Raw genomic sequence first — 111836 nt, 5'->3', positions numbered from 1 at the left:
GGTCGTTTCTTTTTGCCTCCAAACACATGATTTTTAAATACAGACGCCATCAGATGGAGAAAATCATTTTAAAGACGAAACACATCAGGCATCCAATATATTATCTATCTATCTATCTATCTATCTATCTATCTATCTATCTATCTATCTATCTATCTATCTATCTATCTATACCATCCATCCATCCGTACTTTCTATAGTGAATATTAGAGGTTTAAACTCTACAAATACGTTTTCCAGCCAGTTGCAATTGTCCATGACTAATTTGAGGGAGAAATTACGTTTAAACTTCTTCAGTGTTTGTAAGCAGCAGATGCTGCTTTTAACCGTAAACAGTTTGAGTACAGCGCTAACTGCCGTTGGGCTAATGTTAATTTAACGCGTTAGTTAGCCATGCTAGCAGTGTAGCACATGTCAAAGGCCTCTTTTCCACTGCAGGGCTGGACGGTTCTGAGCACGGAGGGTAGCCGTTCCAGTGACGGTTCGACACGGCAGTGTACGATAACCGAACCGGAGCAGGACCTCAGAACCGTTCAGAGGGATGGCGCAATAACGTGGGACGCCACAGCGCGGCGTTCGGAGCCATTTGGTTCAACCATGAGAAAAAGAGGCCAAAGCTGAATTTGAGGAGGAGAGGACCTCAGGGCTTTAACACGAGCAGCACATGAGGCAGCGTGAGGCAGTGATGGTAGGAGCTGCTTTACTCACGCCACTCACACAACAGTGCCGTTTACATGCAGTGCATTTAAAGCATGTCCGTGGGCCTAATTTCTGCGTGTGCGTGATCACTGTTGCAGATGTTTTTAAACTGTTTTTGTTGATTTAGTTCTAGGTTTCCACCCAGCATTAGCTGTTCATAATAATGTACTGAGAGGAAGTGAGTATTTGTACTTTCCGTTTGGTACAGTTTTGCTCAGTATCGCAAAAGTAAAGTCATAAGCAGTGAAAGTCGAGTTTTCAGATAATAATAAGTGATGCGTTTTTTTGGGAGTTAGTGAAATAATGCCATAGTTTTAGTGCTGATAGGCATCAAAAAGGAAAGGCTGGGTAACAGTTTGCTTAAATAGTGCCTTTACAAATCCTGGGGCAGATGAGTTGCTCTATGACAAATGCCAATGTACAGATTAGATGAAGGTTTACATTTACAGCATTTGGCTGACGCTCTTATCCAGAGCGACTTACAGTTTGATCATTTTTTTACAGGTAGGCGAAGGTGGTGTTAGGAGTCTTGCCCAAGGACTCTATTGGTATAGTGTAGGCTGCCTGACCAGGTGGGGGATTGAACCCCACTCTCCAGCGTAGAAGGCAGAGGTGTTACCCACTACACCACACCAACCGCATTTCCCCTCCCCATTTTGATTTGAGCTGCACATCAGAAGAGGATCGTTTGTTGACGGTGTTTATTAAAATGTCACCTGAGAAGCTGGCAGTGCATCTGTTTAAGTCCGACTGAACAACAAAATCATTTATCTGACGTGTTGTTTTACCAGTTGTAATATTTGCCTGTTCTTACAGTGCAAAACTGTTATTTGTCTTTTTATTGCAATGTTCTGTAGCCCAGCATTGTGTCCTTCTGCCTCATCAGCTTGATAACTTTTGTGATTTTGATCATTTTCATGTTTTTGTTCATCAGTTGTGTCTCACTACAATATCCAGCATGCATTATGCAGATACATCATACAATCATTGGGTATCTCTGCACTGTCAAACAGTCCTAACTGTTCGTCTGGCAACAGGGGGTGTTTCACAAAGTGGAATTTCACAGTTTAGCCAGATAACTTAAACCCAAAGTCAAGTCTAACAGGAAAGAGCTACCCTAGGGGGTAGTTCTCATATTTACCTGTTAACTGAGTAGTTACCTGGTTAACTGAGAAATCCTGCTTTGTGGAACGCCCCCCTGATTTATAGTGGATCTCTGCTCATAAATACAACCGAGCTGGCGTTAGTGTCACAAGATCATGGTTTAAAAATTGGTCAAGGAAACAGCGGTTATGTTGTTATTCAACACAAAATAGTAGTCAGGCGCATGTTTTTACCCTTTCACCCAGAGAAAAATAGCCTAATTAAGCAAAGTTGTATAGATTAAGATAGCCAGATAAATACATTGCTGTACTTTAGCTTTTAGCTTGTTGTCTTCCTCATCTGAGGAGTCGTTTTTGTCATACTCTCCACTGTAACGGTGATTTGAAGACACTTACTGCAATTCTACCGTTGTAATCAGAAATCTGGCTTCATTCTGCAATTGATATCTGTCAGGAAAATAAATAAATACATTTCAGTTTCTCCCCAAAAATCCAGCCTTAAGTTGTTTTTCAGAAGCTCCTCCCATCTTCAAGATACTTCTTAAGAAGAGGGCTTTCTTTAAACTGAAAAATCTCACTCTGGAGACTAATTCAGCCCCACTGTAAGACACGAGTAAACATGTTTACAGCAGATGTAGCAATGCCAAAATGAGGATCGCTTTAACAGTTCCTTGGAGGATCTGCTCAAGAAAGGAAGTGAGTGAAGGCACAGTTATAGATTTTCTTTTAGAAAATTTAAATTTTCCATGGATTGTTGCAGAAGGTTTTAACTTAAATGTGATGTTCATCAGGGCATGAAGCCAAGAAGGTATATAGAAGAGCACAGGACGCCACAGTGAATTGTTTGAGAGCACTGAATGTTGCTGTGACTGAATTTGTGAGGAATTCTGCCTTTGTTTTTCTCCAGAAAAGCATGAGAGCATTCCAAAAGCAAGCCTTTGTGCTTGCACATCTTGGGCATTGAAAATAGGCTGGATGACCAACTTTTGTTTGGGGAAAAAAAATCATTAAATCATTAAAAATCTGTTCATATTTTTAGCCATGTACTGAAAGGACTTGAGTTTTCCCTTGGTACAGATTGTATGGGTTTTTCAGAGTAACACAGAAGTAATAAGTGATTAAATAATTTTAGTTTTCAGGAGTTAATAAGTAATGAGACATCATAAAAAAACTATTAGGTATAACTTTAACTTAGGTATAGCATTTCTTTTTGTCTGCAAACTTTTGAACACTCTTCTGTCTCACTCTGTATAGAGCTTTATTTGATGATTTACCCCCAGCATACACTATTTAGGACAATTGTTTTTTCATTAGCAATTAAATCTAATTCTAACCCTGGCCTAAAAGTATTATTAGCATACATTAGCTTTCATCTATACAGTTAGCCAATAATGCCATGATTATTTGGGTGTTTACAAGTATGAGTATGTATGTGTGAGAGAGAGATACTGTGTCATTACAAACAGTTCACATTTCTTTGGTCAGCTTAATGTCATTAGTGGCAGGCGTGTGTTGTAGTGGAACACCAGAACAATATGGCTGATTGAGTTAGACCAGTGGGCCATTAAAACTAATGAGTTTTAGCTAAAGGGTATGTCAATGCATGAGGCTTCAGTGGAAGCAAGTGTGGTATATGACATTGAAGTTTTAACTGTCTAAAACATTTTACACAACAGTTTACAAGTGTGCAAACTTAAAATTGTTATAAAACCATTCATCAATACACAGGAAAGCTAGTGAAAGATGAAGAATGTTTTCATTTACAAATGTTTACAATGATGAAACAATTATGTTAAATTATGAGGCATCACTCACATGTCCAGTCCCCCAACCAGAGTATGAATAGTATCCCTTATGATAAAACAAAAATATATGGATGTCATTTAATGCCAGTGTAATGAAAATGCTGCAAAAAGCTGTAGATATGTAGGATTGTAAATGCTAAAAGAAAAAGGTTGATGCCATAAAAATTTTTATTCCAAGGAACTATAGTCATGTCCTGCATTTAACCTAGTAGCCTACTATGTTTAGTAGGTATACAACAGAAATTGTTCAGTGAGATATACAATGCTGGACCTAATAATCTGGCAGTACAGTGAAGTGTCTTGCGGGTGTGTATTGTAGCGCCCCATTATTGGCAGCTGTGCCTCTGAGAAGAGGGAGGCGTGGCTTTGCTAAGGGCCACGTGAGGAGGCTTATGGGAGGTGTTATGTGTTATCTGTGTTATTTTATGTCTTCAGTATGAGCTGTTTGTGTGTGAGAACCTACTGTAATTGGTGACCTTCATCCCCAATTTGGTTTCTGCCCGGTATCCCACAGCAGAATCATGGCCTTCCCTGAGTCTTAATCAGCGCCGACACCACAAGGTTTTTACTGTGCTAACATTGCAAAACAAAATACGTTACATAACAAAATATGAGTGCTTTAAGTGCCACAGACACGAGGGAGAAGTCTAAAGTGTGACTAGGCTAAACATAATTCAAACCTAATGAATCTTTTATTTGATGCATAGTGTGGTTTGATCATGGACACAACATTTTGTAACTCACTGAATAATGTAAGATATAGTATATGAAAACAGAATTATTGCTATATAAAATGAAGATTTTGGGTTATTGCAACTGGAAGTTGATGGTCTGGAGGTTTATCTGTAGTAAAGATGCTCAGTCATTTTATGTAAATCTAATCCACTCTTCTAAATCTGTAATGGCATGGATTTTATTTTCTCTCTTGTTGGTATTTTTGGCATAATATGAAGCAAGTAGGCCTTATCTTTTGCAGCCTTATCATAAGCACCCGTCATTAAGTTCTTACCCTTTAGTTGGATTATGATGGTGTGGATTATGATGAGTCTGTGCGGGTTTGTGATATCCTCTAAAGGGTATGCTGATAACCTGCCTTTTGATCTGCGATTCGGTGAGCTTGATCCAGACTGTTGTCTCAGGCCAACAGATGTCTGCCTCAAATGATTAATTCCTAGCCTCAGGCGAAGTTTAATGCAGATTCACCATGGAGCTACGAAATACCAGATTACCTCTTGGGAGAAATAACAGGGATGTGAGATGAGTGGAATATATATCATTGTAATTAACAGTTCTCTTTTGGTCGCTCACTCAGCACTGGTGATGATGTTGTTGCTGTTATTATTGTTATTATCATTATTATTATTATTATTATTAGTCAAGCTTTCTTGAACATTCAACACAATGCATTGTATTATATTCGAATTATGCATTGCTGTGTATTTGCAATATATTTACTGCTTATTTACCTTTTTTTCAGAATGATTGTTTTTTTAGGTAATTCTAGAACTTTCTATGAGCCGTGGATGTGGAAGTTCATTGTTTGATTTGTCATTATGTATTTCATGCATAGCAGTCTCATTAGTCTATTCCTAAGACTGCACGTTTCTATCGATCATCCCTGCATTCCCACCATTTTGCTTTTCTGAACATGTTGTTGGAGATCATTGCTTTGTGGATGTCTTCATCACTCTTTTACTCTCTTCATCACTCTTTCACCCTCTCAGTTTTCTGAGAATTGAGTCACTATGGACAGGTTCTGCTTCTTGGTACTTCACAAAAAGTTACCTTTTTTTCCTGTATTTTAAATTTTGAAATAAACAAACAAAAAAAAAACAGTAGTGTGGACTAGCGTGGCATTTTGCTTCGTTGACCAGTTTAGGAGCTTTGACCTTGCCTTAACTGATAGTATTTCATTATTAACCAACAATATCTACACATTCTCCTGAGGAATTAGAGCATGCTAAAGCCTCAGTGGGGAGAGATGAGACTTAAATTCCACCTTCCTATAACTTTCCGATCAAGGACCATGCCGCTGTCAACAAACCACTAGACCATTTGACTGTGCTAGCTCTGGCGTTAGTGGGGTGTTACTGCCTAACTCTTAAAGAGAGTAAAAGTTTATCCATTTGTAATAGAAGAGCTGCAGATGAGAGTGATCACTGTAGCATCCTACCTCATTTGTATAAGCCACTTCCCAGGCTGTTACTGGATCTGCAGTAAGATCTGTCATTTTTTTTTAATGATTAAACCCAGTTCTTACTTCTGTTTCTTACCTAACATCTAGATATTCTTAGAAAGTGGATGTTTGGAACTATTGGTTCTTTCATCAGAATAAGAGTAGTTCTACTTTGAATTGCTCCGCCTTGCTGTGATTTCCACTTATGAATCATCTTAAACATCTACTTATTGGTTTCTTATTCTTAAGTATGTAATTCTGGACAAACTCTACTAGTGGCTACTAATACTAAACAAGTTGATATTTTTACTCCTGCAATGCAGAGTGTACTATCCTAAAGCTCCATGACAAATCAACCATGTCTTAGCTGGTCACCCACTCTGCCAGCGGTTTAGTGACCTCCGGGCATGATTTCAGGGATCTCCTGCTGGAGACATCCGTGCAGCTGTCACTTGAGGTACGACTTGCACATTTGCAAGGTTTTACCATCTGGATGTCCCCACACCTTCACTTGTGTGATGTGAGCTGCGGGCGAGCACCAGTGCGGTGTGGCAGTGGGGAGTCCTTGTTCACGATCTTGCTTTCTGAATCTCTTCCGCTGCCATTGCCTAGCTTTTGTTTTCACTTGTCAGAGCTTGTTGAACAATCTCATTAGAGAACTCTGTCCTGTTCCTGAGAATGTCCTGTTTTGTGCAAATCCCTGGACATGCAAGTGTGCAAAGTACCAAGAACTATCCGTTATCTGTGTGTATTGGAAAAGTCATAACTGGTTTTATTTTATATACCAATGTAGTGTGCAAATATACCCAGAAGCAGCATTTGGGGGAAAAACAGTTGTTTTAGATAAGGGTGGCACTCTGTCTATCCGGCAAGGACAATTTCTTGATGAAAAATGAGGTTTCCTACAAAGTTAGATATTTCACAATGGACAGTGTTCTGCAGAGCATGTAAAGTCATATTGTATGGTTATACTTCCTAATTCTGCTCATACAGCCTCAGTATTGTCATCATACTCTGGTGTGTCTCTGTTACTGTTGTCTATCTTGTTTACGTATTTACTGAGTGTTCTTGGCTATTAGTGTAGCTTGTGTTTACATTTGGCTCTATCATATCTCTGTTCAACAGACTGGATATACAATGTTCACCCTGCGATGAGGGAGATTAAACAATGGAGGCAAATGAGAGAGAGAGAGAGAGAGAGAGAGAGAGAGAGAGAGAGAGAGAGAGAAAGAGCATGTAGGAGGGAGAAGGGAGGAGGGGGACTGGGATAGAGAGAGGGGAGGAGATATGGGAAGGCACTTGCCTCTTATATTTCTAGTGGCCCCACACACTCTTCGCTGGACCACTCTATTTTGTGGTCAGCGGACTATCAAACATCTTCATCTCAGCTTCTCTGCTACGCATCTCCTCTCCGGAAGCCTGCCAGATTCAATGCCGAGATTTTGGTTATAGGTTTCTGGAAATGGCTAGCATTACTTTCCAGATCGACAAACAGCAACCATGCATGGAGAATTAATTTTTTAATCCTTTACATTTCTAGAACAATTTATTTTAGAATTGTACTGAAGGTAAGACGTTTTATTTGTTTTGTTCTGCTTGATTTTCTTTATCAACATTTTTTAAAGACTCAACAGGTGTTTGTTTCAACATTACCATCATTTAGTATATAACTATATATGCTACTTTATGTCTAAATCAGTGAAGGAGCCATCAGAGCTGCACACGTCATAAAGCAGGCCTTTCTGTATTTTCTCATTTTTCCTACAAATTTTGTTCTGCTTTATTATTTATTTATTTATTTACTTACTTACTTATTTTGTAAATCGTGTTGAAAAGCTCACAATATATTCTACTAAAAACGTGCACTGATTTAATTAATGACTTATCAGTTGTAGACGTTATGAAAAATATTTTATTTTTATTTATTTTACATTCCATACATTATTACATTTATCTCATAATATTATACTAATACTTCAATAGGGTGATTCATATTTTAGTCTTTTCAAAAGGATTTTTTTTTCTTGTGCTTAATGTGCCATAATTTTGATATAAATGATTGTAAAGTTCGTAGTAATAATTAATAATAATAGTTAATAATATTAGTAATAATAGTAGTAATAATAATAATAATAATAATAGTTATGAATTTGTAAAGAAAGCCAGCGCTGCATGGGTTCTCAGTCCTGTTTGTAATTTGTTTTACAGCTGTGAACTAACGCAGGTGCGTAGACAGCAGCCCGTCATGTCGGGAGCGTTTCGAGGTTGTAAATGATCTAACATCAACATGGCCGCCTCGCTCCTCCTTTCCCTGCTCCCTCCCTTCCTCCTTGTCTCTTTCTCCTGTGCTTTCTATTCTTGCTACTGTCATACAGACTGCTGAACCCACTGCAGGAGGCACCATCTCCGCCCTGCCAGCTCCTGAGGCCCAGACTACCACCCCATGCTCAGAGGTAGACTGCCGGCCGCACACATGTCCTCCGTCATTGCCCCTGCCAAGCCCTCCAGCCCTATGGGCCCCAAAGAGGTGGAGCTGATTCTGGTGAAGGAGCAGAATGGGGTGCAGTTCACCGCCTCAGCACTGGTCACCCCCACTGGCCAGACCCACCCATCCGGCGAGCAGCGTGAAACTTGGGGTAAAAAGATTGACTTCTTGCTCTCGGTCATCGGCTTTGCTGTAGACCTGGCTAATGTGTGGAGGTTCCCCTACCTGTGCTACAAGAACGGTGGAGGTAAGATCCAGATATTGATTCCTTAACATCTCTTAATCCTCCAATGGATGTATTTATTTCTGCTATAACTTAATAATAACTCTGTCATTTCACATTTTTTCCCATGTAGTTATTGAATAATACGCCTTCAGATGTGAGCCCCTGTGAACATTGAGCTGTGATGATGTACCAAGTAAAACTGAACAGTGACATGTAATGAGATATTCAGAAAAAACAGTAGTAGGTACAGAATGGTAGATGAAAATGGCAAATGAAACATCATGGCTGTCTGTGATCTTATGACCTTATGTAATATCTTAGTAGGACAGACAGACTTTTATTCCAGAAATAATTAGCAAGAAACAACTCAAAACACCGTATTTATCCAGTGCCTCTAAGGAGACCAATTCTTTTTTATAAATAAAATTTTCTGATTATTTGTTGCATGGATGGACATAACTTTATCACCTCTGTCCCTCAAGCATACCATAGACATATACTCACTGGTTGTGTAACTATGCTCTAACTTTTCGGACCGCTGAGCTGCTCTTGAATATGTTTGTGGACCACTCTGAATCTAGCGGTGACACTGATGTGTGTAAAAACCCCAAAAGACGGGTGTGCCAGCACACACACACTATCATTTCACTACCAAGCCAGTGTCACTGTTGTGTTAAGAATTATTCACCACCCAAATAATATTTGGTTATCAGCCGTTCTGTGGTCGCAAACTGAAAATGGGGTAGAGAGAGGCAGACAAATTGTGCTTGACAACAGATGTACACTTATATAGTGGACCCATAAGGTAAGTGGACCTCATAAAAGGGTCAGTGTGTGGACATACAAGGTAGGGGGTTCTTATGAAGTGGATTTGGAATGTGTATAGTATATGATATTTACATCTTGTTTTGTTTGTTTGTTTCCTTTTCCAGGTGCCTTCCTGGTGCCCTATCTGCTCTTTATGATCATTGCAGGAATGCCGCTTTTCTATATGGAATTAGCATTGGGTCAGTACAACCGGGAAGGAGCTGCAGGTGTCTGGAAGATTTGTCCTATCTTTAAAGGTAATGCTGTGGTGATGTTCTCTTAATTTCAATGTGCAGGGATCAGTTGCTGAATAAAGAGTATGCACCATTTTGATCTCTTAAATCAGGCACTTTTCGACAAGGTATCATTCTATAGCCTGTTTGGTGGCTTGTGGTGGGTGGATGAGCACAGATGTGTGAGGGATAGAGTGTTTGTGTCCCTTGTCATGAAAGGACGTGGTCAGTCAGCCAAAAGACAGGTACTGTTTATCTCCGGCTGAAAACACTCACAGTCAAATGGGAGACAGTAAAATTGGCTTTTAGTATCAAATCTGCTCAGCACGTCTTCTCCCTTGTTTGGTAGCAAGCAAATTTTCTGCCACTCTTGCTATGGAACAGCTGTGAGATTAGCATGCATGATGGGGTGTTGGCTCACAGCGACCTTACCTGTCACTTTTTCCAGAACTTTTGGCAGCTGTTCTTGATCCTGCCTATTGGTGTTGATGGTTGTTGGACAGACAGTCCTATGTGTGTATGCATATGATGATCCACATACCTTTTACAGTAGTTTTACAGTAGACTTTATTCTTTAGGATTTTGTTTAGTCAAATTATATATAGATAATATTGTATATAGATGCAAGTCAAGCTTGGACAATAATGTGCAGGACAATGCAACAGTCAGAGACCACCATTCATTTATTTAATTTCCAGTTAGAATGGCCATTGAATAAAAGTTTTCATTTCAAAAGTCAAGAAAAAAGCAGAAGTACATATTTAATGGAAAAATACACAGAAGCCTCAATAACTAAATATCATAGATATTTTTTGAGTATGTAGTGTATCCACCCATTGCCTTTATTACAGCTTCTATTCTTTTCAGAAGACTTGCTTTTAGCCTTGCCTTTTCTGTCTAATAGTTCCTAATATTGACTATATCATGCATAGACTGCTTGTAATACTAACATCTAATAGGTCTCTATATGCATTTGGTTGGAAGCCAAAATATTGCCTTGGCACCCTTCTTCTGGACACGCTTGTCCATTTTATTCCCTTTTGCATTTATCCCAGACTGAATTCTATGTTATAGTTTTTTCAAAGTATGTTATTACTTAGTAATAATTTTTCAAAATAATAATTCAAAGTATGTATCTGTATAGGTAATTGGTAATGTTCTGTTTGCATGACCTGTAAGCTTTTCTGTTGTATACATTTTTAAACTAACATTTCCATAATTGAACATTTTGAACTAAAAAGTCCACGCAAAGGGCTGGTTAAATAAATAGGAAGCAATAAAATCATGTTGTGAATGAAAATAATTGGAAGATCAATGTTTTGCATAATATCATTGCTTGTGTACATTATCATTGTATGGACATTCCAAAATATCAGTCATTGGCCAAAGGCTAGTAATGGCCAGGTACAATTATCCATAAAAGTGTTTTAAAAAATCGTATAGCCACCTCATTGCCTTGATAGAGTTTTGTACACTCTTCTTTCAGGCTGCTTTACAAAGAGCCACCTAGGAAGCTTTCCCAACAGTCTTGAAGAAGTTCCACATAGGCTGAATGCTTGTTGGCTGTTGAAATCTACTTGTAGTGGAAAAAAAAATTCTACATTCAAAGTTTTTGTGTAGAAACATTTGTATATAGGCATTGATATCACTCTTTATATTGTAAGCTTTTGAAGAACTCACATCATGGAAAGCCACCTTTTTTTTTGCTTTTTTGAAACTAAGCTGCAAAACAGCCCATTTTGAAGTAACTGTTGTTGCGATGTCACAAATAGCAACACATTTGTATATACTAATGCTTAAGTTATTCAAAATGTTCCAGGCTGGACTTTTTTTTAAAAGAGGGACAGGTTATCCAATCAGTATAGAGGTCCTTTGCATATGTAAGTTTTAAAGGCACAGTAATAACATCCTGTTGAAAATGATTATATATACATATACAGGGGTTGGACAATGGAACTGAAACACCTGTCATTTTAGTGTGGGAGGTTTCGTGGCTAAATTGGACCAGCCTGGTGGCCAATCTTCATTAATTGCACATTGCACCAGTAAGAGCAGAGTGTGAAGGTTCAATTAGCAGGGTAAGAGCACAGTTTTGCTCAAAATATTGCATTGCACACAACATTGTGTGACATACCAGAGTTCAAAAGAGGACAAATTGTTGGTGCACATCTTGCTGGTGCATCTGTGACCAAGACAGCAAGTCTTTGTGATGTATCAAGAGCCACGGTATACAGGGTAATGTCAGCAAACCACCAAGAAGGACGAACCATATCCAACAGGATTAACTGTGGACGCAAGAGGAAGCTGTCTGAAAGGGATGTTCGGGTGCTAACCGGGATTGTATCCAAAAAACATAAAACCATGGCTGCCCAAATCACGGCAGAATTAAATGTGCACCTCAACTCTTCTGTTTCAACCAAAACTGTCCGTCGGGAGCTCCACAGGGTCAATATACACGGCCGGGCTGCTATAGCCAAACCTTTGGTCACTCGTGCCAATGCCAAACGTCGGTTTCAGTGGTGCATGGAGCGCAAATCTTGGGCTGTGGACAACGTGAAACATGTATTGTTCTCTGATGAGTCCACCTTTACTGTTTTCCCCACATCTGGGAGAGTTACGGTGTGGAGAAGCCCCAAAGAAGCGTACCAACCAGACTGTTGCATGCCCAGAGTGAAGCATGGGGGTGGATCAGTGATGGTTTGTGCTTCCATATAATGGCATTCCCTTGGCCCAATACTTGTGCTAGATGGGCGAGTCACTGCCAAGGACTACCGAACCATTCTGGAGGACCATGTGCATCCAATGCTTCAAACATTGTATCCTGAAGGCGGTGCCATGTATCAGGATGACAATGCACCAATACACACAGCAAGACTGGTGAAAGATTGGTTTGATGAACATGAAAGTGAAGTTGAACATCTCCCATGGCCTGCACAGTCACCAGATCTAAATATTAATGAGCCACTTTGGGGTGTTTTGGAGGAGCGAATCCACTGTGCAGGACTTGTATATGTCATTCCCAAGACGATTGATGCTGTATTGGCCACAAAAGGAGGCAATACACCATACTAATAAATTATTGTGGTATATATATATATTAGCGTTTTGGTAGATAAAACCACACAAATGTCATATATGGCTGAGAAAAATGGAAGACGTAGACCCTTTAAGGCATTTGATCAAAATGTTTTTAAGATTTAAGAAAAGCATGAATCCAGTCAGGTGTGTTTTAAATGTTTGACTTGTTTTTTAAATAGCCATTTTTATTTCAGTATTTCGATGAGTTCAGAATTTAATTGGAACATTATTTAGGATTATTTGTCTTCAGTTTATTGTTCCAACCCCTTTTAACTTAAATTGTAGACGCTGTTTGAACCATCATCTGTCCGTCACTATGTCACTAAAGATATCTGCTCTCTATAGACATAGCAGTCTGTCAGGCAGGAAGACAGAAAAGGAGAGAGAGAAAGAGAGATAGACATCTTAATCACAAGCTCCGCTTTCTGTGCGCCTGTCATTCTGCGGGAGATTACTGTAATTACTGCTGATCAACACGTTCACTTCCTCAGGATCGATGCTCTCCAGAGCACTGAAAATCACACATGTGCAGATAATAAGGGAATTCTGTCTCTTAGTTGACAGCACTAGAGACTCTCCTCGCAGCAAGAATGACTTATTAGTGCAGGGTGTGCTTGCAGACAGAGACCTATTGAACTTTCTTGGTTCAAACTTTGGAACTTTGGAATGCCACTCGGGCCACACTGCAATGACCACAGCGTGGTCTTGGCATTGTGGATGATTGGGACAACCTGGCTTAGAGGCTGCGGATGTTGTGCATGTCACAGCCTAGCTTGTTCTCTCTGGTACTGAGAAAAAAATGTGTGCCATTTCCCCACCATTTGAGCCCGAGGGGTGCCTTGATTTATCAGAGACTCTTTGGACTGCTAATAAAATGCAAGGAAAAAACATTACACAGTTTCACAAGAGGTCGACCAGAAACACTGAGGTTTAAAAATGTGCTTTTAAACAAATATGATATCAACGTTACTTCCTCATGCAGCATGTTTTTATATCATTTATTATTATTATACAATTATTATTAAAAATAAATATTACCTTATAAAATACAGTCACTGCCCACTTTATTAGATGTTCCTAACCTTGTAGCACCATCTGGCTAGTGTACAGTTAGCAACCTTTACTTGGTCATCTTCTAACCATTCATCGGTAGCCATTTTCTGACCCCAGTCTGGATATTTTTGGGCAAGGGACCACTCTGAATCTAGCAATTAACTATAACACTGTTGGTTCTTTGAATGTGGGATATTGTGACTCTATATTGAGCTGCTAGCGAGCAATAAGTGGCAAAAGTGTGTTTTTTCCCCAGGGATTTGTAGCAGTTTAATAACATGTATAAAAACTCCAGCTACGTTGGTGTGTCTGATACCTCAGAACATGGCCAGTGATTGGAGGTGGGGGGGTTTAATGTAATAAACGGTGAGTGTAAATAGTTTTTAATGCCTTCTTTTCAGGAGTAGGATTCACAGTGATCCTCATTTCTCTCTACGTGGGTTTCTACTATAACGTGATCATTGCCTGGGCTCTCTTCTACCTCTTCTCCTCTTTTTCGGGCGAGCTGCCCTGGGTCAACTGCAACAACACCTGGAACAGCGCCAACTGCTCTGACTTGAACGCCACTTTACTGAACGACTCTCACAAGGCCACCCCAGCCTTAGAGTACTTTGAGTGAGTCTAAAATAATCACTCACATCTTTAGAGGTAGCTGATGTTTGGGTATTATGCACTGTCTTTGAAATCAATGAAAGGTTTCCATGTAGTGCTAGTCAAAAGTCCCAGTCAAAACCTACTCATGACCGTTTTTTTCACTTCCACTATTTTGCACATTTTATAATAAAAGTGACGACTTATAAACTATGAAATAACATACACACTTGCTAAAATCAGAAATGACGGCCTTCTGCAACTGTTTAGATGCACTTACTTCACAAAAGATTGTTATATAATAAGATACTGTTATGTTGTAACGTGGAGCGATGAGGCACGTGCTGAGAAAAGCGAGTTTTATTTTGGGCAAATCCAGGGTCATGGTCGAAACGGTTCAGGTTCAAATAGCCAACACGGAGAGAATGAGGGTCAGATAGAACGAAATAAACACAGGATCCAAATACTACACTTCAAACAGAACAAGCAAAACATCCAACACAAATAGCACATGCAGCATGTCAAACAAGCATAAAAAACAATTAAACAAAGACCAACGAAAACAAGGGGCAAACACAGGGCTTAAAAACACGAGGGCTAACTAGGGATAACAAGACACAGGTTGAAACACAGGTAGCAACAATCAGGGGCGGAGTCAGACAACAAGGGGGCTAGACTGAGACTCAAAACAAAGAAAGCACACGCACTAGACCAAAGCACAGCATGCACACATGGGCAGGACTGGGAGGGGCCAATCTTGACATATGTACCCTAACATTTTCCAGCTAACTTAACATTCTAAATGAATATAGATAATTATGCATAATTTAATGATATAATCTCTATCATTTACTTTTAATTCATTTATATTCATTTTTTTATGTTTGTTTCTGGAAAAATATATAGGTGTCAGCTTCCCTAATTTTAATTTATGCTTGTCATATAATCAAATTTCAAGCAGTTAAGCATAAGCCTAAAGATTAAATTGTCTTTATGAAAATACCCATTCAGACTGATGCCTCCAAACGTTTTACATTAAGGCTGGTGATAATAGTGAAAGTCATAAGACATCATAAAGCAAAATGTGTGCTTTAAGAGTTTTTCTAACGATTGAACTGAACAGCAGTGCCATTATAAGTACGAATTTGTGACAGCAATGTATTATTTCCACCGCAGGCGTGGGGTGCTGCACCTGCAGGACAGCGGGGGGATTGATGACCTAGGCTTGCCCCGGTGGCAACTCACATCCTGCCTGGCTGTGGTCATTGTGGTGCTCTACTTTAGCCTCTGGAAGGGAGTCAAAACCTCTGGGAAGGTAGACTCTTCTGATTTGAAATTGACGTATAATATGTTGACATATTCCAAAATGTTAATAGAATATTTCAGTTGTAATTGTAAATTTTAATGTGTTTATATTTATGTGATATATTTTTAACATGTTATATTTGTTTGTATCATCGTAATTGTTTCTTTGATTAAGCAGATTCATTGCAGTGCTGGAAGTGGAGTTTGCTTTTCTGCTGCAGCTTTATGTCTAGTTTTGTCATTTACTGTTGAGACGTTTCTCCCTGTTGAGTGAATTTTGTCACAATATGACTTAAATTAACAAATCTACTGATGTATCAATTCTACACTCATTTTGCAGTTTGAGAGAAAGCAAAACTGAATTACATGAGTATGTCCACTTTTATATCACTTTTATAAAAGAAAAAACAAATAAACAAAATAAGACACTATATGCCTCATAAGAATGCAAACAATTTTATGAATCTTCATTTGACCAAAAAAAAAAAAAGGGGGGGGGGGGGGGGTTTGCTACTGGCCTTGATTCTCTAGATGTCTGAGCTCTTGAAGATGGTAGCCACAATGTGAAAGGGGAGGTTAGGAGACAGAGACCGGCAAACCGTCTACACAGTATGTTTCTTCTTTTGGATGGTTGGTAATGTGAGAGCTTGAAGATTACATGATTACATGCCATGTTGGTTAGGCATAGTCTAATATGGGCCAAATTAACCAGAGTAAATCAAAGTAAGGTCAGAGATCTAGGTCTTCTTAATTTTCTCAAGAAATTAACTCTTGCTTTCTTTACAGTAGCATGTGTGATGGTCCCATTTAAATCTGACAATCAAAATTAAAAAAAGTACCTTGATAATTTTACAAGATGGTAGCTGTTGTCCAGACAGGTCAAGGTGTGTGTCATTGTTTCAACATTGTTTGACTACTTGTCCAGAGCCGTGTGGGGAGAAGTTACACTGGGATCTCGACACACATGGATAAGGTTTAAATCATCCACATACATCCAATGATTTTCAAACTCGATGGCAACTTCTATTACAAGGACTAGGAAGATAAGAGGCTCCAGTAGTGTACCTTGTGCCACTCCCTCAGTAAGCTCATGCCAATCAACGTATCAGTCCTGATCCTGAAATTTTTGCCAACTGCCGGGCACAAAGCTACAGAGTCAAGGCATTAGCAACAGTCAAATACATACTTTATAAATTGCTTTTGAAAAGTCAGTAATGATGAAAGAACTGGTCGATGGAATATCAGAGGCTTTATTTAAGCTGTGAAGGATATGGCTTAGGCATGAGTAGCGAATCTTCCAGGTCGGTATAAACACTGTGCAGCGTCAAGAAAGCTTACACACAGTGTTTGTGTGTGTGCTTTTATATCTGTATGGTGTGTGTGTGTGTGTGTGTGTGTGCGTGTGTATGTGTGTGTGTGTAGGTGGTGTGGATCACGGCAACCATGCCCTATGTCGTTCTGACTGTACTGCTGCTCCGCGGTGTCACTCTGCCTGGAGCCATTGATGGCATTAAAGCGTACCTCAGTGTGGACTTCCTCCGTCTGTGTGATGCTCAGGTACGTACACACAAACACACACACACACACACACACACACACACACACACATACCACACACTCACGCACCTGCCCACCTGCATACACATACAGTGCATCCACTTATTGCTACACACACAAAGATGCAATGCATCTGAGATTCATTAAACTCAGTGTCTCCTCTAGTTCTACACCATCACACCAGCCAGAGGCCAGAGAACTCTCCATCATTTGGGCTAACATACAGCTGCCATCACTGCACATTTCAGAGCTCACATAAGCAAGCATGTGGCCCTCACTGTAGGAACCATTGTTTTCACAACAATACTATGATATGCTTCTAAGACTGGGGGAAGTTTGCTGGTCTCCTTATAGAAATACATTTTTATCTGATATTTGCACTAGTATTCAGAAGTTTGGGATCACTTGTCTTATTAATAATTGCTTTTAATTTATTATTTTATGATTTTTATATTATTTTATGATGATTAAATATACCATACCTTTTTGTCATATTATAGTGATATATATGAAATATAAGTGATATATAATATATTGTAATTATTTATTTATAGTAATAAATAAGTTATCTGCCTAATTTAAATTACAAGGCATTCTGGATTTTTTAGTATGACTTCATTGTTAATGTTTACAGCTTTTTTTCATCATTTCTTTCATCATTAATCATCTAGATATAAATTTTCCTCTTTTTCACAACTTCCTACAAATTAGTTAAAATCTGTGAGTTGCAGAGTAGCAGTATTTATCTGCAACATTTTTATTCACAGCAGAGATTTTTGAACCGTGAAATAGTCATCAATAATAAACGTGAAAAAAAAAGTGTCTATTTTGATATGCCCAGGCTGATAAACATATTGACGTTGTGGGGATATCTGGCTTCTTCCAACAAGAGAAAATGCTTTACTCCCCAGAATCAGCAGCTGTTTATTAGCAACAGCAAAGGAGGATAAAGCTAATGCAACCACATTTACATACACGCATACAGCGGAACAAGAAACACCCACAAAGACACAAAGCACATGTATACGCGCCGTTAAGCAGCTCGTAAGGACGACTCATTTTATTCATCTTTAAGCATCTTTCTCGTGTAAACGAAGTTGCCATTTGTCTTAAGTTTCCTAGAATCACTGTTGCTCCCCGTACAGACGCCACATTGCAGAAAGGCCTCAAAGCTGCAATTTCAGAATTAGATTAGGCACATGCAAGCAGCAGCAATTTGCAAAATTACCCTGTATTCACAAGTGCCTTTCATCTTTCTGTTGAATGAGTTTCCTGCAATTATCCCTAATGATAGGTGTTGTGTACCATCTTTTGTGTGGCCGGCCGGACCGTTTGTTTCGCAGGTTTGGATCGAGGCTGCCACGCAGATATGCTTCTCTTTAGGAGTGGGGTTTGGTGTGCTAATCGCCTTCTCCAGCTACAACAAATTTAGCAACAACTGTTACAGGTACGCATAAATGCTAAAACCCAGGAGTCTCCATCGCTCACACTCACACACATGTACGTAAACTCATACACACACATAGGTAGACTCCTATGCTGCCTGTCAAAAGTTTTTTTTTCTCAAAAGCTTTGAAAACAAAAAATAAAACAGTCAGTTCACTAATTTAACAAAACCTGCTCTTCATACCAAGGAAGATACTTTGATAAACATGAAGCTGAGAGCCACTGCACATCAAAGGGAAAATAATCAGACATAATGAGAGAATATGTATAAACTGTAAGAAAAGAAGTATTAAACTTCAACCTGGTCACTCCCAGTTGTGTCTTTATATTATATTATATTATATTTGCTCCATAAACGTTGACTTGATTCTGCATTTTATTTTTTTGTTTCTGTTGAATTGTTATGAAATAATGCAGTAAAAGATTATGAAAATGTACACATGTGCACCTTAGCCCTGTGATAGTGATGTAATGTAATGTACTTTTCAGCCATATTTATCTTAAGATCATTGTATGTTTACATTCTTTGTATCAGGGATGTGCATGAGTACTCAAGTACCATAAATGTGCCAGTATTCAAACACTGAAATCTCTATTTTGGTACTTGTTGCATTTCAGCACAGGAGGATAGAGAAAATATACAGATTAACAAATAAATGAAATGCAGTTTTGTATTGAAACAGCACTGTAAAATATGATGCTTTTGATTGTATTTGTGAGTAAGCAGGCATATTTGGGGGCAATCAGGGGTGGAGGTTAGGGAACTAGCCTTGTGACCTGAAGGTCGCCGGTTCAATCCTGAGCCAACAGTACGTGACTGAAGTGCCCTTAGTCTAGGCATCTAACCCCCAACTGCTCCCTGGGCTGCCCACCGCTCTGGGCAAGTGTGCTCACTGCCACTAGTGTGTGTTGACTAGTGTATAAGTGATGTTTCACTGCACGGATGGGTTAGATTGCAGAGGTGAAATTTCCCCATTGTGGGACTAATAAGGGTCACTTAATATTACATGTGCCACTCTGAAACATGAGTATTGGAATGTGAGCATGCTGCTAAGGACATGTTTAGGATCTCTTTGAGAAAGCAGGGAAAGTGTGGCTTTATTGCCAACTAGTCTAACTAGTCTAGCTGATGTTAGCTTGGTTCAGAAACAGTGAAAATCTATCTATCTTACAAAGATAACATTTTGGCGTATCCTATACTGAGAAGGAAATACATTGTGTAACACAATGGGCATCAAGTATTGTACCAGTTAGCTGTAGCTCACATACAGTGGATATAAAAAGTCTACACACCCCTGTTCAAATGCCAGGTTTTTGTGATGTAAAAAAATGACAGCAAGACAGATCATTTCACATCTTTTTCCACCTTTAATGTGACCTATAACCCGTACAATGCAATTGAAAAACAAACAAAAGAAATCTTTCAGGGAGGTGAAGTAAAAATAAACAACTGAGATAATGCGGTTGCATAAGTGTGCAGACCCTTTTATACCTGGGGGTGTGGCTGTGTTCAGATTTAACCAATTACAACCAAACTCATGTTAAATTGGAGTCAGCACACACCTGTCACCAATTAAAGTGCCTCTGATCAACCCCAAATAAAGTTCAGCTGCTCTAGTAGGCTTGTCCTGACATTTTTGTAGTCACATCTTCCACAGGCCATGGTCTGCAAAGAGCTGCCAGAGCATCAGAGGGATCTCATTATTCAAAGATATCAGTCAGGTGAAGGCTACAAAAGAATTTCCAAGTCATTAAATATTCCATGGAACACAGTGAAGACTGTCATCATCAAGTGGAGAAAACATGGCACAACAGTGACATTACCATGAACAGGACGTCCGTCCAAAATTGATGATAAGACAAGAAGGAAACTGGTCAGGGAGGCTGCCAAGAGGCCGACAGCAACACTGAAGGAGCTGCAAGAATTTCTGACAAGTACTGGCTGTGCAGTACATGTGACAGCAATCTCCCATCTTCTTCATATGTCTGGGCTATGGGGTAGGGTGGCAAGATGGAAGCCTTATATTTCAAAGAAAAACATCCAAGCCCGGCTTAATTTTGCAAAAAGATGTCTGAAATCTCCCAAACGCATGTGGGAAAATGTGTTATGGTCTGATGAAACCAAGGTTGAACTTTTTTGGACGCAATTCCAAAAGGTATATTTGGCGCAAAAACAACACTGCTCATCACCAAAAGAACACCATACCTACAGTGAAGCATGGTGGTGGCAGCATCATGCTTTGGGGCCATTTTTCTTCAGCTGGAACTGGGGCCTTAGTCAGGGTGGACGGAATTATGAACAGTTCCAAATACCAGTCAGTGTTGGCACAAAACCTTCGGCCTTCTGTTAGAAAGCTGAAGATGAAGAGGAACTTCATCTTTCAGCACGACAATGACCCAAAGCATACATCTAAATCAACAAAACAATGGCTTCACTGGAATAAGATTAAGACTTTGGAATGGCCCAGCCAGAGTCCAGACCTGAATCCCATCGAACATCTGTGGGGTGATCTGAAGAGGGCTGTGCACAGGAGATGCCCTCGCAATCTGTCAGATTTGGAGCAGTTTTGCAAAGAAGAGTGGGCAAATATTGCCACATCAAGATGTGCCACACTCATAGGCTCCTGCCCAAAAAGACTGAGTGAAATGATCTGTCTTGCTGTCATTTTTTTTACATCACAAAAACCTGGCATTTGAACAGGGGTGTGTAGACTTTTTACATCCACTGTATGTAAAGGTTTTTTTTTCATTAATAAAATATGTATTTAGTTATATTTCTTTGCTGTCTGCTAATTGTTGCAACATATTTTTCAGCCTCTAACAGCAGTGCTATTATCCTGGAATGTAAGCCTTCAGCATTAGCCCTACATTCATTTGGATATCAAGATATATTTGATGTCTAAACACAGTCCATTTAGAAAGCATCACATTCCAAAATTTCATTATTTTGAACAACTACAAAATATAGCCAGTTTTGTTATATCATATATATATATACATGTGTGTGTGTGTGTGTGTGTGTGTGTATATATATATATATATTACTTATACTGTACATACATTTAATATCATGTTTCATTTATGTGCACTTTGTTGCAATTTTGCACTATTTCCCTTGCACTTTGTGGTGAACTGCATTTCATGTGCAATGACAAAGATCTGTCTGTCTGTGTGTCTGTCTTATCTATCTGTCTGTTTGTCTATTTATATGTGTGTCTTTCTACATACTATTGTAAAAAAAAATGTAAGGCAGTTTGGACCTCCTAAAGAGATGTCTCTTGTATTTAGATAGCGTAGTTAGTTAACACCATTACACAGTCCACCGGAGCTCGGGGCTCAGTTTCCTGTATTGGCAAAAAAAGTTGATGTTTTAAGCTGTTTTGAGAAAGACTTCTAACAATACGTTTACTTTCTTCTCCAACATGATTTTCATGTCGTGTGCTGTAAAAAACAGGTCTGAAAGGATAACAAGTGATGGATAACAAGTAATGACCGGAATGATCCTCAGTGCACTAAGTTGTTAAGTAATCTCAAAAGGACTTGCTTATGTTATTTCAGCCATTGCAACATACAGTTGTCTATGAGACTGATAAGTACAGACAAAGTCCAGGCTTCAAATGGCTGCTCCTGATGTATTTAAATATGTGACAAACGTCCACTTTCATAGAGAAAAGTATTTTATAGATGAACAGTATTTCATTTCATGCAGTGACAGAAACCACATTAGCCTCTAGTCCAAAACTAAAGAATCAAGCTTTACACACCAGATATTGTATTGTAAATGTATTGGCCAATAGTTTTTGACTACAGAGAAAGTCGGTTACATTTTCTGAACTATTACTTTAAACAATGTTCATTGTGTTTTGTTTACTGTAGAGATGCAATCATCACCAGTTCAATCAACTCCCTCACAAGCTTTTTCTCAGGCTTTGTCATCTTCTCATTCCTGGGCTACATGTCTCAGAAACACAACGTGGCCCTTGATAAAGTAGCTACCGATGGTGAGTATATGGTTGTTTTTCACTATATGTCTATTTATATCTGGGTTTTTAACCTCTTAACTTCTGAGACTTCTATTACATCTTAATGATTATTTTTCTCTAATTAAATGGAAAACAATGCAAATTTAGTTAACTCAGTTATAGGGTTGAGGAATGCAAGTCTGGTATTGCCAGCAGTTCTGTTGATTTTTAGAGGTTAATGACCTTACAAGTTCACTCAGTGTTTTCAGTAGCTCTATCATAGCTATCTGTGTACTCACCGATACTCCATCATGTCTCTATTGCCATGCCAATAAAACCAAATAGCCAGTCTTTGATACCAGATAATGCCTCAAAACAATCTGTATCTCTTGTAAAATGTTGCTGTACCTAATATGCTTTGTTGTGTTTTAACACCTGAGAGATGAATTGTTATTGATCCTCAGTCAATGTATCAATGCTTGGTACAAGTGCTATTATTCAAGGTGCTGACACATTTATTAAAAACACCAAAGCCTAACAACAGAGGGTGAATTACACCTCATAATTTTGAGTGAGAAATCGATATCAGTCAGTTCAGATACAGACGACAATTTGTCACTGTCTTGTTTCCAGCATGAAAAAGATACAAAAGGTAAATATGTTGTGTTGTAAGGACACATCAGAGATGAATTTGTGAAATTATTTTCACTCTTCTTAAATCATAAACCTTTTTTTTTCTCTCTCTTATATGTAGAGTGCATGAATAGTTCGCAGTTGATACTATTATGATTGTGTTATGATTTCAGTGAAAGACATCAGAAAGGGTTGTAATGCCCAAATGCTGCCTAAATATAAAATATAAAAATTGTCATGATTTTTTTTAGAATTCCTATCCAGAGCACAGTCATAGAAATATTTCAGATATTCACATCTTGATACATAAATATGGTCTTTACAAGCATGCTACGGTAAGTTGTCCAGTCCTAATGATGATCTAGTATATGATGTTAAGACAGTATTACAAGATTTAAGTCATTTATTTAAATGTACTGCAGCTTTAGAACGTATCTGTATCTTTAGGTCTGTGATTAGAGATCTAGAGCTGTGAGACATTTTGAACCCTTTTAACCACAATCTGTGGATTTCTGTGTAATTGACTCTTAGAGTGCAGACTGATCTTCACCCAAGTCAAAATCAGAAAGTTTTATTTATATTTATTAATTTCTTATAATGAGAAAGATGAAGAACAGATACATGCATGTAGAAATCAAATTCTAAGTCTAATCCAGTTCTAATAGGTTGGAAAACTTTTCTCACAACTGTAGATTTCTAACCTACAGATACAAAATTAGGGGATTGAAAAATAAAAAATGTTTGTGAAACTACTAACAATATTTCTGAGATTTGTGCTTGAACAGCTGATAAAATATGATCTTCATGCACATGATACAAATGTCTAAAGACAAAATAATGTAATATTAGTTTGATGAAATTCAAATTTAAGAAGCTGTTCAGGCCAGTTGTCTTTTCTCATAATGATACTAGACCGGTAATATAATGGTAAAATAATGAACATATTGATGGATACTGTGGTTTGATGTTCTGTTCTGTTGTCCAGGTCCAGGCCTGGTGTTTATCATTTACCCCGAGGCCATAGCCACACTGCCTGGCTCTTCAGTTTGGGCTGTCATTTTCTTCATCATGCTGCTCACGCTGGGAATCGACAGTGCGGTAAAACACAGAAGGACACAAGCTTGTCCGATTGCTTATGCCTAATGCCCAGTGGCTAATGTGATAAGACTAATAATTCCATAAAATCATTCACCACCATTCTGCATCATGTAGTACAGTGATTGGCAAGAAAGTTTCATTTGTTGTTTGTTTTTTTTGTTCAATGCACAAAGGGCTTTTCATTATATTTGTCTTAAATTGCCGATAATCTTTGCAGTTTTTTTTTTTTTTATAGTGGTCCATCAGGAGTTTTTGCAAGGCATTTTCAGATGTAATCATTGAAAGTTGTGTCTACACTGTTTATAACCCAACATCATTAATGATTTTTATGTAGTATTAACACAAAAGGTTGTGGTGCAAAATAAAATCTAGCCACTGTTGCTATCCTAATGTCCTGTTTACCATTACCAACTATCAGTTAAGAGTACTAAAACTAGACAGGCTAACTTAATGACTGTTTGGCATCTGATGGCAGGCGTGAGTTTCTTTTTTTTCCTTTGCAGATGGGTGGTATGGAGTCTGTGATCACAGGGCTCATTGATGAATTCAAGTTTCTGCACAGACACAGAGAGCTCTTCACACTCTTCATAGTGGTCTCCACTTTCCTCATCTCCCTCTTCTGTGTCACTAATGTGAGCAAGGCAGAATCACAACTGACATCATGGGCCAGTTTCCCAGATTAAGATGCAACCTAATCTTAGACTAGAAAGGGTCTGTCCTATTAATAGTGTAATTTAGTCATAATAATCATTGATCTGTGTCCAGGAACTACATATTCTCATTTCAAACTCTTTATAATGATGTCCACAATGATTTAAAATTATTTTATTTAAACAGTTTAAACTCTAGGGGCACATATGACAGTCCACACTTACTTTTCTTACTCTCATAACTACAGAGGTTATACATGAGTTTCATAGCAATTACTCAATAAGCTTTAATATTATCACCAACATTCTCAACATTCACCAACAAAATTCTAACAATAGTATTAATGTTGGTTTATCTGTGAAGCGAATTAATCTGCTCAGTACACACCTGCGCTCAAATCTTTATTTGTTAGTAATTCAGCCTTTCAGCAATTTAATTTACATGCGTTTTCATATTATTAAAAAAATGAGACTAACTTTCTCTCTTGCTCCCTCTCTCTTGTTGTCTTTCCTTCTTTCCATCCTTCATTTTCTCTCACCAGGGTGGCATCTATGTGTTTACTTTGCTGGACCACTTTGCGGCAGGAACATCGATTCTCTTTGGAGTGCTGATTGAAGCCATCGGCATCGCTTGGTTTTACGGTGAGGGTGTGTGGCTCCCCGGCATGGCCAGGGAAGCTGATGCACCATTAGGAGAGTGATGGCCTATCAGGCAAGAGATGGACAGCTGTGCTCCAGTGCTGCTTCACCTCATTACCGACATGAGTGGCAGCAGGACGGCCAGGCTTTAGCTGTGGAATGTGGAGTTGTTGACTATGAACACATCAGTTTTATTCTTGTCTACATACACTGGCCACCCATTTTATTAGAAATACCTGCCTTGTAGCTCAACCTTGCAAGTATACAGTTAAAAAACTGTAGTTCAACTGTTGTTGCACTGTTCATTACTTATTCTCTAATCCTTTTCTGGCCACAGAGCTGCTTTTTTGGGTGGTAGACCACTCTCACTGGCACTGACATAGTGATACACACTACAAGAATAGCCCGCCACCCAAATAATATCTCGTCATCAGTGGTCCTGTGGTCGGAAACTGAGGAACAGAGGGCAACTGACAAACTGTACATGCAAGCAAATGGGCTACGGGGTACAATACTGTGTAAACGTCAGAGACCACCCTTCATTTGATAAAATCTATTTGCATAAGGAACAGAAAATCAAATGAAAATAATTTTTAAAAATTGAATTTTCTAAACTGAAGTTTATTCATTATTAAAAGATATAGAGAAAATGTGACACCTAACAACTTGGTTGCCCACCAACACTATCACCATCAGATAAACAGTACTAGTACTTAAAGCTTTCATCTTTGAGAGAGAGGAGAAATCAAGCTCCACTCTTGCTTCGATTAAAAGAAATCACAGGTGTTTTTATCCATCTTTCAAAGGTGAGAAGACAGCTATTAAGCTATTAGTTATAAAGGATGTGTATCTGTCAAGAAGCCATTACTGAGAAAAGGATATAGACATAAAACATCCAAATGTGCAAATAAAACAAAGATGCAGCTGGTGTTCCCAGATGGACAGAGGACTTGCCATCCTGGAGTCTAAACTTTACTTTCATTAAATGTGTTAAAGATTGCTCGGATTGTGAGCAGCTGAAAATTCAACCAACATCTAAGGCTGAATTTTAGAGGCAAGTGCAAATATTTCTGTAGATTTCTTTTAAAAGCTGAAAGCAAGTCTTCCAAAAAGAATGGCAGCTATAATGTAGGAAATTAAAAAGGTAAGACTGAGAATTATATGAATGAAGGGTGGTCTCTGACTTTAGCACTCTAAGTGTAAGTTATAAAGTGACCAGCAAGTAAGTAAATACAAGGTTGAGGTTTCTAATACAGTTTATAAAAGTGTAGTTACAGAGCTTTTATGGAAAAAAAAGAGACGGGTATGTGGACCTAACATTAGATAGTGTATGTGTTTGCCATGGGTGTCCCAATATGCAGCGAATATTTGTTTAAGTGAGCTTTGTACTTGATTTTCATTGCTGCAGATGAAAAGTGGGTTCTTGTGAGAGGGTACTGAACTTTCTGAACCTCCCCTGGGGGCAAGCTTGGCTGATGGAAAGACCTGAACTTCAAAGAGCCCACATCAGCACAGGACAAGCAGGGCAATCAGCTGGCTGAGAGATCAATAGGGGAGGAATACTGGTTGCACTTTGACCCGTGGGGCTTGCAGGGCACAGGCTGTGGTCCCCAGTAGCGGCTTTTGTTTAGGGCAAGGCATACAAATCTAGCCTGAGGCTTCATGGCCTTTTTGGAAAGGCCCCTCAGTAGCGGCAGTCACCTGCGACTGTAGCCCTCTGCCACTGACACAGCTTTGCTCTCAGTAAGTCGAAAGTCTCTATGTATTTCTGCTGCAAGCTTTGATTAGTGCCTCGCGGGCAGCAAGGCAATAGAGAGAAGTTTGCTGACCATGGAAGACATGTGCACACTTCAGTCCATTGTCCTCATTTGTTCTTACAAGTGCTCTAGGTGAAGCACTTAAAGTTGTTGCTGTACATCTTTTTTTGTACAGTTTATTACAAAAACCTTGAGCTGCGTTGTTTTTCTGTCTAGTGAAGCTGTACATCCAAGTTTAAAAGCTATATCTTTGTGGTTTTAGGAGTGGATCGTTTCAGCGATGACATCCAAGAAATGATCGGCCAACGGCCAGGCTTATACTGGAGACTCTGCTGGAAGTTTGTCAGTCCCTGTTTCCTGCTGGTATGCTTACACATGCTTTTGCACTGGGGGAATAGACAGAGACTTGGGTGTCCTTTGTGCTACAGGGAAAAAAAAGATTTCAATCTTTCCAGTGCCACTGCCAGTCTATAAACATGGAGAAAATGTATATAAAATAACATTTGTTTCTATAAAGTTACAACTGCAGCAAAATGAATGGTTTGAAAAGCCAACCGAGTAATTGATGTAATGCAGGACTGAGAAACATTGAAGATGTTGTGAGAAAAGAGGTTAATAACCTCAACTATATAAAGGCTAAAGTATTACCAGTCTCAGTGGCACTCCAGCGCTCTCCTCAAATCACTTTTTAGACACTCCTAATGAGATTCACAGGTGCCTCTCAGTCAAGCCATTGTGGCTTAAGTTTGTGGATTAAAAACATATTTTAAAAGCAATAAATTAACAAAAAAACTTTAGTTTTGCATCAGAGCTATGTGAGTAACATTGTGAAAACTCTGCATAAATCATCACAAACTTGCCTCAGATCTCAGACTGCCTCATATGGACATCTCATGTAGACATATGGAACTACATGACCACAAGTTTATTTGGAATTCCTTAAAAACTCCATGCCGTTTGAGCCAAGTCAGTGATTTAGGCTAATAGTGTGTACACTGCTAATTAATTGTGTATGTGTTTATATTACTTGTTAGCTAGGTTAGCCTCGTAGGTCCATTTCAAAACTAAAGAAACAAACTTCAGACACCAAATCTGGCTTAGCTGCTTGACTACACAGAGGATTCGAGGACAGTTCTGTAAATTAGATTTTGTGCTGAACTATCAGTCCAGTGATTGTTTACTAATTGTGTTCATCTCCAAACTGAAAGACCAGGTCATAAAATAACCAAATGTTTCTTTGTATCCTTTTCTTTGTATTCTATATCCTTTCCATCTAGTTCATGGTGGTTGTCAGCTTTGCAACGTTCAACCCTCCAAAATATGGGTCCTATTACTTTCCCATGTGGGCTAACATGGTCGGCTGGTGTTTGTCCATCTCCTCGATGATCATGGTGCCACTTTACGCCATCTACAAATTCTGCAGTCTGCCAGGAAGCTTCTGCGCTGTATGTCTACCAGAAAACTTTTAAAGACACTTCAAGTTCAGATTAATATTCTTAACAAACAAGGTTCCCACACAATGCTGATAAGAATGTACAGCACAAGAATAGATGTGTTATAGGGTTGTAGGGTTGTTCTCTATCACTGTTGGATGAGGCTTTTAATGCCTTACATGCTGTATCTCTAAAATAATGGAATAATGATTAATGAACATGGACACTTGCATTCGTCACAAACAAGTTTCATAAATCAGCCACATGAGATGGTTTCCTTTGTTTTCGTTGTAGAAACTGGCATACGCCATCACCCCAGAGACGGAGCACCACATGGTGGAGCGCGGGGAGGTGCGGCAGTTCACGGTAAAGTCCTAAAGTTTCTAAAATCTGTGATGGACAAACGGCTCAAATAAGAAACACACAGTTATTTCAGCCAAAAGGGCTGTTTACATAAATTATATGGGTGAACTTTTAATTATGCTAAATATGACATTTAAACCAAACAAAGACTGGCTTTAATGGAAGTCAGATTGAAGCTGATATGATGTGTTATTCTTGTTGGAGAACACATTTAACAAATGAATTTGATCAATATCATATTGAAATTTCTGACCATAGCCATAGTTGACAAATATTCCAACTGTGTGTCTGTGTGTGTGTATTTCTTCAGGTATTGTGAATTTGTGTCTTGTACCTGTATGTTAACTGCTCATAAACCTTTCTGTTTATTTGAAGCTTCATCACTGGCTGGTGGTCTGAGCGCTGCTACATTTCTGAAAAACAAGGAGACTTGGCCGGCTCTAGTGGGGGCAGGCTGCTGTGTGCCAAACAAACCGTAAATCTAGTTGTTTCTTTCTTGCGTAATTGAACATGTGGCTGTAATGTGATTTTTCGATCACAACATGGTTGACATTCTGTCAATATCAGTTTAAATCTCAATATAAGATGACTGTTATCATGGCTGATGTTGTCTCCCAATGACTGTTTATTGTTTACTGAAATTTTTTGTGATTAGAGTACAACTGAGCCTTGATCAATGTGATTGAAGTGTCAAAAGCTATATACGGAATAAGAATCTAGAAAAAAACAGTAATGCTTTACTAGTGATATTACATGACATATATATCCTCTTTGTGTTTGAAAAGCAAAATGATGGACAGTACATTCCAATACGTACAAATCCCAGTAGGGTTTAATTCTGTGAAGCCATACATTAAGTATCAGCTATTGGGCAAATGGGATGCAGTTTTGCCCATTCGCAGTTCTATTACAAATGTTTTCTGACCTCAGGTGTTTGGTGTGATTTATACAGAGACCAGACACCAAAAACATTTCAAATATAAAGAAAAAACTTGTAGTCGTTTAGGTTTTAAAGGTTCTGGTACTTTTGTGCGTTGTTTAGTTGACATAAAGAGCATTTTATTTTAAACTATAGAGCTGCTAAAGTATCTGAAATCCTGAAATTAAGAGTATCGAATGGCTAATGGCATTTACCAGACAGTATACACAGTTTGAATTTGTCTTTATTCTTGAGAACAACTTTGTTTCTTATCATATTTGAAAGGTCTTTAATTCATCCACTAAGTTAATACCTTTGAGTGACTGCTGAAATCTGCCACCCACTGTAAAAGATCAATAAAGAATTCATGTATAAACAGTTTTTGAAAATGTGTCATCTGTTATGGATCCATACTGGTGTGTCTCATTTTCATTGAGTTATAAATGCGTCTAATAAATGCATTTATTGTCTCGCTTCTGCTGCATGTAAAGACATTAGAACTGCAAAAGACACTAGAACTATATGATCTCATAAATATTCATAGTAGTTCAGGTAACAAATAAAACCTGACCAATGTATTCTTTAGCCTGATATGGACAACTCTTTAATTCATCCACTCAGTTAATACCTTTAAGTGAGTGCTGAAATCTGTAAAAGATCAATAAAGAATTAATGTATAAACCTTATATTTAGCCTAATATTGACAACTCATGTCAGTTTATCAGATAATGTGCTTTCCTTTTCTTTTTTTTTAAGTTATGGTTGGAATTCAACCCCATGATCTCCCGAAAATAGAGCAAAACTTTAACAGCTGTGAGGCCAGTTACTGACAGGTTTTATACTTCAGTTACTCATTGACATTCACATTTTTTGCTTGTCTTTAAAGAGACTGCTATGCTGCCATCCACCGCCTATTAACATACAGGCTGAACTGATTAATTTTAATGCAATAAAAAAAATATATATAAAATATGATATTATATTGACTAATATTACCAGTTATTTGACTTTTTATCCCTTTAAAATCAGTATGAGTGTTAGTCACAAAATATCCACTGACCCTAACGAAAATAGCACTGATGGGTCATTGCAGCCACTTTTTTCTAAAATTAGTGACAATTGCTTTTTTGCCCCACGCTTCACTTATTGAGAGGTGTATTATTTTAGAACACCAAATATCATACCATAATATATTCAACTAATAATACAAAATGCCTTTACATGATTTATGTTTATAAAGTTGGGACGCTGTGCAGAATGTAAATACATATAGAATGCAATGATGTGCAGGTCATATAAACCATATTTTAAAAGGAAAATACTACAAAGACAACAGATTTTTTTATTTTTATTTTTTTTAAATATATGCCCATTTTGAATTTGATGCCAACAGCACATTTAAAAAAAAAAGTTGGGACAGGGGCATGTTTACCACTGTGTTTCATCACCTCTTCTTTTCACAACACTCTGAGAACTGAGGGAGTTGAGGGGGGGAACTGAGGAGACTAAATGCTATAGTTTTGAAAGTTTTCCCATTCTTGTTTGATATAAGATTTTAACTGCTCAACAGTTTGGGGACTCATTTGTTGTATTTTTCATTTCATAACCCTCCAAATGATACCAGTGGGTGACTGATCTGGACTGCAAGTGTGTTAGTTTAGCTCCTGGACTCTTTTACTACGGAGCCATGTTGCTGTAATACATGTAGAATGTGGTTTGACACTGTCTTGCTGAAATAATCAAGGCCTTCCCTGAAAAAGATGTTGTCTGGATGGCAGCATATGTTGCCAAAGTGTATATATCATTCAGCATTAATGGTGCCTTCACACCCATGCCATGTGCACTAATGTACTCCTATACCATTGTGAATACTGGCTTTTGAACTGTGCAACAAGCTGAGAGGTCTTTGACACGATTTCCACCAGTTGTTGATCCACCAGACCACAGGATACTTTTCCGCTTCGCCTCAGTCCATTTTAAATGAGCTTGGGCTCAGAGAAGGTGACAACATTCCTGTTTCCTGTATATATATATATATATATATATATATATATATATGGATATGGTTTCTCCTTTGTTTTGTACAGTTTTAACTTAGATTTGTGGATGTATTGCCGAACTGCTTTCATAGACAGTGGTTTCAGAGATTTCCACTACAGAATCATGTCTGTTTTTAATGCACTGCCACCTGAGGGCCCAAAGAATACAACCAGCAAATACTGTTTTTTGACCTTGTCCCTTGCATACAGAGATTTCTCCAGATTCTCTGAATCTTTTAATGTTATTGTGTGTCTTAGATAATGGAAAGCAAAAGCTGTTTGCTGTTTTATGTTGGGAAACGTTATTCTTGAATTGGTGTCTTTTTTTACCCAATCATGTCCCTGACCTGTTGCCAATTAACCTTCAGGTGTTTTTTTAGCAATAGAAAATTGTACCTGCCTTTTTTGCCCTGTTCCAACCATTTTGGAACACATTGTTGGCATCAAATTCAAAATGGGCAGAATCATGAAACACGGGACATGATGGTAAGCTGTCCATTGTGCCAGTGGATGGTACATGAGGTTTGCCTTGATGTTGAGAGTGGTGTGAGGGCTGTGTCTCAGACAATTCGGGACACATCATCAGAAGTGTACCTTTGAATCAGGGGGTATTTCAGGCCTTTCAACACTAAACACCCTCATCAAAGGTGGCCAGCTACAGGGTGATCAAACCTGAGCTTGTGCCCCTTGCCCAATAGTGAGAATTGGTTGTTTAAATGGCGCAACCCATGGGACTATGCAAGGCAGGGGACATCCTCTTCCCTGAGTCAAGCCTAGAGCTGACCGCATACCTTGTTCACCCTCCTCCTGGAAAGTTGTGACCTGAGTTCTCAAATGAGGAATGGGGTGGGGGGGGATTAGTGAGAGGGTCGTGTTGATGCTCTTTGAGCCCAGCATGGGTCCTTCCGATGATCCATATCCACTGGCTGCTTCTATCAGCCGCTTCAGAGACTGATCTAATTGTCTGTCGCAAAGCCTGTCCATGGATGCCAAGGTCTTTCAGCAGCCACAAAACCTCTGCATCCCACCTCAACCGGATAAACTTATGCATTCCATCCTTGTTGTTGAGTGTCTGGTTGGGCTGGTTGGGTTTTTTCTGTCCCTCTCGAGTGAAGGTTGAGGTCGTGAAGGACTCGGTTGCCTTCAGGGGCAAGGAGTTGGTGGTATTCCTCTTGCTCTCGAGAGCTGCTGCCAGACACTTGAGGCCCTGGTTGTGCCTCCAGGTGTAGCGGCCTTGTGTGAGGCTGGCATATTTTTCAAAAAACAACATTTTCAATGTTTGATATGTTGTCTTTGTATTATTGTCAATTAAATATAGGGTTAAAATTATTTGCACATCATTGCGTTTTGTTTTTATTTACATTTTGCACATTATTTACATTTTGTTCCAACTTTTCTGGAAATGGCATTGTATATCATTTACATTACCATAACACAGGGCTGAAGTGTAATGAGCTCAATGGCAGTAAGTCTGCTCTGGCTATTACAGTTACAGAGCAGGATCTTTCCCTGTAGTCAGTGTGAATACTACAAAGATTATTCAGCAGGATGTTTAATAAATCTCACAAATGGCACGTAATCAATGGTCTTCTTTTCAAAAATATAAAACAAATCACATCAAAGCTTTAATATGATGCAGTGGATTTATGAGAAAAGTATGAGGGGAAAAAGTCCAACTTCAGAATGGCTCTTAATTTCTCATTGCTTCTAAAAGTTCGCCTGCATGTCACATCAGGCTGGAATGTGCTATATAGTCTATATAAGTCCATAGTGGGTGATGACAGATGTTCCTATAATTCATCTATCTGTCAAGACCAGATGAGTATCATTAAAAAAGTATGTCCTCCGAGGCTGCTATCTCTTTATAAAGACAATTTTGAATCTTATTCATGTCACTATATAAATCATAATCCACCCTGCTGATTCTTTTATTCTCGTCAGCTCTCAGTCTGACTGTGTGATCCATTTCTAGTCTCTCTGCTCTTCCTTGTTGGCCTCACTGTGATTGTTTTTGTCATCCTGCACATCTCATCTTCTCCTTTTAGCCTGTAGTTTTGCTCCTCCTAGATTCCTCTGGAGTTTGCATTTCGACTGCCTCGGTGTCTTCACTGGCGATTTCTCAGTGTCTTTCTGTGTTTTTCTACCAACACTTAAGTAATATACAGTCGTCGAAGCACCACCTTGCTGTTGTACAGTTGGAGACTGCAGCTCATTTGTTGATGCACAATTTGTGTTAACTATCCTCAAACCCTTCATTAAAGGTCAGTGTCTGACCACAGAGCTGCTCTTTGCTGGATATTTTTGGGTGGTGGACCACTCTCAACCTAGCATGACACTCTAGTGAGCACACACGCACACACCAGGGGGCAGTGAGCACACTTGCCCGGAGCGGCGGGCAGCCCAATCCACAGCGCCCAGGGAGCAGTTTGGGGTTAGGTGTCTTGCTCAAGGACACCTCAGTCATGTGCTGTCGGCTTTGGGGATCGAACCGGCGACCTTCCGGTCATGAGGCTGGTTCCCCAACCTCCAGCCCACGACTGCCCAAAGGTGCGGCTTGTTTCTGCCCCATTTCGAACCGGGGACCTTTCGCGTGTGAGGCAAACGTGATAACCACTACACTACAGAAACCACGCGGCTGTTTAATTGATAAATATCTGTTTAACAGCAGTCCTGTGGTCAGAAACTGATTAGAGATCACCTGGATTGTGTGTGACTATAGATGGGCTTTATTCTGTAAGTGTACCTATGAGGCAAAATAAGTTTTCAATTAAGTGTTAAGTGTAAGTTCAGCTGTCAAAGCCATTTCATAATTTATTGACCATCTTAAACACTGACTGCCCATACACAAATGTAACAAGATGAAAAATATTCCGATTTTTATTTTTATGTATAGTATGGAGTACATTGACAGTATACTGCATTATATTCGTATGGGGCATTCCAGTTTAGCATTCATCATCTACCACCTTTATCTCAGTGCTAATAAAGCCTGCAGCCTGCAAAAAGAACACAGGGCCTCTATGTTCTTCTGCCTCTGACATGGGCTGAGCAGCTAGCACAAAGGCCTGCACATTAACACTGTTAAAACAAACAGTCTGCTAATCTTGACTGCCTTTCAGTCCTTGGACTCCTGCTCTCTAAACTCAACTAATTGAACTGATACTTACGCAGTTGCACAGTAAAACAGTCAGGGAAACTTAGGCAGAGAGAACTGGAGACAGGGCCATGTGCCTGCAAATACAGAGCTGATAAATACACAGACATACAGCATAATTTCTAATATAAATGGGGAGTTAATGAAACTGGTCTTAGTTCATGAAATACTTGAATTGAGCCATCACATTAAATAATATATACATTTCACAAAACGCAAAAAGGTTTTCGGGAGGGATGATAGCTTACCTGTTTGTCCTTTGCTGAAACTTGATCTCTCTGGAGTTTGGAGACTGGAGACAACTTGCTTGTACATCTTATCACTCTTATAGCTGACTGGTCAGATGTCTCTTCCCTAGAATTCAGCATAATACATCCATCCAAAATTCTCTAAAGCTCCAAAACGCACTTCATCATATTCTTCATAACTTCCATATTTCATAAGCTACATTCAAAAGGTGGGCGTCGTATGAGGCTGTAACTGTCTTCCTTCCACTCAAATAGATGGTGATGTAATTGTAAACCCTTATAATAAAAGAAGCTGAAGTCACAATTTTCATTTTTCCACAAATCTGGGCTATAAACTGTAAACAGATGGTGTCTCTTCAGTGATCTGCTCTGTAAAAATTATTTTTATAAAATAATACAAAAAGCATCTTGCGGCTTTCAGCAGTAAATTGTAAGCATATAGTGATGTGTGTGATCATAAAACACTTTTTTCTGTTCATTTGAGGGGAACTTTTACCAAAAAACTAAACAAATAAATAAAAATTTACTGAATAATTTGCCTTATGATTTGGTCATATAAATTCAGATGGACGAACCAAAATATACCCTGGAGCATAAGAGGTTAATGCCTATATTAGCAAAACGCAGGTTATCACCAACTGGCTCTCTGAAAATGCAAATCATCATTTTAAATCATCACTTTGGTTTATCGACATACGCAAAGCATATTTTCTCTCTAGCACACTTTCTTGTCAATAAACCTACTTCACCAGAAGGCATAATCTTACATAACAAGACACTTCCCGCTTAATAAAAAGGAAAGCTACCGGCTAGAGTGGACAAATAATTGTTTCGGCCACTTTGGAAATGGTTCCCGTGCTCCTGAATCTCGCCTGCTAATTAAGGAGATGGGGCCCAATCTGAAACGTATTTGGCGGCCCCTCACTGGTGCCCAGGCTGCTGAAGGCAATGAGGGTTTGGAACACCTGAGCTCAAGCAGGTAAATGGAATTATGGCGGAGGTGCAGGAGAAGCAAAGCTGTGCATTAGGCTAATAAAATGAGCAGACCTGGCACATTAGAGACATTAGGGCTGGTGATCGAAGCCTGTCTGCGGCTGGAGACACCTGACACAGATGTCATCTTCAGCAGATACATTACATAAACAGTGCTGAGAGCTGAATGTGGCCTGATTACCATAATGTACTTCATGTTGTTTGACCTGAAACATGAACTCTCTGACCAAAATCATATCGATATTGAATATATGAATCATATAGATATTGAATATATATGAATTGGTCACGCTCATGCTTGCCACATTATACTATATTTTTAGGTGAGCTTATGAATAGTATGCTAAAAACACTTGGAACACATTTGAAATTTTGCACGGTGGCTTGAATAACATGTTTTGCAATGTAAATTAAAATTTACAGGTAAATGAACGGAATGAGAAACCATTACAGGATCATAAAAGCCACGTATAACTTAATCTATCCAAAGCCTAGCATGAACAAGCTTTATAAGCAAAGGTAGCATTTACAGATAACACAGCTTTATCCAGTTTTAAGTAATGAAATGAAGATGTGGTGTATAGGAAAATGGTGATTATGTATCCCTGGAGGTTACCTAGGCTGACAGTGGCAGTGAGTTCTGTCCTTTTAGATGGTGTGTCCTCAGTGCCTGTGTTGTCAGGGAGGCCCAATTAAGAAGCACTTTGGACTACGCAAGGACACCGTGTAAACTCAGTCATTACTACAGTCAATAAACAACAGCAATTACCTGTAATTTCAGGCCTTCTTGCAGCAATTGAATCTAAAAGCATACACACAAAGGACATAAACAATCTCTCTCTCTCTCTCTCTCTCTCTCTCTCTCACACTCTCTCACACACACACACACACACACACACAAATACATAATGGTTTTTATACATGGTTGGGGTCGGCTGTAGGGAATGCCAAGGTCAGGACCACTCTTTCCAACTTTCTGGACAAAAAAATGTATGCTTTATCAAATTGTGTTTCATTTTAAATGAAAGAAATATGACAAACTCATATTAGTGCCTGAATAATAAAATCATGCGGTAACTTTTATTTTTATGAGGTTATTTTTGTGGATTTTTTAAATTTTAAATAATGAATAATTATAGAACTGGAAAATATTTTTGAAAATTGTTAGTTTTCTGCATCATCTGAGTATGTTAATATTTCATGGTTATTAGACTGAAATAAGGGCTTCAAATTTGCTTGGAATAAAAACTCTTTACTTATTCTCCTGCAACGTTGCCATTTGGTTTTCTTAGATAGTGATGATATAAAGATATGTATACAAAGTGTGAAATAACAGGGTATCCTGGATGTCTCAAAATTGTGTGAGGTCCCTGAAAATAAACTTATTATGACATTATGCTGTCATTTTACTTCTTCAACAACTGGCTACCTTCTGTCTTTGGTATTCTGAACTAGTGACGTAACACTGTAACACTGATCTGCCTCAGGATGGTGCTGTAGCAAACTGCTTCATCCAGGTTCTTCTTGGCCTAGCAACTGAAACTGCAACTGGGACATCTCTGAAAAACTTTACATATTTGTAAATCTGACAACTTGCCCAGTTTTGCAAAGAGAGTGGTGAAAAGAGTAAACTGAAGCTACCCCTAGTCCTGGTGTGGCAAGTGAGCAGCCCTAGTAGTATCCATCTGCAGAGCCACTGTACTGCAACTTTAGCCCTCACACTTTCAGAGCCACACTTTCAGCCCTGCACCTCTCTTTAGAAACTACAGACGCAATTTTGGCTTTCAGCAGTGCAGTGTAAACAGTGCATTGAAAATCTACTATGTTACTCTTTTTAGATGAGAGGCAACCAGACAGTGTAATATGTCTAACAAAGACCCATTTGACATTCAGCCACACGTGCCCAATTCCCTACAGGCAGTGCACAATTTTTATGTAGAAGTCCAAATTTCATAACTCACAAGGTCAGAGAGTACGGCTCTGAAATGCTGGATTAGTGAGCCAACATGGGACCCCCGAATACCAGGGGGTTTTTCACACATTATACTCACACACACAGAAATAAACACATACACAGGCCACTTTATTAGTTACACCTACTTTGTCTCTACACTCGTAGTTGTGTGTTGCTCTGCATGTTAGCCCCCTTTACACTGTTTTGAATGGTCAGAAGCCCCACAGGACCACCATAGAGCAGGTGTTATTTGGGTGGTGGATTATTCTCAGCACTGCAGTGACACTGACATGGTAGTGGTGAGTTAGTTTGTGTTGTGCGGGTACAAGTGAATCTGACACAGCAGTGTTTGTGTAGTTTTTAAACTCTGTGGTGGTCCTTTGGGGGTCCTGACCATTTAAGAACATGGTGAAAAGGAGTGTACAAAGTATGCAGTGACACAGATGGACTACAGTCTGTAACTGAAGGATTTAATTAAAAAATGCATGATAGACCACTTTTATCATGATATTCATTGTGGTAGGGGGGCTTTAAGCATTTAAGAAATACATTTAGAAGTTAGAATAAATTAAAAGCTAATACTATTATAAATTAGAGAATTAAAAATGTGTTCCATTAATGTCAGTTGGTATGATTTAAAAAAAAACACATCATATCCAAATTCGTTACAAATGGATTTACAGTTTTTTTTTTTCGATTTATGGAGTTATATTAGAGTTCTAGAACTACAAACTGCACCTATATAGTAAGTGGATCAGATAAAATGGACAATTAGTGTAGAAACCAGGAGGTGTATTTAATAAAGTGGTCAGGGTTTGTATATCATTACATATATATTTCTGTGATCCTCACAGTAAACACAAAACCTTCCATTTCAATTTGAGTCATTTTTACCAGGTTTTTTTCCATAACTTCACTTGCCCTTTACACTGTGCAAAAATGCCCTAACCAACAGAAATGGTTCAAATATACTTGTTAAAACATATGACTGCACTGACATCCATTAAAATTTAAGATGTTTTTCATCTCCTTTAAAGTTAATATATAGAAGTTAGGAGGTTTTGTTTCAACAGTGATCATGTGTACTGATGAATGAGAAGTAAAGCTTTGCCTTAACTACCATGCATACACACCTGCTCCAGTTTGCATCCTCTTCAATAGCAGATTGAGGTGCTGCCAATCCTAGAACAGATACAAACAAAACTATGCCACTTCAATAATGCCTTTTCAGCAAAAGGTGCTTTGGACAACTTTGGACAGAAGATTATATGATGATACAACACTGATAGCTGTGAGCTTGCTGACTTGACCTGAAAGTGCAAAGCCCTGTGACAATGGATGTAAAAGAAGTGATACTGATCCATCACTCCATGCTGTTTGTTGCATTCAAGTAAATTAGCTTTAATATTTAAATTAATTTTAATATGTCTTACTTATTATGCATCTATATTATGATCAATATAGGAACACAATCTATTCCAACACTAAAACTCTTCCTATTAACTTAAGGAATGGTGCCATCTTGTGGCCAATAGCCTAAATACAGTGGTGTTTAGAAGCGAGGGATATGATTTTTACAGTCAGAAAAGATTTTTACATTCAGAAAAATATGATTTTTACATTCAGAAAAGATTTATACATTCAGAAAAGTCATAAAAACATTGAGTGTCGCTGAATAACTTCACTTTAGACTACTGTTTCTAAAGCAGCTTTTCAAAAGTCACTCAGGCTAGCCTTAAATGTATTTAAAAATTATGATAAAATTGAACCAAAAAAAGAGGCCAGAAAGTGATGCTACTACACCTACAAGCTAGTAGATCGTTTTAACTTTAACTAGTCCTAACTCAGTGTTTACACCTCAGTGACTGAATTATGCAGCAGGCTAGAAGAATCCAAGGCATTCTCCATTAAAAGTTAAGCTGCCAGAAAGGTTCTCTGGAGCGATGCCACTGAAAAAAACTTTTGGCTTCCTAAGAACCTTTCACTCTTAAAAATAATGGTTCATTTAAAGTGTGAAGACTTATTTTTAGTAAAGAATCTCCTATTAATGTAAACGTACTACACCAATTAAAGGAGCCCTACACCCAATAACCATTTATTAATTATTTATCTTTTTCAAAAGAGTGTAGGTCTGTATAAACATGGAAAAAACTAACTGCTGGATTCTGCCCCCTGTTCTAAACCCAAAACATCGTTAGGGTTAACATTAGACTGTTGCCTTATATCAAAGGCTGTATGCAGATTCTTTTACTGGTTGGCCTCCAAGGACTTGCCCTGCATGTTCATCATCTGAGGGAGAGGTGTGGATTGGTAAACATGACCATTCTGTACAATATGTACTCTCCCAGAACACCAGATCCCTGTGGCTTTGGTTCGAGGGAATCTCTCTTGGCACTACTGCATCTTTTCCCAAGGGTCAAATAAATGTAGCAGTGTTTTTCAAGCTCCAGTGTTGCAGTCCACCCAGGGGCATCGGACCACAGGTAATTATGGACCTGGCTAACAAGGGCCCTCCATGAAAAGGGCCCCCCCAGAAACCTCGGAAATAAATTTATTTTGGTTCCTAAGTTGACACTATGTTATAAAAATGAATGACACTAGACTGCATTTCCCATGATCATCTTTCAAGTTCTGCTTATCCATCTGTTGTTTCTGTAACCCCCCTCACTACTGTGGCCCAAAATGTGATGCTGCGCACTTCAGTCCACCCACACTGGACAGTTGTGTGTATTTCCTGCTTTATAATCTTAAAAATAAAGGTGTGAATGCTGGAATATAAGCATTATGAGCAAAGCCAGAGAAACCTTTCCTGTAGATACACTCGAAAACACTCACCTGTGTTTCCTGTTTTAACTCTTTTTGTGTCATTATGTTTTCTGATCTAACATAATGTGTCCGTAAGTGGGAGCAGAAATATTTGAACACATTTTGTGTTGTCTCCAGCTGAACTCACTGATGTGAGACAGAAGAGTGTGGATCTTGGAGGAACTATTTTTGATGCATAATGAGAAGAGCTTTTTTAAAGTTTTTAAAATCTCAACATTTAAATGTTCTATATCAATTGAAGGTTTCCCCCAGGATTGTGGGACTTACTTTACTTGGTGTTCCCCTGGGTCACCAAGGGATGGGCTAATACAAGGGAGCCTGGAAGGGTTCTCTCTATGGTGAAAGAGCATTAGTTGGGTCCTGGGGGGATTCATTCTGGAGGTCCCTGGTGCCCTATTTGATCCTCTAGATACAGGACCAAGCAGTCCTGATGCAGCACCATGCGTTGCCAGGTTTTGGTGTGCACCCAGTATATCCGACAGTCTTTCGAATGCAAGGCAGGGCCCCATGCATTTGTTGTCCAACTTGAGGAAGCAGCTTTTCCAGCAATGTAAAGTAAACACCCAGCCCCTCTCTGGCTGGCTGAAACTCCCAGACTCCCGCGATTCACCAGCCATAGTTTCAATTTCTCCATTGTCCACTGCACTGTCAATGCTAGCGAGAGTGCTGCATGTGTGCTCTGCCCATGGCCTTCAAGGAGTGTTCAGCTCTTCCCTAACTGATGGTGTCCCCCACAGGAAATGAAGTCCACACTGTCAGCAAGCGCCGACTCTCTGTTACAGCTTTGCTGTAAGCCACCACAGCCAGCTTCATTTGTCTCGTCTCTAAGCCTTCCTTCCATTCTTCACAGCAAAATACACCTAGTAAATAAAGGCAGAAGAACAAAATAACAAAATAACCTAATAAGAAGGTTCAGAAACATTTTCTTAACAAACTACCCTATTATTTTAAAACTAAACTTTTTATTTCCGCGGCACCATCTTGGACAACACCTCACACCCCCTACTATGCTACACTGGATAAATAGAGAAGCACGTTCAGTAGCAGACAGTTACAGCTGGGGTGCGGTAAAGAGCGCTGTGAGACCAATGCGTACCCACTGTTACGTATAAGGCTCTACAGACTAGTCTCCTAATATACATTGTGCATATATATCATAACTGATACTGTAATAACACTGTACACTATCATGTAAATACAACAAATCTGCCTTATATGCCATGTAAATGTGCAAATAGACATACTTTTATTTCTACTCTCTTATACTTTCACTTTTGTCTATTTTTATTTTCTGTATATGTGCGATATGGGATATAACCTGTACATGCTGTAGGCATTTATCTCTGAGTTGTCATGCAACACACATAACAAACATGAATATTTTTTTTTTCTGAGACACCTGCATATTTGATTAGCAGAGGTCTTTGTCCTGCACCTGGATCCCTAGGTGTCCAATTAGAGGAAATCAGAGTCTCAAACTCATCCTGCCAGGCAACATATATCACAACTACAGCAGTAGTGCATACATTAATACAGATGTTTGCACTTTTGTTCATTTTAAAATAAAAAATATGTGCTTTTATGGTAAATTAAAGCATACATTAGGTAAAAGACATTATTAGGTATAATAATGAGTGTGTTATTATTATTATTATTATTATTATTATTGTTGTTGTTGTATGTAACTTGTATGCCAATTAAGGCAAATTATTATGATATGATATAAAATAATTATAATATAATTATTACATAATTACTGCTTTCATTCATTCATTTATTTATTTACATGCTTATGGTGAATAAAAGAGCAACTTTGGTGACTGCCTACCTGACGCTGCAGTGCGGTTGCCATGGGGACCAGGGCAGTTTCCATAGAACTCATTCGAAACAACGCAGCAGTCCCCATTACTGAACCGTTAGATTCAATTGGATTTGTGAATCGGTTACACTGATTCATTGAAAAGAATCAGTTCAAATGCATGATTCATAAACAAACGTTGCAAAGCCAGAGCTAATCACCAAGAATCACAAAAATATATGGTAAACGTTCAGTAACGTAAGTACAGTCGGTATCACGGCCAGCCTTTCTATACATGATGCAGATTGTTTTAAATTAAGGTTAAACCTTAACTAATTACACACTCATTACACAGAGTCACGTAGCTAGTTAGCTAAATAGTCTACATTTTTAGCATATCTGCACCTGGTTAACCTAGGCAGAGTAAATTACCAAACCTTAGTTTTAACATTGACGTTATAAAATAACTAAATTCGTTTATTAGGACTAGACTAATATTTATAACATTGTAAGAGGCACTTGCAGTGGATCCGAGCTAAAGTTAACTAGCTAATGCCAAGCTGGGGCTTGTGCTAGTAACGTTCTAGGAAAGTGGGACAGACCGATAGTTCGTCAGACCCACTCACCAGTAACGTGACAGGCTGTTAATTTCATTTAAATATATTCTCACAACTTAAGGAAATAAATAAGTCAGCCTGTCTGTTTATCTAGCATGTCTCAGCTTCAGCGGAACGCTGCTTACATTTAAAACGCATTATTAATGGTCAATTAATAAAAGCTGATGCAAAGTTACACAAATGGTGAATTTCAGTTTCAGATTGACTTAAAATTCTATATGATACACTTAACTTTTGACTTTTATCAACTTATTATTAACTTATTTATTTACTTACTTACTTATTGGCCTACATACATTTCACACGAAGGAGATGAGAAGCGAGCCACTTAACAAATCGGTTGAAAGTCGATTCACCGAATCAGGCAGATCAATACACTGAAACGAGAGGTACGATTCAGTAAAGGAATCGATTCCTGAAAATTGAATCGGACCTCCCATCACCATCACAAGAGATCCAGCAGGTCTCCACCTAAAAGCTGTGTTAGCGGCAGCGCAGCTCCACTCAGGTCGGAGCAGCAGCGCTGTGCCCTCGAGCCCTGCAGCCCCCTTTCCTCCCTGCCCCCAGCACCGCGATGCCCGGAGCTAGAACGAGTCTGCAGGCGCAGCCCGCCGTAAAGAGCATTATGGTTTACAGGAACGGGGAGACCGGGCGCGGGCCACGCCGCGTGGTCGTACACGAGAAGCGCGTGAGCAGCCTGGAGGCGCTGCTGCGCGAGCTGAGCGGAGGCACGCGGAGGCTGCACACACCGCACGGCCACAGAGTGGGGGCGCTGCAGGACATTCAGCACCGCGGCGCTTACGTAGCGGTGGGACCAGAGAGCTTCAGAAAAATAGAGTGAGTTAAAGAGGAAAAAAGTTTAAAAAGCGTTTAAATATATATAATAAATATTGGGTTGAAGTGCAAAAAAGTAACTAAAAATGAACACGGACAAAATTTACAGTTTGAAGAAATATTAGACATGGATATGTTTCTCATCAAAGAATGAAATAATATTATTAAATGTCTGCAGCAACAGTGTACAACTGATATCTGAAATATATTTTCACATCTGATATACTACATTAAAAGTATAAAACCAATGGGATAATATGGAGGGAAACGTGTTTGACTAAACCAGATGTTAATAAACATGTTTTTGGTAAATTGACTAAATTATTTTTGAAACTTAAAGTAGTCATTGCATACTTTTGGCATTTGATGCAAGTCATATTTATGTATGTCTAGTCATAACATCATATATATATATATATATATATATATATATATATATATATATATGTATATGTATATATATATATATGCGAGTGTGTGTGTGTACATATGTGTGTGTGTGTGTGTCTATAAGTTGTTCATATATGTATATTGTAAAGGATATACCCGCTCATGTAAGTTAGATTAGATGTGCCTCTACATATGATTATGTACACATTTTTGAAGGTCAAGGCTTTCAGTAATAGCTACATTAAAAGTTGTCTGTTTGAACACCTCACTCTCGATAGAATAATTACTTTTTTATTCTTTTTCAGCTATTTGCAAATAGGAAGTAGGAATAAAACTCTGCAGAGCAATGGAGTGGTAAGGACAAACATCTGCATCTCATTGACATAACAATCTATCCCCCAGTTAAAAGTACAATTTACTACTTCTAAAGTCTAAAATGTCTTTGCCAAGGAATGAGATTTCTTTTTTGTTTTTTATTCTTATAGTATACATACACAATATGTTCCTTCATCTGTTGTCAGTATAACGTACACAGTCATAAATGTATTCTAAGCTTTTGGCATTTTTTGTTTTTGAATGTAATTGTTCTGTTTGGCTTTTTCCTCATTAGTAAGTCTAAATCAATCGAGAATTCTCACAAGCACTTTTCACACTCTTGCTTATGTCCCTTATTTGTCTGGCGCTGTGACACACTGCACCTGCAGGACTGTTTAAAGAAACCCACCTGAGCGAGGTGTAATGTTTAGACAGCCGTATCCTTTATCAGCTGGAAAGAATCACTTTGTTGGCAGCTCAATTGCCGATTAATTATTCATCTGTGGATTATTATTCCCCTACTTAGATGCATATTTAAGCTAAGAGCTCAGCTTTAGTGCTCAAAAAGGCATTCACAGACGTGACAGGTCATCAGTCCATAGCTCATCCTTCCCAGAAAAAAAGAAAAGAACTTCAGTACATTTAAGGCAGGCTGTTATATACACTGTGTGCCCCACGTTTGAGGTCACACAGTGTATATAAAGCTTTGCTAAATGTTTTTAATGCACAAGAGCTTGTTTTCTTTGTCAGTTTGCAGCAAAGACTTATAAGGTTCAGTTTTAGAAAATGGTTAACGTGTACACATGATTAATGTGTGTATATTTGTCTGTATATTTATGACTATGTAAGGGTCGAGCTGCCCTGCCTGCTGCCAGCAGATGGCAATGGCAGCAAGGTGCTCAGCCTGCACCGTCTGTTGCCAGCAGAGGGCAATGGTGGTGAGGAACCACGGACTAATCAGGCTAACCTGACACACCTGAGGCTTCCCCTACTTAAGGCTGTGGCAAACAGCAGTGTTTGTCACACCTTTGTAGAGGGTTGACCGGTATGGTATCTAGTCAAAAAGGAAAAGAAAACTGCCCCAAGAGTGAGTAGCTTTCCCCAAATCACTCACAAAATGAAAAAAAAGAGAGAGAAAAGAATCTAAGCCATACAAAAGGTAGCAAAGGGAAGCTTAAAGCCTTCCCGTCATAATCACGGTGGCAGTATCCTTTGTGTTCTCGTTATCTTTTTTTTCTACGTTCCTGCCTTTTTTTTCTTTCCCTTCTTTGAAGGGTTTCAACCAGGATTACCTGCGCCTCCTGGTGGCACAGCAGTAACATCACGGCCCGCCGATCGGTACAGCAGTGGTTCGAGTTCAGCTCTGGGGTACCCGATTTGTGACATCAGAAGCGCATGCTCTGTTGCCACAATAAATCTTCTTACTCCCTTTTTTCCCCACTTGCCTTCAGTTCTGCACTTGGGTCTGCCTACAGACTACTACTGTACTAATTTGAGAATAAAGCCATAGCCCACATTTTATCCCTTTATTGTAACATGAGCACTCATTAGCATTTTGGCCTGGTATTGGTATTTTTTATACATATATCTTGATGTCATATTTGATTAAATTAAAATAATAGACACCCTTCTAGTTGTAAAGTTTCAGAATGTCATACTTAGCTTCTTAGAACTGGTTAGGCAGATCAAAAGTTGTTCAGATATGAAAGTCCAAGAAAACTTTCCAATAAAAATGTTCATATGCTGGCCAGAAAGGCAAAGCAAAATCCCCATATGACAGCAAAAGACCTGCAGGAAGGTTTAGCTGACACAGGAGTGCACTGGCTTACTATGCAGCATAGTAGCACAAACATAATCTACATGGAAGAGTCTCAGCACAAAAGCAATCTCATCACAAATGCCAATGTCTGAGGTTGTGGAAAACAAAACTTAGACATGCCATAGGCATTTTGTTCAGAATGACTATGAACTGTAAGTAAAAATGGAACTCTTTGGCCACAACATCAACAATATGTTTAAAGAAAAGGAACAGCATTTGATGAAATGCACACTTCGCAACTGTAAATCGTTGGAGTAGATCTATTATGCTTTGGGATTGTGTGACAGCCAGTGGCACAGGACGTATTGCACAAGTAGATGGAAGAATGGAGTTCACTAAATATCAGCAAATTCTCAAAGCAAATATGACCCAGTCAGTCAAGAAACTGATGCTGAAAAGAGGCTAGCTTCTGCAACAGGACAATGATCTAAAAAATCACCAAGCACTACTTTAAGAAACTTTAGCTTGAGCTTTTGGAATAGCCCTCACAGTCTCCTGACTTGAACATCTGTGGGAAAATCTTAAAATATCCTAGTATATCTAATCTTAGAATACTGAAAAAAATGAGAACCATGAGTGAAATACCCAAAACAATAGGACTTGTAGCTGGAAAAAGGCATTTGCTAGCTATGGTACCTGCCAAAGTCAGTACTTACCCCCCTTAAAATCCCAGTCTTATGACAAAACTTTTTAAATGGGCAATTTATTCCACACATAATTCAAAAGCAACAATGAGAACATTTATAAATGAAGGCAAACTGTCCCCAAAAGCAGTTAGGAAGTGTATATTCAGGGATTTTTGTGGGGTAAACACAGGTTGCTCCTTCTTCAGGAGGGCCATAAAATTGCCTTATTAAGCAGTTTTATTTGTGGAGAGCCATAGAGCTTTTGCCCTTATAACTGATAATCAGAACCTTGGACAAGGACCTTCTTAATGGCTTCAATTAGTGCGGCGCTGCTCGCTTTTTTGAATCTGCACTGAGAACCTGGCCCTTTTCCCAAGAGCACGCTACCCTCTCCCTCTGCTCTGAGCTGTATGCAGACTCCTCACAGCGTTGCTAAGGGATACTGCCAGATCTCAAGAGACACCGAAACAGTAGATGCAAGCAATTATTTGCCAGTGCTGGAGGCTAAACAGGGCTAGGTCTTGTAACACGCACCCACACAAACATACTTAAGGGTGTGTGTGACTTGAGGGTGACCCTGACAGCCAAAGACAAGGTTTCAGACTTCATTTGGTTACAGGATGTTCAGAGGAGACACACTGCTTAGTCATCTATTCAGATGTCTAAAACTCTGTACAGTGTGCACACAGTTATAGATCACAACTTTTATTGACTTTTGTGTTATAAATTGTTATAATTTAAACAATTCAGACTGCAGCATTGTGGTCATTTCTGCAGATTAGATGAATTGGTGAATACAGGTTTATTGGGGTTTATGACAAATTCAAGTCTATTCAAGTGTCATTTTATATAATGCATATATTTTTCTGGCCTTTGCCCTTATGATACATAAGTAATGATATTTATAAAATTGCTTGGATTTAACCTACCACACCTACTCATGCTGCTTTTTACTGCTGTATTTGCTTTAAGACAGTTGAACACGACAGTAGTAACACACCTAACACCTGGTCATTTTTTGTAACTAGTATCTAGACTGTATCCTGATGAGTTTAGCCACATGCATTTACGCTTGGTAGTCAAAAGTGTCTCCGGTTAGTTGGACTGAAATTTGCATGTTGTGTGGGACCAAATGCAAATATGCTTGTTATACAGCAACCAATTATCAACTGTTTAGCTCAAATATTTCAGGGTTCTTGTACGCTGTCTGCAACTTGTTTTTCACAGTAGCTTCTGTCCATATTGCTGTTAATCATTTTGTGTCGTCTGGTTCCCAACTAGGAAGGGTTTTGGTTGAACTGGGAGGGGTTTCAGTTGTCAAATGTGTACACAGATGTGTTTACACAGGTATAACTTGGCTCAAAAGCATCTCAGGCCGCTGCCTGAAGTGGTTAGAGGATCTTGTATATCTTTTAGATGAGTCTTAAGTGCTTTTACACTTGCATTTTTATGTGGCCTGGTCTTATCCAGATATAATATTGATACTCAAGACATATGAAGACATAGGGGGCAGTCGTGGGCTGGAGGTCAGGAAACCTGAAGGTGAAGGACTGAAGTGCCCTTGAGCAAGGCACCTAACCCCCAACTGCTCTCCAGGTGCTGCAGATAAGGCTGCCCACCGCTCTGGCCAAGTGTGTTCACTTCCCCCTTGTATGTGTGTGTGTGTGTGTTCACAGGTGTATATGTGGTGTTTCACTGTTAGGATGGGTTAAATGCAGAGGTGTAATTTCCCCGTTGTTGGACTAATGAGGGTCACGTTATTATATATGAAGTGACCAGGTGTAAAGTGGGTCATAGAATCACTGTAACAAAGGACAGAGCCAGTAATGAAAAAAAGACTGTTTAAATGTGTTTTGTGGTGATCAGATCAGCTTTAGATTTCTCTTGCATAAAAAAAAAGACTTAAACACACCCAGGACGCATAGCCATTAAGATTGGAAACCACATTCAGAACTGATCAGAGAAGGGTCTTGATCACATTCGACACTAGAGTAAATAATGTTGAACGTGGAATGTGTTCTATCCACATGTAGTTACTTAGATTTAAACTTCTCGATCATGTCCAGAAAACACTAGTGGCGATAATACAGCAGCTGTATAACATAACCTTCTCTGCAAATGCAGATGATTTGTTGCCTGTTTCAAAAGGCTTCTTCTGATCTTTGACAGGGTATAATTGCTGGTAGCAACAAGTGAGAATGTTGAGGGTAGGTTACCAGAAATTAAATGGAAACAATGTATGTGTTGATGTGCTTTTTAAGCAGTAAAATCAGATGGACATATTTTAATAAAAGTGAAAATGGAATCCAGACAAAGTAAATCTAGACACGATCCAGACATGAAACGCATATGAATGCAAGGTCTAAACAACCCCATAAAAATAACTGTCATTATACCAGCAGGATTCCTGATCATTTTTGTTTAGTATACAAGTGTGTGTGTGTGTGTGTGTATATATATATATATATATATACATATATATACACACACAAACGTTTACTGGGGTTAATATGCAAATTGCAGATGTTTTGTTTCCTGAATGATGCTGAACTGTTCTTGTGAAAGATGAATCATTAATAAATGCAACCATAATGTCAAAGAGAGGTGATCCTTTTTTGGCAGTTGATTGGCTTGTATTGTAATGCAAGTCTGGCGTCTTTTATCTTGATAGGTGAAACCAGTGCCTCAAAACCGTATCAACGTTTCAGCCAGATTCCTCGAGCCAATCAAAGAGCCATGTACAATATTGTGAGTATTTATTATTCGTGTAGAATTCTCAAGCTTGTTCATGTAATACAAGAGCTCAACACACATGTGCTACTTTCAAGACAAAGTCACTGAGATTATCTCAAAATTAAGTTTCTTTAGGGGGATTAAATGTGGGTTTATTATTATGCATATTTCTTTAGTTGGTCATTGAGATGTGATGGGTATGTGTGTCTGCATTAGTTAATATTTGCAGTGAATGGAGGCGTCACTACTGGAAGAAAATTGTGGCTGATGGTCACTATATCATGTCTCTATGATAAAATTGTAGGCGCTTAGATCTTCATTCTAGTGAATGTTTTTGAAGATGTACCAATTGAATTGTATTTTTTTTTCTCTGTGCTTTTTTCTTTGTGTCAGTGTTGTAGCGAATGGAGACGTGTTGAATCCAGCAGTGAGATTTCTGCTTCCACACCGTATTCTGGGTCAGTTTGAGCGGATCCTGGAGATAATCACTGAGAAGATGGGGCTGAGGATTCTGGGAGGAGTGCGCAGGTATGATGGTACTTTTAGCTACTGCACATTCTTCTTTGTATATATAAATATACATAAATATCCAGAAATATTCATTAAATGGTTCCCACAGAAAAAGGTATCAATATGTTACAGTCAGCTGTAAATTACACTTTTTGCTTTTTGTAGCATCTTTGACATGATTATCTATATGTATTCTGTAGAATCTGTCATTTTCACATATAATACACGAAAAAGAAAACAAATTTGGAAGAGAGAGGGTCCATTTCATTAGTATGTATGTCTGCACTTACTCTGTTTTCACTGTGTGATTTGTCTTTGTCCACTGAGCGAATTGTATTTATTTATTTATTTATTTATTTATTTTCTCAGTCTATGTACATTTGATGGTATCTCTGTAACGGATGGAAAGGATTTGGAAAGTGGCCAGTTTTACGTTGCGGTGGGCAGAGATAAGTTTAAGAGGCTCCCCTACGCTGACCTACTATTCACTAAACCCATGGGCATGAGGAGAGTTGTCAGGTGAGATGAACCTGAGATAAACCTGAAGAAATATGCAGAATTTTGGATATAATGTATTCTGTTTTGTACCAGAAAACTTATGATAGACCAAAGAACATATCTTAATCATTTCTTTTGCACTTCTGAAAAAAATCTGATTTTAAATTTTCAGATCAAAAGCAGCATCCCTACCCCCAATATATGGATTTAGAAGACAAAATGGAGATGTAAGTTTGCCATAATGCAGCATAAGCACAAAACTGACAAACAATATTATTGTTTAATATTGACATTTAGACTATAGGACACTTCTCTGTATATAGCCGACACACTGAACACTGAACCTTAACCTGAAAATAAGTAGCATGTACATTTTTCAATTTCAGTGGGGTTTTTTTGTTTGTTTTATAAATGATTGGAAAAAAATATTAGACAAGATTTTTATCAAGGTAGCTTGAACTTTTCTGTGTTTCTCAGCCTGAGAAAGACAAAAAATGGTGATCTTTAGAAACTAGTCACTACCATCAACTTTTAAACATGTGACAAGCAGTACAATAGTTCCATGCAACTACCAGATTCCAAACATGAGAGATAACCACAGAACTATTTCAGAATGTTTTTTTTTTTTTTTTGCTGCTTTAGCATGCAGTAGAGTTTCTAAAAGCACATTTGTTATCTCTTTATGCACCCTGAAATCCTATGGGGAGTTATTTTTGTGCTGTACCTTTAACTTTAAATACATGCACAAGAAAATAGAAAAAAGAAATTTGTTTGCCCTTTAACACTAGCAATGTAGCAATATGGTAAATTGATTCAGTGTAGATCTATCATTGGGAGTGGTTATATTAATTTAATTTGTCATTATCCTAAAACTGTCCTTTGTATTAATATCATTAATGCTAACACAATTCAGAAACAATGCATATTTACCCAATGAGCAGATGTCTCACAGCTTAAAGAGAAACATTTTGTCTCACTATCAGCTGGGAAACCACCTCAGTAAGTCAACAGCAGGTTGTGGTGACTCTGGGGAGTCGAAGACCAGTCCACCAGCCCATAGCACCAAGCAGCCAATTGCCTCTTTGGTGCGAGAAATCTCCCAGGCCAGGCTTATGACTCTTCGGAAAAAACGCAGCGGACTGATGATGTCCCTGAGTGGCCAGGAGAATGGTAAGATGTTGTGTATTAGTGACTTAAGCATTAGCTGAGCTGGTTTAGTTTAACAAGGAGAGTCCCTCTAATGTAATTTCTTAAGAAGTTTATGGACTCATAAGTACAGGATAAAGTGTCTTGTCTATTTCCTCACATTATCACAGATAGCCTGGAAGTAGACTTCTTTTATTATGTGACAAGTGCAACTTTCCATAACAGTAAACGCTGTTCATTAACAGCTTTTAATACATTACCATGAGGACAGTTGGAACACAACTCCAAACTACTGAGGGATGTCCAGTTTCAGCCAGTTACAGACGGTTATTCACTCCAGAATTATTACTTAACAGGCAGAGCCAAGAAGTGTCTATTTCTACCATTTAATATGTTTATAATGTGATCTAACAAAGCCAAAACAAAGATCTTTTATTTAGTTTCTCAAAAATAGGAAGAACAAGAAAATGCACGAATAAGAATATGTAAAATATCAGTCACTTCATCATTAACCAAATCAATAATATGCACACAATCTGAATTGCACTTTGAAAAACTTGTGCTTGCTCAGAAAATAATCACATTAATACTCGAAAAGATGTCTAATGCATCTTTTATATAGTGATAGAAAGCACAGTAGCACAAAAAACTCTGATTATAAACACTTATACATTTTTCTGTGGACAGTGTGGACATGCACATGCTATAACGCCTCAGGGGACAGTCTCTGAATGTCTCACTGATGAAGTGATGAATTGATGAAGCATTTGGTATGGTAGAGATAAACTGCCAGGTCAGGTTGTTGATGTAGTCCTTAATTAGCTGCAGATGTATTATTTTCTCTGTGCTGTTCTGTTGGAGTGCCTTTCGCCCAATGACAGCTGGGATAGGCTACAGCACCCCCCGCGACCCAGAAGGAGAAGCGGCTTAGAAAGTGTGTGTGGGTGTGTGTGTGTGTTCTGCTGGAGTCACATCCAACTCTGCTCAAGATGATCTAGAACAAATTGGAGATAATGGAGTCTAGCTGTATTTATATTCACTGACTTTTTAAATTTATTTTTATTAGAAATCTCCTTGTACTTCCCCCTTTTGCTAGTGTACAATTAGAGACTGTATATCTCTAAATGCTCATATCTAGATGTACATTTTCTGTTTGCTATCCTCTAGTCCTTCATTAACAGTATGTTTTCTAGATTCTTAATCTAGCATTAATGTGTAAAAAAAAAACACACCAACTCTCCCCTCTAAAGGCACATCTATACTCCCTTTACATATGAAAAAGAGGTAACACTTTACAGTACTGTTTCATAGTTAGTTAATAAATAACTAATCAGGAACTAAGCAGGAATGAATGAGTACTGCTGCATTTACACTTAAATAACTACTCTTAGCTATCAAGGACTATAAGTTAACTACTCAGTAGGTAATAATGAACTAATGATAGTTATGTAGTTTACCATTAATTAAGCAATAACTACTGAGTCTCATAGAGAATTACTTGACTATGGTTTCTTAGAATAACTGCTCATCAATTACTGATCAATTAAACATTAACTGCTCAGTAGTTGAGTCTGACAAGGTTCCTGCTAAACTATTAACTGTAGTTTATTCCAAAACTTCTAACAGTAGTGGAATACACTACACAGTGTGCAGTCTCTACAATAAAATGGATTATACCCTCCATTTCTATTCACAGATACAGGTATCCTCAGACAAGGCGGGGGCATCATCCCACACTGTAATGATTGGTGTCCCTCATGTGTTTATTCTGATCAGAAACCTTAAAATGCTAATGCACATCTTTGTATTTGGCAGTGTGAACCAATTTGCACATCAGCCTACAAATGGGACAATTGCTAAAATGCTTCAGTATTCAGTAGACTCATCTTTAGAAAAGAAAACTGTTCTTTTCTACAGGAGCACATGTGCCAGTGTTTCTTCTGAACAGTAGTTCTCCTTTAATGTCCTTTTGAGGGTAGAGTCAGTTGAAAGGAGGGCTCACAAAAATATCAGTGTCCTGCCTTCGAACTGACTTGGTTCTACATATTACCAAATGATTATGTAATTACTGTCTGTTAGATAATTTTGATGTTCTTCATTAGGAGTTAATGATGATCAGGAACAGTATTATAAAGTGAAACACAGTAACTCACTATTAATGAAGTCGGAGTTATTCTATGAGACCATAGTTACTAAGTAATTTTCTAAGAGACTCAGTACTTGGTGTTTAGTTAATAGTGACCTACCCTAATCATAGTTCATTATTACCTACTGAATAGTTAATTAGTAGTCCTTCGTAGTTAAGAGTATTTACTTAAGCATTAATGCAGAAATTCTTATTTGTTCCTGCTTAGTTCCTGATTAGTCACTTATTAACTATGAAACAGCATTGTAAAGTATTCCCGAAAAAGAATAAGTCCATTTCAAATGTAACCATCACTGTCTGCATACTTACAAGTACCTTTACATTGGCATGGATGTTAAGCACTAGATGGCAGTCCAGAGTAAAAAGTTTCTGACAACAACAAACTTGGTGACGGTGGAGGAGGTCGGAGGAGGTCATAGTAATGTATTAACTAGACTGGTTGTCTATGAGACCATTAAATACTTTCTGACTTTATGTGGATGGAGAATAGTTTTCACTTATATATACCAATGAGAGAAATTTGCGTTGTCTCCCATGAACTATTGGCTACATTGCCCCAACAGCTTCTGGTGGTACTGCTCCATTTCATCCATTTTCGTAAGCTTTCAGAGAACATGCACAAATACGGACAAAATTAACACAGAGTATGGACAGAAGGCTCTGTCCATATCCGTATCTGTATTTAACACTGAACATGAAGGAGCCTTTACCAGTGCCACAAACACTACTCTGTCAGTGAGTGTGTTTACATACACTTAATAATCCAATCATAATACGATCGAATAATGTGATTATTCAAGTGGTCATGTAGACAGCATACTCTAATTTCTCAGATCAGATTAACGCATAGGAATTTGATAAAGAGAGCTGGATTTTAGCCCAGTAATTGGCTTTTTCAGCACGTATATACCCTTACTCTGATTTCATTCATTTTTCTCAGTCTGTGGAAAGTGGCAAACAGTGTTTAACACAGAATCCGTGAGATGGCAACAAAACACTTTGGAGTAAGACTGAAGCCAGATATATGCTGGACAACATGAAGAATGTGAATATTCTTCATCTTCTAGATTATATATATTATTTTTTTCCATTTATGTAAATGCACTGAATGAGTTATTGACAATCTGATTTTCTGCAGTTATCAGATTAAGTACATATGAACACATTAAGTACACTGTCACTGCTGTGTTGAGAATTGTGACAACAGATGGGCTAGCGTCTGTAACTGTACACCTTATAAGTGGCCAGGGAATTGAAGTACGGTGGGGGTTTTTAATAAAGTGTGCAGTGAATATGTAGATGGCGAAGTGGAATGATGGATTTTGTATTTATCACAAGCTGAAATTAGGCAACAGTATATTTTTAGCCTTGATTCATGTACGTACAGACAATAGAAATCTTTTCACCTACATGGTCTCATAGTGTATGTTTTAACTCCGTGGACACTGAAATAATGCCAAGATTGACATCACTATGTATAGAGCATCACATTTGACAAGTACATTGGCATCCTTCTCTCTCTCTCTCTCTCTCTCTCTCTCTCTCTCTCTCTCTCTCTCTCCACCCCCTCTCATTTTTTATTTAATTGAATCTCTCGCCCACCAAACCCATGATGTAATTCATGTGTGTTTCTATAACTCATTCTGACCTCAGGATGGCGCTGTTGCTTTGTGCTTTTTTGGACTTGGCAGTGTCACTGGGTGCATGGTGGTAAGAAGAGCATTACATCATCCTTAACCTTTCTCTCATCATCATCATCATCATCCCCACCACCACCACGCTTCCTTAGACACACCCCCTTCACACACACACACTCGCACATGCTGTCGCAGTCTGAGGTGTGAGATCCCATATCTCCTCTCTGACATGACATTTAGGAAATCACACAGTGGAACACACTGAGTGTTCCAGTAACAGCGCAGCCTTTAGTTGTTTTTTGAAGACTTATTACTCATATACAGCTAAGCTGTGATAAAACGTAAGGGGTTGTTCATGTCCTTGAATGCTGCTACACAACAAAAGCATCTTAGAAAAAGTGGTGTGTGTGTGTGTGTGTGTGTGTGTGTGCATGCGTGCGTGCCTTCATTAACACCTAGAGTGGCTGATGGGACTCTATTAAATCTCCATGGCAATGAAGTAAACACTTCTTAACGTGTGCTGCTCCTCCAGCCTCTAACAATTCCCAAACTGCACACTGCCATCTGTACACGACTTCTAGAGGGAGCTTGTGGCTGCCCCGCAGAATTCAACACACCTTCATGTGCACACACTTCATGCAGGCATGTGGATGCTAGATTAGATTTACAATTTCTGTTGTTTCTGTTCTGAAACATGTCTTCAGTTAGAAAATTCAAGATGTGACAGTTATTTATAAAAAGAAACAACAGAAACTGCAGACATACTCCGTTGCCTGTGCGATGTGCGTGTATAAAACATGCAGTTATGTTATGGCATAACACTTGTAGCCAGTGGCACAAACTGAACATCAGACAAGTTCAGTCATAAGTTAGGATGTAAAGTCTATCCTAAACGATATGTTGAGAGTAGTAAGCTTAAAACTAATGATATAAAGAATTTAAGTGGCATCACAGACAAGCAAGTTGTGTCGTAACTGGTGATGCATAAAGTGATCAAATCATTGTTGCACAGAATGACGCAGAGGTCGCCAACTTTCTGCAGAGTCAATCGCTACAGACCTCCAAACTTCATGTGGCCTTCAGATTAGCTCAAGAACAGTGTAGAGAGCTTCATGGAATGGGTTCCCATGGCTGAGCAGCTGCATCCAAGCCTTACATCACCAAGTGCAATGGAAAGCGTCAAATGCAGTGGTGTAAAGCGCCACCACAGGACTCTAGAGCAGTGGAGACGTGTTCTCTGGGGTGACGAATCACGCGTCTCCATATGGCAATCCAATGGACGAGTCTGGGTTTGGCGATTGCCAAGAGAACGGTACTTGTCTGACTGCATTAAGGTAAGATAAGATAAGATAAGATAAGATAAGATAAGATAATCCTTTATTAGTCCCACAGCGGGGAAATTCACAGTATTACAGCAGCAGCAGAGTAACAGGAGTAAGGCACTCAGTAATAGAAATGGGAAACAGTATAAACCTTATCAACATTATAAATAATAAAAATTAAAGCTAAATCTCTAGACTATTTACAACAAAATAAGGATAATAATAAAATAAAATAAAATAAGAGTTGCATAGAAATCTGTATTGCACTTAGCATATTGCACAATGAAAAATTCACATTCACAAAGTTCACATTCTGAATGTAAGTGTATATTGTATTGTATGTGGTCTACTGGGAGCAGTGCTGGTTGTACAGTCTCACAGCAGCAGGAAGGAAGGACCTGCGATAGCGCTCCTTCACACACTTGGGGTGAAGGAGCCGGTCACTAAAGGAACTGCCCAGTGCTACCAGAGTCTCACGCATGGGGTGGGAGTCGTTCTCCAGCATGGATGCTAGCTTGTTCAGCATCCTCCTTTCTCCCACCGCCTGCACTGGGTCTAGAGGAGTCCCTAGGACCAAGCTGGCCCTCCGGATCAGTTTGTCCAGTTTCTTCCTGTCTGCAGTGGAGATGCTGCCGCCCCAGCAGACCACTCCATAGAGGATGGCTGATGCCACCACTGTGTCGAAAAAGGTCCTCAGGAGTGGCCCCTGCACTCCAAATGACCTCAGTCTCCTGAGCAGGTAGAGTCTGCTCTGTCCCTTCCTGTAAAGTGCAGCTGTGTTGTATGACCAGTCCAGTTTACAGTTAAGGTGCACACCCAGGTACTTATAAGAGTCCACTCTTTCAATCAATCAAGAGTCAATCTTTCAATTGTGTCAAGTGTAAAGTTTGGTGGAGGGGGGATTATGGTGTGGGGTTGTTTTTCAGGAGTTGGGCTCTGCCCCTTAGTTCCAGCGAAGGGAACTCTTAATGCTTCAGCAGACCAAGAGATTTTGGACAATTTCATGCTCCCAACTTTGTGGGAACAGTTTGGGGACGGCCCCTTCCTGTTCCAACATGACTTTGCACCAGTGTACAAAGCAAGGTCCATAAAGACATGGATGAGCGAATTTGGTGTGGCTGGCCTGCACAGATTCCTGACCTCAACCTGATAGAACACCTTTGGGATGAATTAGAGCGGAGACTGTGAGCCAGGCCTTCTCATCCAACATCACTGTCTGACCTCACAAATGCGCTTCTGGAAGAATGGTCGAAAATTCCCATAAACACACTCCTACACCTTGTGGAACGCATTCTCAGAAAAGTTGAAGCTACTATAGCTACAAAGGGTGGGCCAACATCATATTAAACCCTATGGATTAAGAACGGGAAGTCACTCAAATTCATGTACGTGTGAAGGCAGACGAGTGAATACTTTTGGAAATATAGTGTAGATTAAGTGGCTGTCAAAAAATAAAAGATCAGTGGAGAAGGTTAAATTTAATCTTAACTTTTAACTGTTTTAAAAATAATTTTAACTCTTACCTGTTTCTCACCAGTATTTTCCTTCACACTGTGACAGCATTGAGGCTTTTGCTGGAAGATATAATCGCTGGATTGAAAAAAAGTTTGTGAAGTCTCAGGGGTCTGTTTTGTTGTGGCACTGTTTTGACACTCGCTTGTCTATTGTCATGCTGGTCTGCTGCTTGGGGTTCAAGGTATTCAAACTGGGATTGTTTTTCAACTAATTTAATAAAAGTACGGCAATGGACCAAGCAAAAAATTGACTTTTTCTCATCCTTCGAATCCAAACAGCCATGTGAACATTTGTTTATGATGTAACTATTAATGAGTAGTTATACCTTATGGCTATGTTAAAACTGTTTAAACATTTAAATGTTAGTAGCTCCTAAACTCAAATATTAGGGGAGTTATGCTCAAAGTAGGCTTTTGCAACGGGTGTGTCTGTAGTCTAAAGTAGCTGCTGCGCAGTCTGGTGATAGATTATTCACATTTACATGCAGCCTAATAATCCGTTAATAATCCGCCTAATAGCTCAATTGGAATAGAATATGTCCACGTATACACCTCAATCAGAATAGACTAGTCCGATTGAAGCCATTACGAATGCAATTTCTATGTATTGTATATGTCATTTCTATGGATAATGGTGTAAATAGTTTATTAAATAGAAGACTAATGGCTCGTATGTCTCTTAACATAATGTCTAATATAATATGTTAGACATTAACACTCTTAACATAATATTTTAAAGCAAGTAAAAACACAAGTGCACCAACTACAAACTCATGTCACTCTGATTGGACCTCACAGTGTCATGGTAATGTGTACACTAAGTGGTCCTCTGCACATGCGCATAATTTTAGATATGGCTACTTTGTAGTGCACATGTAAATGAAGATTTTCCATCAGATTGTTGAGTAGAATAAGCAGATGAACACCTCAGTGTTCATTTATAATGGGAATTTATTCAATCAGATTGGCAAAAGTCTTTGCATGTAAACACAGCAAGTAAAGTTTTGTTTATTTGTATAGTTTGCTGTGTCATACTGCGTCATACACCACTGCACTGCAAACTCATAAATTATTGATCTAACTGATATATTTCACTCCTAACTCTGTTAAAGTTGTTTATTCTTTGTCATCACATAAATATGCATAATATATGTTGGTGTTTGTTGGGAGGTTTCTACTGCAGTCGTGTTCTACTTCACACACATTTTTTTTTCAATTTGTGAATTAATTAGTGTGTGTGTGTGTGTGTGTGTGTGTGTATGTATGTATGTATGTATATATATATATATATATATATATATATATATATATATACATATATATATATATACATATACATTTTTTTTGTCTCCACAATTTAATCACACTGTATCACCAAGACAAGGGAGTCAGCAGTGAGATCTCACACTTAAAGCAGCATATGCTTGCATGTTAATAGAAATCATTTGCAGAGGAAATAGCGCTGTTAAGGCAAGTGTGTAACAGATGGCAAAAGTGTTAAATGAATGTAGGGCAAATTCACCCAATCGCATCAGATAATGAAGCCAGAGAGAGCGAGGGGGGAAATGAAGTAAAAGTGTTGTGTGTGAGTGATTGAGAGACAGCGAGAGCGAGAGAGAGAGAAAGACGGAAGGAAGGAGCAAGAAAGAGAGATCAGGAGGAAATTGGTATGGCACTGTCTGAGTCTGGTAATGGCAGGAAAAGATGAGAGAACTGTCTGGAGGCCACTGACAGCTTTAACACACTATTTTTTCCCCTTTCTTTTCTTGGTTCTCTTGTAATAGTGTGATAATGTTCAAATAAGCCATTAAGGACTTGCTACCTCTACCCTCACTGTACTGATCAGAACCTGTGTGTATCTAAGAAGAGAGCAAGAGAGTTTGTCATTCTTCAAAGAAACTGGCCACAGACAAGTGGTGCAGCCAGACTTTCTAATAAGATCATGGAAAAAGGGATGGGACTGATACGATGGTGGTGGTGAAACCAGAGGATAAAGAGGACGAGAGCTAGAGAACCCTTTGTTGTTTTTTAAGTCTTGGTCATGACCGTTCTGTTGATTCAGGGGACAGTTATAAGTGTTTGTGGTCAACATGATTCAAGTCTCTGCCTTTCTTCCTGCCCCCTTTCCACTCAGTTACACTGTAGGCTATGTTGGATTAACTACCACAGCCAGGGATCAAACCTGTTTCTGCCACATCAGAAATGAAAGTTCTACCAGCGTGTGTATGAACAAAGATGAATGTAGGCGATTGCCACTAGCCTGAGTGTTGCCCTTCACAGCTTTCCATGCTAGTTAGCTCCAGCCAGTTTACAGGTTGTGAGATCCAAATGATTAGGTTACATGACCAGTGCTGGGGAACCTTTCTGTGTTCTTTCAGTATTTGAGTCTACAAGAGGTTGCTTAGCTTGTAGCAATGACTATAAAGGCTATTTGCTGCACAGTTATGTATTAGCTTTCTGCTTTGTAAATTCTATGTAAAATTCAAGATTAATCATGTATCCATTTTTCATAGAATTTGAAGATGCTATTTACATATTACAGTCAGAAAAATAGGGTTACTAGGAATAAAAATTGTTACATTAATGTACAATGAAGTTAAGCATGTTTTCCCTTCTTAGATAAAGTTACCAATTCACATATCCTAGGGCTCTATGTGCAGTTTCTGTTGTGGCCACCATATTTGAGACTGAATTTCTGGCTTCGCTGCTCTGCATGAATGTAACTCATGGTGAAAGATGGCTAAAATGGCTAAAAAATCATTACCTCAATAAAGTCAACAAAATGGGCTGCAATCCATATAGTTTCCTCAGAATTCCTGGTCTCACTTAAACTGTTGGAAAGCTACTAAATCTGTGTTTTCCTGGCATTTAAATTGGTCTCATACACAACCCCTCTCCCTATTCTAAAGAGTCTCTCAAAACATTTAAAAGCATAGAAGCCTACCGGCTCTTCACATCAGGGTGGGTAAAGGATAAAGAGGAGAAGAAAACTCTTTGTCATCATAGGAAGGGTAAGGTGACATCAGCTAAATAACACAGATGTGAACAATGCTAGCTTTAAGATAACTTTTGCTAATGATATCAGTCAAGAGATAAACAGTTGTCCCTCTTACGGAGCAGCAAACAGCCGGGTATAACTTTACTCCTCTGTTGCTGGAGATTTAAATGATGTTTGAATGGAGAAACATAAACGTCAAATATAAGACTGAATGCCGTGGATCATTTCAACAGATGTGATTTGCTAGTGCAGTTAGTGCAGAGTCCTCAACTCCAGTCCTGCAACCCCGGCACTGCATACATTTGGTTTTCCTTGATAAAATAGCTCTTATAATTATTAGCTAATTAATCCCTTCTTGAGCTGAATGAGGTGTGTACAGCAGAGAAAAACACTAAATTATACAGTGCAGGAGCTCCAAGCCTGGAGTTTAAAAACACTGAATTAAAGGTCTGTGTAGTCTGTCATCATTCTCAGCTTCTGTCGGGTTTTGCAGGTGAATCATTAACAGAGCACAGCAAATTGATAGTGTCACTCCTTGATTCAGTCCTCAAAATGGCAGCGACTATACATTGTGCAATTCCAAAAAAGTTAGGACACTAATTCAAATGCAAAAAAATCAAAATTTTTTTATCTTGTCAGTTTCTTTTTTCTTTTGTAAATGTATACTCATTCTAAAATTGATGCTTACAACACATCAGACTAAAAACATGGTGAAATGTTCAAAAAACCTCATAAGGAGGTGATGTAATCATACTTGGAAAAGCCTAGGCCTTTATGACCAACGATGGGTCAAGGCTTGCCAAAAATACATTCCTTAACCAACAATTGCAATGATGTTAGATATTTCACCATTTACAGTGTATAAAATCATAAAAAGAGTGAGGAAATCCAGAGAAAAGCCAGAAACCACAACTGAATGCCCATGACCTTCGATCCTTCAGATAGCACTGCAATAAAAGCTAGCATCCTTCTGTGATAGACATCACTGCATGGGCTTGGAAATACTGTGACAAAGCACTGTTCATTACATCAAATACAAGTTTAGATCGCACTACGCACAGTGGAAGCCATACATCAACATTCAGAAATGCTGCCGAGTTCTCATGGCTTGAACTCATGTGTAATGGATGATGCATAGAGGAAATGGGAACTATGGTCTGACAAGTCAACTTTTTGTATTTTTCATAATGGGCCAAAGAAAAAAAGGCTAGTGTAAAGCTCAAAAGCCGGGATCTCTCATGGTATGGGGGATATTAGTGGATGCATGTTTTAATAGCATGGCTATGCAGTCAGAGAGTGTGGCCGCTAAACTGCTTGGTTCCAATCAAAAACATGTGGTGTTATTAAAACTTGTGTAACAGAAAAATAGCAACAAAAAAAAAATCAGCTTTTAGAACTGGACCATTTGGTGTCTTTAGTTCCCAAACATTTATTAAGGGCTATTAAAAGGAAAGGTGATATAAAGGTGATAATGAAGCAGTAGACATGCTCCGAATGAGCGTATATTTACAAAAAACAATCTAGTTAATAAGATAAAACATACTGCTTCAATTTAATACAGATCAAGCAGAATTTATTAATCACTTTTCTGTTTTTATTAACATTTCACATACATTCGCAGCTTTTTTGGAATTGGCTTTGGATAAAGTATGTACATACAGTAAAACAATATAGTACTGTATGGGATAGTACTGTGGTCCAGCTGAACTGCCCTTTCTGGAATCCTCTGTGTCAGATTTGAGGTGACCGGGCCAAGCAGACAGCTCATTAAACACTTGCTGTAAGGTCATGTAGAGCTATTCCGAATCAGTGTGGCCACCTGCGTTCCAACTACACTCCTGCCGCTAGCCTGCTAACCCCACACCAGCATCTGACAGGCCTCATTCCTCACTGCCCATGGCTTGACACGGAGAGGCAAAGTCTCTGCCCAGAGTCAACACAGAGGACGAACAGAACATTTAAAAAGAATACTTCAGTCAAAGGTGCTCATAATGCTAACAATGGATGAAAGCAAGCCAGTTAGCATTATGGAAATATGAGGAGGCCTGAAAAGTTTAGACAGCTTTTGTTTAATAGTTGCAATAATTAAATTTAAGAAATCATAGATGTAAAAGAAGTTTACAAGGAAGGTTAAACAGATCATACATTAAAAAGGTCATACAGAGGAAATGTGAGTGTGTAGAAGAGTAGAAGCTGTTCTTGGAAGCTGCTTTGATACAATTCCTGTTGGGAAAATGTACCACACAAATATAATTGGATTCAATTGAACTCACTTGGTCTTTTTGTCGATTATATATGTCAAATGGACACTACATGTCTTTCAAAGTCTTAATGTAGCTATGCTGCTCACATTGCTCAACATTTATTGCTTGTTAACTTCAGTAGAGGTGCTTACACTACAAGATTTATCACTGAAACCATGCTATGTTGGGATTTGTCACCAAACTGGGGAAGTTTGTTGCAAATGTCTAAAAGTTATCAGCAACTAGAAAATGGGGACTAAAATATTGTAGTGCCCACTCCACTCGGTTTTTTTGTCCAGATAATGCTGTTGCAGACAAAACAAATTTTGAAAATTCTTTTATCATGAGTTAAATTCAGTGGGCTTTTGAACGTTTAGTCACGTTTAGAACACATTTGGAATGCTCAAGAACAGGAAATTCACAGAATGTGCTGAATGTGCAGGAATGTCAACATGGACCAGAATCTCAGGAAAGATTCCAACAACCCAGAATTAATATAGTACTCATAATAACATGTTTGGTGAGTGTAGAGTGTCTTGCTGTGAAATGGCAGAACTAACGACCACATAACAGAGGAAAAATGAGACTGTTATCCTTTTTAAGACTAGACTTCTTTTCTCTGGGGATGAAAGGCTTTAATCTCTTTCTCTTTGCTGTTAAATACATGTTTTCTGGGTTAAACATTTGCTGAGGGTTTTTTTTTTGGCTGCATGGCTTTATTTCTCTGCAAAAAAAAGGAAAGAGTTGTCATATCTATAATCTGTCCTGCAGTTGTCAGATCTGCAGTTATCAAATTATAGTCTGAAGTCTGTCGATTTGGCAAATTTTGCCGTTATTTGAAGCATCTGGTGCAGTGTGGCATGCAATAAACATATAAGACTGCTGTTTTCACAAAGTCTACTGCTGACTTTAATTGTTGGGGCTGTGACCAATCCTAAAGTTTTTGCTTCCAAAACAAATCAAAAGTTTGCTTACTATGATGATTCTAAGGTCATGTGACTGTACAGGGGCCCTACAAAATATTTTCTTCTTGTTTTTGGTAAAAACTAAACATTCAGAGAGCCTTTGTATTGCCCAGCCCCATTTTACATTAAAATGCTTGGTCCAAACGTAGTATGAAAGGTACTCACTAGCAGTGAATTGCGAACGAAGAGAGCAGTGACATGTCTCGGCTTCCTAAAGAAAAATCTGGCTAACAAAATCCCTGGCAACAACCCTGAGTCTGGCGGCTGAGGACAGGGAAAAATGTCTCACCTTTTTTTTTTTGGTAACTTCTATTACAAAGCTTATGCAGTCCATCTACACATTTTGTATTTACATTTACAGCATTTAGCAGACACAGAGTGACTTACAAGAAGTGCTTTGTCTGTCTAGAGAAAGTATCTTTACTACCAGTAAAGTTACCAGTAGATTAGAGAGAAAGCTAGTCCTGAGCTCAGATACTGCTAGAAACAAAAAAAGTCACTGTTGATACCCAGAAAAAAGGAACAGAGAACAGTGCAATACAAGAAGACACAATAAATAAATGCAGTATTTGACCATAGGTGTATTTGAAAGGCTAGTAAAGATGATTCTGGTTGACCAGACTTGTCCTCTGTGGCTATACAACACTTTTTAAAGGTGGGACTGTAAAGACGCTCCAGCTATATTCAAGAACACAACCAATCATTCCTAACCCCCACAGGCAGCAGAAGGGAAAGCTCCCACTGTTTACACACAGTGCTAGATGGGGTATTTATGGATTATTTTAATAAGGCTACAGCCTCCCTAGGCTCTGCGCCATTCAACAGCTCTTGCATAAAGCTACAAACAGAACGACTTCCTGTCGGAAATAATGGCTTTTTGAGTTGCGCCTCTCAGACGGAGGAGACGTCTGCTGGGAAGTGCCATTTCTGACTGAACATTTCTGCTGTGTTTTATGTTTTTGAGAAGATCTACTTGTATGCATGTATATTTTTTACAACAGGGGAACAGTAATGAAACCGCTGGGAAGCAATTACTGTGTCTGCTCGACTTCGTCTTTGCATGGAGATGTGTGGCTCTGATATGGAAGTGCATGAATATGAGAATGTGTAAATGTGATCAGAATCAAAATGTCATCGCTGCACCTGACACTGAAAGACAAGTCCAAACAGGGAAGAATGTTGTACAGGTGACATCAGAGCCTAGACTGATTTATACGTCTTTGTCTTCTATATAAATATATACCGTCCTTTATTTATGAGTCTCCTAAAATGAAATTATAAACATGGAAAATGTGAAGTAATAATTGCAACTGAATCCCAAGATGGGAGAAAATGTGTTATTTTCACACCACAAATATTAATCAGTATTCTTTAACTTCTTACGATTTGTGTGCAGGAGAACAAATGGCAGTGAGAGGTATGGGCTTTAAACCCCGTAAAGTCATAATTTAAGCAATAGAACAGGAGGGAATGTGTTATCACAAAATAACATCATGGCTGTGATTAGGTCGCAGACACAAGTTGAAGGCTATAACACATGCCAAGTGTTCTATTGCTTTTATACAGCAGTTAAATAATTAAAGTAAGAAATAAATTGGGCCATGAACGTGTCATTTAATATGTTTAATTGTTTGCAATTCCTTCTGCCAAATTACAGTTCCTTAACAAGCAGCTTGTTGCGATGTTAGAATAATGAATTCCGTTCACTGGCTGAACCGCCAGCAGTCCATTCTTCAGTTCCTTACACAGATGACACATTTAACTTGTTTCACACTTGTTTTTTCCTTGTCTGCTGTTTTCTTCTATTTTTTATTATTTTTTTATTCTTTTTATATTCTCAGGGCAATTACCTTACATCTTGGTTCATTATATGATTAATACTTTCATTGCATTAATTCCTGTCTTACTTTGGCTTGAGCGTCTCCTACAGCTGTCAAAGTCGGTGCTTAGCAGTAGTATCTCAGTGGAGTGATACAGTGTTTGTGGAAAAAAAAAACGTGCTGTTACAGAAATAACAGCACGGTTAGAAAGCCTCTCAACCAATCAGCTTGCGTGGCCAGAACTAACTGTTGTGTAACATACAGTATATTGTTGGGACTTCTCTACTACAGTTTCCTTCACTATGTTGGAAAACATGGAACAAGGCAGTAATTGATTTAAAGTGCTTTTGAGGTTTGAATTGATATAAAATATTGCTTTTGTTCCTCTTAACGAAAACTTTGCTGCTTTATTGTTTCATTGTTTCACTTATTTTTTTAGATTGAAAAGCAAACACATCTTTGTCAAATTTGGACACTTGCAGATTAAGAGAACAGATCATTTTACATTTATTTCTCCAAATCCAGTAAGTTTTCTTGAAAGGATCAGCAAAGCGCTTCATTTTAAAGAGTCACCAGATGTATGCTGGAGTAGGACAATAAAGCCTTGTCCAAAAGACCTGTACACCGAGTACTTAGTCCACACTTACAGTCTTTCTAGGACTTCAGAATATCAGAATTCCATAAGCTGCCATGGAACACAGGAAAACATTCAATCTTGTTTACTCATAAAAGTGATTTTACTGTGATTGTAACTAGATTACTTAGTAGATACTATACTGATAAGCTATAGATGACACACTTATAAACAAGGGGCTTTGTAGTCTCTGGCATCAATGTACTACTTAGGTAAGGTTCTTTTAATAGTATTTCTAATTTTCAGTCTAATCTGTAGATTTACATCTGTAGCATATAGTTGATTGCCACAATTTTTTACTCTGGAAAATGAGTCCCATCGCTGAAATAATCAATTATACAGATTTAATTTATGCACACATTTGAATGAAGAATTAATGAAAATATTATAATAAAAATATATTGTTGCTGTCCAAAGAAAACCATCATCGCCATTTCTCTATTTTTTGTTTTCCACATCATTTCTACACACCAGCTGTCCTTTGTGCAAAAATTTCATGATGCATGGACCAATAGAAATGCTCTAAAATCACTTAGAACAAAACCTTTTTACACTGAATTACATTAAAAGGTAAGAGTGTTTTTTCCTTCTGTAAAGTTACTATTTTGGTAATACTTGTTTTTCATTGGACAGCAACAATATGTTTACTGACAGAATTTAGCAACTGTCCTGTGGCATCTTTCATAAATGTGTTTTGAGTCAAAGGTTAAACTCTGCAAAACGACTGAAGTTTGCTGTAGTGTGCTATAGAAATGGTTTCCAAGAGTCAATTAAATAGAGCCCGTCTTTAAAATTACTGAAAGAAATGAGAAACATTCTTTTCAAACTGTTTCACTCAAAAACAAGGACACAGTTTTCAAATGTTCATATGTACTGAATTTTTCACAACAAATCACAATGATCAGCCACTCTTGTTTACTTGAATATGAAGTGTACTTGATGCAGACAAAGACGTCAGACATCTCCTCTGGAACACCCATTACTACCGCAAACAGTGGCCTGACATCTATTATCTGCTCCTGTTTTGTTCACATAATGCAATTGAGAAAGCAAGAAATCCCTCTATCGCTTGCCAAAGTCATTGTTGATTAAATATGTTGGCAATGAAAGGGTTTCTATTCACTGTGGGGGACTTTTTTCCTCTTTCTCTATTTGCAAGGGCATTGGAAGGCATTCATCCTCTACCCTTGGGTAAATCAATGTTGTTGTTGTTTCTTTTTTTTCTTTTTTTTTTATTGAAAGTGAAGGTTCAAGAATTACAATGTCTTCATGAAATTAAACAATTTACAAAACTGCAAGAATAATTTAGATGACATTTACAGAGTGCTTGTCTGAATGGGGTAACAATGCACTGCCCTGTTCATTAAAGTTGTCATCTTTTAAAACTCATCCTACTTGATAAGACATTGCTTACCTCAATATGGCCCTCACAGTTGTCATGATTTACACATTCAGAAACTGAAGTGCAGTCATTAAGTACTGTAGTGCATTGTCTATGCTGAGATTCTTGTCTGGTTCATAAAAATACATATATACACTATGAGATCTTTATCTTTACGCTATTACCCTATTTAGAATAATAGTAGGGATGCACAATGATATCAGGATCATATCAGTATCTGCAGATAATTGCTTAAAAAATTAGTAGCATCAGACAGATATTTCAATAGATGTTTCAAACTGATATAAGAGGATGCATTTACTGTACTCAAAAGGAGTAGAATGTTTAGCCAATGCTGGGCTACTGGGTTAAAATGTCTGTATTTTATTCATTTTCTGCATGTGTAACCTTGTAGAAATAAATGTTATATTTCTCTAATTTAAAAAAAAAAAAAAAGGTCGTAGCCCCAATGTGTCCATTTTTAATAGATGTATCCGTATCAGCACTTATGTATATGAAAAATATCTGATATTAGCATTGACCCATTTCCATGTTGGTGCATCCCTAAATCATAGTGAAGACATCAACACTGTGCACGGCCTTCTACCCACATTACATCATAAGCCATGACTGGCTTTGAAGCCCAGCCCACATCTTGACACAAAGCAGTTTAACCATTTCTGACACGTACAGATGCTATGCTAAAAGGGGACAGTGGCTCTTCAGGAGAAAATCAAAATCATTCCAACCCCCTTGTGTCAGAGAACGCACAGAAATAGGAGGGCAATCAGCAAGCATCCTTGTTCCTCAGGCACTCTTCCTTGCTCTTGATTTGTTCTAGCCAAACGGAGGCCTCCTATAGGAGCCCTGTTGCCGACTAATAGTTAAGCGGAGAAGGCAACTATCTTACTGCACCTAGCAACTGATTCGTCCTCTTGGTTCTAACCTGTGGCTCTTTTTTTAATTACATAAAAGAGCAAAAATGTCTAGAAATACATTGAACAATCCAGTGTTCTTACAACAGTTACATGATGAGAAATATTAGATATTGACTACATTTACGGTTCTTTGATCTGCCAAGATATCGTTTTTTGTTTTGTGTAAAGTATGTCTTACTGTCATATTAACCATGTTCCCTACCTCATGTCTTATATCTTGTACATGTCTTACATGAAAAGTCCATGTGCCTCAGCTTTATCATTAGGAGTCTGGACCCACATTCCTGTAAAGCTGTGCTGTGCTATATGGACAAAATTTAATTTGTTTGAATCTCATTTAACTTGTGTCATCGGTTTACTCCAGTACAATTCACCAACTACATCATCTACATCTTTACTTCTTTACTTATGTTTTACAGAAAGCACACAAAGCTGCTGGTTCAGAGTAGGAGCGCTGTGCTATTGCTGTAAGAATACACGACAAGACTCATTGTTTTGCTTTTTGCTCTTGATCACTCATCCAGAAACTGAGGTATAATGGCACACTTTTACATTCATATCTTTCTTCTTTGGAAAGAGTAACAGCCTTTTTTTCGACTGACAAACACAACTAGAGCTTCACAGTGCTCTATTTGCTTTCTTCTTTTATTATCTGCTGACAACGTTGCAAATTTGCTATTGCTGTTTTGTTTATCCGGACTTGTCATTGTCCCCCATGTTTATCTGCACTGAGTTGAACTTGAACTATTTTGTTTTTTGCATTCGTGAATGTCATTTAGATGGTGAGCTTAACCAGCCACTGAATTCTTACTGAACATCTTGCTTGGTACATAATGACTTTTGCATGTAAATCAGCCTAAGTCTGGCAGCACAGACAGCCAATGCCTTTGAAAATGGAGGCTGAGAAAACAGACGGAGATCGTCTTCAGTTGGCGTCTGAAGAGATCCAACCCCTCCTTCCCCAAGCTTTAATGAAAGCGAGCTTTAAAATGTTGCGTTTAATGTGATTTAGCATTTTTATGAGGCGAGCCCTGCGCTCGATCACATTAAAATGTTTATAGTCGCATTAGCTGCCCTGCTTACAGTCAGTGCTGTGGACTACTGTTAATAAATGTGCATGATTTCCATAAAATATTCAAAGAAGCCCATCATCGCTTCAGCATTTCATCTCCAGCCCCCAACTTCAATCAGTTTTGCATTCGAAATGCATTAAGCATCTGCCCAAAAAATGCTATAATCCACATGGCAATGTTTTTCTATCTGCTAGTGAGGCAATGGAGAATGTATAGAAGGTCCTTTCATTCCGCTGCTTAATTATTAAGAGTATATTGAATTCTCACACATAATGTGGATTTATAACTCATTAAGTATTTAAAACACTCATGTAATTTTCTTGTTTACTAGACCATACAATGGTGCCTATATAAATCTTAAGAAAATAATTACGCAACAGCGCTGCAGACTGAATGGTCATTTTAACAGCCCCGCTTTAATTGGTGCCATTATTATTCACATATTCAATGAGAGACCTAATTTGCATGGCTTTTTAATAAAAGTGTGTATAATCAGGTTTCAGCAGACATAGCCTTGTTCTTCATACACGTCATTGTCACTGTATAGTTGTCAGAATTAATTTTCCAATTGATGCAATTACTGGATATTTCTCACTGTTAATGCCTGAAGTACAGAGTGTTGTTTTTCATCTATCTCTGAGGAATCATTAGAAGTTCAAAGAAGGTCCAGAATCTCACCCCAACCCTGCCAAAAGAGAGGAGAATGAATATTGTTGTTGATAGCTTTAACATCTTGTCACAGTAGCCATAAAAGGCCATTTTCCCCTCTTTTGGAAGTCTTTCCTGCAATGAATTGTATGCAAAATATTTTAATGAAAGTGTGCATGACTTACAAACACCAACTGGATTTCTGCCTTCACAGGTGAGGAAGCAATTCATTATTTATGAAAGTGTTTCTACTGTGTTTAAATGTTTTTTTATTGGTAGTCATGCATTATTTTTGGAGAAAGCTGTAATCGTGCTATCAGTTTTGCTTTCGCACTGCCGTCTTTGTGGAGAGATATACAAAGTTTTTACAAAGTTGTGTTCTCACCCCTCCTCTTTCTGCTGTCATTGCTCGCTAGCAGCTCAAGATGCGCAATATTCCACACACAGAGAGCCAAATCACTGTCATCGATGCCTCGGGGTCAGGAGCCTGGCACAGTTATATTATTTAAAAATATCATAGTTGATTTCCATTCCGCTGGCTGAGTGGCCACTGCTGGGAGTAGTGAGGGAGCTGCAAATTCCTTATCATACTTCATGCATGCAAACTGACTTCTGAATACCACATTGATGTAAAGAATGTATGGAGTTTCAACTTAAAGTGGGCTGCCAAAGCAATGTCAGTTTTATTAAGCAAAAGTAGCCACTGAGTCTATATAAGGTATTTCTTGAATGGGGGTGATTTTCATTAATTAAAATGCTTTTACTTTTAATCTTTTTGCTTTGTAATCCTTTAAGTGAAGGGCAGCATTCATACGGCTACATGACATGTAAGCCTTTCATGACAGACAGACATAAACCTTCATACACTTATCAGTCATCATAAAGTGTCAGTCATCATAAAGGTTGCTTTTACCAGTATTAATGTTCACCTCAGTAAGTGTTGTGACATGTAATGCTTGTTGAAATAAGACCTTAAAAATGTCTATGTATGTTTGTCAGTTGTCCAGAAAGGCTTATTTAGGAGTTGTGTCGCCTTATGACAGCTTCCATAGGAAAGACAAAGCAAAAAAGAAATTTCACTGTATGGTTGGGTTATTGTGGAGGTGAAATTTCCCCATTGTAGGACTAATAAGGGTCTCTTAATCTTAATAAACTAAAGACAGGAACAAACTGAGAGCCTGTTTACTTTGCATTGACATGTATTTTGTGTCCAGACTGTATCTGCGGATATTTAGCCAGATATTCTTTTCGCTGTTATGATATGAGTGGGCAAGCAGCTTGGGCACTCTCATCAGCCTGCAGGCTCTTCAGCCTTGTGTGTCCTCTAGCTTTTGTTTCCTTATTTATCCTCTCACCTGCTAGTCAGTGCTCAGTTAGATAAGGTTATGTAAAGTTACAAGGTGTTGATATGACTAAAACCAAAATGTATTTCAGACTTAAGTAAGATGCAATTAAAAATCAACGAAATCATCTCTGATAAACAGATGTAAGACATCAGAACAGTATCACTTGTCTTATGTCATGACAGAACATAGTTTTAATATCCTCCAGGGGGTGTCAGTGTTGTACCATCTTGTGCACTACAGCTGTTTCTTATTTTCTTCACTTTTGACCTTCAGATGATGCAGAGCTGAAAGCAGAAGGGGAGGATGAGGAGAGTGGAGACAAAGAGTTGGGAGGAGAACCTTCAGCAGTTGAGGAGGTTTGAGACATATCTGAGCATAACACACGCTGTAAGAGTGGTTACTGAGAAAAACAGCTCTTTAACTGCTTGAACTCATTGAAATCATTACTGATTTCATAATACCCAAAATAATTGTTCTAATACAGGTTAAAACTTTAAATGTAAGGCAGGCTCTGCACTAATATTGGCTCAGCTTTAACAATGAATCCTTTAAATTAATGACCAGCAGTAACACAATTATGTTGTAATTTTGGGTTAATTATTTCTCTGTCATAGCTCACTGAAACAAGAGGAGGGGTTGGTTCAAAGTGCATAGTTTCAATCAATACCACACTTGTGTGTGAAAAACATGTGATATTCAGTGAATAAGAACGTAAGTACTGTCCTGTGAAAATGTCAGACACCACCTTTCATTTATTTAATTTCCAGTCAAAACCTCCATTAAGTATGATATTTGTTTTAAGATAATATTCCAACGAGATATTCACATTACATACGATAATCAACTTAAGGACGTTACAGCATAAGAAAGAGGAATTTCACCATTAGATAAACAGCACTTAAAGCTTTCATCTTGGAGAGAGAGGAGAAAATCAAGCTCCACTCTTACTCGAGGTCTGAAACTATCTACAGGAGCTTATGTCCATGCTGCCACTGTGAGAAGACAACTCACCACTATGAGTCCGAGAGGATGTGCAACTGTAAAGGAGCCCTTACTGAGAAAAGCACAGAGGCAAAAAAGGATAAGATTTACAAATTAAACGAAGAAGCTGCTGGTGTTCTCAGAACAATGGACTGTCAATGTCTAGATTGTGTGGGATTACTTGGATCATGAGAAGCAGACCAAGCCACCAACTTCTACAACCCCAATTCCAATGAAGCTGGGACGTTGTGTAAAACATGAATAAAAGCATAACAAGATGATTTGCAAATCCTTTTCAACCTGTATTCAATTGAATACACTACAAAGACAAGATATTTAATGTTCAAACGAATAAACTTTATTGTTTTTTGCAAATATTCACTCATTTTGAATTTGATGCCTGCAACACGTTCCAAAGAAGTTGGGACAGGGGCGTGTTTACCACTGTGTTACATCACCTTTCCTTTTAACAACACTCAGTAAGCGTTTGGGAACTGAGGACACTAATTGTTGAAGCTTTGTAGGTGGAATTCTTTCCCATTCTTGCTTGATGTACAACTTCAGTTGCTCAACAGTCCGGAGTCTCCGTTGTCATATTTTGCACTTCATAATGCGCCACACATTTTCAATGGGGGACAGGTCTGGACTGCAGGCAGGCCAGTCTAGTACCCGCACTCTTTTACTACGAAGCCACGCTGTTGAAACACGTACAGAATGTGGCTTGGCGTTGTCTTGCTGAAATAAGCAGGACGTCCCTGAAAAAGACGTTGCTTGGATGGCAGCATATGTTGCTCCAAAACCTGTATGTGCCATGGGCACTAACACACCCCCACACCATCAGACATACTGGCTTTTGAACTCTGTGCTGATAACAATCCGGACAGTCCTTTTCCTCTTTGGCCCGGAGGACACGACGTCCATGATTTCCAAAAACAATATGAAATGTGGACTCGTCAGACCACAGGACACTTTTCCACTTTGCGTCAGTCCATCTCAGATGAGCTCGGGCTTTATTATCTTGCATTAAATATCTTGTCTTTATAGTGTATTCAGTTGAATATAGATTGAAAAAGATTTGCAAATCATCGTATTCTGTTTTTATTTATGTTTTACACAACATCCCAACTTCATTGGAATTGGGGTTGTAAGACTGAGCTGATCTTTGTTGTTGTTTTTTTTTAGAGGCTATAATAAAATGATGAACATTACGAAGACATATATTATATATATATATATAATAAAAGAAAGATGGTCTCTGACTTTTGCACAGTACTGTAATTAATTAAAACGGTTAAAGGAGAGATGGAAAAAAATCACAAATATGTTTATATTTATATGGACTGAATTCACGCCTTGCCTCAAGACACTTCCAAGATATCTGAGACAGTTTGGCCTAGTACGTTACCTTTATACCCTTGAAAGCAGCCTGAAACTCAGGACAGATACTTGAAGTTAGTCATTAAGCGAGTAAATATTTGTACAAGTCTGAAGGAAAATAACTGCAAATTTTACATAGAGTTTCCTGAGCCAAGCACAAAACTCATTCACAGGAAAAGGCTGAGGCCGAAGATGAGAGTCCAGAGTCAGAGGAGACTGCCCAACCTGCAGAAGAACCCACGGGAGAGGGTGAGGAAGAGACTGAAACGGAGGAGAAGATGGAAGGGGACGGAGAGGGGGAAGAAATAGCACAGAATGATGAAAAGACGGCAGAGGCTGAAGAGGCAGAACAAGTGGAGGGAGAGGAGGGAGAAGGGGGAGAGGGAGGAGAGGGAGGAGAGGGGGCAGAGGAGGGAGGGGAAGAAGGAGAGGTGGAGGAGGGACAAGCCGACGAAAGCGCTGCGAATGAAGAAGGAGGAGGAGAGGGCTGATTGAAGGGAGGAAGAGGGTGAGAGACAAGTGGGTGAGTGACAGAAACAGAGAAATAGAAAAAGATGCTAGATAAGAAGCGACTCAGGACAGAAGAAAACACAGGAAGAACTGAGTCAGCAAACAATGCTGCTTTGAAGAAGGGAGAGACAATAACACTTTAAATGATTAATCGCTTCAATTAGTCATCACTGATTTTATCTGAGCAATAGAAACAATGCGGTTAACTAGTGATTAGTTCAATTAGGAGACTATAAGAATGTCTGCTCTCAGTATGAGGCAAATAACATCAATGCATAGGCTCAAACAGTCAAATAAGCTACTGGGTATAGTGTGCGCTGGATGTGTGCTGATTTTAGATGATGAATGAAGGTGAGTTGTATTTGGTGTCTGTATGTTTAAAGGTGTCATATGGCTGCTATATATTAAACATATCATTACTGTTGTAACAAAAGCTTGTATCTCCAAAATAGTAATTTTATAGGAAAAGTAAAAAAAAATCCTATTCTGTTCCCTGTAATTTTGGGCTATATCTGTTGGTCCATTCATTATGAAATGCTCACACAATGTAATGGTCAGCAGGCATTTTTAAACAATGTTTTAAACATACTTAACCCACCGTCTATGAAAAGTTTTCCAGATTGAGTTGCAGTCAAGATTCAGCAGGCAACTCATCCAGATTCCTGCATTTCTTTTTAATTGAATGTTTCATAGTTATGTCATCTGTCACAAGTGTCTAAATAAACAGGATTCTTATATTTCTGAAGCTGTGATGCATCACGGTCCCCTTTCTTCATTTCATCATTTCACTGTCCACTTCAACTCAGTGACTTCTTCATGATCACTACCTACCTTATGGGTCCACTACGTGGGGGTAAAGTTATACAATGTAATGCGTCTGTTGTCATGTCATCCAAAAATATCCAGCTGAGAGCAGCTCTGCGGTCAGAAACTCCTTGTGCTCTCAAGCATATTCTCTCATTTTCAGGGCATTGTTTTCTGCTTAGCTGGCTGCTGTTTGCCCTTCAGTCAGCAACAGTATAGTATCTTTCTGCAGCATCATGCAGAGGAAAAGCTGCAGTGTCATAGTGCAGTTTAGTCTCTCTGAGGAATGCTGGAGGGGCATTTAGTGTACAGCATTCAGGATGAAGAGGGAAAATCCTTGCCATCAGCCAGCATCTAATGACAATGTTTTCACACATCAGTAATGATTTAGCCCTTGAAACCTTATTGTTTGGTTAGTTGTCATACAACTTATTTTTTAATTAATTGTAAATAAACTATGTAGGGTGTATCCTGCCCTCTGCCCAATGACTGCTGGGATAGTCTCCAGCACCCCCACAACTCAGAAAGATAAGCGGTTTAGAAAGTGTGTGTGTGTGTGTGTGTGTGTGTGTGTGTGTGTGTGTGTGTGTGTGTGTGTGTGTGTGTGTGTGTGTGTGTAAATCATTCAATAAGTTCAATGAAATATAATAGGTTAGTAATTGTTAGTGAGTATAAGCCCACATACAGCCCTTAAGGTTTAAAGTGTTAGCATTGTTGTGTGTATTTTACCTGAATTTACCATGTACTGAGCTCTGATCTTAATAATCTGTGAGTCTGTTTATTAACTTTTATCAAGCTTATCATGAGCACAGTCAGAGAAAAGTACACTGAGTGCCCAGGGCTAAGATTGAGAACCACTCATCATCCACTTTATTAGACATGTAGTTACCCTTTCCTGGAGACTGCACTCTAAGATGTGATCTACACGGGGTCCTAAGGGGTCCTGGACCCCCTTTGGGGGTGTCTCTGAAAATAGACATATTACGTTATTATCACTTAGGGAAAAATAGACGCTCAAATACAAATTCAGGGAAAGGTCATTGTTAAGCAAGCTTCTGTCTTTGGCGTTCTAGCTATGAATGCAGCGCTGGACGGCCTCAGGGTGGTGCCATAGCAAATTGGTTCGCCCTTTTGATCCTTCATAGCCTTTCAGCTATGATACCTATATGCCCAAGATACCTCTGCAAAACTTGACAATATACCATAGCAGATTTGTACATCTGAAAACTTCTCATTTTTTCCAAATGATTGATAGAAAGCGTGAATTGTTACTCTTTTATCAAACATAAAAGAGGAGATAGGAGATGTGTAAGATATCAATTGATGTGTGGAAGACTATTACCATTAAGTAGAAAGAAAAGCAGTTGGGAAAAAAAAACATTTTGAAGGTAGAATCAGTGTGAGGCAAGTGAGTTTATCACTTTAGCACAGGAGTAGCCAGCTACAGCCAGTGTGCAGCCACCTCATGCCCAACGCCACCCACCTCCCCTAACCATCAACACCAGGGGTCCATCTGTTGTCATTAACAATTTGTGTTAGCCATCAGTTTCTGATCATACAACCACTCTTATATGGACAGTTTGAAGAAGCAGACCAATCAGAAACTGGCCAATGATGAATAAAAGAGAATAGTTGGCACAATGTTTATGAGAACAGATAATGTAACTGCACATTTATTTATTCAACCTATTCAGTAGGTCGTGGAAAGATGAAAGTGAGCTGAAGTAGGGGTGTCTAATAAAGTAACTGGTAATGGTGGTTGTATGTACTGTAGGCCACAGACAGCAAAGTAGCAAAGTTCAACAGACTATGTTTTGTTCAGTACTTTATAGAAGATACTGCACTAACATAACCCAGCAAACAGGACGCTTGTGTAAAAGATGAGAATTGCGTAAGAGGTTATCATGTCCTCTCTGCATGCAAAATTTCAGGTTAATGCAGCTTGGTGAGTCATCACTGTCACAGGGGAGAGATGGTGAGAAAGAGTGAAAGAGAGAGAGAGAGAGAGAGAGAGAGAGAGAGAGAGAGAGAGAGTTTTCACCTGTGACTCATTCAGCTACGCACACATCCTGTACATCTATTTTGAGCTCTCCAATCCTGCATTGGTCCCATCAGACCAACAGCAGAGAGACCCAAAAAACATAGCTAGCTCCCTGGAACATAGAGTCCTGAAATACACAGCTTGTAGCCCAAGCTGAAAAAAAAACTGATGCATTGAATGACTTCATAAAAATGACTTCATAAAAATCGTTCCTACATGACTAAAAAATATAACATCAGCAGTTTTGTCTTTTGGTTCACCTTTTTGCAATGATCATCATGAATTTTTAAATTTTGTGTGGAAGTGACGTACAAATCATGTCAATTCTACTACATTATGTATTTCAGTGTACACTGAGCTCTTCATCAGACATTTGTAGAACAAATCAAACAGGCTGATGGGAGATGGAAGTAGAAGTTTCAAATAAGACGCAGTTTGAAGAAGGATCTTGAAAATACTGCACCCCATCACTGATGCCAAAGTCTGATAAAATCAAACAGTGCTCTCCAGTGGAGACTTGATGCACCTCAGTTACTGAAACATTTATTTAGAAAGGTTTAAAAAAAAAAAAAACTAAGCATTTTTGAGTGTCCACTTTATTAGAACCCCCTACCCTGTAACTCCACCTTCCATGTACAGTCGGTGACTGTAGCCCATCTGTTGATGGACAGTTTATGTTGATCCTCAATAAAGGGCCTGTTTCTGCCCACAGTGCTGCTGTTGTCTTAGCTTTTAATGGTGAACCACTCTCAGCCAAGTAGTGACGGTGATGCATGTAAAAACTCCAGCACCACTGCTGGTTTGAGGTGGACTGCAGCTGACAAGGGGATGGGCTGTAAATGTACACTTCTCTGGTAGATTTGAGTGGTACACGTATTTGGACATCATAAAGTGGCCAGCAAATGGATGTACAAGGTAGGACTTTTTAATAAAGTAGACAGTAAGTATACAGACTTTGAAAACTAAGGCACGGTATATGCTTTCAAAAATGTATTGCAAACACAATAACTGGCCTCATTTAAAACCAATGCATGAAAGATGCAACTGCAAGCTAACATTAAATCCATCTTTATTCATTTGTCGAAAAATAGACAAGTTCCAAGAGCAGAGGAATTGTAGCTTTGAACATTTCTGATATTTTGTGCACATTTTGCACTCCTCAGTTGCAACATAAAAAGCTATTTCATTGTGAACTACAGCACTTCATATTATCCAGAGGTTTTAGTTGTCATACTGAGAGTGTTATCAACATGGTGTACGACACCCCTTCAGACTTCAACGTAATTCTGATACGTCACTGAGAAAAATATCAAAGCAGATGCACAGACTTTATAGTTGGGTTAAAGGAATTAAGACTTAGTGTGTCCAGATGCTTTTGTTCTGATACTTTTTGCCCCAGTAAATTTAGCTCAAGGGTTATTTCATTAGTTATATTTTATGAAAGCAGTACAGATTTGAAACTCTTTGGGTTATAGTTTTGCTATGCAGTGTCATCAGTAAAGTAAAGAAACTGCTAATGAATGTATTCTTGTGCTCAATGCAGTTGTCAGAAAACAGAAGTTCCATTTACACGATTCCACATCTGTAAGTGAAATTTTGATGGATCTGGATTTATGAAAATTTTTTACAATAGTAATATTTTTTATTTCTGCTCAAGCATGTCGATAAGGAAGATTTTTTTCCTTAGTTCCATTTTTAGCCATTCACATTTGGTTTATAATTCCGTTTTGTGTGTTCTATTATAGTCTTATATGTGACGCAGGATGTGATACTTTTTTACTCATAGTTAAAAGTTGGTTTTGGTAGCTACTTGAACTTTTGCTTGAGTCAAACGTCTACTTTTACTAACTTTTACCTGCAATGTAGCATATGTTCTTGTAATATTTTAATTGGTCTTCTAATTAATATTTTGTAATATTAGCATAATTGGGTAAAGTATAGTCCAGTTTATAGTAGAAATCATCAATTGAGAAATTACCATGTATCTCGAGAGTTTGCTGAAATGGTGTGACCAAACAGCTGTTGCACTGATAAGGGTAACTTACAGAGAAACAGAGCAATGCAAATTGAAAAGTTAGCAAATGCTGGCTTTTAACTTTTATGGGTGCCTGTAGGAATGTGATCAAATGGCACCTTTTCACTTGAGGAAAAATGCTGATAAGCCTACAGGAGCTACTATAAATAGCAGTGACTGACAGTGATGCAAAGCAGCGACACAGGCTCTACTGTATAAAGCAGAAAAATCTCAAGAGCGTGGGCCAAAGCGAGAGTGTGCTCTAATAAACCAGTGTGTGCAATGTGTAGTGAATGAGGCTGAAGAAGGAACTGTGGGCTCCACATGGATAGATAATTTGGTCAGAATGGAGATGGACTAGATTAGCCAAGAGGTCTATGACATAATCCATTATGTAATGTTGGTGAACCCTCAATGGCAGATTTCATTCTGTCTCAGCTGCTGTTGATTCACTGGACTGATTCATAATGCATTTGTTTTGCGTGCAGAGTCGAGAAGATGAAATCTGCACTCAAGATGTGTGAGTATGTTAGCCCATTTGAAAGCATTTGTGTTACATTAGTGGGGTTTAACACTACATGAGAGAAAAAATGCTCATCTCATATTGATTTGATACGTTTGTGTCTGAATGGGGTATGTCAGAACAAAATCCCCTGCAACTGATGTTCAGTTTTTGACGAGCAGCAAATTTCCAGCCTTGAATCAGAATGGTATAGACTTAAATATTTTATTTTCTGTAAAATATACTTCTCTTTTGATGTATAATGCATACTGAACTGTGAAATGCGACAAACAGGATGACTATTTCTTCTGAAGCAGTTGGTTATAACAAAACACAACAACCATTAGTTAATGACTAAAATTAATTCAGCAACTAGGGGATGAATCTTGTTGAAATATTGGTTCAAATATTGGTTCAATATCATAATTTGCAAGAATGACAATCAAAACACATTTTCACATGGTCATAAGTGCACAGACTCTTTGGGCTGGTGGTCTGCAACCTGATCTTGTAACATCACAAAATCTGATCCTAATTGTTTATAACTTTCCACAGGAGTTGATTCGTGCCAAATCATATGAATCTGCAAACATGAGGCTGAGATATCTGGACACAGATTAAGCCTATGCTAAGATAGGCTTAAAATAATGTTAAGTCTAGCCTGGACTGAACTGGACTTCAATAGAAAATTGTTATTAAATATACACTCTGGGATTTTAAAATGATGAAATTAAGACATTTGCTATAGATTCAAAGAGGTGGTAAGTAGGTGGCCTGCTTAAATTTATAGACAGAACTGTAAATATAACCATGAATGGTCAGTAACCTATAAGAACTGTAATCTGATTACTGTTGGAAGCGATTGGTTGCGTTACAGTTGATAAACTGTTAGTTCTTTTGTTTCTTGCTGAGATAAAATTGCTCTGAGGTGTAGAGGAATCTATGCTAACTTCTTAAATAATAATACATACCTTGTTTAAAAAAACATACAATAATGTTACTGTGAACAGAATAGCTTTAAAATCATAGCATCTTTAGACTGTGCAGTTTAGTCCAGGTCTAGGCTTAACATATGTTGAGGAAATCATCCTTAAGGAGTGGTTCTGGCTAACAGCTGCCTAAACTTGATCTAAGTATGTTTTTCTGTTGTTGTTGTTGTTGTTTTGTTTTTTAGACCACTGCTAGCAGTCATCTCCACGCATGAGTGTGTCTGTGCTGTCTAATATAGATTGAAGAGCACCAGTTTAACAAGTGGTCTATAATACCTCAATTACCAGAAATACTCTTGATATAGACTGACAATATGCATCAGAATAGCTGCAGTGTTTTCTAGCTCTACTGGACCTGGAACGGTTGTGTAGCGTCTCACTACAAGCTTGCTCTGGACCATCTTTCTGGCGATGGGAGGGACTGGGTCAGAGCTCAGGTCAGGTCTCAGCCCCAGGCTGGACATTCTGGACCTTGGACAGAGTGACAGGCACTTTGGCCTCTCCAGGTGTGGGTGCGCGGGTCACTGGCTGCACTGAGGCCTGGATTTCCGCCAGTCGCTCTTTGAAGCGCTGCTGGAGCCGGAGTTCCTCTTTGGAGCCGCCCTGAGTGCAGGCAGCCAGCAAGAGGCCCACAGCCATGCCACTGCCACCCACGCAGAAGAGCACGGCACCAGCCAACTTGCAGGCGTCCAGGGCACGGTTGAAGCGCACAGCTCGGCCATCCACAAAGAGCAACTCATCTTCACCAAAGGCCTCCAGCCGGGGTGGGGTGGCATAGCCCACCAAGAGCACTGACAAACCAGCGACCAGAATCAAAGCCCCTAGCGCGAGACAGACCTTTGAGAGAAAAGAATTTCATTTAGTGTTATTTGTATGCTACTTTCTATAGCAAACATTAGCCTAAATTAGCCTAAAAAATTTGCCTAAGTTTTTACAAAAATGCAGGTTTAGATCCCTAATGATCAAACTGAAGGAGTCAGTGTCAGGAAAAAAAATTCCCAGAGAGTATGAAGTTAAACACAGAAAAGAACCATGACTCAACAGGAAGAAGCTCACTGTCTTCCAGAAGGAGTGGGAATTTTATGGAAAAGGTTTTGGTTAGCATGGTTCATAGACAGGGTATATTTCTCAGGCTCCTATGTTGTTTACTAGTTTCCCATTAAGGTTTTTTTTTTTGGTTTGTTGTTTTAAAAAAAAAATTCTACTGCAGTCTCTTAGTACTTACTGAAAATTAATAGCTACTGAATAGCAAGATTAATGGCAGAATACTGTGCCAAGGGTTCAGTGGGTTAATGCTGTGCTCTGTATCCTAGCACTAGAATGCCTTTGTCCTGCTTAAGTTTTTTCTGCTCTAACATACCTGAATTGACCCATCAAGCCTGTCGGGAGATGATTCAAGTGAGCACATACAGAAACAGAACTATGCAGTGACTTTAATTAGGATACAGTGCTGTGAAACTGGACAACACTAGACAAACAACTAAAACTGGCCTAAAGCTAAGCCATTCTGTCAAAAACTTGATCACATGAGCTCAGCAAAGCCCTGCATGCTGTCAGACACACAGCTCACCTTCCAGAGGACAGAGCTCCACCTGTTTGGCGATCTCTGCATCTGAAAATCCTCGTCGCGCTCCCAGATGGAGGCAGTGCAGTCCTCATAGAACTGATGCAGGTAGGAGCGCACACCATAGCGCTGAGGTCCCCGGACTGGCCCCAGGCCCTGGTCAGCATACTCTGACCCACAGATCTCTGAGCAAGACGTCATCCTTCACATCTGTGTGGAAAACACCTAGAAGCTACAGTCAGTTCCACAAAACACCAATCAGTAGCAACTGTATGGACTCCATCTTCAAGCTTCACTACATTTATAATCACTGTGAGTATCTACATTGTTCTTAAACTGCAACTGTATTTGCACAACTGCAACGGCTATCTAGTGTGGCATTTTACAAAGCAGGATTTCTTACTTTCAGCAGATTAACTTAAACCTTGAGCTTAAGTCATCTGGTTAATCAGAAATCATGTTTTGTGAAATATTGCCAGGCCCCTAGTAACCAAGCCTAAATACAGACAAGGAAAAGCTCTCTTAGAGCAGGAGGAAGAATTTTTGAGTGACAGCAAGACTCAAAAGGGGAACCAATTTTCTTTGATCGACACTGAATAGCAAAACAGTAATAAAACAAAACAATAAGAGATGTTAGAGAATTAATAAATTAATGAATGTGCAATTATGAATTTCTGAAAAAAGACACAAAGTGAGCCTAATCAAAGGAAATAAATATTCAGATTAGCAATGCCTATGAGAGATCTAAAAGAGATAAGAATGACAACGAAGATTGAAACGCCTGCACGTTGGGGTTTTCTCTGGTGGACGAGAGGGTTATTTCCCTGCGCCTTTGGGTCGAGGCTCTGACTGTTACCTGTGTTTATGCACCGAACGGCAGTTCGGAGTACCTGGCCTTCTTGGAGACACTGGAGGGGGTACTGGAAAGTGCCCCTGTGGGGACTCCATTGTCTTGCTGGGTGACTTCAAAGCTCATGTGAGCAATGATAGTGAGACCTGGAAGGGCGTGATTGAGAGGAACAGCCTCTCCCATCTGAATTTGTTCATTGGAGTTGAATCAAATTTAATCAATTTGTTATTGGAGTTCTGTGCTCTCCACAGTCTGTCCATAACAAACATCATGTTCAAACACAAAGGTGTGCACATGGCATCAGGACACCTTAGGCCGCAGTTCATTGATCGACTTCGTAGTTGTGTCATCGGATGTGCAACCATGTGTTTTGGACACGCGGGCGAAGAGAGGAGCGGAGCTGTCAACCGATCACCACCTCATGGTGAGTTGGATCAGATGACGGGTGAAAATGCTGGACAGACCTGGCAGACCCAAATGAGTTGTGAGGGTTTGTTGGGAACGTCTGGCAGAGGAACCTACCAGAAAGATCTTCAACTCCCACATCTGACAAAGCTTTGACCACATACTGAGGGAGGCCGGTGACATCAAGTCCGAGTGGGCCCTATTCCGTACCTCCATTGTTGATGCAGCGAATCAGAGCTGTGGCTGCAAGGTTGTAGGTGCCTGACATGGCGGCAATCCCCGAACCCATTGGTGGAAGCCGTCAAGCTGAAGAAAGAGTCCTATTGGGCCTGGTTGGCTTGTGGGACTCTGGAGGCAAAAGATGGGTACCGAAGGGCAAAGCAGGTCATGGCTTTGGCGATTGCTGAGGCAAAGACTTGGGTGTGGGAGGAGTTTGGTGAGGCCATGGAGAAAGATAATCAACAGGCACAGAGAAGGTTCTGGCAAACCGTCAGGCACCTCAGGAGAGAAAAGCAGTTCCCAACCAGCACTGTATATTGTGGGGCTGGGGGGCTGCTGACTTCAACTGGGGATGTCATTGGACAGTGGAAGGAATACTTCAAGGATCTTCTCAATCCCACCAACGATCCTTCCCCAGAGGAGGCAGAGCTTGGAGATCTGAGCAAGGGTCCATCCATCACTGGGCTGAGGTGGCCAAGGTGGTTGGAAAATTCCTTGGTGGCAGAGCACCGGGGGTGGATGAGATCCGCCCAGAATTCCTGAGGGCTCTGGATGTTGTAGGGCTGTCTTGGCTGACACACCTCTGCAACATTGCATGGGCATCTGGGGTGGTCGTCCCGCTTTTTAAGTAAGGGGACCGGATGGTGTGTTCCAACTATCAGGGATCACACTTCTCAGCCTACCCGGTAAGATCTATGCAGGGGTAGTGGAGAAGGAGTCCGACCGATAGTTGAATCTCAGCTACAAGAGGAACAATGCGGGTTTCGCCTAGGTCGTGGAACACTGGACCAGCTTTTTATCCTCACCAGGGTTCTGGAGGGTGTGTGGGAGTTTGCCAACCAGTCTACATGTGTTTTGTGGATTTGGAGAAGGCATTCGACTGTGTCCCTCGGGGAATCCTGTGGGGAGTGCTCAGGGAGTACGGGGTGAGGGGCTCATTGCTACAGGCCATTCAGTCCCTATACAAACAGAGCAGGAGCTTGGTTCGTATAGCCGGCAGTAAGTTGGATTGGTTTCCCGTCAGGGTTGGACTCCAACAGGGCTGTCCGTTGTTACAGATTCTGTTCATAACTTCTATGGAGGGGATTTCTCGGAACAGCCAAGTGGCGGAGGGTGTCCAGTATGGTGGCCTCAGGATTTCATGTCTGCTTTTTGCGGATGATGTGGTCCTGTTGGCGTCATCAGTCCAGGACCTGTAGCTCTCTCTGGATTAGTTTGCAGCCGAGTGTGAAGCGGCTGGGATGAAAATCAGCAACTCTAAATCTGAGACCATGGTCCTCAGTCAGAAAAGGGTGGAATGCTCTGTCCAGGTCGGGAGTGAATTCTTGCCCCAAGTGGAGGAGTTTAAATATCTTGGGTTTTTATTCACAAGTGAAGGAAGGATGGAGCGAGAGGTTGACAGGCGGATTGGTGCGGCATCTGCTGTAATGTGGACCCTATACTGGCCCATCATGGTGAAGAGAGAGCTGAGCCAGAAGGCAAAGCTGTCAATTTACCATTCAGTCTACGTTCCGACTCTCACCTATGGTACGAGCTTTAGGTAGTGACCAAAAGAACGAGATCACAGATACATGCGGCCGAAATGAGCTTTCTCCGCAGGGTCGCCGGGCTCTACCTTAGAGATAGGGTGAGAAGATCTGCGATTTGGGAGAGGCTCGGAGTAGAGCCGCTGCTCCTCTACGTTGAGAGAAGCCAGTTGAGATGGTTCAGGCATCTGGTAAGGATGGCCTCTGGACGCCTCCCTAGGGAGGTGTTCCAGACATGCCCGATGGGGAGGAGACCCTGGGGAAGACCCAGGACACGTTGGAGGGGGTGCTGGAGGAGGTGGCGGGGGAGAGGGAGGCCTGGGCCTCTTTGCTTAGGCTGCTGCTCCCGCGACCCGGACTCGGATAAGTGGTTGAAGATGGATGGATGGACGGATGGATGGATGAAGATTAAAACCTTAATTGCCATGAGAACATAAGATAAGGAGTTCACGCAGCGATCGGCCAACAGCAGCCCAACAGTCAATGGAAGTGGAAGTAATGATCGATTATTAACCAAATTAGATCTGCTGCTTTTACTTGTAAGTAGCTATGACATTAGCAGGAGAGGAGCACAAACTGGTTCCCTCTACAGGTTCCTAAAAGGTATTGGCTTGGATATTCTAGGAGAAAGAATTAAATAGACAGAACTTTTAGGTTTAACTATTTTAAAATTGTAAAAGGTTTCTTCACAGTTAACACATGAATTATTATTTAAGGATTTTATCATTGGATTGGAAATAAAGTAATTTTCTGGCATCATTTCAAAGAACTCTTTTTGCACCTTTGTTTTTAAGAGTGATCACTGGACTGGTGGTATAATCTTAAATTTCAGTACTCATCCAAGGGTCTTCATCAAATGTCTTCAAGACTACACTACCAGTCCAGCTACTAACCTACTAACACTAGACCAATCAATATCATGGGCAACTGAAACCCCTCACAGATACACAGGTGTTCTGGTACTGGTTGTCTCACTTCTTGCCAGTTGTGGCACCATCCATTTTTCATCATTATTGGAATTTTGGTCACATGACCTTTCAATTTTGCACCAATCTGAAAGCTATAAATCAGCCCTTAGTTAGCTCCACTCCTCCCAGCAGAGCTCTGGCTATGGTTTTGGCCTTCTGCCCTTCTTCCAGCAGTGCAATGAGTCATGAAATGCAAAAGACATTCTGCAAGACAGATCAGATTATTCTCTCTCTCTCTCTCTCTCTATCTCTCTATCTCAAACACACACACACACACACACACACACACACACTGTAAATGGCCTGTTTCTATAACACGACACATATTAGCAGCTAATGTTGGTAGCACACAGTACGCCTTAACACAAGCAAAATTCTAATTTGGAGTTGGAAAGCACATGAGCAGAAACAGGAGGGAAATGAGTTTTCTGCACATCACAGTAATTAAATTATGTGTGCTTGCACTGACTTCCATTATAGTGAACACAGTGTGTGACTTGTTCAGAATAAACTGTGGTGAACATCAATCCCAATCCAATGATAAAATCCACTTCAATTGCCCTTCAATAGCAATCAAATGAAGCATTTATTGTGTGTGTGTGTGTGTGTGTGTGGGTGTGTGTGTGTGTGTGTGTGTGTGTGTGTGTGTGTGTGTGTGTGTGTGTGTGTGCGCGCTCTCTTGCTGATTGGAAAATGACTCAGCTACCTCACTGTGCATGTTTCATCTTATTTTAACAAACAACTTCCAAAGCTTGAACTCACTGTCCATTTCACATCTGTACAAAACACATCCATTACCATCTCCACTCATACACACACACACTCTCTCTCTCTCTCTCTCTCTCTCTCTCTCTCTCTCTCTCTCTCACACACACACACACACACACACACACACATAAATCCACTACCTTATTGCTGAACCAAATTTCATAAGATCAATGTACTCCTGGAGTGACCTTAATCCAACCAATCTATCACAACTATCCCCCCAGAGTCATTACACAGTTAACTTTAACTTGCTTTTACTCTGCTGTTCATGCTGTGTGCCCCATGCAACGGGTCAGCAATCCCCTTCTCCAGGAAAGCACTGACTCCATCACGTGGCACTGTTGCCTTGACAACAGTGTACCAGATGGGGGGAAAATAAATAAATAAAAATCGGGGTTTGGTGAACACCAGCATCAGCTCATTTGCGTCACTTCTGTGAATTTCAAAGGGAACTGGCAGCAGAGCCCGCTTTCTCCAGCTTTGGTTTAACACGGCAGTAACTGAGACGCCCCAGTGACAGATTTCGTCATATTTCACACTCACTGATCTTCAGTAGGTTCGTCCACGTCACGTCGCAACGCTCCGTTAATGCGCTGGTTAATAGACGCATCCCGCTGTTATTTAGAGATCGGTCTATAAGGACGGTCTAAACTGAGCTGAGTGTCTGTGCCATCCCTACAATATCCCACCCTACACGACGCTGTCAACATCATCAACAGCACAGCCGTTTACTGAAATAACGGTCACTCCATCTGTCCATCTGTCCATCTGTCCATCTGTCCACCCCATCGCTGCGCCCCATCTGAAAGCATCTTTAGCACAGCTACACTGTGACCAAATTAAAATGCTCCTACCTGTCCTGCCCTGGCTGCGGTGCTCTTCTCTCCGTGTAGCCCCTTCACCTGCTGCCTCCCATCACTCTGCTCCGCTCCTCACACAGCAGCCGCACACGGAGCAACCGCACTGCGCATGCGCGGCATTATCACTGGCGCTACCCTGATGGTGTGTATTACTGAGTTAGATTCAGGTTGTAATAATGCCGAATTAGAGTCCAATTACAGCAAAGCAATGTTCTTATAACTCTGAACTGAACTGAACATTTTGGAGCACTTCTATTACTCCATTCATCATCCACTATCAACACACTGTAAATGGCAGTTTTGTGAAATGAGTCAAAATCCACCCCTTCATTGATTTCATTTTCAGAGCATTTCAGCCCTTACGAGCAAGTTATTCATTTTTCAGCATCAGGAAAAAAAACAGAAAGTTACCCAGAGGCCTCAATAACTAAATATAATATCAGGTTATTCAGTATTTATTGTGTCCAAACTTTACCAATAGTACAGCTTTCATTACAGTCTGTCGAAGACATTTGCAAGGATATTTGTTCTTTATGTGCTTCTTGTAAACACAGTCTTGTAAGTTCAGTCCTAGAAGTTCCATTTTCTGCTTCTCACGATCCAAATATTCCTAATAATTTATTTGTCCCCTTCAATCTATAAAAACCTTACTCCGCTTCTCATATGTCCAGTTTAGGTGTCCTAGTACAAATTCCCTCCTTTTTTATCTATGTCCTTTTCTCAGTAAGGGCTTCTTGACAGGCAAACATCCTTTCAGAGTTGATTTGTCTTCTCACAGTGGAAGGATGGACAGAAACACCTGTGGGTTTTTTCAGATTTGAAGTAAAAGTTCTCTCTCGCACAGATGAAAGGTTTAAGTGCTGTTTGTGTGATGAGGATAATTTTGGTGGTCTACCAAGTCTTAAACGGTTGCCTGGAACCTCATTTTCTTTAAATCTTTTAAACTTTTAAATCTTTTTTTTTGGGTATTTTGCTTTGGCTTTCTCCTTCCTTATGATAGCGGATTATCGTATATCTAATTATCGTATATCAGCCATTTTAGAGGCACAAGAGGGAGACGTTTGAAGGCCACTGAGGTGTTCGGGTAGTTGCTTGTGTGAATGTTAGTGTCTTTGTAAGAGAAAATAATGTCAGTGGGAGCCTTGGGAACAGCAGCTTTTGTTGGGAGCCTTTTTGTTGGTGTTAAGATTGGGAGAATGGAAGAGTTAAATTGTTAAAGGATTAAATCAAAGTGAGTTTATCACAATATACATTAGAATAAATCCATATTCATAATTCAAATAAACATAAAAAACATAAAAAGTAACAAGAATTTCTTGGGTCCATATTTTTCCTTCACCCCTTCACAGCCACCACAGAGACTTGTTAATGTCATCAATTATATCATGAGCACAATTTAATGAAGCACTGATTGATCAAACCAGGAGTTGCTTTTTAACTACATATAATACTGGGCTTCCTCCAGGAGAGGTTTGAAAATGGTTAAACAAACACACTAATATCCAGAAAATCACTATTTATTATTTATAATAAATAATCATTATTAATTCATATTCTACAAATTTTGTTTATTCAAATATTAACACTTTTCTCAGCAAATAAACACAAACTACACAAATAAATACATTTTGAAAATGTGTCTTGGGTGCCTAAGACTTTCGCACAGTACTGTATGTGCATTTGAGTGTGCAATCAAGCAATCAATCAATCAATCAATAAATAAATAAAATGCCAAGTGTTTACACTGTCTTGTGTTCAAATGACAGGCCACTGTGCAGCTATTTTTAGAGCGCTCTGCTGACGTGTCTTTGTGAGGCCTGCATTAGTCACTGCTTTGTTGTCATACAGCAGGGAGTGAATACTGATGCCTGACATTAACCAAAGGAGTCCCCCTCTACTGCACTGCAGGATGGATGACTCCATAAAGCCAAAAGGGCTTTTCTTGTTTCTGTAGCTTAACGATTTAACAGGTTCAAATGAATGACATTCATATTTTAAAATGGAGAATTTAATAAAAACGAATAGTAGTGTGAGTGAAAGTGTGCACGCTGTACATGCTGCGGCAGAACGTGACTCACATAGCTGACTCACCAATCCCTCCGGAGTTAAACCATCTCACCTTGTTCTCTGCACATGCTCCAGACTCTATGGAGAAAGTCACTCTTTCATTATGGCCTTCCTTAAGAAAGAGCTTTTCTCATATTTGAAGCTGAAGATGCTTTTACTTTCAGACTTCTATGACCATAATAATTATGACATTAGAAATCACTGCCTCTGCTTATTAGCTAGAGAATGTCTAACACTGTGCACCAACTGATAAGTTACAACTGTACAGCTGCAAGTTGGAGCCACAAAGTAGAAATTTCTAAAAGTAGGTGGTGACTGCCTGTGCCAGTTTCACTTCAGTACAGTGTTCAAAAACTTAACTTAGTTTTGTATTTTATCTCACAAAGCAGGTTGTCCTGTTTTACACTGCAGGCCCAACATTTTAAATGTATTAAATGATCATGAAAATTCAGCTTTTTCAAGAGATAAGATAATGTAGCATGGCTATGCATAGAACAAAGGGGTTTGTCTAAATACCTGCAGCAATAGTGGGCAATTATCTGATTCTTAATTAGTTTAGCTCCTGTTGATGCGCCTGCAGGGTTTATTGCAGCTCTAATCATACCTACCTGATTTCCATATTTAGACATACTCAGATTCTCACATGAAGACTTGATTAGGACACTGAATTAGGTGTTAAAAGTAGGACCTTAAAAATCATTAAAGATGGTCACAGTAATAAAATGTTATTGACAGAAATGTAGTGAAGGCATTTACTATGTAACAGGTTAGAACTAGAGTACATCACTGCGATCCAGTGGGACTTTGTGGAAAAAGTTAATTGGTTAGAGAACATAGATGTGTATAGAAATGTTATGTTTTGCTGATTGCTAGAAAATGAACTTCCAGTGATTAAAGTAATATTGGTGTAACGAGGAGCGATGTTGAGGCGGATGCATGTGTGGAGACAAGCGAGATTTATTATGGGCAAATCCAAAATCAGGGTCAAGACAGTCCAGGTTCAGGTAGCCAACACAAAGAGCAGGAGAGACAGACATGACAAGGAACACAGTCCAAACACTTAACAAAAATTCTTCAAATTATACATATACTACCCACACAAGCCTTACATCAAACAGCACATACAAACAAAGATCAGTAAACACAGGGTTCAAATACAAACAAGGATAACGAGGGACCGGTGGGAAACCGGTGGAAACAATCAGGGGCGGAGTCACGAAACAAGGGGGCAGGATTGTGAAAACCAAAACAAAGAAGCACGTGGAAGTAAACACAACACAAGCACATGGGGGAGTGGGAGGAACCAATCGTGACAATTGGGCTGTGATGGTTGATGGCATACTGATATAAAGCTGCAATATGTAAGCTTGTTTTAATAAAATTGAAAGAAGCAGCATTACTATGCCAGGAGAAAAAAAAACATATTAATGTCACATGCACAGGCTCAAAAGGAAGGTAAAGTTTATTACTTCACGTTCAGAAATGAGTGCTGTGTCGGTGCTGCACTGTCCTGTCTGTTTACTGTGTCTATTGTCTGTTTTATTTAACATGTTTATTGTATCGTTTCTAGTTTAATGTTTGCACACTTAAATCTGCACATTTGCACTTTAAATGTACTGTCTTATTTTTTTCTATGTTGCACCATGGAACATAGACTTGATTTTTTCTTGAGGTCTCACATGAAAATCCAATATTATACTAATGAAGATATGATGACAATAGTAGATAATTCACTTTCATCATTTGACTTGCATGCTTTGTTCTCAGTGAATACTCTTTCAGCACACTCACAATCATCATATTCATCTGCTCAGGGAAGGAGTCTGAAGTTACAAAATGTTCTTCCCTACATTCCCGATTACACATCCCACCAGAGAAGGTCAAAATCCCCAAATCTTACATAGTGTAGCTTTAACTTTTGGCATCCATACTTTTGGTGATAGTGCAGGCCAAAAGAAATAGAGCAGAGTGATACGCTGCTCCTTACTTATTCAACAGTCTTTACTTTTGGTTGTGGAACATCCATCATGTCATTCTTAGGCCAAGAAAGTGTCACCCAAGAGAGTCTATGCCCTTCATGCACACATCAAATCAACTAGTTCCCTTTTCAATTAGTTCTGTTTATACGCAATTGTTTGCCAAGTTTCACACTGTCCTCACAGCCAGATGGAGCTTTGTAATTTTCACTTTTTCTGGCAAATGGTGATGGGTCTCCTGCTGGAACACATTTGTTTTCCTTTGTTCTCTCATTCCATAAGATTTCTGTAGAGGACAAAGAGTAAAACCAAGACACAACATTCTTCAAAGAGAGAGCATTACCTTCAGTCGTTGAATCAGACTCAAGCCAGCAAGCTGGATTCAAAGAAATCCACCAGGCTTGCCTGAAGTATACGGTTTCAGTCACTTTAATATGCTCAAAATGCAAACGCTCCGGTTTGCTTGTATTGCCACAGTCATTTACTGCTTGCACATTAAAACCACGGTACTCCATGTCACTTTTCTCGTTCTCACAAACACACACACACACACACACACACATCCTCCAAGCTGCTCCTTCCTCTGGGTCGCGGGGGGTGCTGGAGCCTATCCCAGCTGTCACTGGACGAAAGGATTCTCACAAAGGTGCGGAGAAAAAAAATTCACACATTTTTTGTTTTTAGATACTGAACCATCAGATGGTGTGACTTCAGGTGACTTCTGTACTGTCAATGTGACAATAAACTGAATGAACTGATAACAAATTGATTTGTGAGTTTGTTTGTTGCTTTGAGCTTGTTAGGGTATGTTTAGGCCAGTAGAACACAGCATGTCTCTGAAGCAGATTGTGCAATTAGGACACAATTTTTTGTAAAAAATCTGAACACATTAGTTGTAGAAGATAACACACTCATTGTGTTAAAAGTGTCACAAAATGTATTGTGCTTAACTGGACACGTGTTAAAAAAAATAAAACACTACGGCCCATATGGTTCAAATTTACTAATGCACATACAAAGGAGCATGCCAAACCTTTGGCACGTGCTAAAACTTAATGAGCACAGATGTTAGTTTTTCGATTGATTTATTGCGACCTCCCATTTAAATGACGTCAACTGCAAACTAGATCATGTAAAGGGGGAGGCATTAATACACGATCCAGCCAGTGTGTGTTTTGACCAGCTGGAGACATGGAGGAAAGCAAAGAAAGCAAAAGAATTTCTCTCCAGAAGAACTACAAGTTCTAATAGAGATAAGAAAATAACAGAGAGGTATTAACTGGTGTAATGTCCCACCTGTTAAAAGACAAGCAGCATGGGAAATCATCCTTAAGAATATAAATAAATAGATACATAAATAAATTGATTATATTATTTTGGAAGAGATGAGGAAACACAGTTCCTCCAACAAATAGCACAAGGCATTTCCTGAGTGGACACATGGAAATGGAATCATTATCTTCAATCATCTAATGTCAGTGAGATTGATTTCAGGCTCTCACGACTGCTCTCAGGCTCTGTCTTGGTGCCCTGATGCCATAGAGACAACATTGCCCGTCTACATCTCATTCTAAACCTGGACCTTCAAATGTGATTGATTTATACTGATCTAATGACACTGCATACATTTTCTATAACATCAAATATACAGGAAGAACTAATCACAAATTATAATGTACTGGCACATTGTACTTAGACAAAGTTACTGTCATTTATCTTTACTTACATAATGAATGTGTATATTCACTAAAAGTGAAGAGAAGTTTTAAGAGGGCAACAGTTTGGTCTTCAACTCATTGCCCTTAAATGCCATTTTATTGCTTGATGAACAGTTATTTTCTAGATTTGATACACTGTCTCACTGACTAACTTAAAAAATTCTTCCTGTATATTTGATGTTATAGAAAATGTATGCAGTGTCATTAGATCAGTATAAATCAATCATATTAAGTTGCTTGCTGTTTTGGGACAGCATTCTATTTTAGATTCACTAAAGCACATTTTTACATGCGCTTACCCTAAATTAAGTTCTCAGACAGCCATTTGTTGTTTTGCTTCATTTACTGTATTCCCTTGTAAAATGAAAAATTAATTATTATTTTACATCATAACCTTCAAAAAGCATTGTAATTCAGCCATGGGAGAAATCATTACGAAGACCCTTTAGGTGGCTAATGAAGGCCATATTCATAACTGTTTTAGAAATAGCTTTTCATTGCGAAGATCAGCATTGTTATTTTGTTGTGTTGATTGTAGTCTTTATTGTTTCTTACAGTTGCGTTCTTATTTCAGTAAAGAATCTAGCAGATTAAAGGTTACCGTGTTGGAGATTTATTCAAGTGTTTAGATGGGGAATTTCTGCACTTCAAACAGAGACCCCAGAATAGTCAAAGGATAGCTTTTACAATTGCTCTCAGAAAGCAAAACACATGGAACCATGTGTCTTGAAGATTCATATATTTGTAAGCAGTGGGATCATCAAGTGTGCAGTTGTAAGCCAATAGTCCGTCAGACTAGACCATTCATAAAACCACTGAAGTTCAAGTCAGAGTTCCATCTCTTAGCAGCACTGTAAACCTCATCTCACACATTGGTGAACTACAAAATCACAGAACGTTCAAGACTCAGAATCAATTTTGTTCTCTCTGCGCTCATACAGAGTACAATGCCTGTTCAAAAACATTTGACGGAGCCAGGGATCTGGCACATAGACACCCTACCACTATAGGCCTAGCCAAGCTTAATGAAAATTGCTGAGCCTGGAAATCTTCTCACGCTGTCATAGCAGACCTAAACCTATTTGAGGGAGATGAGTTGGACCTGCTCATCAAATGGCTGAGGACAGAATCCTCTGAGCAGAGGTACACAGAAATCTTAAAATAATGTGAACATCTTACAGTCTGCCTGAGCCTGTCTCGGTACAGGCTAAAGCAAAATGATGGTGCTCCAGGAACATTGTGAAGTTTGAAACATTCTCAAGATATTGAATAAGTTCTGTGAGCTCGACCACCTATTGCAATAATTCAGAGCTGTTAAAACAATGTTGTATATTGACAGAGGAGTGAATTTCATTGTTGAAAAGCTGCTGTTCTCATGCACATGTTCAAGGTACATTCTCATGGAAGGTTATTTAATCAAACTACACTCAATCACTTTTTTAATAATAATTACCTTGTCATTTCACCTAGCTGGTCCACTGGGGACACCATAGCCCGACTACTGATGCACATTTGTGTTAGTCCTTCCTAATCTATAATCAGTATCTGACCACAGAGCTGCCCTTGATATTTTGGTTGATGTCAAGGACCACACACCCTGACGAATCAGATGCTATTTCATTCATTATTGGCAATAATGGCATTTTATTGATTTTTGTCTATCTTTTCAAATTCACCTTTAAAGTTAAATAACATGATTTCCAAAATGCACAATTATCCTCAATGTTACTTTGCACCTTTTTTTCTTTAAAGGAATTAGACAATTAAACAAAGTATCTTTACAGTGAAGTATGATTTACCTATCATCACAGATAAAGCTAATAATGTGTGTTAACAATATATCCTTTCTGTCTGGCCAGAAATGTGTCAGATAAGCAGGTCCCAGATTAGTGTTTACATTTTCTTAAAACCCTAACTTTGTCTGTTATTCCAATATTGGACTATTTGCATAAAAAAAACAGAAATATTTCTGTCCTGATTTACTGCTTAAGAGTGTCTTTGCTACTATATCTGCACTAGTATTTATGTCATTGTGGGTGTTTCAAGTTCTTCTGTATAAAAGAATGTAAATGCTTTATCCTCTTTTATCATTTCTAATGAACAACTGTAGGTTTTTTTGTTTTGTTTTGTGAGGGACCATTTTTGCTTGTGAAATGTGCCAAATGTCTACGCAACATCATCACACTGGATACATTTGGTTCCCACAACAATCTAAACATACAGACATACACACACTGGTAAGGATGTTGTTTCTCACAGGATTCCCATTGGGGCCACCGGGCCTTAGCAACCACTTAACGACCTGCTGCTCGAGTAAAGGTAGTGGTTAATCAAACACACACAGTAAATAACTGGGGCGATTGAATTGAAAACCAGTTGAATTTCTGTTGATGAGCTTCTCATGAGTATTAAACTATAGCTCAGAAACAGGTTTCCTAAGAGGCATCTCATTCATCTGCATGTGCATTATCCCTCTGGGGTCCAAACTACATTGCCAATTTTGTATACTTCCTATTTTCCATTGTTTTGTAAACATGTTTGAAGCTTTCCCCAACAACTGCAATAACAATAATTGAGTTCTATAAACAAAATATCTATTGCAACACAAAAGCCACCCTCGAAAATCGCAGTTGATCAGTTTCAACTAAGAGCAGCTGTTGATCATGCATTAACAGAGGAGCTATAGTTAGAAACATAAGTACAGGTTTCTAAAACATTGGCCAGTAAATGAAAATACAAAGTACGGGTTAAATAAATCAGACATTGAGTGTACAGATGTGTCTTATCAGTTGGCTTTAAATGGAATGTGTTGAAAGGGTTTACAAAAAATGCTTGTCTTCTTAATGAACATTGCCTTCGCTGAGATATGGGAACGGCCTACTGGTGTGGACATCAGACATCATTTCATGCTTCTCTGATTGCAGAGGCCCATTGCAGTTGATTACATATGGTGCTTAACCTCGTTTATCTGCAGAGGAACCAGGTTTGATTGCAGGTATATTTACACGTCAGAGGAGACTGTCTGAGCCTTCCTGTTTGCCCCCGTCTGCATTGCACTCTTTCTCTCTCTCTGTTTCTCTTGTATTGCGTATGCGCTGTACTCCTCTGAGCAGAGCTCCGTTTCTATGGTTACAATCATAGAAAGGTCACCTTCAGGAAGTTCCTTGTGAGCGTGTGCAGAATGATAATAGTCGGATAATGACACTCGCCATAATGGCTCACAGAGGCAGACTTCATTAGCTTCTGTGTGTGTGTGTGTGTGTGTGTGTGTGTGTGTGTGTGTGTGTGTGTGTGTGTGTGTGTGTGTGTGTGTGTGTGTGTGTGTGTGCAAGTTTATTTAGAACCATGTTAACCATGTTAGAGGTGTAAAAATAATAAAATAGCCTCATACATCATTATATAGACTAAATTCAAGTTCAGTGTCATGACTTGGCACATATGTCCATATGTGTGTGATGCTAACACAGGCTGTAATCCCTTCATTATATTGGATAAGAAGGGCAAATAGCATTCAAGATGAGGGTTGGAGTGGACAAACTGCAGACCAGTGGCCTATGCTGACATCCATCTACTTCATTCTCAGGCAGCTTACCATACAAGAAATCTTATAAGACAATAGGTGTCATATAAAGAATATAAGTGTGTACAAAATAATAACTCATTTCTTAAATATATATATATATATATATATATATATATATATATATATATATATATTATATGCAGGTTTTGTAACTTTTTTAATGTTCTAACCAGGACAGAAAATACTTCTGTATTATACTGTCACTAACTAATCACAAATTATAATGTACTGGCACATTGTACTTAGACAAAGTTACTGTCATTTATCTTTACTTACATAATGAATGTGTATATTCATCATCATACAGAAATCCAAGCAAGTTGACTGATGACCTGTCCAGGGTGTTTCCTGCCTTCCACCCAGTGACCTCTGGGATAGGCTCCAGCACCTCCCAAGGGACCCAGAAGGGTAAGCAGCTTAGATAACATGTTTGTGTATGTGTGTGTACACTGAGAATGTTTATGATGCACCTGCTGAAGTCAGATTTTTTTCCACCAGGTTAATCACACAAGCTGGTATATATTTCTCTTTTCATAAGAATAAAGGGGACTTTCGGATGGATAGGCAAGCATTGTGAGGTTTGCTGCCACCTTGTGGTTTTGTCTTTCAAGGCACTGATTTATTACCCTGAATACTCCAAAAAATAAAAAAGAAATAAACATAATGCAGCCGTTAAAAATATAAACACATGCAGTAAACTCCACAACTTATAAACCACATGGAACCCATTTATATTTTTAAAGCATTTTCAATATGAATGTAAAAATAGTTGTTAGCCACAGGGCATCCATTTCTGTCCTTCTAATAATAAATGATGAGGTCCTTCACTTTTTTCCTGATGGCAGTGAAATCATTTAATAACAAACGGGACCCCCAGGTTACTAGGTAATCAGGTTATGAGCCCGTACAAGCTCATTTTAATTTCCACGTTTCTAATGATAGTTGAGACTGGTCATCTGTCATCTCTCCATGTTGATATATGGAGTTCAGTTTCATTAGGCTTCGCCTCCCAGAGTGAACGTTACTGATGAGTGGACCTGTCAGTTAATAATTCTGTACCTATTTTGTTAAATGTGTTCTTTTGTTATTGTATGTATTACATTATTATATAGTGATATAGCATTTATAAAATAGAATAATCATTAAACAGTTTTACAACTATGGTTTGATTATCGGTGCAATGAGCAGAGAGCATTATACCATTAGCAGTGTACATTCATGATGGATAAGATGAATACAACATAACTGGAAGACATCACAACACATGAGACAGTTACCACTAAAAACTGATGTCTGGTACAGCAGTGGTGGCCCACTCTCAACCTAGCAGTGACACATGAGTCTCCAACAACATCGCTGTGTCTGATACACTTATATTAGCACCACACACTCTACCATGAACACCACCAGTGTTATTTTTATTTTTCCTTAATCTTATTAAACAAAATTCAGCTTCTGTCATGTTGCTACTGGGAGAAAACACACAGATCAGACACTCAGCTAACCCAGCCTCTCTCTGTAATAAAAAGGCAATGGATTTGTGTCCCAAAGCGGGGCCGGCTCTTGGGGGCCACGCACCTGCCCTCTGCGTTTTTGTCCGGCCGCAGCGTGGACGATGCCTACACACACAAAGCGCTGTTTATCATGCAAAGCGGTTCATGGCGGCCGGCCAGAAAACCCTGGACAGAAAGAAGTTAATACAGTGGGGAACTCAGGGGCAGGTGTGTTGTCCCCCTGGCTCAGGCTCATTCTGTCTGTTTATTCTGCAACGTGTTTCCTTTGCTGTATCTGTTCCTTTTCATAAGCTCTCAATCTCTCTCTCGTCTGTCTGTTTGAGCTATTTCTGCGCCAAATCTTTTCATTACTCTGTCTTGGTCTTTTTACCTGCACCTCTTCATGTCGCTCTCTCTCTCTCTCTCTCTCTTTCTTTCTTTCTTTTCCTCTCCCTCTGTAATTGCTCATTTGTGTGAATAGGCTTCAGGTTTGGGGGATTAAGGGCTTCAGTCCCATCATGATAAGAGAAAAAGAGTGAGAGTAGCAGCAGCCGCTCCTGGACCCTGGTGTACAACAAAAGCACTCTCTCTCCAGACATCACACCGTTTCCTAGGCAGCGGGTGACAGCACTCGTGGCTCTGGCTGAGCTTCTCTAATTATGGCTTTGGCCGCCGTCTCTTTCGGGTTGAATAGAGGCCCTTCTGCTGCAGCTCCACTGCTTATACAAAAGCTCCCTGAGTCTGCAGCACCTGCCCACTCTCCCCTCTCCCTCCTGCAGGCCTGACCATTCCTTTCTTCTGCCCTTAATCCCTCCCCCACCTGCCTCTGGCTTTACAGCAGTTTTTTTTTTCTTGGAAGAGATGCTGTACTGGTGAACAGGAGAACAAGGAGAGTGACCTCATGCCAAACATAAAACCAATCCTATATGCACAACTCTACTGTCTGTGCTATGTGTCACACAGTTGCAGATGTGATAAAATAATACTTGATTCAAATTCTGAAGTTGCTAGTAATGAAAGATATCAAGTATGCATATATTAAACAAATACTATAACATACTGTATAAGTACTGTAATATTTTAAAACAAAATGATTAAGTGTATGTAAAACCATGCTGGTGTTAATTTATGGAAATCAAATGTACATTCACTGAAACAAATGATCACTTTTATTTCACAGAAATTTGTGTTCATTTTAATGTTAATACTATTGTTATGGTGCATACTGTATGTCAGAATATCTAGTTGAACTTCTAAAACTGTTAAGTTACAGTAAACTACAGTATTTCTAAGAAAATAACAAAATTGATAGATTTTTACCATAAATGAGAAAACAAGCTTTTACTATTAAACGATGTATTTGTATCTTGTGTCTCCTTTAGGTGCAATGATGAATGAGGAATTTTGGAAGAGTAACCACTGAGCCTCCTAAGCCATCAAACAACAACATCTGAGCAAAAGAAAAAAAAATCCCTTTAGAAGAGAGGTCACTAAACTGTGCTGGACACCAGCCCACCAGGAGCTGCGTTGAATATTCTTTTCTCTAGCACAATCTTTGGATGCACAATTATTATTAAGCACCTGCAGACTGGGGTTTAGTTCCCTGTTTGGACCAGCACATCATGCTACACCTATAATAGTCAATGGACTAGACTTTGTTTACTTTGAGCTAACACTGTGTTTACTTTCCTCTGTAACAAGATTCATTTGTAAATTGAGATGGGAGATAAGAGCATCTGTCGAATGCCATAAATGGACCAAATGTTCAAACAAATTTCCAGTGGGCACAGGATCATCAACACAGGACTGTTCAGCAGTGTTGCACTACGATGAGTTCCACAAACATGATTGTGCACATTCAACATGTTAGCAAGCTAAGATTACAAGCTGTAGAGAGACTGTCATGGCACAAGAGGACTGGTCTTTGTCCAGTTAGTGGCATAGCTAGTTGGTGGCTGAGTTAAATGATTTTGTACAGTAAGCTGAAGAAAGTAATGGTAAAGTAAATGCAAATAGCAAGGTGTCATTTCAGTGCCACTTAGCTTGATTAGAGGAGAGCTTAGGAAATGAAAGGCAAAGATACACTGTAAAAAATGTGTTTTCACTTAAATAGCATTGGTCACCTTAAAATGTTAATTAATTCATTTATTATTTCATCATCTTTAACTGCTTAATCCAACAAGGACAGTGGTAGCAGAGAGCAGAGAATCCCAGATGACCTTGTCACCAGCAGCTTCCTCCAGCTCATTCCAGGGGACCCCTAGCCAACTTGGAGACATAATCCAGTGGATCCTAGAACAACTTCAGGGTCTTGTCCCAGGCCATGCCTGGTAAACCCTCACTAGGCGGCCAGGCGGCAATCTGATCAGATGCCCAAACCACCTCAATTGGTTCCTCTCAATGTGAATGAGTAGCAGCTCTACTCTGAGCTCCACCTGGATGACCAAGCTCCTCACCCTATCAAGCAGAGTGCAGCCTGCTGCCCTACGAAGATTTATTGAGGGCAAATCCATAATCAGGGTCGAAACAGTCCAGGGTCAGAGAGCCAACACAGACAACAGGAGGGACAGACATAACGAAAGAAACACAGGAAAACCACAACGGGGGCTGGAAAAAAAAAACAGCACAAGAATACAACACACTTCAAACAGTACATACAACAAAGACCAGCAACCAGACAGGGCTTAAATACATGAGGGTAGCGAAGGACAGGTGGAAACACAGGTGGAGACAATCAGGGGTGGAGATACAAAAAAAGAGGGCAGGACTCAAAAAAAGAACAAAGCACATGGACAGGACTGGGAAGTAAACACAACACAAGCACATGGACAGGACTGGGAGGGGCCAATCGTGACACCATTAGAAGTTCAATAAACCCAAAATGTTAAATGAAGCAGGTTAGTTAAAAAGTTGATTTTTTTACAGTATAACTAATGCACCATGTCTCAGTTGTCTTAGACAACAGCATCACAAAACAGTAACTAGCACTGGGGCTATCTTGACCATTTTGCCATATACACGGCATAACACAACCTTTCCCACACATATTTATTACATATATATTTTTACATTTTACAGATGCATGATTTGTCTTAGACTGTTGCAATATCATATAACAGATATTACAGTTGAATTAATATTAGTATTTTTCACTGCATGACTCAAATGTGCTGTTTCACAGCACAGGACATGAAATTTGGTAGAATGTAAGGTCAATTTTTGAATGAAATTAAATTTAAACAGAATGAAATTAAACCATTTACAGATTTGTGCAGACCACAGACTGACTGATTGAATCAATTAGTCAAAGAAACATTTCAGTGTACTAAATTAAATGAACTGAGTTGATCAAAAGAATAATTTTAAACATTAATGAAAAGTGGACTTCTGTTTTGAATCATGGGCAAAGTTAGAGTTTAGGAAATGATTGAGACATGACTAGTTTAATTGGACATAATTTAATTAGAATTCTTTTCAATATTGCAGTCGCAGAACTCTAAATAAGTGTGATTTGGGGCCGCTTGACTAGGAAGGTGATGAGATTTGCTAAAAGATGATTATTTTGAAAGGCTTTTATAGTACTGATTATACTATGTGCAACATGTATTTCTCTAGGTTTACGTCAAGAAAACTGGGTTGTATCGCAATGCATGACAATAACAGTAATGAGGGATGTGAACCAGTAACATTATGTACAGCTTGCAAATATGTCACTAGGAATGATGCATTGTACAGAACAGAGCAGTGGCATATAAGATGCTGAAAGCTTCGGCTGACTGTGAATGCCATGGCTAGGCTACATTATTAAGGTGTAAATTAGGCTGCAGTGCTCTCATACATGTACTCATATGCTGAGATGACCTGTCATTATTGTGCCATGTGGCGAAAAAGAATTGCGATTCTGCTCGTCTTTTCAGAGAACTGCTGCATTTCACCTTGGCTTGCTTCTGGAAACGCTGTATTAGTGTTTGATTATGATGCCTTCACAGCATAACGTATGTGTTCTGGCTTTGTGTTTGTACAGACGTCCTAAAAATTAAAATTCCAAATAGCTTCTGTTTCATAATTAATATGCGAACAGGATGACATCATCACAGATTCTAGGAACAGAAATCTTTAAAGAACATGAATGCTTGATAAGAACAAATTGAAAATTCACAGGGGGATTTGAGTGATCATCTTTGAGCATATAAAATCTCTGTGGTAAATTTGATGATAACTGATTAAACAGTGTGAAGATAGGTAAGAAAAAACAATTAGAAATAAGTTCAACATCCACAAGACCTTGATTTGTTTCCACAGGGTACTTCAAGAAGTTTTCCCGATGCATAATATTTTCCCATATTTTTTTTCTGACATCTGGGACAGACATAAACAACCTTTATCAAAAACTGTGACTCCAGTTATTTGTATTTAACATTTCACATACTGTACTGAAGTAAATCTAACCAGACAGGACAGATTAAACTCTCTTTGTTGTCAAACATGCAGTTGGTATGTCTTTTTAAGTACATATGCTACAATATACTTCAAAACGCATATTGTGACTTATCACCATAAAGATAAATATTGTTCATGTTACTACCAACTTCTACCTTGCACATCCACTTACTGGCCACTTTATAAGGGCCACTTACTGATCCCAGCACTGCTGTTGACCAGATATTTGGGTTATTTAGGTGGTGATCCATTCTCAGCACAACAGCGGTCTTGCTGGAGTGTTTACACTCAACAGTGCAGGTTAAGAGTGGTGTACCACTGAAAATATCCACCCAAGAGCAGCTCTGTTTTTGGAAACTTAACATTAATGAAGGCCTTGAAGAGCTACAAGGACCTATAGGGGTGTCTAACAATGTGAATGGTGAATGCAGACCATATATTAATGACTGATTTGAAGCTGTATATACTGATTGTGCAGATTGTTAGTGAACAAATAAAATCACTTCAACACCACTATAGAGGACGTTTGAAATAACTCTAGAGCCGTTGAATTTTTCCGAGCTTTCCTTGTCACCTGTATGACATTATCACTCAAAATACAGCAAGATGGAGAAACGGTTTTCCAGGCTTCTAAAACATCCCCTCCAAAACTCAGATGTGTTGTTGCCAGCCCCAGCAGTGAGTGAAATGAGGGGCTCTAACCTTTAACTGAACAGAATTGAATAAGAGAGCCACAGTCTAATCTTCAGATGATGCCTCCTGTGCTGCGGGGCCTCTAGATTGGAAATAGAAAGCAGGAGTGACACAGGAGTGAGGGAAGCAGAGATTGTGTGTTGCCGTCTGTGGCTGGGCTGCACAGCTCTAGGGGAGAATGTGTGGGAGACTGCTAATAGAGCTTTATTAAAGCAGGGCAGCTAAGCCTGAAATAGCCTATTAGGGCCCAATTTCAGGAGCCCACTCTGTGTAAAGGAAAACTTTTATCGCCAGCCTTGGGAGTTTAGAGCACTGGGCAAGAGTGGCGAGTCGCTTGGTGTGTAAATGGTAGGCACTGGAGCCTGGAAGCATGCTGATTAAGAATTATATGCAACACAGTAGCATCACAGAGTGAATCTGAGTTCAGAGCGATAGCAGGCGGTACAGACAGAGGCAGTGTAGTACAGCACAAGATTGAGTGGACTGTATTGGTGGGGTGAGGAAGCATGAACTACCTGGAAAATTTATCCTGCTTGAGTGTTGTGTTTTTAACATTGAGGGTGAAACTTTCAGTACAGTAGCTGTAAAATATTGCTCCTTTTTTCCATTTTTTGCTTCTACATGCCCAGCTGTACATTTTTGATCCTTCATTGCTTTACCTGGCACTGTGAAGACTGTTGTTATTTATGAAAGTGTTATGCATAAAGCACATGGTATTTGTTGTTTGTAGCGTACATCCTCATTCATAGACATACGTAATCTTTGAGTTAGAGTTGGGTGGTGTAATGGTAATAAGATATACTGTGGTACTTAGAAATGATGCCAGTATTTAAAAATGATAATGGCGTTTCTAAATGATGGCATGCCAATTTCCACATCTGAAAGGCCAAATAAACACATTTTTACCCATTTTTTGTTTATGAGTGCTCACTGATGATGTTGTGAGAGTTCACTGATAGTCCTGGAGGATGTAGGAACATCCACTTACCTTGGTAGTAATGTCAACAAAAATGAGGGAACAGTGTGGTTCTGCAAGTACAGGGAGAAAACTGCCTGTAATAGACACAAGGGAACACTAAGCCCCTTGGCCATCACAGGCAGTATCAGACAAAGCTGAGAATGTTCAAACTCTAATGTGAAAACTATCCTGCTTTGCGAGATGTGGGTGCACCACACAAGATGCTGTATATAAGCTGTGGACATTTGCTAATAGATGCCTAAGGTACATCCTGAATATCTGATGGCAAGATAAAATCTTCAGACAGGCACCAGACAGGAACCAGTTGACAGTCAGAGCAGGAAAGGAAAAAGATAGATGCAGACCTTGGCCCTCCTGGAGGTGATCTACAGAAGCAGAGGGGAAACAGCCACTTGTGGGCACAGCTGGACGTTGTAGCTACAGATAAAAAGAAGTGTTGGACTTGATCACTGGATCACCTGCGCTCAGGAGTAACAGTAGCAGTGCAAGAATTTGATAAAAAGAAGTTGACTGTAGTGAGAACAGCTTCTAGTTGCACTTTAGCACCTCTTATTTATTAATTGCATGCATGAGTTGTATAAAAAAAACCACATAGCAACATATTACTGTTTGACTAGATCACACTGACAATATGCAGGAGAATTAAACTAGGCTTGACCTGCTGTGGATAGGAAAGAAACCCCAATGTGGCAGAAGTTTTGTACGGTGTCAAATGTTCATTACATGTCTTGACACTGACCATCATTTCAGTGACATTTTTATTTTAACCAACTGTGCTCAAGACCTTCACCTTTTAACACCTGAACTTTGATGTTTCCTCTGTAATTAATGACAGGTTGAAATGCACCATGTGGCGCTATAAATACCACAACTCACTTCGGGCCTCAGAATTCATTTATCTTTACTTAACCTGCAACAGGATTATAGTGCTGTCAATCTTAATCAGTAAAAACAGAGAGACAGAAAGAGGAAGAGAGAGAGGGTGATGGAGAGAACAGGTGGAAATGTGGATGTGTGCGTATGTGTGTGTGTGTGTGTGTGTGTGGTTCACAGGATGATGAAAACATGAATGTTTTGATGTTGTGAGGACATTTGGCTGCTTTTTTCTCAAAAATGAATATTTCATTACACATATGTCTCCTCAGACCCCTCACATACCGTGCTGTGTAAAAGTTTCATGGACCTGGGAAAATAAGACTTAAAAGGTTATTTATCTGGGCAGTAAGAGTTTATCTGCTCAGAAAAACTTAACATTAAAATAAATATAAATTCCATAATATAACAACATTAACACAATAAGTAGTGGTTTTAAGCATGTCAATGTGCTTATTTAACCTTTTCTAAACTTCTCCTCATGGCAGCCTTGTATAACTTGTAATTATCACCCGATATCTGGTTTGACCAAATTAGTGCTTCGTTATGTTAAATCAAGTGGAATTTAATAAATCTATATGATGGCTGGAAGCTTCAAGGACAAAACTTGGTCACTCAAACTAACTCACATCAACTAAGAAATCTGTGTTACTTTTTACTGTTTTTATGTTCATTTGCGTGTCTAATGATATACGGTGTGTTTACAGGTACAAGCACACTTATTACCAAGATAAATAGCTTTAAATGATGTGTGGGTCAAAGAAAAATAAGGATGATCAAAGTGGTGAAAATAAATTGCATTCCCTCGATCTAAGATAATGTGTTTTATATTTATGTTGGTTTTGTATGATTCTGAATCTTTTTTCTATTTTCCATTCCATACCATTTTTAACAAAAGACTTTGTCTTAAAATGTCAAAGTCAAAAAACAAGAAGCTTAAACTTCAACTTACTTCAGTAAGACACTGAACACCTGTTCTTTAGACTCATAGAACATTATCATATGATCATACAGAGTCATGAAGACATTCTTTATGTAAGATTTTTCACAATGATCAATGGAATAAATGGTATGACTGTTTACATTACCTGACATTTTCATTTGAAATACTATTTTATAGACTTTTCTATGGCAAATTAAGCTACAGTTTTTACAAATATAATGATTTTGAGTTTTTTTCTGAAGTTGCACCATGTGACACAGTAACCTGAACAGTCCTTGCTGTACCTTAAGAGGATCAAATTTAAAAGACTTATGGAACATCTCCGACAATTTTGAGAATCTTCATGGGTCTGTTTTGTGATCTAATTTCCTATCTCATGGTTTTCTTGATGCACTATACCAATACATTTTTCTGAATGTCACACCATGCTGACTTTGCACAGAAAAGTTTTTTAAATAGCAATTTGATTAATATACAGTTATGCCAAGCTACAATAATCTCAATTCCAGAAAGTAAGTATATGAAATGCTAATGCTAAATAAAAGAAAGCAGCAATTAGTAAATAGTGTTTGACCTGTTTGACAGAAACACACTATGTTATATATCATTTCATGAACTTCATTGTTTGTTGGAAATTAATTAATTACTTAATTCCAAATATGATGCCTACAATGTGTTTCAAAAATTGGGACAGAATGTTTGTCATGTTTATCATCTTTATATTTCTCAGCAATTTATAAATATTTGATGTTTGATGACACAAACTGATCTGTAACACAGTGTTCAACTGTGCAACTGTACAGGACCTTTTGTTGCCACATTTTATGCTTAATAAGACAGTGGGAGACAGCTCTGGACTGCAGGTGGGTCCGTCTATCACCTGCATTCTCTGATAACGCAGCCATGCTGTTGTAACATGTGCAGAATGTTTCTTGGTTTTGTCATGCTGAAATAAACATGGACGTCCCTGAAAAAGACAATGTTTAAAAGGCAGCATGTGTTTCTCCGAAATGTGTTCAGGGTTAACGATGCAGGTTACTTGCTAATCCCCCCCCCCACCACCACCACCATACTATAATAGACCCTGACTTTTGTACTTTACTCTGGTAACAGTCTAGTCTTCTTCATTGGCTCACAAAGCATAATGTCTATTATTTGCATAAACAGCCTGAAAGGTTGATATGTCAGACTGCAATACATGTTCCCACTATGCATCAGTGCATTTCAGATGAGCTCAAGCCCAGGGAAGTTATTTGTGTTCAATGCTGTCAACATATGACTTCTGCTGTGCATAATGTAGGTTTAACTATTTGGGGATGCAGTGATGGATGGTGTTTATTGATATTGGTCTTTCAAAGTAATCTTAAGCCCATATTGGGACACCCATCTCAATGGTGCTATCAGCAGGGTCAAAGGTCACAGGTTTTCATTTGAGTGTTTTTGGCCTTTTCCTTTATGCACAGATATTTTATGATATTATGATGATATTATCACATTAGAGGGTGAGATGTTTAAAATTCTTGTTATCACTTGATGAGGCGCATTATTTTTAAACTTTTACATTTTAGCTGATGCATTTTTTTTAGCAACAAGTCAAAATAGATTAATGTATCATTGCTTCCTTTTTTATTTGTCTTTATCTACTGTCCTTTTTTGGATTTGGATTTTAGTTCAAAGAGACTTTTCAGAAGAATGTCAATCTTAAATGACTCGAATGCTTTTTTTTCAAGTGTTACACTACTTAGATTACACTACTTGACTTTATTCCAAAAAGGTCAGTATTTATTTAACTTTTTTATGTCATTAAACCCAGTGCATGTTCACATATTAATCTCTTTTTGTCCTTATTTATTCATTGGCTCCTAACACCTTTTATATCTACATCTTTTATTTTTTTCATGTATTTTCCATTGTTTGTTCATTCTGTTAATACTGTAATTTGTGTTTTCCTTTTCTTTGCTTTTGGGTGACCACTGCTCGCCAGCCTTCTGGACCGTTTCAGCACCATTGAGCTTCACGCTGTACAACGCTGTGCAAACCTCACCCACATGAACTGTCCCTCCTGATGATGCTGCTGCTGCAGCATAAACTTGGACTATCTAATTAACCGTTGCTCCACCTGTTTTTCCCCGTTTTGTATTATAATATTTTACACTAATGCTGTTTGCTGTCCAGTGTAAACTAGAGGAGGACGGGTTCCTCTTTTGAGTCTTGGCTCCTCTCAAGGTTTCTTCCTCTTGCTCTTAGGGAGTTTTTCCTTGCCACTGTTGCCATTGATTTGCTCATGTGGGCTTGGACCATGATTTTTCTGTAAAGCTGCTTTGTGACAACACCTGCTGTAAAAAGCGCTGTATAATTAAACTTTGACTTGGCTTGACTTGTTTCCTTAGTAAATGCTTATTTTCTCTTGAATATGTGTCTGCATACGTGTGTGTTTAGATCCTTGTGGGGACCAAGAGTATCCAGAATGATGAAAAACATTTTGACATTGTCAGGACATTTGACTACTCTCTGCTAGGAATCCACCAGTCCCCTCTTTACTGCTGGCTGCTTGCTATTTTAAGTCATTGACCTCACAGAATAACAGAAGGTATGATGTTAATTTGCATAACACTGGCACTCGGTGTGCAATTACCTTAGTACTTCTTGTTGCACTAGTGTTGTTATTCTGCCATTACCTACATGCATATGGAACAACACATATATGAACTCAATATGCACAAGCACATTTTTCATTATGGACCACCTCAAGTTTTATCAAATGTAATCCAATGTAAGCCATATTCTTCTCTATCTAGCCTACAGGTTCAAAAGTTTGACTGCATTCAGCCACAAGAGTGTTAGTGAGATCAGATAGTGATGTTAGATGATTAGTTCTTGATCACAAATGTCACTTCTGCTCATTCCAGAGGTACTGAATGGAGCTCCTTTACCTCAGAGCATGCAGTTACACTGCTTCTCGGCCCAGTGCTGGGGGCTTTACACCCCTTTAGCTTTGGCATTGGGCATGGTAATCTTGGGCCACTGTGTGGCTTATCTGTAGTGTGGTATTCTGTTGGCAGTATTTTTCTATTGAAATTACGCCGAATGCCTGTGTCAGCCCTTTGACACAAGAAGCATGTATTATTACTTTTTTAGTTTGTCTTTTATGTTTTTCATTTTGCCTTTCTTTGTTTGTTTCTTCTCCATATTTGTCCACAGGGCACTGTACATGAATAACAGTTGGATACATTTAAAATGACATGCTTATTCCTGCATCCATACATTATGCATATCAATCTATCATTTCATTGTGAGTTACTGCTTTCATTTGCTGCCTATAATGAGACAGTATGTCTATGTGCTGCCACTTGCGGACACAATTTGCATCCCCTGATGTCTGTAGCATAAGAACAAAGTGACTGGCCCCACGTTTGAGGATTATTTATCCACTTCTGCTGTCACATGTGCTGCTAATAGAGATCTGCTTGGCACTTGGCTGTACTTCTGTGCTCCCCAAGGGAAGGCCGC

At 39.0% G+C, this 111836-nt stretch overlaps 3 protein-coding genes across 5 annotated transcripts; 2 read left to right on the top strand and 1 right to left on the bottom strand.

Moving 5' to 3' along the window:
• Positions 1–448: 448 nt before the first annotated feature.
• slc6a3 (solute carrier family 6 member 3) lies at positions 449–30394 on the top strand. Of its 2 annotated transcripts, none has more exons than XM_017710315.2 (15): positions 449–688; positions 8159–8515; positions 9427–9558; positions 14067–14280; positions 15433–15571; positions 16984–17118; positions 18462–18565; positions 22441–22565; positions 24145–24257; positions 24761–24889; positions 25450–25549; positions 27566–27666; positions 28581–28748; positions 29031–29102; positions 29475–29543. In XM_017710315.2, the coding sequence occupies exons 2-15, from the start codon at positions 8227–8229 to the stop codon at positions 29496–29498; spliced, it is 1845 nt and encodes a 614-aa protein (XP_017565804.1). In that variant the 5' UTR covers positions 449–688; positions 8159–8226; the 3' UTR covers positions 29499–29543. The 2 variants fall into 2 exon arrangements, with proteins under 2 accessions (XP_017565804.1, XP_017565803.1); XM_017710314.2 differs by lacking the exon at positions 449–688 and adding an exon at positions 7114–7351 and having other exon boundaries at positions 29475–30394.
• A 13692-nt stretch (positions 30395–44086) lies between these two features.
• LOC108434878 (doublecortin domain-containing protein 2) lies at positions 44087–75909 on the top strand (the record flags this gene model as incomplete). The annotated part of the gene is made up of 9 exons (XM_017710311.2): positions 44087–44484; positions 45177–45225; positions 50303–50379; positions 50758–50892; positions 51244–51393; positions 51545–51599; positions 52356–52542; positions 73457–73539; positions 75715–75909. Coding segments are annotated over exons 1-9 (1194 nt in total), but the record flags the coding sequence as incomplete, so codon positions are not given.
• Positions 75910–79948: 4039 nt separating this feature from the next.
• nrsn1 (neurensin 1) lies at positions 79949–89684 on the bottom strand. 2 transcript variants are annotated; one of them, XM_017710324.2, is made up of 3 exons: positions 89556–89684; positions 83972–84175; positions 79949–83238 (listed from the first exon to the last, which is right to left on the bottom strand). In XM_017710324.2, the coding sequence occupies exons 2-3, from the start codon at positions 84164–84166 to the stop codon at positions 82840–82842; spliced, it is 594 nt and encodes a 197-aa protein (XP_017565813.1). In that variant the 5' UTR covers positions 84167–84175; positions 89556–89684; the 3' UTR covers positions 79949–82839. The 2 variants fall into 2 exon arrangements, with proteins under 2 accessions (XP_017565813.1, XP_017565815.1); XM_017710326.2 differs by having other exon boundaries at positions 83972–84197; positions 89556–89644.
• Between the last annotated feature and the right edge of the window lie 22152 nt (positions 89685–111836).

Source organism: Pygocentrus nattereri, chromosome 3 (genome assembly GCF_015220715.1).
Source record: "Pygocentrus nattereri isolate fPygNat1 chromosome 3, fPygNat1.pri, whole genome shotgun sequence".
In the NCBI taxonomy this organism is placed as follows: domain Eukaryota; kingdom Metazoa; phylum Chordata; class Actinopteri; order Characiformes; family Serrasalmidae; genus Pygocentrus; species Pygocentrus nattereri.
The sequence above is the reverse complement of the archived record's forward strand: the minus strand, read 5'-3'. Positions and strand labels throughout refer to the sequence as shown.

Bases quoted from the DNA above. Each gene is read 5' to 3' on its own strand.
- slc6a3 (XM_017710314.2), top strand. From the start codon at position 8,227: ATGCTCAGAGGTAGACTGCCGGCCGCACACATGTCCTCCGTCATTGCC. The intron at 28,749-29,030 runs GTATGTCTACCA...TTTTCGTTGTAG, and splicing joins TGCCAGGAAGCTTCTGCGCT to AAACTGGCATACGCCATCAC. The intron at 29,103-29,474 runs GTAAAGTCCTAA...GTTTATTTGAAG, and splicing joins GGGAGGTGCGGCAGTTCACG to CTTCATCACTGGCTGGTGGT.
- nrsn1 (XM_017710324.2), bottom strand. From the start codon at position 84,166: ATGACGTCTTGCTCAGAGATCTGTGGGTCAGAGTATGCTGACCAGGGC. The intron at 83,239-83,971 runs GTGAGCTGTGTG...TTTCTCTCAAAG, and splicing joins GGAGCTCTGTCCTCTGGAAG to GTCTGTCTCGCGCTAGGGGC.